The 136,673-nt window shown below is 48.8% G+C and overlaps 27 protein-coding genes across 27 annotated transcripts; 15 read left to right on the top strand and 12 right to left on the bottom strand.

Annotated features, from left to right (window-relative positions):
- Positions 1-9,381: 9,381 nt before the first annotated feature.
- EI90DRAFT_3132673 (uncharacterized protein) lies at positions 9,382-10,368 on the top strand (the record flags this gene model as incomplete). Its single annotated transcript, XM_039064495.1, has 3 exons — positions 9,382-9,597; positions 9,829-9,906; positions 9,958-10,368. 3 exons carry the CDS (start codon positions 9,382-9,384, stop codon positions 10,366-10,368), a joined length of 705 nt encoding a protein of 234 aa, XP_038910016.1.
- A 44,962-nt stretch (positions 10,369-55,330) lies between these two features.
- Positions 55,331-55,774, top strand: EI90DRAFT_3132665 (uncharacterized protein; the record flags this gene model as incomplete). Its single annotated transcript, XM_039064494.1, has 1 exon — positions 55,331-55,774. The coding sequence occupies one exon, from the start codon at positions 55,331-55,333 to the stop codon at positions 55,772-55,774; it is 444 nt and encodes a 147-aa protein (XP_038910015.1).
- Positions 55,775-59,195: 3,421 nt separating this feature from the next.
- Positions 59,196-59,782, top strand: EI90DRAFT_3020816 (uncharacterized protein; the record flags this gene model as incomplete). The annotated part of the gene is made up of 2 exons (XM_039057550.1): positions 59,196-59,531; positions 59,594-59,782. The coding sequence occupies 2 exons, from the start codon at positions 59,196-59,198 to the stop codon at positions 59,780-59,782; spliced, it is 525 nt and encodes a 174-aa protein (XP_038910014.1).
- Positions 59,783-61,061: 1,279 nt separating this feature from the next.
- On the top strand, positions 61,062-61,424 carry EI90DRAFT_2838038 (uncharacterized protein; the record flags this gene model as incomplete). The annotated part of the gene is made up of 1 exon (XM_039053672.1): positions 61,062-61,424. A coding segment is annotated over one exon (363 nt), but the record flags the coding sequence as incomplete, so codon positions are not given.
- Positions 61,425-63,408: 1,984 nt separating this feature from the next.
- Positions 63,409-64,875, top strand: EI90DRAFT_3132662 (uncharacterized protein; the record flags this gene model as incomplete). The annotated part of the gene is made up of 1 exon (XM_039064493.1): positions 63,409-64,875. The coding sequence occupies one exon, from the start codon at positions 63,409-63,411 to the stop codon at positions 64,873-64,875; it is 1,467 nt and encodes a 488-aa protein (XP_038910012.1).
- Positions 64,876-68,384: 3,509 nt separating this feature from the next.
- Positions 68,385-69,073, top strand: EI90DRAFT_3082362 (uncharacterized protein). The gene is made up of 3 exons (XM_039062002.1): positions 68,385-68,463; positions 68,527-68,868; positions 68,925-69,073. Exons 2-3 carry the CDS (start codon positions 68,634-68,636, stop codon positions 68,993-68,995), a joined length of 306 nt encoding a protein of 101 aa, XP_038910011.1. The 5' UTR covers positions 68,385-68,463; positions 68,527-68,633; the 3' UTR covers positions 68,996-69,073.
- On the top strand, positions 69,004-69,481 carry EI90DRAFT_3082360 (uncharacterized protein). Its single transcript, XM_039062001.1, has one exon. It carries the CDS (start codon positions 69,186-69,188, stop codon positions 69,468-69,470), a length of 285 nt encoding a protein of 94 aa, XP_038910010.1. The 5' UTR covers positions 69,004-69,185; the 3' UTR covers positions 69,471-69,481.
- A 1,951-nt stretch (positions 69,482-71,432) lies between these two features.
- On the top strand, positions 71,433-72,957 carry EI90DRAFT_2682952 (uncharacterized protein). The gene is made up of 5 exons (XM_039053459.1): positions 71,433-71,525; positions 71,585-72,387; positions 72,450-72,589; positions 72,639-72,888; positions 72,940-72,957. Exons 2-4 carry the CDS (start codon positions 71,683-71,685, stop codon positions 72,808-72,810), a joined length of 1,017 nt encoding a protein of 338 aa, XP_038910009.1. The 5' UTR covers positions 71,433-71,525; positions 71,585-71,682; the 3' UTR covers positions 72,811-72,888; positions 72,940-72,957.
- Positions 72,930-73,433, top strand: EI90DRAFT_2940780 (uncharacterized protein; the record flags this gene model as incomplete). Its single annotated transcript, XM_039055256.1, has 1 exon — positions 72,930-73,433. A coding segment is annotated over one exon (504 nt), but the record flags the coding sequence as incomplete, so codon positions are not given.
- A 6,113-nt stretch (positions 73,434-79,546) lies between these two features.
- EI90DRAFT_2940707 (kinase-like domain-containing protein) lies at positions 79,547-80,177 on the bottom strand (the record flags this gene model as incomplete). Its single annotated transcript, XM_039055255.1, has 3 exons — positions 79,547-79,822; positions 79,872-79,946; positions 80,001-80,177. Coding segments are annotated over 3 exons (528 nt in total), but the record flags the coding sequence as incomplete, so codon positions are not given.
- Positions 80,178-82,595: 2,418 nt separating this feature from the next.
- EI90DRAFT_3132659 (uncharacterized protein) lies at positions 82,596-85,834 on the top strand (the record flags this gene model as incomplete). Its single annotated transcript, XM_039064492.1, has 8 exons — positions 82,596-82,704; positions 82,763-83,092; positions 83,160-83,549; positions 83,609-83,693; positions 83,747-83,866; positions 83,925-84,532; positions 84,994-85,435; positions 85,495-85,834. The coding sequence occupies 8 exons, from the start codon at positions 82,596-82,598 to the stop codon at positions 85,832-85,834; spliced, it is 2,424 nt and encodes an 807-aa protein (XP_038910006.1).
- Positions 85,835-87,430: 1,596 nt separating this feature from the next.
- EI90DRAFT_3082333 (uncharacterized protein) lies at positions 87,431-87,691 on the bottom strand (the record flags this gene model as incomplete). The annotated part of the gene is made up of 1 exon (XM_039062000.1): positions 87,431-87,691. A coding segment is annotated over one exon (261 nt), but the record flags the coding sequence as incomplete, so codon positions are not given.
- An 869-nt stretch (positions 87,692-88,560) lies between these two features.
- Positions 88,561-90,504, top strand: EI90DRAFT_3082327 (uncharacterized protein). Its single transcript, XM_039061999.1, has 7 exons — positions 88,561-88,620; positions 88,656-88,674; positions 88,743-89,036; positions 89,097-89,614; positions 89,670-89,872; positions 89,930-90,005; positions 90,067-90,504. Exons 1-7 carry the CDS (start codon positions 88,593-88,595, stop codon positions 90,492-90,494), a joined length of 1,566 nt encoding a protein of 521 aa, XP_038910004.1. The 5' UTR covers positions 88,561-88,592; the 3' UTR covers positions 90,495-90,504.
- A 1,440-nt stretch (positions 90,505-91,944) lies between these two features.
- On the top strand, positions 91,945-97,039 carry EI90DRAFT_3082319 (uncharacterized protein). The gene is made up of 12 exons (XM_039061998.1): positions 91,945-93,007; positions 93,031-93,248; positions 93,304-93,473; positions 93,494-93,548; positions 93,602-93,730; positions 93,786-93,878; positions 93,939-94,177; positions 94,228-94,360; positions 94,415-94,624; positions 94,679-94,833; positions 94,885-95,418; positions 95,475-97,039. Exons 1-12 carry the CDS (start codon positions 92,235-92,237, stop codon positions 96,822-96,824), a joined length of 4,059 nt encoding a protein of 1,352 aa, XP_038910003.1. The 5' UTR covers positions 91,945-92,234; the 3' UTR covers positions 96,825-97,039.
- A 501-nt stretch (positions 97,040-97,540) lies between these two features.
- Positions 97,541-98,766, bottom strand: EI90DRAFT_2682371 (ribosomal protein L2). The gene is made up of 4 exons (XM_039053458.1): positions 98,497-98,766; positions 97,895-98,433; positions 97,688-97,829; positions 97,541-97,629 (listed from the first exon to the last, which is right to left on the bottom strand). Exons 1-4 carry the CDS (start codon positions 98,536-98,538, stop codon positions 97,588-97,590), a joined length of 765 nt encoding a protein of 254 aa, XP_038910002.1. The 5' UTR covers positions 98,539-98,766; the 3' UTR covers positions 97,541-97,587.
- A 373-nt stretch (positions 98,767-99,139) lies between these two features.
- EI90DRAFT_3132656 (Pentulose kinase) lies at positions 99,140-101,697 on the bottom strand (the record flags this gene model as incomplete). Its single annotated transcript, XM_039064491.1, has 12 exons — positions 99,140-99,289; positions 99,350-99,573; positions 99,637-99,715; positions 99,772-99,878; positions 99,939-100,161; positions 100,229-100,285; positions 100,349-100,393; positions 100,448-100,589; positions 100,654-100,942; positions 100,997-101,090; positions 101,158-101,557; positions 101,630-101,697. The coding sequence occupies 12 exons, from the start codon at positions 101,695-101,697 to the stop codon at positions 99,140-99,142; spliced, it is 1,878 nt and encodes a 625-aa protein (XP_038910001.1).
- Positions 101,698-102,339: 642 nt separating this feature from the next.
- EI90DRAFT_2682182 (uncharacterized protein) lies at positions 102,340-103,258 on the bottom strand. Its single transcript, XM_039053457.1, has one exon. It carries the CDS (start codon positions 102,895-102,897, stop codon positions 102,406-102,408), a length of 492 nt encoding a protein of 163 aa, XP_038910000.1. The 5' UTR covers positions 102,898-103,258; the 3' UTR covers positions 102,340-102,405.
- Positions 103,259-103,345: 87 nt separating this feature from the next.
- EI90DRAFT_3158359 (uncharacterized protein) lies at positions 103,346-112,579 on the bottom strand. Its single transcript, XM_039066171.1, has 17 exons — positions 112,439-112,579; positions 112,300-112,380; positions 112,030-112,244; positions 111,550-111,943; positions 111,141-111,498; positions 110,899-111,074; positions 110,755-110,843; positions 110,518-110,701; positions 110,127-110,446; positions 109,757-110,067; positions 109,374-109,696; positions 107,388-109,317; positions 104,232-107,329; positions 104,024-104,174; positions 103,834-103,958; positions 103,719-103,771; positions 103,346-103,668 (listed from the first exon to the last, which is right to left on the bottom strand). Exons 1-17 carry the CDS (start codon positions 112,508-112,510, stop codon positions 103,620-103,622), a joined length of 7,929 nt encoding a protein of 2,642 aa, XP_038909999.1. The 5' UTR covers positions 112,511-112,579; the 3' UTR covers positions 103,346-103,619.
- A 189-nt stretch (positions 112,580-112,768) lies between these two features.
- Positions 112,769-113,842, top strand: EI90DRAFT_2940862 (uncharacterized protein; the record flags this gene model as incomplete). The annotated part of the gene is made up of 3 exons (XM_039055260.1): positions 112,769-112,861; positions 112,925-113,029; positions 113,084-113,842. Coding segments are annotated over 3 exons (957 nt in total), but the record flags the coding sequence as incomplete, so codon positions are not given.
- Positions 113,824-115,603, bottom strand: EI90DRAFT_3082297 (uncharacterized protein). The gene is made up of 6 exons (XM_039061997.1): positions 115,419-115,603; positions 115,210-115,327; positions 115,117-115,152; positions 114,960-115,055; positions 114,686-114,827; positions 113,824-114,626 (listed from the first exon to the last, which is right to left on the bottom strand). The coding sequence occupies exons 1-6, from the start codon at positions 115,527-115,529 to the stop codon at positions 114,083-114,085; spliced, it is 1,047 nt and encodes a 348-aa protein (XP_038909997.1). The 5' UTR covers positions 115,530-115,603; the 3' UTR covers positions 113,824-114,082.
- Positions 115,604-116,072: 469 nt separating this feature from the next.
- Positions 116,073-117,170, top strand: EI90DRAFT_2940803 (uncharacterized protein; the record flags this gene model as incomplete). Its single annotated transcript, XM_039055257.1, has 4 exons — positions 116,073-116,372; positions 116,531-116,621; positions 116,723-116,795; positions 117,050-117,170. 4 exons carry the CDS (start codon positions 116,073-116,075, stop codon positions 117,168-117,170), a joined length of 585 nt encoding a protein of 194 aa, XP_038909996.1.
- A 151-nt stretch (positions 117,171-117,321) lies between these two features.
- EI90DRAFT_3082293 (uncharacterized protein) lies at positions 117,322-117,827 on the top strand. The gene has a single exon (XM_039061996.1). It carries the CDS (start codon positions 117,390-117,392, stop codon positions 117,630-117,632), a length of 243 nt encoding a protein of 80 aa, XP_038909995.1. The 5' UTR covers positions 117,322-117,389; the 3' UTR covers positions 117,633-117,827.
- Positions 117,828-118,066: 239 nt separating this feature from the next.
- EI90DRAFT_2682160 (uncharacterized protein) lies at positions 118,067-119,955 on the bottom strand. The gene is made up of 3 exons (XM_039053456.1): positions 119,936-119,955; positions 119,589-119,885; positions 118,067-119,523 (listed from the first exon to the last, which is right to left on the bottom strand). Coding segments are annotated over exons 2-3 (1,338 nt in total). The 5' UTR covers positions 119,591-119,885; positions 119,936-119,955; the 3' UTR covers positions 118,067-118,187.
- Positions 119,956-123,164: 3,209 nt separating this feature from the next.
- Positions 123,165-123,665, bottom strand: EI90DRAFT_3132651 (uncharacterized protein; the record flags this gene model as incomplete). The annotated part of the gene is made up of 2 exons (XM_039064490.1): positions 123,165-123,521; positions 123,567-123,665. 2 exons carry the CDS (start codon positions 123,663-123,665, stop codon positions 123,165-123,167), a joined length of 456 nt encoding a protein of 151 aa, XP_038909993.1.
- Positions 123,666-127,310: 3,645 nt separating this feature from the next.
- Positions 127,311-128,948, bottom strand: EI90DRAFT_2681747 (uncharacterized protein). The gene is made up of 3 exons (XM_039053455.1): positions 128,404-128,948; positions 127,672-128,340; positions 127,311-127,619 (listed from the first exon to the last, which is right to left on the bottom strand). Exons 1-3 carry the CDS (start codon positions 128,653-128,655, stop codon positions 127,608-127,610), a joined length of 933 nt encoding a protein of 310 aa, XP_038909992.1. The 5' UTR covers positions 128,656-128,948; the 3' UTR covers positions 127,311-127,607.
- Positions 128,949-129,342: 394 nt separating this feature from the next.
- On the bottom strand, positions 129,343-131,006 carry EI90DRAFT_3132649 (uncharacterized protein; the record flags this gene model as incomplete). Its single annotated transcript, XM_039064489.1, has 2 exons — positions 129,343-130,737; positions 130,800-131,006. The coding sequence occupies 2 exons, from the start codon at positions 131,004-131,006 to the stop codon at positions 129,343-129,345; spliced, it is 1,602 nt and encodes a 533-aa protein (XP_038909991.1).
- Positions 131,007-133,296: 2,290 nt separating this feature from the next.
- EI90DRAFT_3132648 (uncharacterized protein) lies at positions 133,297-134,927 on the bottom strand (the record flags this gene model as incomplete). Its single annotated transcript, XM_039064488.1, has 2 exons — positions 133,297-134,676; positions 134,739-134,927. 2 exons carry the CDS (start codon positions 134,925-134,927, stop codon positions 133,297-133,299), a joined length of 1,569 nt encoding a protein of 522 aa, XP_038909990.1.
- Between the last annotated feature and the right edge of the window lie 1,746 nt (positions 134,928-136,673).

Below are 136,673 nucleotides of genomic sequence, written 5' to 3'. Positions count from 1 at the left end.
GGTCCTGGAACATGGCATCAAGTTCTGTGTTGAATTCATCCATGGTGAGCGTGGGGGAGCCAGCTGTCAACAGGGTGATTGTCATATCCATCCCTGGCCATCGACCTCCACTCCCTCCGATCCCTCCGGTCTACCTCCACTCCTTCTTCACTAACCTCGGAGCTCCCGTATTCCACAATCACCTCAGTACCTCTTGATGGTCACCACCCCCTCTTTTCAATTTATTACCTACGCCTCCCTAAGTACAGAGCCCCAAAGGCTTCCAGACAGCCCCAACGCCCGCTAGCGCACTCCCGCCTCTGCTGGGCAATACACTCGCTTGCCCTGCAAGCCCACCTTTGGGCCTATCCCTCCTTTCCGTTTCTGGGTTATTGCCTACCATTCCGTTAACCCCATAACCTGACTCGTTGGTAATATTCAATCGGCTAATGTCTAACCCTGTTAGCTCCGCTCCACTCGGCTCCGCCATTTGCGGGCCTGCTCTCGTTGTAACTATATATATACTCAACTTGTACATAGGTTACACCTCAGTAATAAAATCGACTAGAGTTTACCCCCTTCAGTTCTGGTTGCCAGTTTAGTAAGTTAGGGCACAGACGTGTTACTTGGCACAGCGCTCCTGGCATAAGTCGCTGAGGCTGAAGCCCTCCGCCATGGAGACACTCCTTCGTCTCAACCTGATCTCTGACAGTGATTGTCCGTTGTGTTGCCCATGCCCCTGCAGGTCCTCCCTTCATGTAGGAGAGCACAAAGAGGATCTGGGATAGTGCGGTAGGGAACTCAGCTGCACAGATGTGGAAGTAGATCCTGCACTTGGCCTTAGAACAATCGAGGTCCTTGCTGGCTCCTGAGAAGGGAGTGGGGGGAGTGACCTTCGGTGGTTTGGGTCTGGGTGCAAGTGTGGGTGCAGGCATGGGCATGGGCACAGGTGCTGGTGCAGGTGCAGGTGGGGGGTGGTTGTGGGCTTGGCTCTCCACAATGGCTTGGAGCTCTTGGAAGCGGGCCAGCAGATCGTCATACTGCTCTTCTGACACCATGGCTGGGGAGGTAGGGGGGGCAGGGGAGGCAGGGGAGATGAGGTTGAAACCTTCTTCTGCTGCCAGGGACACGACTGGGGTTGAGGGGGCCTGGATGTAATGCCCGGCACTAAGGCCTTCGCTGGGTGTGGAGCAGGCATGCATACTGATGGGCCTGGTGCGGGACAATGGTCCCTGGCCACTTAGACTGAAGTGGGAATAGTGAGAAGAAGGTTACTTCTTTGGTTCCCACCCCAGGTATGTTTATATACATGCAGCTTGGGTCACATGAGGTCTGCCATGTCACCCCACATACAGCCACAGTCACCTGGGTGTCCATGCAGGGGATCCCAAGGGTGTGTGCTGCATGCACACGTGCTGGGTTGCACCATGAAGCCATCCAGGTTGTCTGGGGCTAGGTGTGTCATACACACATCATGGGTGGGTCAATAGTACATAGGTGTAGAGAAAGGTCGTCTGGGTAAATAGAAATACAGTCATTTGCTTCCGAAATGCACACACCTCTAAGATGCACACGGTGATTTTGTTCATAAATGACTTAACTAATGCATTAAATATGTATCCAATAAAACGAATATATCTCCCCTCTGATGGCATGCCAAATATGAGCTCAAATGCTTCAAAATTCATCCTAAAAAAAGCAAAATTCCCTGGATTTTCTTGATTTTTGCATCAACTGAATTCACATTTTGTTCCGTAGTGCTGTGAATTGTCAATAAAACTGCTCAGTTTGATTTGTCAGTGACAGTGATAGGTAGAGCACGTAATGGGAACATGTTTTTGACACCTCCACTTGCGTACTTGCCACTACAAAAGCGGAGCAAGTGCTGAATTCTCGGAGTGGCAGTGATATTATCACGTGACCAAATCACCTCCGATCGCGCTGATCAACCTTTGATCTCTCCCTCTCTGCACACTTCAGTGATGGTTGGAAGGCCACAATCTAAGGCAAGAGCTCACCACACGCTCTTGAGAGACTTGGAAGCAACACAGAAGGCAGCTGTGGCAGCTTACATGGCTGAACAAGAGAATGCTAGGTTGGAAGGCCGGAAGCCTGCTGGCCTCCGAGTTATTGCCGATCAGTTTGGAATAGGCTACAGTCATTCACGTGCCAATGGTTCACACCCCTCAATGGTTCATTTGCATGTAACATCCTTATTTCACCCCGGGATTTTTTATTTTTTTGCACACTTGTATGCTATAACTATGGCTATTACTACGCAAAAATTTGACCAAATCAGACATAAAATGAAGGAGTAATAGCAGTTGTTCAACGAGTTAATGGTCCACACAAAAGTTATGCATCTTGCACTCTCCAGAAACATGGCTATGACATCACAGTGTGTCCTACAGCTTGGTGTGTTACCAAGGAACAGAAGGCCACTGGCGCATGTGCCCATGTTTGTTTGTTGTGGTGAATGAGCACTTGTCAGACTTGGGTATACTTACATCCGGGTTTCCCAATTCAGCACCTCAAATTTATTCCTTTCTGTGCCTGCTGCTTTCACCAGTATCAGTAATGGCTCCCTTAGAATGCACAAGCAAAAAGCAGCTCAAGCAGTAGAGCAAATATTCTGCAAACCCTTGCTTCATGCCATATTACTGAATTATCGGTTCGGCATGTGAACTAATTGTCACACCACGTCACACTGAACCATTGAGCCGGGAAAGCACCATTTCCTTGTCTGCTTTTATTCTCGTTCATTTTTCATCCATTTCTTTATATCTCTCGGTAATATGTACATACCCAGCCTGGCTACTATCCATCGTAAAAATTTTGTATTTGGTTTTGATCCAATGTCATAGTCTCAAAATTACAAAATGTGAACCATTGGCCCGTGAATGACTGTATAGGGCACTGGGATACCATGTCAAAGGTGGAAAAACCAAATCTGAATGGGCTGAGAAGAACTCGCATCTCAGTCATGCAGAGGCTATGACTCTCATTGACTTTGCAATTGGAATGGCTGATCGGGGCTTCCCCCTCACTCACGAAGTCCTTACTCGTTATGCCCTTGAGGTAAAAAAAGCCAGTAATCCTGAAGTGCAGAGATTTGGACCAAGTTGGGCCCAGAAGTTTCTCACCAAGTATGGGGACCATCTCTCAGCAAAATGGAGCACCTCCCTTGATACAGTCCGTGCCTCGGCTGTCAACCCAACCAATGTCAAGAAGTGGTTTGAAATGGTCAAAGGGGTCCGAGATAGATACCAGTTCCGTCCATGCAATATCTATAATTTCGATGAGTCCGGTTTTCCAGTTGGGAAAGGGTCAAAGCAGCGTGTTCTCACCTGCCCTGGGACAAAATCACAACATGCTGTTGAAGATGGGAACCGTGAGAATGTCACAGTCATGTGTACCATCTGTGCCGATGGCACTGCTCTTTCACCTGTCGTGATCTTCAAGGGTCAATACTTGCTTGAGAAGTGGGGTCGAAATAATCCTATTGGTGCAGCGTACGTAAATAATTAACCTTGAGTTATCATGCAACTTACAGTGTCAGAACAGCATTACAGTATCAGCAAAAGGCTGGACTAATGGTGAAATCAGTGTTGATTGGATTCAACTTTTTGATCAACAAACATGCAACAAGCTTGCTCACGAAAATGAGTACAGGCTACTCATTCTTGATGGGCATAACTCTCACTGCACCATGGGTTTCCTTGACTATGCTGCTGCACACAACATTGTGATCATTTGTTTCCCCGCTCACACCACCCATGTGCTCCAAGGTCTCAATGTCGTTGTCTTCTCTGTACTCAAGCGTGCATGGTCAAAGCAGCTACAGCAATGGAGGGATACACACGTTGGACGTATTGCAAAAGAAAACTTCCTTGAAGTTTATGGTGCTGCACATATAGAGGCCTTCACTCATGAGAACATCACTGCCTCCTTTGCTGCTACTGGTATTTAGCCATTCAATCCCAGTGTCATCTCCACACATCAGATGAAACCTAGCATGGAGTTTTCGAACCAAGGGGCACTCCCAATGACACTTCCAACCCCTGTGAAACGTGTAGCTGCAATTATGCGGGATGTGGTTCTGGGCGAAACAAGCACACAGGATGGATCAGTCCAATCTCCTCTAGACACACCCAGCACCCCAGCCCTTCACAGAACCCATCACCACCATGACCTGGTCAGCACTTCTCATCATCCCGAGATTCATCCAAACTTTGAAGATCAAATCCGTACAAGCCTGGAAACATCCTCAGCAAGGTTCCTTGTTGGCAAGACACCAATTAAATCCTCCCAAGGCCCTATACCCATTGTATATCAGCCTCTGGGGCCACATGGGAATTTGCGCTGGACGGGACATGCAACCCCACAAGCATGCCGCAAGCTTGATCCTCATGCCCTTCTTGAAGAGGTCCGATCACTTCAGCACGAGCTATATGAGTCTCGTGAAAGAAATGCGGAGCTTGCTGAACGCCTCATTGTTGCCTACACACAGCTTGTTCTGGGATCTCAGTACAATCACCAACTACGACGCCAGTTAGCCAACAAGGAGAACAAGAAGAAAACAACCAGCCACAAGCTCCTAGGTGAAGGGTTGCCACGAATACTCACTGATCCAGAGTTCCGGGCCCTTGTTGAAGAGAATGAGGCAAACCGAAAGATGGCTCAGCAGGAAAAGCAAAATCGAGAACGTGCTCATCAGTTAGCTGAAGCACGCAAGGAAATTGAGAAGAATGCATGGGAGAGGGCCAAGAAGATCCATGAGGATGCAGTCCAGGCTTGGGAAGAGGAGACATCAGAACTCAAGGTTGCCAAAGTCCCAAAGAAAAATTGGCCTAATAAGCCACCACGCCCACGGAAAGCTGCAGTGCTTGCTGCAATTAACATGAGTGAGACACTCGAAAGCCCTGGGAATGATGGGGAAGAAGAGGGAGAAGTGTTTGATATAGGTTCTAATGAGGAGGAAAGCGAAGAGGAGGCTGAGGTTGACTAGAGCGGGATATATGTCTATTTTCCCACGGCTGTGCACATCGGCGGACCCCCCGAAAAACAAGCCCCCTCAGAAAAAATCATTTTTCAAGCTCATTTCTTCATATTTCAACTTCAAATTTTATACAGTAGTAGGCCAGAAGCTACTTTACAAGATCATGTCTTTTGTTTGGAGTTCTACAATTTCAACATGCGTGTATGGACAAAATATGAATACTGTGCATTTCGGAAGCAAATGACTGTAGAAAGACAGAATAAAAGGAAGGAAGAACAAGAACTAAAGAACAGTGGTAAAGGATGAGAAATAAAGATAAGCAGGATACCAGGTGAGGGTGGGTGGAGCCGGGTTAGGTGGGTGTGCCCTGACAAGATTGGAGCGGATGGGGATAGGGTAGGACTCTGGAGGAGGTGGGATGGGGATCCAGAAGTCGAATCAGGATTGGGTATGTATGGATATAACATGCAGGAGGAACGAGCTGCTCATAGATGTTACATGTTATTGAAGTGTCTGTGCTCTTCTTGGTTGATGAGAAGGGTGGAGCATTCAGTCTGCCCATATTTCATCAAGTGAAGCAAGGTCAAATCGTTCTGGCTAGCAAGGAGGGTGGAGCACTCAACCTCAATGCATCCCCATTTCCAAGCACAAGAAGAGTGTGTTCCCTGGATTTCTGATTAAGACCCATCGTATAGACGATACCTCTTAACATACACCAACCAAAATGCCAAGTGTGGTACCTCAATTGATTATGTTTTCCACAGAATCCTTTAATTATGAGCTCCGACAGTTCCCCAAAATGACCAACCCAAGTACCCATGCTTCACAAATGAAGCAGCCATACTCGGACCATCCCTGATTATCGGGCCTTCAGTGGTTCTGCACTGAAGAAGAGTAACCCCACTCACTCCTGAGTCGTCTCCGACTCCAGAACCACCCCAGTAGAAGCGAGGACAGTTCCAGGTCCTTCCACAAATATTGCCCCAGTAACTCCCCCTGTGATCTTTGCAAATATATCTTGACTTTGTGATGCAGCAAAACAACTTCCATCCTCCACCCCTGGAGTCCAGGTTCAGTTTTTGGACAATACAGCATCACATTGATTGTGCACACCTTATTATATGCAATGCCTTCAGATGCATGGGAGGGGGAAATTAACCCATGGCTTGACCAGCACTTTGGAGTTTGGGCTATGGGATGGCTGGGGGCTATTCAGAAGTTGGTGAATCAGATTTCAGTTGGTCCTCATGGCCTTGATGGCTTTATAGAAATTCTCCAGTGGCTAGTAGGCAACAGCTACACCGTGGATGCCATGCTTGGGGGGAAGGTGGATAACATAATTTGTGCCATTGACTTTGTGTATGTATTCCAATTCTTCTAAGAGAGGTGTCATTAGAACTGGGCGAGAGTGGATGATTCCGGAGTGGAACTGGAGACTTAGCAAGGAGGGACCTTGGCCTCAGCGACTCAAGGGGAGCACTGTGCCATTGCTGTTTGTCCATTTGGTCCTTAATTTCAGAAGTGGCGAGCAGGAAGTCTCTAGGGGGCATTTCTGGTCGATTTTAGACTGAGGGTCCAAAATGAGTATGTACAAGTGATATAATGGGGAGGCGAAAGCACAAGGAAGTCAAAGGGGGTCCAAATCGGAACAAAGGCATCCAAACAGAGACAAAGGGGATTACAGAAGTGGAGCGGTACCGAAGGTCATGGGTTAGACTCTATGGTACATCCAAAAGGAGGTAGGGAGGGCGAAGCCCAGAGGGGCAGGAGAATGAGGTGAAGTGGGGTTGATGACTTACTGGCTGAAATGGAAGGAAGCAGTAGTCCAAATAGGGATGAGGGGAAAGTGTGAAAGATACAGTACAAGCGGTGAAAGTGCCAAGAACGGTCTGTGGAGCTCGGAGGTAGCAGAGCTTACAGAGGTTGTGGAGGTTGCAGAGGCAGAGTCAGAAGTCCAAGGAATATTGGCAATGGTGTTTCCATAGAATGAGGTCACCAATGCAATGGACTTAAGCCAAGGTGGAGTCAAAGTCTGAGGTCAGGACCATGACAGAATCTCGGAGCAAAGGTATGGGCAGTGTCCGAGTATGCAGTATGGGACGGTGGCAGGAGGTCATAACTTGGTGGAGGTTGGTGGAAGAGGGATGGAAGGAGAGGAGTAAGAGGAGGAACGAGGAGAGGAGTGACAAGTGACGAGAGGAAGGATGGGAGGAGTGAAGAGAGGAGATGACAAGAGGAGTGATGAGAGGAGGGAGGAGAGGAGAGAAGTGATGTGAGGAGTGAGGGGAGGAGTGATGAGGGGAGTGATGTCCAGTCCGAAGGTGGATATTGGAGTGGACAGGAATAGGGTAGGACTCCAGAGGTGGTGGAGCAGAGGGTCCGGAGGTCGGATAGGGATCGGGTATGTACAGATATGACAGGTGCGAAGCCTAGAGTCAATGTGGCAAAACAGCATGTCGATATCATGGCACTGTCACAAAATCCCAATGCCAGCCTTCCAGCATCTGCCCCCACAGACATCCTATTTCATGACCTCTCTCCACACTCCAGGCCCACTAGCCAGTCAAGCCACATGGCACCTACCAGTTCAACTGCTCCAAAAAGGGGCATCTCGCCTGAATGGGACAGTCACATGTTGGTTAAGGAACTGGCTAAGAAGAAGCACAGAGGTGGCAAGTTGAGTTGGCATTGAAGAAGAAAGAGTTCCTACAGTATTTGGAGGAAAAGGGCAATGAATGGGGGGTTTCTTCTGTGTTTCTGCTGGACAGCATGAATCTCAGCGATCTCATATCCATGCATACCCAATCCTGATTTGACTTCTGGAACCTCCTCTTCACTACCTCTGGAGTCCTACCCTATCCACATCTGCTCTGATCCCCACCTTCAGACCTGACATCTCCTTCCTCTCCTTCCAACTCTCTTCCACCAACCTCTGCCAAGTTACAACCTTCTGCTGCCCTCCTGTACCCCATACTCAGACATTACTCGTACCTCTGCTCTGAGCTCCCATCATGGTCCTGACCTCAGACTTTGACTCCACCTTGGCTTAAGTCCATTGCATTGGTTACCTCATTTCATGTAAACACCATTGCCAATATCCCTCAGACTTCCAACCCTGCCTCCACAAGCTCTGTAAGCTCTGCTACCCCCAAGCTTCATGGACCGTTCTTGGCACCTTTGCTGCTTGTAGTATACATTTTGCACTTCTCCCTCATCCCTATTTGGACTACTGCTTCCTTACATTTAGCCAGTTGGCCATCAACCCCACTCCACCTCATCCTCCTGCCCCTCTGGGCTTCGCCCCCCTTACCTCCTTTTGGATGTGCCATAGAGTCTAACCCTTGATTGTCATATCCATACAATCCTGACCTCCACTCTGGGCTCCTGGAACTCTGAAACTGACTCTGGAGCCCCACTTCCCTTCCTTTACCTTCTCCTTGCCAACTCCCAAGGGGTTATCCTGCCTCCAGCTCCAACACCACGTTTGGTCCGACTCCAGACCATTCCAGGTCTGACCTCAACCTCAACACCTCCCAGATGAGCATGCAACATCTATGTTCCCAACTCTGGACCTCTGCTCCAGAATCCCATTCATGTCTCCATCTCCAGAACCTCCAGTCTTAGCTCCAACCTCGGACTTTGACCCCACCTCTGCTTATACCCATTGTATTGGTCAGCCGATTCCATTTATTTACCTTTGCCAATATTCCGGAGTTTGACTTCCAAGTTTGGACTTTCCGGACTTACTTCAGACCTTGCAACTATTGCATTGTCCCATTCAATTTCGCTATTCTCCCTCATTCCTATTTGGGCTGTAACCTCAGTCTGAAATTGACTTGATTCCCCCCCAAGAGACTTCCCCTTTGCTAGATCCAAAATTAGGGACCCCCAGGACAACCAGCAATGGCACAGCACTCCACCTGAGTTGCTGAGGCCAAGGTCCTTCCATGCTAAGTCTCTGATTCCATTCTGGAATCGTCCAAATCTGCCATATCTAACATTGACCTTCGGTACTGCTCCACTTCCGTAACTCCCTTTGTCTCCATTCAGACACCTTTGTTTTCCTGGGCATTCGTCCCTCTATTATATACAGACACTTGTACATACTCGATTGACCCTCAGTCTAAAATCAACTAGAATGCCCCCTAGAGACTTCCTCCTCGCTATGTCTGAAATTAAGGACCAAACAGACAAACAGCAATGGCACAGCACTCCCCTTGAGTCGCTGAGGCCAAGGTCCCTCCTTGCTAAGTCTCCAGTTCCACTCTGGAATCATCCACACTCGCCTCATTCTAACAAGTGAGAGTCTTCGAACTTTGAACACCACCATTGCTTGGAATAAGTTCCAGCATGACTTCACCCAGGACTGTGAGGGGGATTATTCTGCCATGAAGGTGTCAGCCATGTTCAACAAACTTTGTGATGAGCATGGCGGTGAAGGCTTGGAGGACTGGAAGGATCACTGCAAGAAGATGGCAGCACAGTTCAACATGGAGAAGCAAGAGGCAATCAAAGACATGGCTCTTGTTGATAACAATCAAGCAGTTGCCATGAAACGGCTTGAGGGAGAACTCAGGGGCACCATTGACCTCACTCGACATGCAGACATTTTGTGTTTTGTGGGTATGGTGTCTGGAGAACCATCATGCATGGAAAGAATATCATCCTTTCAATGACTTCATCATGCAAAACTTCCTTCATGACCATTGCAAGCTGAAGCAGCTGGAAAGTGATTTCTATTTGTATGTTCTCACCCATCAGGGTCAAGGAGACGCAGTCATGAGAGAGAAGCAAGAAAGCAGAAAGTGGAGACTTCAACTTGCAACTGTGCTCACCAAGCATTTGGTCAGATGTTCAAGGGGTGCTTTTCTCCACCACTTGACTTGATTCCTTGGAAGACCCTCCCACTTATGCTCATCAAGCAGAAGGTGGCTATCCATAACTGTCCCCCGAATATCTTCCTTGATCTCATTTGAAAGGGTGGTGACTATGCGAAAGTCAAGCAGTGGTGCATCCTCTATGATGCTGTCGGTGGAGAAGCTCCAGCTGAAAGGTATGCAGAGTATGGGAAGAATCATTCCCTGAAGCTGGTGGATGTCATTCCTTGGAGTGCTGAGGATGGAGCTCGCATTCCAAACAGTAAGGACTACAAGGACATTGTCTTGCTTCAAGACAATCAAGGGGCTGGGGGTCATCAGGGTCATGTGTTGTTGACCATACGTGATGTCTCTGGTCTTCTTTCAACAAATGAAGCACCTGGTTTGGCTGATATTCAGCTGACTACATCCACTATGGCTGTTCAAAGTCCATGCTCCCTGCTGGCAACACTAAGTGTGTCTCTGTTAGATCGGGCAGATTTGGACGACTCCAGAATGGAATCAGAGACTTAGCATGGAAGGACCTTGGCCTCAGCAACTCAGGTGGAGTGCTGTGCCATTGCTGGTTGTCCTGGGGGTCCCTAATTTCGGATCTAGCAGAGGGGAAGTCTCTTAGAGGGGAATCAAGTCGATTTCAGACTGAGGTTACAAGTTACTAAGTACATTGTATATGTATAAAGGAGGGGTCTGGAATCAAAAGGAGCAAGGGTAGGATGAAAGGAGACAAAGGGAGCTGGAAGGAGGAACAACACCAAGGGTCAAGGGTTTGACTCAATGGTGTTTCCCAAAGGAGGAGTGAAGGGCCCCAAGGCCCGAGGAAGGAAGGAGGTTGGGAGTCAGGAATGGCTAGCTGACTGAATAGAAAGGAAGCAGCAGCCCAAATAGGAATGAGGGAGAATAGCAGAATTGAAATGGGACAATGCAATAGTTGCAAGGTCCAAAGTCCGGAAAGTCCGAACTTGGAAGTAAAACTCCGGAATATTGGCAAAGGTAAATAAATGGAATCGGCTAACCAATACAATGGGTATAAGCAGAGGTGGGGTCAAAGTCCAAGGTTGGAGCTAAGACTGGAGGTTCTGGAGACGGACCAAAGGTGGTGTCAGAGCCGGAGGTGGGATAACCTCTTGGGAGTTGGCAAGAAGAAGGTGATGGAAGGGAAGTGAGGCTCCAGAGTCGGCTTCAGAGTTCTGGGAGCCCGGAGTGGAGGTTGGGATTGTATGGATATGACAGTCTCCCTCTCACTTTCTGCCTTCGACTGTGACAGGATCAATGTCTGGGACTCTGGACCCAATGGCCAATGTACCACCTTTCATGCTGCCAGTGGAGCTGCTGCTGCTATCTCACTCTTCATCCAGCATGTTTGACTTGCCGCTTTTAAATATGCTGACCTTCAGGACTGGTATTCCAACCTTGACTCACCACCAAACTACAGACATAAGTTTTGATGGTCCAGGGGACTTCACTTGGTCTTAGGGCATAGAGATGTCCCTTTGCCTCCTCATTTGTTCTGTTGTTTGGCTGCTCATATCTTCACTTGCCCTATTCTTTCATTTTCTACTCACTTTTTACATTACCTGATTAATCTGTTCACTGTCATATCCCATAATCCTGACCCCACACTCTCCCACCCCACTACACCTTCCTAACAACCTCATCATCCCCTACACCATACCTGCCTACCTCCCAATGTCACCCTCCATTCCATACTGTCTCAGCTCTGGCCTGGACTTCGGCACATTCACCCTTAGCCACCCCCATCCCGGAAGCTTGGTCCTGAGTCGAAACATTTGGAACCTCCAGACTTGCTCCGACCTCCCAACGGACCTCCGACATCTTGTCATATACTTCTAAACCATTCCTCTTTCCATTTCATTTAGTGGAGTCACCCAACATTCTTCAGATATGTAACTCCAGCTTCGGAGCTACCCATATCCTCTGGTGACCCCGCTCTCATCATCTTAAATTAGTCACCTTCCATTTATAGTATGACTGTTGTCTTCTTTCCATTCAGTCGGCTAACTTCCCCTTACCCATTTCTCATTCCCATTTATCCTCCGGCCTTCTACTCTGCCCTCCTCAACCCAACACCTCAGTTCCCTGGTAAAGATATCATTCAGAACCTTTGGTACTTCTTGGTATCACTCAGACTTTGACTAAAGTCCTTCCCCTCCTCCCTCTATATATACCTGTAGATTAGAACTCATTGTACCTCAGTTCTAATCTCGACTAAAACTCACCCCAAGTCCCCCCATGAGTGATTCATGACCCCTCCTACAAGATACCTCAGACATCTGAAATTAAGGACTAACTGAGACATAACGGAGGCACAGCCCTCCCTCCAAGTCGCTGTGGCTGCATCCCTCTTAGAGCTTCTTGTAACACCCAGCAGACTGGAGAAGCTCCAGTCCACTACCGGAGCTCTCAGAAACCCCTCTAGTTGAGCCCCATCTGCACTCAGATTGTCTCGTGGTTTTGACATTCACTCTGCCCAACTCCTTTCATTCTTTGATTACATTTATGCTACTTATTTACATGTTAATTGATTCACTGTCTTTTCAGGGCACCTATTTTGCATTGCTAAGCCTGCCCAAGAGGTGGTTTTTACCTTGGGGCCCCCACATTGATCTTGGGGCCCACTGCCCTATGTGGTGTTTCATGGGGCCCCTTGGTAAAAACCACCTCTTAGGTAGGCTTAGCAATGCAAAATTAGTACCCTATAGGGCCTCACCCCTGGCTGAGCAAGGTGACAGGACCTACATCTCCCCACCCCTGCAGCACAGAGAGAGGCAGGACCTGGCAACTACACATGAAGACAAACTCTATGGGAAAACTTCTTCCCACCCCCACCCCACCTTACTAACCAACCACCCATCTCCCTAGACCCAAGAAACAATGACATTGAGTATGTCAGTGTCACAAGGAGAGAGATCCGTGACATGATATTCACTGCAGCCCAGCTAAGTGCTCCAGGCATCTCAGGCCTCACAGGCCAGGCCTGGAGATGAGCATGGAAGACACTAGGAGATGAGATCTTCCATCTCCTGAGACTATGTGCAGATTCAGGATACCACCCAAAACTATGGCACATGGCAATAGCAGTAGCCTTGCAGAAACTGAACAGAGATTACTCCTTACTGAGATCCTACAGACTGATCCAACTGCTCAAAGTATCAGGAAAAGCCCTAGAAAGAGTGCAAGCCGGCAGATTAGCATACCTAGCTGCCAAACAACCCTATTCCCCACCACCCAATATGGTGGCATTCCAGGCAGATCAACACAGGATGCCCTACTCACTATAGTCCACAATATCAAGGCAACATGGAATCATAAAAAAGTGGTGTCCACACTCACCTTTGACATCACAGGCTTCTTCAACCATATTCCACACTCCCACCTTATCAACACCCTCAGATCCTACCACATCCCACTGCCCATAGTAAAATGGGTACTCAGCTTCCTCCAAGACAGACAGGCTGTCATATCCATCCATGGCCATCACCCTCCACTACCTCCAGCCCTTCCGGATTGCCTCCACTCCTTCGTCACTAACCTCAGAGCCTCTGGATTCTGCAATCACCTCCGACTCCCCGATGGTCACCACCCCCTCAATTCAATATATTACCTATGCCTCCCTAATGTCATATCCATCCCCAGCCATCGACTTCCGGTTCCTCTGACCCCTCCGGTCTAACTCCGCTCCTCCCTCACTAACCTTGGAGCTCCCGTATTCCGCAATCCTCTCGGTACCCCTCGATGGTCACCACCCCCTCATTTCAATTTATTACCTATGCCTCCCTAAGTACGGAGCCCCGAAGACTTCCAGACAGCTCCGACGTCCGCTAGCGCACTCCCGCCTCCGCTGGGCAATACACTCGCCTGCCCTGCAGAGCCCACCTTCGGGCCTATCCCTCCTTTCCGTTTCTGGGTTATCGCCTGCCTTTCCACTAACCCCACGACCCGACTTGTCGGTAATATTCAGTTGGCTAATGTTTAAACCCCGTTAGCTCCGCTCCGTTTGGCTCTGCCAATTGCGGACCCATCTTCGCTGTAACCATATATATATCCCACTTGTACATAGGTTACACCCCAGTAATAAAATCAACTAGAGTTACCCCCCCCCTTCGGTTCTGATTGCCAGTCAGTAAGTTAGGGCACGGACATGTCACTAGGCACAGCGCTCTTGGAAGAAGTCGCTGAGGCCAAAGCCCTCCGTCATGGAGACTCTCCCTCGTCTCGAATCTGGTCTCTGACACCTAAGTACAGAGCCCCAAAGGCCTCTGGACAGCTCCGACATCCACTAACGCACCCCTGCCTCCACTGGGCAATTTAGTTGCTTGCCCTGCAAGCCTACCTTCAGGCCGATCCCTCCTTTCCGCTTCTGGGTTATAGCCCGTTACTCTGCTAAACCCGTAACCTGAGTTGTCAGTAATATTCAGTCAGCTAACATGTAACTCCGTTAGCTCCGCTCCGCTCGGCCCCGTCATTCATGGGCCCACCCCCTATGTACATAACTTGTAGATAGGTTACACCCTAGTGATAAAATCGACTAGAGTTTCCCTCTTCTAGTTCTCATTGCCAGTTAGTAAATTAGGGCACGGATGTGTAACTAGGCACAGCACTCTTGGTCTAAGTCACTGAGGCCAAAGCCCTCTGACACAGGCAGCCATTTGCCTGGATGGTAAACAGGACCAGCTTAGACCCATTTCCATCAGTGTACCCCAAGGCTCATGCATATCCCCCATTCTAGCCGCTTTCTTCACCTCACTGATGTGCAAAGCCATCACTGAAGGAACACAAGCCAGAATCATGAGGGACACAGAGCTAAGCACTGAGTTCAAAAAAGGCCAAATCACTATCTTACCCCCCACCCTATATGTAGATGACAGCTCACTCTCAGTAGCAGCACTGTGAGGCCCCAGCCCATGTCTATATTCCGCCCACAACATCAATTGATGTTGTGTTGTCTGATATCTATGTCGTGATACTAATTTAGCGTCGCGGAAGCTTCTTTATTTATTTGTGCCGAGAATGCATTCAAACCCTCGGGGTAGCTGTAAAAGGTGGATCAGCCTTTACTTCTACCCCGTTAATATACAGCAACTAAAAGCGTATATCTTGACGGACTAACTGAGGCCTGAGGCGAATGGGGGAATGGAACGTACCGTCCCCAAAACAAGTAAGAAACCCTTCACTTTTTTATGCTCTATTCTCCTTTCCATTCTTGGCACTGCATTACCGGTGCTGAAACTCCATTTGGCAACATGTGCATCATCGGCCCCTGACAACACGCGACTTCGATCAAGTTCTCACATGAACTTGTTGAACGACTTGACACATCCTCTTGATGTTGTTGAGATACAACAGCAGGAGCACGTCTAACGCTCCTGCCAACACGGCCGGCCCCTCCACTGGCCATAGGGCAGAAGATGACACCACCTCAAGTGATGGTGGTGACCTGGGCCTGCAAGGGCCCAGTGACACATCGAATCTATCTGAGGGACGTTGACCAAGTCACAACGTCTGAAGCCCTCGAAGCTGAGACTCTCACAGCATATGTCCCAAGGTGCACGTCACATCCTCCATCCCTGTCATATCCGTGCATACCTGACCCCGACCCGACTTCCGGACCTCCACCCTCTTCACCTCCGGAGTCATAACCTACCGCTGCCGTTCCGATACTCACCTTCGGTCCTGGCTACACACCTCCCCCTTACCTCTCCGACCCTATCTCCGTCCGCTCCGATACTCATCTCGGACCGAACATCGCCCCACTCGCCACCCTTCCTACTACTCCGCTCCCCCTTCACAACACCTCCACCCTCCCGTTATCCTCCTACGCTTCCCCCGTCCGCTCCAATACTCACCTTCGGACCTGACTACTCTCCTTTCCGCCACTCCCTCTTCCTTACCTTTCCCCTCTCTTCTCCCTCTGTTACTCCTCCGCCACCCTTCCGCCAAGTTACAACCTTCCACCGCTGTTCCGTACTTCGCACTCGGACACCGCTCGTACCTTACTCCGAGCCTCCGTCATAGTCCCTACCTCGGACTTTGACTCCACCTCGGCCTTAGTCCATTGCATTGGTGACCTCATACTACGTAAACACCATTGCCAATATTCCTCGGACTTCCAACCCCGCCTCCGTAACCTCCGTAAGCTCCGCAACCCCCGAGCTTCGCGGACCGCCTTCGGCACTCTCGCCGCCTGTAATGTATTTCTCGCGTTTTCCCTTCATCCCTATTTGGACTACTGCTTCTTTCTATTCTAGCCAGTTAGTCATCATCCCCACTTCCCCTCATCCTCCTGCCCCTCTGGGCCTCGCCCTCCCTACCTCCTTTCGGACATATCACAGGTCTTGCCCTATGACCTTCGGTACCGCTCCGCTCCCTCTACCCTTTGTTCCCGTTCGGACGTCTTCGTTCCGATTCGGTCACCCTTTGTTCTCTTTGTGCTTTTGCCCCTTCCATTATATATATCGGCGCTTGTACATACTCGTCTTGGTTTCAGTCCGAAATCGACCTGAAATGCCCCCTAGAGACTTCCTGCTCACCTACTGTGAAATTAAGGACCAAATGGACAAACAGCAATGGCACAGCGCTCCGCTTGAGTCGCTGAGGCCAAGGTCCCTCCACGCTAAGTCTCCGATTCCACTCCAGAGTCGTCCGTTTCCGCCCCCTTCTAACAATCCCCAACCCACTCCCTCGCATCTGAAATGGTGCGAGTATTAAGAAATCGCGTTGACCAAGTTGACGAAGACATCACTGACTTGAGGGGCGATGTCCGTAACATGAATACCCAGATCTCTGGGAATAGCGATAACATTGCTTGTTTAGATTGCAACATCATTAAGGTGGAAGGAAGACTAAACGAGACTAAACGAAATTCTCCTCACACTCTCTTGACACAACAAGCCAAAGTGTCAGGGCACACCTGCCTGACCCCGCACCGCACCCCGCACCATACTGCACTACTCCGCTTCCCCCGCTATCACTCCCCGTCTCTCCTTTCCCATTTTCCCCCTTTCTCTCTATTTCTATTCTACGGTCGATTTCCCTTTCTCCATGTACCACTACATACCTAACCCCACCCCCCCCTGATCGCCGCACGTGCCGCACACACTCCCACCTACTGAGTGGCCACCTCCAGGATCTCCTGTGGAGACACCCAGGGAGGTGCGGCTGTAAGCAGAGATGATGTGGCTTCCTCCATGTGACCCTAGCTGCATGTATATATAGCGCCTGGGGTGGGAACAGAAGAAGCAGCCTTCTTCTCAACTTCCCACTTCAGACTAAGTGGTCAGGGACGCTCACCCTGCGACAGGATCGCTGCTACGCATAGCCGGCATTTGTCCCACCGAGTCCCACATGCCAGGACCTCGCCACTTTCGGAGCTGTCCCTGACAGCAGAAGAAGGCTTTAACCTCATTCCCCCCACCTCCCCTATCTCTCCCACTATGGTGACCGAAGAGCAGTATGACGAGCTGCTGTCCCGATTTCAGGAGCTTCAGGCCATCGTGGAGAGCCAAGCCCAGAACCAACCCCCAGCTGCGCTAGCACCGGCACCAGCACCAGCACCCCCCCCCCAGACCCAAACCGCCTAAAGTTGCCCCCCCCACCCCCTTCTCTGGAGCAACCAAAGACCTGGACCGCTTCAAGGAATGCGGCATATACTTCCATGTTCGAGCGGCGGAGTTCCCTGACGCCCTCTCCCAAATCCTCTTCGTCCTGTCTTACATGAAGGGAGGAACTGCTGGGCGTGGGCGACACAGCGCACCATCACGCTACTAACAACGGGTTTCCCCAGTCTCACCATGGACGAGTTCAACACAGAACTTGACGCCATGTTCCAAGACCCGAACCGCAAAGCCACAGCCAGGCAGAAGCTAGCCACCCTGCAGCAAGGCACCGACTCTGTGGACAAAGTCATCCAAGAGTTCGAGATCCTCGGCCCCGCCTTGCAGCTAGGAGACATAGGACTAGTAGACTGCTTCGAACAAGCGATCGACTCCCGGCTCCGAGAAAGCATCACCTCCGCCCCATGCTGATGACCTGGGCCAAGTGGAAGTGTGAGGCCACCCTCCTGGACAACCAGTGGTGACGCTTCCAGATGATGCAGCCCTGCTTGCCCCCAGCCAGGCCCCAACCCCCACCTGCAAGATCCCTACCCCCTACCACCTTCCCGCAAGCTCGCCCAGCCCCCACGCCACTGCGCCCCCCACCCACCACTGCACCGCCGCCTCCTGCAGCCTGCCCTGCGGTGGGGGGAGGGCCGCAACCCATGGACCTCGATCACTTGAGGACTGACCAAAGATGAAACGGGCTTTGCTACAATTGCAATGCACTGGGGCACATCGCGTGAGACTGCCTGCAACCGAAAATCCGCCAAGCCAGATGGATGCACCCGGAGGACCTCAGGGCACTCATGGAAGGGCTGAGAAGGCAGCTAGTGGATGAGCCGGAGACAGATAGAGGGGAAGGGCAGGAGGTAGAAGCCCAAGAGGATTTTCAGGAAGGCGACCAGTGGGGGATGCGTCCTGGCCGCCTGCAGGCGATAGTACCAACTTGTGTAGATACCGTGAGGCACCTAAGTCGGCGCTGACATCTAAATTCCACCAAGTCATCACCAAGAAAAAGAGGAAAACCGCATCCTTGAACAGAGAGATACCAAGTGCGGCGCCGGAGGTAGCGGTCCTGCCACCTGCCATCTACGTGCTGTCGAAGCAACCCCCCAGATCCCTCAACCTAGCCATAAAGCTAACCCCCTCAATGCGCTGACTCGCAAAACCAAGGCATGGGCCTGGGGACCAGATGAGGACCGTGCTTTCCACGCACTTAAAGATGCTGTCGCCTCCGCCCCGGTCCTTGCCTTCCCTGCTGATACAGGTCGCTTCAAACTCGAGTGCGATGCCTCTAACTTCACGACTGGGGCAGTACTATCCCAGCTCCAGACGGACGGAGAGTTCCACCCCGTAGCCTTCATGTCCAAAGGTTTCACGGATGTAGAGCATAACTATGAGGTGTATGATAAGGAGATGCTTGCAATAGTGTGCGCCCTCAAGGAGTGGCGGCATTTCCTACAAGGAGCAGAGGAGAAAGTCGAGGTCTACACTGACCACCGCAACTTAGGATATTTCTGCACCACGCAACGGCTGAACCGGCACCAAGCGTGGTGATCCCTCTTCCTCCCCCAATTCCACTTCACCCTCATCCACCACCCTGGGAAACTCATGGGAAAGCCGGACACACTCTCACACTGCGCGGACCACCCGAAAGGCAAGGATGACAATGATGGGCTAACCCTCCTCCAACCTGCTTGGTTTGAGGCCCGTGCAGCGGAGGCGGTCTTGGTGGAAGGTGAGGAGATGACTATCCTCGAGAGGATCAGCAGGGCAAAAGACCTGGATGAAAAGGTGGTGAAGGCGATGCAGGAACTGGGGGAGGGCACGCTGAGGTCGGACGAGTGGGAGAAACAAGGAGAGCTGGTTCTGTACAGAGGGAAGGTATATGTCCCGAAAGACCCACAGCTCCACCATGACCTGGTGCGGCTACACCATGACACGCAGGTGACGGGGCACCCAGGACAGTGGAAAACCCTGGAACTCGTCTCCCACAACTACTGGTGGCCATGGATGGCGGAGTATGTTGGGCGGTACGTCCACGGATGCGACACCTGCAACCGTTGAAGGAGAGAATGAAGGAAAGTCAGTTGGGAGGTTCAAACGAGACCACCACCAAGCTGTTCCCTGGTTCTTTAGTTAGGATGGGGAAGTGTACTAGTAATATTTGTTGTAATTATAGTACCAATCCGAGTGTTTTGGCTAATTCTATTTTTTATGGGTTAGTCTAAAGTTTCTGTGAATTGACTTACAGATAAACCGAGCCCTGCGAAGCTGTTCCTCTATTGTAATTTCTTAATTTGTCTGGGTGTAATTTGGTGTAGAGTTGTTTAATTTGGAGTTTAACTTGAATTAAATCTTCTACTTGGTGAAGTTTCAAAGATTCTACTCAGTTAATGGATTTAGATTGTGTCTGGAGTGTCCCTTGAGTTTGTTTTATTTTTGTCTTATTTTATTGCTTGTTTTAACAGTAGCAAAATAACTGTTTTGTGTTTACACTTTGAAATCTGGAGTGTTAACCAGCTCTCCTGTTGAAATATCTACTTAATATTTCCCTCCTTAATTGCTGCCTTTTACTACAGTGGCAATCTTAACTGTATATCACTTTTTCACGCTGGAGTGACAACCAGAAATGCTTGAGAAAAATAATACTCTATTTTCTTACTTCTCTGAGGGGGGCGAAAGGTCGCAGAAAGGGTCTCCCTTTTATACTCCTTGGGTCGCCTTCCTTTTTCACGCTCTACCTCGTATTTACAGGATTTATTTACAGTGTATTTTCCTCAAACTGAATAAAAAGTGAAATTTTCACGCTATAGTTCTACTGCGCTCTGCTGCACTGAACTGCGGCTCTACTGCGGTCAGACTGTGCCTAGAATCCTTATTGTCCTTCCTCGCCTAAGCTATTTTAATGGTTCAATTAGAACTTGACTGCTGTCAGAGTTGGGGAATATTGTCAGAGACTGGAATATTGTCGGAGTCGGACAGGCCTTCAGAGATGGAGAAGTTTCTGTCTGAGTCAGGGTCGGAGGTGATGCAGAGGTCTGTTGGAGCACGCGCACACGGATGTGCAGGCGGAAATATGCGGCACGTCCGGAAGTGCTGTTCAAGGTTAGCAGAGTGGGATTGCAGCCTCAGCGACTCAGGTGGAGCACTGTGCCCTGAGCTTGACGTTTGGGGGAGATCCCATATTTATGGATTGACACTCACAGCGGACTTCAAACAAAACTTGCAGGCAGAGCGGACCTGTAGGAGGAACGCAGGCTCTGCGAGCACGGACTCAGAGGGGGGGGAAGCCCCCTTTGCAGAAGGAGAGACTCAGACCAGACAGGGGGGGTACTCTAGTTGATTTCAGACTGAGGTCCCCGAAAGTATTTACAAGAGGGAACCACTACCTTCCTAAATAGGAAGACAGTCGGCATCGTCAACGACGGCCGCAAACCCCACAGCTACGACAGGGGAGCCTCCCAAGGCCCCTGCGAAGCCCCCGGCAGAGATCCGGTGGGGATTAGGAGTCGGGTACGTCTGGATGGACATCCCAAAAAACGGATGTAAACCACGGTACCCCGGGTAACTCCGAAGGAGTTAAGCCGCCAGAGCTACGACGTACCATAACACAGTACTGTTCGTCCTGCAAGGCTGAATAGCCGAGGAAGCACCCCGTTAACGGTGTGTAACCCCTACCAGACTCCCATTAGACAATACCAAACATTATACTACCTCACTGTAGTGGTTCCCCCATACACCGCCGCGACATATGCAATCCAACATAATCGGCAGACCAACGACCCCGGTCAACTCCGTCCTTAGAGACGAAGACACAACGATGGTTGAGAGCTCCCCAGCCGAAGGAACCCCATCCAGAAACACCCACAAAAAAGGCGGTAACAACGCCCCAAACACTCCCACCAGACCCCATAAGAACGCGCTAAACACCACCACCACACCCGGGCTGGAAGCCCCCAAACGCGTCAGGTCCCCGGACTCCGCCAACATCCAAGGGCCGTCCCTGGCTCCCCCGCCTCCGCCTATCCTGAGCCAACCACCACGGACCCCTAACGACGACCCCCTCCCAACAAGCTCCTCCCCAAGGGAAAACAGCCTCCACCAAGCCCAGCAGGCGAACCCACTGGAGAGAGGCCCAGACAACACCCCAACAAACTCCCGCACCACTCGCCCCCCAGCCATAGCGGATGCAGGCCCGCTGATCACTATTGCAGCCCAACGCCCCCCCGATGGCAACGACTCATATGACTACATCGACCTCACCCAAGAGCTGGCCAACTTCCGAGCTCACGGAGTCCATCCTGCCCATATCCTAGCCAACCTACACGAAGACCGCCTCCATGACTGGCAATCCACAGCCAGCGCGATACTAGTCTACCCGCTTGACGCCAAACACGGCTCAGTAAATGACCGAGAATTCAGAACCAAGCTCTCTACCTTCCTTAAAAGAGCTTTCCCCCAGTCAGCCCCGAACATAGAAGTATGCCCTCCCATTGCGCAAACATTCAACGGTGCCGGCTCTCCCTGGGGCTTCATGGTTGAAGGCCTTCACCCATTGCACTCCCACAACCTCACCTCCAACCACTTGTGGCTAAGCCGCGCAGTCTGCTTTATCGCCATCGACCTCCTCTCATATCGCCCAACCAGTTATGTTGCAACTCTCCGCGGCTTTGGGGTCGGTCTCAACAAGACCAACGTAATAAAAAATGCAATTTCCCGGAAAATTTCGGAAGATAGGTCTCCAATCAGAGTCTTCCTCGAGGAGGCAAACATACACGAGGATGACATACACAGGATCGCAAACAATTGTGAGGTGTACCCAAGAGGATATGGCCCCCTGACCCATAGCAGAGACCCTGGCCCAAGGGAGCGCCGAAACCCGACCCACGACTCCGACATCACTATGTGGGAAATACATGTCCCCCCCCCTTCTTCTCCATCCCCGACCCTGGCACAGGTCTGTCCAACAACATCCATGACCAATGGGTCCATCTCTTTAAAACCACCACATTTGCGGGCAGAACCACCGGGAGCGGCAAAGCCGTCAAGGGCAATGTCTGCTGCCATACATGTAAAGGGATCGACCATACATTCTCAATGTGCCCAATCCATGACCACTATGCCTGGCGTGAACTTAACCCACATGCTGAGTCCGCAAAAGAAGATGCAAGAGCCGGGACACCCCACCCACCCCCGACCAAAAGAGGCCGCAATACCCCATACAAGCGCGGACGGGGCCATGGCGGCCGTGCCTAACATAACCCGAATGTGCAGAACCTAAAAAGTAGCTACCACCCCTATCCCGCTGTACATACATCTGGTAGTCGCATTATAACCCAATCCTCTAACCCGTTAACCCCACTAGCACACCCAAATCTACTGGACCAAAAGGTGACAGGAAAGCGTGCTAGCCTCCCCCCCCAAAAAACTGATCCCCGATTGGTCAGCAACCAAAGGGGATGACATGAAACCTGCCAGTGAACAACTGAAACACATAAGAAAGAAAAATGCAAAGGATACCCAACGTCCTGGTCTCTGCTCAACCGGTAAACGACCTCTGCCCCCTGAGGATGAACAGCTTATACCGTTTTATGGACACCCTATGATGGGGACAGTTGACTGGAAAACGGACCCGCGCCACAAACCACTTTGACTGAGAGGTGGTAACGGACCTCCACCAAACACATCCAACCTAAAAATCGCGGCCCTCAACATAAAAGGGGCAAATAGCCCATCAACAAAACACAAATGGTCAGCCATCCTACGGAAAATGAAACAAGAGAAATATGGCATCTTATGCCTCTCCGAAACCCACACTGACCAGCCACAACAGGCCTACCTGGACAGCACTTTCAGTGCCGAATGGCACATCTCACACTCCTACAACCCAGACCACACCCGCTCAGGTGGAGTAGCCATAATAATAAATAAAAACATAATTAAGAATGTCCCATCCATATCGAGAAGCATAATCCCCGGCCGTGCTCTCCTCACCGAAATTGAATGGCAAACCAACAATACTATGAAAATCCTAACTATATATGCCCCAAACATAAACTCGAGCAACAACAATGCCCAATTCTGGGTTGACCTAAACCAAAAACTAGACGACACCCCAATTGACATAATGCTCGGTGACTTCAATATAGTAGAAGAGGCCTCCGACAGACTCCCCCCCCACCCAGACCCTGTAGCAGCCGTAACTGCCCTCCAAAACTTCACCACTCTGAAAGCCCTCTCAGATGGATGGAGAGTGACACACCCGGCACCGGAAAAGAACTTCACCTATGGCCACACAACCGGAACATCCTTATCGCGAATAGACAGAATATACACCTCCAACGCGATAAGAAACCAAGCTCTCACTTGGGAAATCCTAAACCCCGGTCTCGCAACAGCTGACCACCAGCTGGTCTCAGTCGAGCTACATGACAACCAAGCCCCAAAAATCGGCAGAGGTTGATGGGCCATCCCCCTATACCTTACAAATGACACAAACTTCCTACAAGAGGTCGAAACAATCGGCAACGAAGCCCTCAATGAGATAGCAAGGCATAATGATGCCCAAAGCACCTTCCAGGATTTCATAACAGCGGTGAGACTCCTTGCCAAAAAAATGACTAACATAAAAGCCGGGAAACTCAACTCAGAAATAAGACGCCTCACACAGAGACGCGACAAAGCAGTGAAGAGACTAAACTCTGCAGACATAACCCTTGCCGAGATTACACAGATCCAAATACAAAACCTAACTAAAAGGATAAATGAGATTGAGAGAACTAAACAAGCGAAATCAAAAGGCCGCTCGGGAGCCAACAAAAAACTACTAAGTGAAACCACCAACAAATACTGGTGCAGTTGGGGAAAAGAAAACAAACCCTGCGACACCATACCTGAACTAAGAGTACCTGGATCTAATCCCCCATCCTACACCTCCACAACTGAAGAAATGTCCGCGATTGCAGCCAAACACTATAACGCCGTCCAGTACAGAGACCTTACATCCTCCCCAGACGAGCGGGACGCACACCTAACAATCTCACTTAACAAGATTCATAACCGAGTCCCACCTGAAACCTCCGAAAAACTAGCCTCCCCCTGAGCCAGGATGACATTGCCAAAGCCCTCTCCCAATCACCCAATGGGAAGGCCTGTCAGAACCGTGCGAAGGTTCGCTGAGGGTAGCCGTAGGCGACCGAGCGTTGCCCGCTAGTGATAAAGGCATCCTACACCCGACCGAGCTTTAGCGAGGGATAAACCCCACCGATCTCGAGGCCGAGGCTACTTAGGCGAGTGAGCCGGGATTTCGGCTTCAACGACTCTAGGAGGAGCGTTGCGCCTCGTTCTCGACGCGGTCCCGATACTTAGAAGATCAGAGGTCTCGCGGGGACAGAGGTAAGCTCTAGGGGGTAATTCTAGTTGATTTCGAACTACAGTACAGGCATTAGTTACAAGCCATATATAAGCACTAGGGAACTGAATAAGGAATAAGTCGCCAGATCTCGCGGAGATTGCGGGCGGAGAAAAGAAACAGGAAAACAAACAAAGAGCACGTGCTCAAGACAGCGAAGGTCAAGCGTGACCTTCGCTGCAAGATAACAAGGTGCGGCGAAACATGGAACAACGGGTCGCAGCGCTCTGCGCCGCTAGGTCGTTCAACGACAAGGAGGAAAGGTGTTGTGGAGAGGTGGCGGGAAGTGGTTAGACGGCGACGGGCGGCGAGCGGAGTGTGCGGGGAGTGTTCAGGCGTGGGAGAAGGTCAGGGAGGAGGTCGTCTGGCCCCGGGGAACGCCGGGTCGTGACAAGGCCCCGGGCCTCAACGGCATCCCAACAGAACTATATAAAACTCTAGATATAAGATGGAGAAAAAGACCAGAGGATGGCAAGGGCCTACACATCGTGAGCCTTCTAACTCTCCTGGCAAACGACATAGAAAAAAGAGGCACCACCTATGCCCAAATATCCGAAGGCTGGCTCTGCCCCCTGTACAAAAAAAAGGACAAAAGGGAAATTGAAAATTACAGACCGGTGACCGTACTCAACGCGGAATACAAGATCATAACTACAGCCTTAATGAATAAACTCTCTCCCATAGCCCCCCACTTAGTCCACAAATGCCAAGCGGCCTTTATCAAAGGCCGAAGCATCTTCGACCAAATCGACCTTGTAAACCGCATGACTGACCTATGCGAACTCATAGGACAGGATGGCGCAATCATCGCTCTTGACCAGGAAAAAGCGTATGACCGCATCCGACATGACTACCTCTGGAAAGTCATGGAGAAAATGGGCATACCCCACTCCTACACATCCACCGTAAAAAGCCTGTATGCCACCGCTAAAACCAGAGTTATCCTAAATGGTGTAATAAGCGACGACTTCACAATATTCAGAGGAGTCCGCCAAGGCGACCCCCTATCATGCCTACTGTTCAACATAGCCATAGAACCCCTTTCCATCGCCCTAAGAGACTCACCTGCCCTCCATGGCCTTGAAATCAAAACCCCTTCCCTCTCCCAGAGAACAATCCTATCCCTATTCGCCGACGATGCAGCTGTTTTTTTATCCAAAGACGACGACATAACTGATTTATTCTCAATCCTGGACAGCTGGTGTACGGCATCTGGAGCAAAATTCAACCGGGAAAAAACAGTCGTCCTCCCGGTAGGAACACCGGAACACAGAGAAAGAACTTACAATGAGAGATGTATAAACCCCTGCCCCAACAATAAACTTGAAGACTCAATCACAATTCTAAAGGACGGGCAAACTATGAGATACCTGGGGGCCCAATGTGGCAACAAACCAAACCACAAGGACCCCTGGCCCACCATCACGAATAACATAGAAAAATCCCTCACCCAATGGAATAAGTCCTATCCGTCCATTGAAGGCCGCCGATTGATTGCCCAGATGACTATTGGTGGAATGACGCAATTCCACACCCGCGCCCAGGGAATGCCCAAAGAATACGAGAAACGACTTGATAGAAGAATCCGTGAGTTCATATGGAATTCCGACAGCCCCCCCCCAATCAGCATGAACCAACTCAACCGCCCAAGGGACCAAGGTGGCAAGAATGTGCTAAACATTCAAGATAGAAACGAGGCAATCCACCTCACCAAACTCCAGCGGATCCTCGACAGATCCCCAAACAGACCCCCGGCCTCCGATGCTGCCGAAGCCATACTAATGGCCACCCTCCCCAAGAAACTACACCCTAGTGACCCCGACCGCCCCTACATCCTTGACGTGTTCACACAAAAGCCTTTCCTCAAAGCACACTTTCACCATAGAAAAATCCCGTCCGAACTACGTAACACCCTGAACACGGGCGCTAAATACAACCTGAGACTCGCCCACCCCACTATCGACCTGGAAACTAAACTCAACTGCCCAGCCTGGGCCCACCCTGGCTTGGAAGAGGACATATCCATCAGTGACCGCTCAACAACGGCATCCTGTCTAAGAAAAACTCACAACTGCTTCATGGTCGGAGACCTCCTAATCCAAACAGACGCCCAAGAAGACCCAACCCACAGCCCCACAAAGAACCGATGCCAATGTCGACCCTGCACAACCTACAGACAAAACGGCTGCAAAAACCCGGAAACTTGTTACCAAACCGCGACAAAGATAATCACAAACCTCACACCCTGTCACGACCCGGCGTTCCCCGGGGCCAGACGACCTCCTCCCTGACCTTCTCCCACGCCCGAACACTCCCCGCACACTCCGCTCGCCGCCCGTCGCCGTCTAACCACTTCCCGCCACCTCTCCACAACACCTTTCCTCCTTGTCGTTGAACGACCTAGCGGCGCAGAGCGCCGCGACCCGTTGTTCCATGTTTCGCCGCACCTTGTTATCTTGCGGCGAAGGTCACGCTTGACCTTCGCTGTCTTGAGCACGTGCTCTTTGTTTGTTTTCCTGTTTCTTTTCTCCGCCCGCAATCTCCGCGAGATCTGGCGACTTATTCCTTATTCAGTTCCCTAGCGCTTATATACGGCTTGTAACTAATGCCTGTACTGTAGTTCGAAATCAACTAGAATTACCCCCTAGAGCTTACCTCTGTCCCCGCGAGACCTCTGACCTTCTAAGTATCAGGACCGCGTCGAGAACGAGGCGCAACGCTCCTCCTAGAGTCGTTGAAGCCGAAATCCCGGCTCACTCGCCTAAGTAGCCTCGGCCTCGAGATCGGTGGGGTTTATCCCTCGCTAAAGCTCGGTCGGGTGTAGGACGCCTTTATCACTAGCGGGCAACGCTCGGTCGCCTACGGCTACCCTCGGCGAACCTTCGCACGGTTCTGACACACCCCATTACAACCCACACAGCGACACACACATCACCCCTCTGCCAACCAACACCTCCCTAGAATCCGCAAGACTACATGCCATCAGCGACCCAAAAGACATCAAGTCCTTTGACCCGACTCCACACCGTTGCCGTCCACTCCACCACCACTTCAGGATCTTTGGGAAAAGCGCCCCAAACTCCCCAGAACCCCCGCCCCCCCTCAACCAAACGTCCCAAGACATCGTCGCCTACACGGATGGATCGTGTGCGCAAAATGGCAACATCAACGCAAAGGCAGGATATGGCATCTGGTATGGCCCCGAAAACCTGCTAAACACCAGCAAAAGAGTCCACCCCCTCCTCCCACAAACAAATAATGCCGCAGAAATGCTAGCAATCCACCATGCCGCCACACACACTGCAATCCACTCTTACCTCCACATTAAGACTGACTCAAAATGGTGCATCAATACACTCTGCCAGAACCTGAGCACTCTCGAAGACCTAGACTACATACTCGCCAAACACCAATATGTCACTAAACTGACGGTAAGCGCCCTGAGAAGCAGAACTCACCCAACCTCCTTCGAATGGCTCAAAGGCCACGCGGGCATCCAAGGCAACGAAGAAGCAGACTCCCTGGCCGCACAAGGCGCCCAAGAAGCCCCGGACCCAGGCCCACCCGTGAACCCCCCCCCTCCCCACATACCCAGTGGCGCCCGCCTATCCTCCCTGACACAATCTACAGCAACGAAACTAATCTGCAGAGCGAGATTAGCAAAAAACGCCGAACACAGAGACAGAGCAGCCGGAAACATTACCCTCATACAATCAGCCCTCGAGAGCATAGGGAACAGTATCCCAACGCAAGATAGAATCTGGAAAATTCTGAACAGTAACCGAAGGGACACATCCCCCGAAATTAGAAACTTCATATGGAAACTCACCCACAAGTGCCTCAAGATAGGCGACTACTGGAAGAGAATCCCTAAATACGAATACCGTGGCGTATGCGAACCCTGCCAACAAACGGAATCAATAGACCACATTCTTTTCGATTGCCCACTGAACCACAGCAAAAGACTATGGGCTATCACCAAAGTGACATGCGACCGCAGGAAAATCGCTTGGCCAACCAACCTTGATGTCTCACATGTGATGGCAGCCCCGATCGCCAGAATAAACACCATGACCGGACGATCAAAGAAAGGCGAGACCAGGCTATTCAGAATTGTAGTTCTTGAGTGTGCATGGCAAGTCTGGAAAGCCAGATGCTGTAGAGTAATGAACCCCAATCAATCACCCACCACACTAAATGAAGTAACCAACGCTTTCAAAGCCGGCCTCAACGAAAAGCTCCAGCAAGATATTGCTTCGACGTGCCATAAGAGATTCGGCCACAAGGCGCTACCAGCGAAACTCGTGTTACACACTTGGAGCAGCAACTTACAAGAAGAAGAAAGGTATCCGGACAACTGGCTATACAGCAGTGGGGTTTTAGTGGGTATACCGGACCCCCCATGATGGGGCCGGGAGTCCCACACACATGCGTAACGCATTTCCTCACAAGTGGCAGACCAGACCAAACCGATCCTCAGCCTAACGGGATTATCCATTTCCCAATACAAGCCCCAAATACAGTAATGTATCGCGAAAGCTACTGGGGCTCCACTAAAAAAAAAAAAAAAAAAAAAAAAAGAAAGTATTTACAAGGTATAAGTAGGTAAGAGAAATCAAAAGAGGGACCAGTTGGTCCGGTGCGGAAATAAGCGGAAATGAGCGGGGACTTGTGAAACTAAACCAAGGACAAGAACCTGGGAAATGGGAGGCAAGGAATGAATAAAGTCAAAGCAGATCAAGTACCAATATTGACAGATTAAATGAATGAATAGGAAAGTGCAATAGCACACGGATCAAATGCTAATATTGGGGTGAACATAATAGGCACTCGGCAAGGAATGAATGGTATGTTGCCAAGTGACAAAAATGGCCAGAGGACAAAAGTGGAGGTCAGCGTGCAGCGCCAATACAAGTCCGCGAACAGAGGTTGATCTGTCAGCACTGTCACACAAGGACAGCATTGAAGGCCAACAGAGGTACAGAGGGGAGTGGGGGTGTTGACCCGACCAGAGGTGTCAAGGGCAACCAGAAGTGGCCAGAGGGTGCAGAGATGGGCAGAGGGCGTGGAGTGGGCAGAGGGTGCTGTCAGAGTCCGCGCGTCAGTTCGCACGTAAGAATCTCCCCAGGAAACTAGTTGTTGTAAAAGCTGGGGAGCCAACCCAGCTGGCGATAAGGCCTTATATACATGAGTTCCGCAACTCATAAGAGCGTGGCTACATTGGGAATACATGGTAGCCGATAGAGAAGCGACATGAGATAGGAGAATAGATCATGCGGATAAGGGGGCGATAACGGGTAAGGGATGATGTGATAGCGGAAATAGCACATTGAATACAGCCTGCATTCTAACTACAGCAAATCACATGCAGATATTGACTTACGGGTACTCAACCTATCTGGATAGGGGTCCGGGCCGGCCAGATAACCGTCTGTGCCCTGACAGGTGCGGAATGCACGGAAGCGGGGCATGGCTGTGACCACATAGCAGGAAGCAATGAGTGTGGTTCAGATGGAGACAAGGCAGGCATAGGAACTGGAGGGACTGAATGCCAGGAGTGCCAAGGGCTCGGGAACCGGAGGTAAGGTCAGAATGCCGGCAGGGTCTAGGTTCTGATTATTGGCCAAGTCTCACGCAATAAGGCAGGGGGCCAGACATGGGGTTGGGGGCTGGTTAGGATGGGTTTCAGGTCGGCGGATTCGCCTATCGGCATTGGTTCGCTGCTGATGGAGCCCCGGGATTTGTCAGTCATGACAACTGCGCTGCATTTGCCGCAGTTTCCTATTTCAAATTCCGATTAAGTTCACTATGACTCAGTCATACTGAATCAAACCTCGCATTACTATGCGCACAGCTGCACTGAGACCTTCAGCTGATTTATTCCATTTTTATCCAGCAACATTTAGTTAAAATGAGACTTGAAATGGTAAATGAGTGAATTATTCAGGTTTAGAACTGAAAGAAAAAGTTGCTAGTGGTCAAGAATTACTCAAACAAATGTATTATAGCTCTCCACTTCATTAGAATATCGTTCCCTAAAATTCCTGCCATGGTCCATTGTAGATTAGTGGATTTCGTGGATTTCGTCCATCTCCCCTGATTCCTCTTTGTATTATTGCATCCTAGTCCTTCATATGTATTGTTCGTTGTTATAGTAGGTCGTCCTCGAAGATATCATATTTCTATGTATTTTATTTGGGGCTCTGGACCTCTAGAAGCTGTCTTCCTGTGCATATTCAGGTTTCTAACTTCATGTCCTTGTATCTCATTCATTTCTGGATGGTTTTTCACGTTCTTTGTATCATAAATTTTTATTTATTCCCACCTTTCCAATGGTACTAACGTTGTGTTCTATTTCCTGGTATTCGTCGAGTTAGCAAAAGTTTGCGTGCACATTTGGTAATCACATGCATCGTTCCCGTAGTTGTTCGTATGTGGGCACCGTTTCTGTTTAATTGTTCAGGATTTATGGTATGCGCGGGTGTTTGTATCCTTCATATGGGCTTCCGTGATTTATTTCAGATTTTTCCCTCATGATCTAAGGTTGTTTTGTACTTTCCGTGCTTTGTTTTGACCGGGGTCTTCCTTATTTGGATGGAAATTGGTCTTTGTGATCTGCCGAAGTGCGGATCTCGGTTCCGACAGCCGGTTCCCTTCGCATTGCCACCCTCACGTGTCATTAAAGATGATGTGGATTTCTATATTCCTGTCATTGGTATAACTTCACAACGGCTGGACCGTCTGGGCTGAAAATTTGCATAACTATAGTTCCCTATTTTTCATAATTTCCGTGCAAATTTCGTTGTATGTTTTAATTATGGATCCTACATAAACATCATCTTTTCCCTGAGCCCGGACTTTTGATGTCGCTATTCCCATTATTGGATATCTCATTAATGCATGATCCTTTTATTATGAAACTTTGGGTGGATTAAGATTAGATCCCTTCCTTTCTAATGGGTTATCAAGCTCGTCTCGGTCGTTACTGCTTGTTCTTCGCGCTTGCCTTTTAAATGTTGTCCTTGTTTTCCGGGAGTTTTAGTCATATCTCCGTCATTTATGGGTAGTTTTCCCTGTAATTACTTTCATTGGGTCCTTTTGGGGGACATCTACATTTCCTATTATAAACACAACTTTGAATTTGCATTAGTTCCTAAGGAATCCTTGTTCTGTGGTACTTCCATCCTCAGCTACATGTGCGGACGTGGGAAAGTAGTTTCTGTGGAGGTTCTCTGGTTGTTTTTATAGTCAAATTTAGGTCGATTGTCCTAATTCTTGGTTTAATATTTGCTATAAATTCCCCCGAGAATTCTGTCTTGTTGATGCTAAGCTTGAAGTATTTTTGCTAATTTTCTTTCTTCCATTTTATTGTATGTAGTCGTAATAATTCGTAAAAATTCGTAAAAATTCAGGTTCTTCTATTTTTTCATATCTACTTGTCATATGGGGTTTTGTGATTTATCTGGAATATTTCCATAATGGGTTTCCATAGTGTGACCGTTATTTCTCCTACACCGTGTCAAATCCTTCCCCTCCCGCAAAGTGGGGAAGCTCATTCCGAACAAGATCCCTGCCCACCGCTGGCAGGTGATTTCAGTGGACATGATCGGAGAGCTCCCCAAGTTGAAGGGCTACAATGCCGTCCTGGTCATAGTGGATCGCATATCCAAATGCATCCATGCAATCCCAACAGTGACAACGGTGGACTCAGCGGGGATCGCACGGCTTTTCCTTGAACATGTCTGGAAGCACCAGTCTCCCTGAGGAAATCCTCAGTGACAGAGGGAGCACCTTCATCTCACGATTCTCGAAGGAACTCGCAGACCTCCTCAGCGTCAAGCTCACCCCCTCGATGCCCTACCACCCCCAGACAGATGGGCAGATGGAGAGAGTAAACCAAGAGCTAGAAGCCTACCTCCGGGTATTTGTCAACCACCGCCAAGATGATTGGGCGGACTGGCTCCCGCTAGTGGAGTTCGCCTATAACAACCATGTCCACTCCTCCACTCGCTGCACCCCTTTTGAGCTCGACACTGGCCAACACCCCAGGATGGGGACAGAGCCCACATGCACATCCGAGGTAGAAGCCGCTGACACCTTCTCATCGAGGATGATGAAGATGCAAGAAGAGGTGAAAGCGGTGCTAGAGCACGTGGCGGACAAGATGGCCCACTACTATGATCGGAACCATGAGGCGGCCCCTACATACCAAGAAGGTGACCGGGTCTGGCTCAGCACCCAGAATTACACAACTGACCGCCCAACCAAGAAGCTAGACCATAAATGGACTGGCCCCTTCACGATCATTAAAGTCATCTCCTGCGCCACCATCAAACTCCGGCTCACCACCCAACAAAGAGGGATCCACCCAGTCGTATCCGTGACGAACATCAGACTGCACTGCCCTGATGAAATCGCGGAACGCCCCGCTGACCCCCACCCAGGCCCAGACCTTGTAGATGGAGAAGAGGAGTATGAGGTCGAGAAAATCCTGGACTCTAAGTGGCTACACCAAAAACTCCGGTACCTGGTAAAGTATACAGGCTGGCCACACTCGGAAAACCAATGGCTCACGCGCGACCACCTGACCCATGCCTCCAACCTAGTTGAGGAGTTCCATCGAATGCACCCCCACGCCCCAAGGAGAGAGAAGGAGAACTGCCCAGCCACTTCAGGTGAAGCGGCTTAAGGGGGGGGTGATGTCAGGGCACACCCGCCTGACCCTGTGCCGCACCCCACGCCATACTGCACTACTCCGCTTCCCCCGCTATCACTCCCCATCTCTCCTTTCCCATTTTCCCCCTGTCTCTCTATTTCTATTCTACGGTCGATTTCCCTTTCTCCATGTACCACTACATACCTAACCCCACCCCCCTGATCGCCGCACGCTGTAGGAGAAATAACGGTCACACTATGGAAACCCATTATGGAAATATGCCAGATAAATCACAAAACCCCATATGACAAGTAGATACATCAACCGATGGGGATCCCATCGTTGTCTCTGAGCAGACGAAGAAACCCACCATTGAGGCGCAAGCACCCCAAGAGGTCCCTGTAGTCCCTGTCAATCAGATGGGTCAACTGTCAGGGGATGACTCCTGGGTCCCCATGACTCTCCCCTATGGCCCACAGCCTCAAGTCTAGCCAGCCCTATCCAGGGCAGAATCCTACTGTGGGTCAGGTAACCCCACCCCTTAATTCCTGTCTTCATTCTATATGTGTCTCATAATAAACATGTATAAATAATGTATATACAATAACGTGGGAATCTGGGAAAAGGAACAGAACTCCTTTTCCTCCCCATCGTTGATAATTAAAGCTCCATACAGCTCAACTTTATTGACAACCTGAGGATTGAGGAGAACTGGGGTTGGAACCTACACCAACCCCTTACAGTCAGAGATGAGAAGGAAGTTAACTTCTCATCTTCCCACAGTGACCACAATAGATCGAAAACTTCTGGAGATATCCAGAAGTCACATGAGACCCAAGACCCGAGGTCCGGGCCATCCAGCCACACTGAGCGTCCGGCACAGGGTGCATGTGGGAAGTGCAACAGCCGGGTGCGGGTGCGAGTGCGGGTGTGGATGCGGGTATGGGCTAGGTCAGGGTGTATGCCCTGACATCAACCAATCATTGGGATCCCAGTACCTGAAGGGATCCCCACTGCCACTGCCATCATCACAGAGGCGGCAAATTCACACCTGTCCATCAAGATACAAGAACCAGACGGACGATTTGTTCCCATCTTTAGTGGAACTAAACCACCTATCCTGTTGACAGCACCAGTAACCACTGACGCCAAGGGGAAAGGTAGGGAGATCGACCCAGGACAACTGTCACGACCATGCATTCCTGTGGTTACGAAGCTGGCAGTGGGTGGGTGACCCCGTGTCCAGAGTGCTTTTTGGCTGGTACATCGGCAGCAGTCAGGCAGCTATGTCTCCTTAGCACGTTCAGCGAGGTGTCCGGGTAGCGGTGGGATGACCCTCAACTCAACCTCACAGATTGGAACACAATCTGTGGGACAGTGTTGCAAGGGCCCGGGAATGGGAGTGTGGGTGTGGTTGTGTTGCAGGTAATGAATGTGTAATGGTCCGGGGGAAGTGATGACATGGCATGGCTGCCACTCGAAAATCGCGGACTTGGCCTGTGCCCAGCTCCGACTCAGTCCAGGCTCTCGCGGCCCATGCGGGACATCCTAGGTGGGCAGGGGCGAAGGTTGAAACCTTCTTCTGCTGTCAGGGGACGGACCCTGGGTCCCCATGACCCCTCTCTATGGCCCACAGTCTAACCTGTGAACAGCCCTGTCCAGGGCACAACTCTACTGTGGGTAAGAAAGTGTATAAGGTAAAGAAGCAGTGTAGAATACACTTGCCTACTGTGGGTAAGAAAGTGAGAAGAAGGTTAAGTGGCCCAATATGGCGAAAACTTCCGGGGATACCCGGAAGTCACATGAAGAGTGGGAACCGGGCCCGGAGCATGCGGCACTGTTGTGGGGACAACTCCGTGTACCGCAAAAAGTCGGATTCTGCGGAATTTGGTCACTAACACGCAGTACATATCCGCTGACGCTCCCGATACTCATTCTATCACTATCCAACACTCCATACACTCATTCCATATTTTTCCTTATTTTCCCCATCATTCCCGACAGCCCCAAGCCAAATTCCCACACCCAACCACGCCGCCAATTTCACCCCCTCTCCACATCTCAAGAACCACTGCACCAATTGGGACGAATAAGGGCTCATTGGAAAGCTGGAGACGAGGAGGTTGCTGACGGGAGGATAGGCGGGTGCTGTGGCGAACTGTTGCGGAGTTAATCTTCACAATTCCCATTTCGGACCCGTTGTCACATTTTCCCCATTCATTCATTTTTCTTTTATTGTTTCTTTGTTCCCAATTGGATATTCATCATTTACGGTTGCCTAACGGCCCGTTTACATTCCCCCAGTCCATTCATTCCATTTCCAACATATATAAACTAGATAACAGCTTGTACATAACAAGTTAGTATTGAATAGACCCGTGAAGGGACAAGCAGAAGTTGCATCCAAGTGGCAAAGACGCCATCCACGACCCTAACGCCCCCTCTGAGCTAGTTGCTCACGTCTAAGACCCCTCACATCATAATACTCAGCCTTGACGTCCAAGAGAGACGTAGGTGAGTGTTTGTTTGAGGTTTTTGCAGACTCAGTAGCACCCACGGATCAAAACCCGGCCCAACGAACCACACCCACACACACTACCACCCTCCCCCTTCTCTCTGTCTCGAGTCTAGGCGATAGACCTGTTACAGTGCATGGAGCATGTGGGGCAGAGCGCACATGCAGGTGCAGGTGCAGGTCTGGATGCGGGTCCGGGTCCGGGCTAGTCAGGGTGTGTGCCCCGACAGGCATGGGAAAACGTTACCATGACTCGCCATTGGTGACCGTTAAGGTCCACTGCTTCGGCATAATAGCCCATCAAAGCGGAGGTGGGAGAAGGTGTGGGGAGTGGTCACCTGACCATGGGAATTGCCGGGTCGTGACAATGACAATCATGTAGATGACCTTGGTGGATGGCCAGCCAAGGTCAGACCAATCTTCGCTGAGCATAGTCTCAGTGAATCCACTTTCGACTTTAACACCCATCTGGGTACAGATGCGGCATTCATGTACAATGTGGGTTGTGGGGCAAATGGTGAAAACCCTGAAAGACTGTCCCATGGCACAGCACTTAGATGGGTGCTGGACAACTACCACTGTTTCTCACAACCGCCTGTGGCTCCAGAAAGGAGCAAGAGGCATGTAGACCAAGTTAGGTCTAACTCAGGAAGAAGGCCCCACCATCTGCATGGGGATGGTGATGACGAGGATGGTGGCGAGGGTGGCTCATCCTGGCCCAACCCACCATTCCCTGACCCATTTGGCACCGAGATAAAATGGGAGCCTTCATCTAATTTCCCAAACCGCTCATCTGTATGATCTGGTTTGTTTGATTCAACCATGCATTCATACGCAGCTCCTGCAGCACGAGTAGTGCCTGATCCGTCTGAGTTCATGGCTTGGCTTCTTGAGTCTGCACGCTGAAGTGTAGAAGTTCGAATCCTGCAGCCACTGCCTGCAGATGTCCGTCCAGAACTGCTCAAAAAGATGCAGGGACTAACTCCGACCATTAAATGGTCTGGAGAAAATAACTCAAAGTTATTTCACAACTGGCTGCACTCCTGGCTAGCTTATATGTCATCGTGTGGGTGGAAGGGTGAAGCTTACAATGAGTTTCACGTCCACACTTTGACAACTGCTGTCGAGGGCGAGGCGCAAGACCTCCTGATGCACTATATACGCATTGGAGTGCAGAACAGGGAAACTCCCCCATTCTGGGATCTGCTAGAGATCCTTATCTGCACCTTCATCAAGAAGTCTGCAGCGGTAGTGTCCATGAAAGCGTTCAAAACGCTTTCATACAATTCCACAAAGGGAATCAAACACTTCTATAATCAGCTGTATCCTGCAGCTGAGGAGATGATCACGCCTCCCAACCAGGCAACATTCAATGAACGTTTCCCGAATGCCATCCCGGGTGAAATGCGTCAGGAGATGGTTATGTGCCACAAAATTTTCGTGGATTACACAACGAAAGATGAGTTGTGGACCGCTGTAGGAGTGCATAATGGGTGTGCTCAAATTCATGGAACCTTACACAGCAAATATGTCAAAATTGGGCTCCCACCCTTGTACATTATTAGGAAGAAAGAATGATAGAGGGGAGTAATAGGAAAGAAGAAAGAGGGTTTTCGTACGAACCGAATGAGCCTTTCCGCGAAGGAATTGGTTGAGATTTGGTGGTGAAATTCAACCTGAGATGTCCTCATGAGCAAAGTCCATGCACTTGACTGCGACCATGAGAACAAATTCAAAAGCTGACGGAAGAGGACGATCTTGGGGTCATTGAATCAAGAAGAAATGCCCAAATACTCAGTGTTGAATTTCACCCTAATCGGTTGGTGGTTGTGGAGATATTCTGATTATCAGGCATGACAGGAGTCACAGGACAATATGAACTATGTGGAAGCTCATGTGCGAGCTAGTCTCAGTGAAAATCCAGGAGAATATGGGCTAATTGAATGATACAAAAGAAGACATTGGAGGAGTCTTGGAATTATGGCATATTATTTGGCCCAAGTTTCCCTGTGCACAGATAATCAAGATATATATTCCATTTCTGAGAATTCCCGTTCTCAGTCAAATCTCCACCAGATTTCACAAAATCGGTATCGATAGAAAGCTATGGATGAGGAGAGTCGAATGGGATAAAGGGACGGAGGTTTGACGCAGTGTTTGGAGTGGTATGAGGAAGTTTGTGTTTTTCTTTTCAATTTCCTTTGTTGTTTGGAATTTTATTCTAAGCCAATGGCAGCCGAACCTTACCGCCGTTGTTGGTGGAGGCTTAGCTCAGCCAAACCCATATATTTCGGACTCTTTTCACAGATTGTATGTTTGCTGTATGGGTATATTGTCAGGGACGGCTTGAGGAAGGTAGAGGTAGCGGTGTAGCGCTCGGCGCTAGCGGCCCGGATGGTGGCGGGGCAGTGAGACTGTATAGTGGGCAGCCCTCGCTCAGGCTTATGTCCCTGTGTGGCTTCTTAGGCTGAAGCAGGAAATGTATTGTTATTAGAGTGGGAAGCTAGACTAAACTAGGGTACTTGCCTGAAGCAGGAAATGAGAAGAAGGTTACTTCTTCAGTCCTGCTTTGGCTTAGTTTATATACATGTGTGAATGGGTCATGTGGAGGTGCCACGTCACCCCCGGATGAAGCCGGGTTACCGTGGGTAGCTCTGCGGTCGATCCCAAGTGTTAGAGGGGAAATACAAGTAGGAGTGCACGGTGCATCCGGCATCGCAGTGCCCCTACAGGGTGCTCAGCGTCGGATGCGTCCATGCTACAAGTGTAGGAAAGAAAGAGAGGTCGTCTGTATAAAGAAGGAAAGAGGAGAGAATGAGATGATGAGACAAAAAGGAGAAGGAGGTGGCGGTGTGTGAGGTCTTGGGGGTTGCTCAGCACACAAAGCCGTAAGTGATACAAGATGATGTATTTTACGGTGGTGTGTAAGCGGTTACCCGGAGGTTCCCGCTTGTCCACGTGACTATATCTATCTAGTTTACATGTGACTCGGGGTTCGGGGCTATTGCCCTGACATTCTCCCCCCTTGCGTTGCATATGCGACGCATACAAAGTTGATAGTGAATAAAAACAGAATTTTAATGGTTGGTTTACATTGAGTTTGGAATTATCAATGAGTGTTTCTGTTGTCGCCACTTTAAAGTGGGCGATTTTGTACATGTTGGTGAAAGGAAGAGAAGGGGTTTGAATGAGTGTGGGCCGTTACTTTGAAGTGAACGGCGATACATTGGTATCGCAGGGAGAGAAGAAAGAAGTGGTGGAGTTTGTCGAAAATGGATTTCGACCCAAAGGTTGTATTTCTTTGGTGTTCCTCACTTGTTCTGTGAGGGTTCGTGTGTAAGTGGTGTTTACACACGAGCGGTGATGGGTGTGGGTCTTTTGGCGGAGTGGAGATTTCCGCAATTGTTACTTGCGGTTCCTCGCATACAGTATTGTGTGCGGGGCCTCGAGTTGGGGGGGTGTTTTCACGGGCGCCTCGATGGCGTATTACCGTGTCACTCTCCCTTCTCTCAAGGGTGGATTCATTGCCCCGGAGGAGGGTTTTCCTCTGGGTTGTTCATCTGGACATCCGATTGCTGCGTCGGATGCGATGACGTAGCCTGGGCTACATTGTCGGGCTGTGGGCTCGACGAAGTGGGTGCTCCCTGGGTGGGAGCGGGTTGTTGTGTTCCTGAGCTGCTTGGCTCAGGTGTAGAGTACGGTAGGTTTACCGTTCTTCCCATGGGGAAGGATGGTCGTTGGGCTGGTTGTCCAGCTCGGAGACTTGCGTCTCTTTCCCGGTATTTGGAAGCTTTCGCTTCCCGCTCCGCTGTTCTTGCGGCACGTTCCTCAGGAGTCCTGAGTGGTTTGAACTGGGACTTTAAGTAGGCAGCTTTGCCTAGACTTTCCCAGGAGATTTTTCCCTTGTTCTCCAGGGAATTATATTCCTCCGCGAGTCTTGCGATGCTCGGGAGTCCCAAGAAGTATTTCTCGGTTTCCTTCGCTTTTTCGCGAAGGGTTCTGTGTACCTTGCCGCTTTTGAAGGCGGCTTCAGCCTGTTCGTACCAGTGTACAAATTCTTTCCCACTCACGCTTGTCCACCAAGCGTATGCGGCGTCATGCGCCGCTTCTGACCCCGCTATTCTCCTCATGGGGAAGTTGGGGTCGATTGTTATGTCGACTGGAGCTTCGACTTTGCCGAACTCGTTGAGTTCGGCGGTCTCGTATAGCATGTGGACACTTCCCTGCAGGGTGGCTTGCCCATAGGGTGCTGAGGTACTCAGTGGCCCGCCGCCTCTGGCAGTGGTCCCCGTTTTAGGGTCTGCCATCGGTTGCCTACCACTCTCCCTCTTCCCCTCGACATGGGTTTGCCCCTCTGAGGGCGGGCCTTTATGCAACCCGGACAGGGTCGCCTGCCCATGGGGTGGCGGGATAGTCGGTGCCCCACCCCTTGATGCGCTAGTCCCCATTTGGGGTCGCGCCTCATGAGGCCCGGAACCGTATCCCCTCCCCCTGACCTGGGAGGCCCCCGTCATGATGGGTTTGGCAGCGAGGTCTGCCAATGCGTGTGCCTCTCTGAGCTCGCGTTTCAGTAATTCGATCTCCCTTTTTTGGAGATCGACTTCTCTCTCTGCGTCTTTCAGAGAGTCAAAGATGCCCTCAGCATCTCTTCGTGCTCTATTGTATTCGCGCCTCCAGTGGGCGCAATGGTCGCAGGCGTCTTCTGATGCCCTCGAGTTATTAGACTGTGCCCGCTTGGACGGTCTGGACGAGGAGCCGCTGTCGCTCCCTCGTCTCCCTCCTACGAGGGACTTCGTTTCTTTCAGCTCCTCACGGAGTTGACCTGTCTGAGCAGCTACCGCTGACGCGATGGCTGATTCCCAGCCTGCATTTGGCTGGGGCGTTGTTGGACCTGGGCCGAATTGGCTAAACCAGGGGTTGATCTGGCCAGGGAAGTTCCCTGGGGAGTATGCCTGGGGCTGCAGCAGCAAATGCTGCCCCTGGAATGGCGCTTGTTGCGCCATCGGTGCAGTTTGCACCGCGTATGGTTGGAAGCCTCTTTGGGGAGGCTGGGGGTGTGCGATGCCTGTTGGCAACGCGGATGGTTGATGGTTCGCAGCACTCATTTGTGCTGCGTGCGTCGTGTAATCCATGGCGCTTATCTGCGCCTGGTGTTGTTGTTGTTCCGGGGGGCCTTGCTCCCCGGGTTGTCGTATTTCGATATCCGGCGGTTTGTTTGGATCGAACCGAGGGTTGCCTCCCCAGAGAACGACATCTCGTCGTTATGTTACTCGTGGTGGTGGGAGGGGTCTTTGTTCTTGTGTGCGTGGGATTCGCCACGGTTGTGTGTTCTTTTGCACGTGAGCCTGTGGTTCACGTGGTCTAGGCGAGTTGCTTGCCTAGCCCATGTGATTTCTTGTACATGGTGTGGCTGTCCGGGCGAGTTACTCGCCCAGAACTTTCCCACGCTCTTGGCTGTGGGCCATCGTCCCTCGGCTTTACTTCTTCCGCCTCCGTTTTTGGGGGCGTAATAATGCCGAGAGTTCCCTGTCTTCTTTGATAGGGAGTTTTTCTGGTTCCCTTACATTTTGTAAGGTGAGGTACTTGTCCAGGTGGACGAGGTCATCGCAATTTCCTAGGGGTTCCCATGTGGTGTCCCCTAGTTCCCATTTAACCTTAAACCAGAGTTCGTTGTGAACCCACACGTGGTTTAGGATTTCGCGAACTACTGCTTCGCGATCAGGGTCTTCCCCGAAATCGTAGAATATGTTTACTTCCCTATTTGGGAAGGTTTCCTGGTCATTCGGCTCGTGAGGTGCTAGCTGGGATACATGGAATCTTGGGTGGATTCCGTGTTGTTCAAGTTGTGGTGGCAACTTGAGGACGTAGTTGGACGTTTCTGGAAATGTTTCCAGGATTTCATAAGGCCCTATGTATAGGGGCTTTAGTTTCCCTGCCCTGCCTTTGGGTAGGTTCAGCTTATCTGTGGATAAGTATGCGAGCTCGCCTTTTTTCAAAGGCGGGTCCGGGCGTCTTTTCTTATTCGCCTGGATTGTTTGAGCAGCGCGATTATGTATTATCGCGTCGTGTGCTGCCATGAGGTTTTCCTTCGCTTTTTGAGCAAAGTCGTTTATTCCCGGGTAGTCCGAGAGTGGTGCTGTTAGGCACATTTTTGGCATATGGCCGTAGATTAATTCGAACGGGGCAAATCCTGTCGATGTGTTCGAGCTCGCATTGATCGCGAATTCCGCCATCGACAGTTTCGCTGCCCAGTCGCGTTGGTCTGGTCTAACCATCGCGCGTAGTATTTGTACTACTTTTTGTATCATTCTTTCCGCTTGGCCGTCGCCTTGCGGGTGGAATGCAGTTGTGAATTTCAACTGTACACCGAGTATTCGGTGTAGTTCGCGCCAAAATTTTGACGTGAATTTCGAGTCTCGATCTGATATGATCGAGTGTGGTAGACCGTGGAGTCTTACAACTTCACGAAGAAATACGAATGCTAGTTCTAGTGCGTTCGTTGTTGTTTTTATTGGAATTAGGTGGACGTTGGACGTCAACCTACAGATGATTACCCAGAGGTAATCATATCCCAGGCTTGTTGGGAATGGACCTGTGAAGTCCATGGCTATTGATGACCATGGTGCCTCGGGGGTCGGGAGTGGGTGAAGCATTCCGGGATTTCTCCTGGTGCTTTTCTTGGTTGTTTGGCAAGTTCCGCAAGACCTGCAGAACTTGTGGGTGTCTTTTCTCATCGACTTCCACCAGAAGTGTCGACGGAGGGTTTCCACTGTTTTCTTGGATCCTAGATGTCCAAGTGTTTCGTGGATGCTCTCGAGGATTATTCCCCGAATGGACTTCCTTTCGTAGTTTCCTTTCGGGACTACTATCTGGGTCGTTCCTCCTTCTCCAAGTCAGGTTATCAGTCCGTCTTTTACGGAGAAGTTTTTGAAATTCCCCGGGTTCTCTAGGATTTCCCGGTGGATCTGGCTTTTCAAGTATCCAGATTTTATTGCCTCAATGAGGTCTTTTTCTTCGAATTGTTTTCGAAGGTTCTTTTCTGGAGTTATGATTTCTTCCAGATTTTGGGCGCTCCCCCTAGAGTTTCCTCTAGGTTATCGCTCCCCCCTAGAGCTTCCTCTAGGGTGTTTTTCGCGCGTATCGCTGCGAGTCTCTTTTTCTCTGAGTTTTTACTCAGGGTACTGCTTAGTAGCAGTTCTTCGTATTCCTCGATTCTGTCGGGAATGATATCTTCTGCATTTTTGTCCAGGTGGATGTCCGCCGACACATAATCGTCGAAATGCAGATCCTCGTCCGTTGACGAGTCGTAGTATCTTGAGAGTGCATCTGCCACTTTGTTTTTGTGGCCTTCCACGTATTTTATTTCGCAATTGAAGCTTGCGAAAAAGGCTTGCCATCTCAGGTGTCTTCCTGAGTTGTGGTTTTTCGCTTTGAAATATTCCAAAGCTTTGTGGTCCGTGATTACTGTGAATTCACGGCCTCCCATGAGGTCGTCTTGCCATCTCATGAGCGCTTCGAGGACACCCAGTGCCTCGAGCTCGTAGGCGAAGTACCTACGTTGTGTGTTGGTGAACTTTTTGGACATGAATGCGGCCGGGCGGCAAGTCTGCCACCTTTCGCCTTGTCCAATTAATGCACCCATGCCCGCTGGGCATGCGTCTGTTATGACCCAGACGTGGAGTTTGGTCCTCTCTTCTTCTGAGAGGCTTTCCGGTGGGTTCCACTGGACGGGCTTCAGGATCGGAGCCCTACATGCTAGACGTTTGATTTCGTCGAAGCATTTCTGGTGGAGTGGTGTCCACCTGAATGTCTGCTTGTTTGAGCAGATTGTTTGCAGTGGTCCTGTGTAACCGCTGACGTTTGGCATGAATATCGATAGATATTCTACCATTCCCAGGAATCTTAGGACTCCTGTGTGGTCTGCTGGCTCTCGCCAGTTGCGGATTTTTTCCATTTTATCCGCTTGAGCGTGGATGCCCTGTTCGTCCACTCGGCTTCCTAGAACGTCTAGGATTGGGGCAAATGGCTGGAATTTTTTCCGGCTTATGTAGAATTTCGCCCCTTTTAGGCGAGTGAATAACCACAATAGTGCTTTATTGTGGTTTTCCACCGAGCTTGTGCTGGTGAATATATCGTCGAACCAGACGTGTAGGCGTCTGCCTACTTCTCCTCGTAGTTCCCAGGTCAGTGCGCGCTGGAAGGTGCAGGGAGCGTTGCAGTCTCCTTGCTGCATCGTGTTCGAGTTGTACGTCCCGTGGGGCGTGGAGAATGTCGTCCTATGGACGTCATCTGGATCCACGCGTATTTGTTCGTACGCGTCCGACATATCGATCTTTGATCGGTATGTTGCTCTGGCAACTGATTCCTGGATCAGTCGCATGTCTGGCATTGGTGTGACGTCGAGGATCGTGTTTGAGTTACGGTTCCTCGCGTCTATTACCGTGCGCAAAGATCCATCTGCTTTGCGGATGCACAGTAGCGGGCATGCTCGCTCGCTGTTCACGGGATACCACCATCCTGCTTTTACATAGCGATCTATTTTGGTCGCTAGTGCTTCCTGCAGTGCTGCGGGACATCTCGGGGTGTTTTCCCAAAATTTCTTGTTCGGATCCTTCAACGGGATTCGATGGTTCACTTCCCTCAGGGGAGGCATTTCTAATGGCGCTGGCGCCATTACGGTTTCAAATTTTTCTCTCCACCACTCCCTGAGTATTTCGAACTCGGGGTTGTTCATGGAGAGACCTTCCAGGTGTGGTACGTCTGGAAGTTCTAGTCCTTCCGGACTAGGATTGGGCCAACCTTCAGGGTATTTTCTTGTGATTACCCTGAGGTGTGTTTCAGTCCCGCCTCCCTGTCAGGGGGGCTTCTTTTTTGGTTGTTCTCGGGCTCTTGCTCGAGTTTTCCCTCCGTGTGATCTCGTCACACGGTCTTCGCTTATTCCAAGGGTGTCTATGTTGCCCTTGTTCGCCGTTCTCACTTTGTGGGACCGGAAGTCTAAGCTTACCTGGTTTTTGTTTAACCAGGGGGCGCCGAAGATGGTGTCGTACCTGTCGATGTTAATTACATCGAAGTAGTGTTTTTCTACGTGGCCGTTGATCTCAACGTCCACGTTAGTTCCGAACAGGATCTGTGATCTTGTTCCTTTCGTCCCCATTTGGAGGACGACTGGGTTCTCCAGTTGAAGGATTGGGATGTGGACCGCACGGACAAAGTCCGGCGATAAAGCGTCCATTTCGGCTCCACTATCGAATAGCGCATAGGCTTTTATGCCTGCTATTTTTATGTGAGCCGTTAACGTTCTCTTTGTTGAGAGCGGTCTGTTTACGGGGTATTTTCCCGCGTCTTTTGAGATGCGGAATTTCGCATCGAATAAAGGGGACTGGGTTTCGATGGACTTTTGGTCCTTCTTCCCTTTGTCCTTGTTTTCCTTGGGTACTTTGGTGTATTTCCCCAAGGCATCTTTTCTTGGTGCTTCCACCAAGGCTTCGGTGACTTTTTCGTCTGCCGTGTTTTCTAACTGGTGTGCTACAGCCAGTTTGATTTTATAATTTATGTCATCGTGGTCGACGACTGACATTGGGCCCATTCTTATGGTCCCAACGTTGACTTCCTCACCCTCTGAGTCAGGTGAGTATTGAGGTCCTTCGTATGGGTCCTCCACTTCGAAGCTTGATGCTTCGGAGTTACCAGAGTTGTTCTCTGGTTTCTCATCTGATGAGCTTTTTGACTCTTTATCTGTTGAGTTCGCGATTTCCATGGCAGCTATACGCCTTGGTTTTTCATCGCTCGTTATATTGTGTCTTGGGCAATCTTTCGTTTGCCCTATTTTGCCGCATTTGCCGCAAATTGGAACTGACTTTTGGTCAGTTTTCCTCGAGTTTTTCGAGGATGTATCCTCTTTCCATCTGGGTTTCAGCTCTTCCGCTTTCTTTCCTGACGGGAGGGCTTTGCTGCGGCTCGTTGTTGCCGTGGTGGTTGTTCGGGTATAGTACCCTGATTTGTAGGCTGAAGACATCTTCAGCCCGTCAATTATCTCGTCTACACGAGATATTGCTTTTAACATCTCCTCGTTTGAGGAGAAGTCTGCTCTGATTCTATCATGAGCAATCATTTCCCTCTTCCATTCGAGGGGAATGTAGTTTAAGAACCTGGCGTTAAAGGACGCCTGGTCTGGCGGCGTCACCATTTGGGACGCTGCTTTTGACAGTTCTAAGTAGAACTGTTTTAGGCCTTTTTCCGCTTCGTATTTGACGTTGCGGTATTTCTTTGTCGCGTTCAACGCGGCAGAGGCTTTGATGAAGGTTCTCATCAATATGTTGAGAACCTCGAGGAACATGCCCTCGTCTCCTCTGAGGAGAGTTTCGTCTCGGAGTCTAATTCCGAGGTCAAATGCGGGTCCCCCTAATCCACGAATCAAGCAGTCCAGGTGGACTTCGTCGAATTGGGGACCTTTGCATCCTCGCGAGGCGAGGAATCCCAGTAGTTCTGTGAACCACTGCCAGAACGATTCCATGTCGTTCTCCCCTGACCATTTCTTGTCAGGGAATGCCGGCCCATTCTTTAGGGCTTCTGGCTTCACTCCTTCTGGGTAGGGAGTGAGTATTCTCACTTCGGCCATTCTTATGGCCTTTTCGTACCATTTCTCCAGGTACTCTTCTTGCTCCCCTGCCTTCGCGGGGTCGCTGTCCAATGGAGATCTCTCCTTTGGGGGGGTTTTTGCTGGGGGGAATCTTTCTCGCAGCATTTCTTTGGTTTCAGGCGAATTCGCCTGAAGTTGTATTTGTATTCTCTCATTGTTTTGAGAGGGTATGAATGCGTTACCTCTCTGTTCGAGAGGTCCGTCATAATTGGATGTTTGGCCGAACCTTTGGTACGTGCCAATTCTCCTTCTGATCTCTGAACGATGTCTTCTCTCGGCATCGTCTTCTCCTATCCTTGGGAGAAGGATCTCCTTAGCGTCTCTGTCGAGTCGCTGGTGATATTCCAGTGTGCTTTCACTGGTGGTTCTTTTCGTGAATTTTTCACGAGTTCTATTTATGTCCTGGACCGTGGTCCAGGGGTGTTTATTTGTTTCCTCACTTTTTTGTGAGGAGTTTATTTCCTTCAGCAAATCTGTTTGTTCGCTGATTTTTTCTGTCAACGCGTCGATTGCGTTGGCCATTCTTTCTAGAGTTATCTCTAGACGAGCCGTGCTATTATGGTTCGTTTCCTCGATCTTTTTCTGGATCGAGTTTATTGCGTTTATTATGCGCGATTCCTGGTTTTCCAGGAGGAAGTTTGGTTGGGCGAGCAGTGACTCTCCCCAGTTGACATTTCCGCTTCTGAGAGTTCCAGAATGGGTTCTTGGAGTGAACACTCCACGCTCGCTTTGTTTTGGCGAGGCCGTTGCGGAGGGTGCTTCCCTTTCATAGAGGGGTCTGTTCGCTGGTTTCTCCTTATTTTTACGTAAGGCTTCCTCAGCGAACTCCCTCATTTCAGTTCGCCTCCTCCTCATTATCTCGGAGACCTCCTCCGAAGTTGGCGACCTTGCCTTGTCTGGCATGGTGCGTGGGGGTGTAAACAGCAGAGGCTCTTTTGGAGCTTCCGCGCTCTGAGAGATCCTGCTCTCAGGACGTATTTTCGCGCCTTCTCGGGCTTTCAGCCTGAGAAGAAGTTGATCTTCACTTTCCGTCCTCCATTCGGACGGAACCTGGAACAAGTCCAGTAGTTTTTCGGATAGCCGACGCGGGGTTTCTTCCCTTTGTTTCCCTTTGTCTGCCTTTAGGGCTTGACTTGGGGACGTGATTGGGAACTCTAGGGGATAGTGGGGCCCTGGGGTTTCCTGCGGCTCTATCCGATCAGCTTTTTGGGCTGATCGTTCGGCGCTTACGTGTTTTTCGCGCAAGTCGATTACCTCGTGAGGAGATAAGGGATCTTCCCCAGCTTGGGTTAGATCGGTTTGTTGTGGAGTTCTGGGGGTATTTTGCCCCGCACTTACTCCACGTAAGTTTCTAAAGTCTTCAGGGACCAGCCCTGAAGTGGTTGCTTTTCCCGGATCGCGTTGATCCTCGTCGTCATCTGACGACGGCTTTTGGTTTGAATCTCCCATGATGGGAGATTGCGGTTTCTTAATAAACCGCTCGCTTCTTTTTAACGTCGCTGCAGATGCGACCTTGCCCTTGCGGGCGTGTTTAGGCGCCATAAGCGCTTCCGAATCAGATGTTGAGATTTTGTAGTTGTGGGTTGTGTTGTAAAACACACCTCATGCACTTAAAAAAGTGTGAGGTCTTGGGGGTTGCTCAGCACACAAAGCCGTAAGTGATACAAGATGATGTATTTTACGGTGGTGTGTAAGCGGTTACCCGGAGGTTCCCGCTTGTCCACGTGACTATATCTATCTAGTTTACATGTGACTCGGGGTTCGGGGCTATTGCCCTGACACGGTGGTGGCGGCGGCAGCGTGCCCTGACATATATGTACATAGCAATTGAAATGGACCAGAGATTTTCCCCCTCCCGCTACTTTTGAAGTCCGTGTACTTGGGTGCTGTGAGTGGCCACACAATTGGTAAAGGGCTATCATGACCTTTAGGAAAATCCACCATGGAAAGAAGATAAGCAAGAGTTACCAGAGTTATATATATTTCCCCGAAATCCCCCCCCTCCTGTTGATTATACGGACCTGTTCTTACTGCAACACCCCTTTCAGCCCCCTTTCTCTTTCTTCCCTAGCTTTTGGGGAGTGAGTTGGAGTGCTACCTTCCGTTTTCTGGAGACTGTAGCAGATTCCTGCTTGCACCGCCATTGAAGGAGAGAACGAAGGAAGGTCAGTTGGGAGGTTCAAACGAGACCACCACCAAGCTGTTCCCTGGTTCTTTAGTTAGGATGGGGAAGTGTACTACTAGATTTTGTTGTAATTATACTACCAATCCGAGTGTTTTGGCTAATTCTATTGTATGGGTTAGTTTAAAAGTTTCTGAGAATTGACTTACAGATAAACAAAGCCCTGCGGAGCTGTTCCTCTATTGTAATTTCTCAGTTTGCCTGGGTGTAAATCTGTGTAGGATCATTTAATTTAGATTTTTAACTTAAATCAAATCTTCTACTTGGTGAATTTTCAAAGATTCTACTCAGTTAATGGGTTTAGATTGTGTCTGAAGTGTGCCTTGACCTTGTCTTATTTTTGTCTTATTTTTATTGCTTGTTTTAACAGTAGCAAATTAACTGTTTTGTGTTTACACTTTGAAATCTGGAGTGTTAACCAGCTCTCCTGTTGAAATATTTACTTAATATTTCTCTCCCTAATTGCTGCCTTTTACTACAGTGGCAATCTTAACTGTATATCACTTTTTTGCACTGGAGTGACAACCAGAAATGCTTGAGAAAAATAATACTCTATTTTCTTACTTCTCTGAGGGGGGGGGGGGGGAAAGTCACAGAAAGGGTCTCCCTTTTATACTCCTTGGGCTGCCTTCCTTTTTCACGCTCTACCTCATATTTACAGGATTTATTTACAGTGGATTTTCCTCAAACTGAATAAAAAATGAATTTTTCATGCTACAGCTCTACTGCACTCTGCTGTGCTGAACTGCGGCTCTACTGTGGTCAGACTGCGCCTAGAATCCTTATTGTCCTTCCTCACCTAAGCTATTTTAATGGTTCAATTAGAACTTGACTTTTCCGCAGTTTTCTATTTCAAATTCCTCATATTTACCATTAAGTTCACTATGACTCGGTCATAGTGAATTCAAACCTCGCATTACTATGCATATGGCTGCACTGAGACCTTCAGCTGATTTATTCTATTTTTATCCAGTAACATTTAGTTGAAATGAGACTTGAAATGATAAATGAGTGAATTATTCAGGTTTAGAACTGAAAGAAAAAGTTGCTAGTAGTAAAGAATTGTTCAAACGAATGTGTTATAACTCTCCGCTTTATTAGAATATCATTCCCTAAAATTCCCGCCATGGTCCGTCGTAGTTTAGTGGTTTTCATGGATTTCATCCTTCTCCCCTGATTCCTCTTTGTATTATTGCATCCTAGTCCTTTGTATGTATTGTTCGTTGTTATAATAGGTCGTCCTCGAAGATATCATATTTTTATGTATTTTATTTGGGGCTCTGGACCTCTAGAAGCTGTCTTCCCATGTGTTTTCAGGTTTCTAACTTCCGGTCCTTGTATCTCATTCATTTCTGAATGGTTTTTCACTTTCTCGGTATCATAAATTTTCATTTATTCCCACCTTTCCAATGGTACTAAAGTTGTATCCTATTTCTTGGTATTCGTCAAGTTAGCAAAAGTTTGCATGCGCATTCGGTAATCACGTGCATCGTTCCCATAGTTGTTCGTATGCAGGCACCGTTTCTGTTTAATTGTTTGGGATTTATGGTATGCGCAGGTGTTTGTATCCTTCATATGGGCTTCCGTGATTTATTTCAGATTTTTCCCTCATGATCTAAGGTTGTTTTGTACTTTCCGTGCTTTGTTTTGACTGGGGTCTTCCTTCTTTGGACAGAAATTGGTCTTTGCAATCTGCTGGAGTGCGGATCTCAGTTCCGATGGCCAGTTCCATTCGCATCGCCACCCTCATGTGTCTTTAAGCATGATGTGGATTCCTATATTCCCGTTGTTGGTGTAACTTCACAACGGCTGGACCGTTTGGGCTGAAACTTTGCATAACTATAGTTTCCTATTTTTCATAATTTCCATGTAAATTTCGTTGTGTGTTTTAAATATGGATCCTTTGTGAACGTCGTTTTTTTCCCTGAGCCATGACTTTGATGTCGCTCATCCCATTATTGAATATCTCATTGATGTGTGAACCTCTTATTATGAAAATTGGGGTGGATTAAGATTAGATCCCTTCCTTTCTAATGGGCTATCAAGCTCGTCTTGGTCGTTACTGCTTGTTCTTCATGCTTGCCTTTTAGACGTTGTCCTTGTCTCCGTTGTTTATGGGTAGTTTTCCCTGTGATTACTTTCATTGGGTTCGTTAGGGAGACATCTACATTTCCTATTATAAACACGACTTTGAATTTTGCATTGGTTCCTAAGGAATCCTTGTTCCATGGTACTTCCATCCTCAGCTACGTGTGCAGGTGTGGGAAAGTAGTTTCCGTGGAGGTTCTCTGGTTGTTTTTATAGTCAAATCTTGGTCGATTGTCATGATTCCTTGTTTAATATTTGCTATAAATTCAACCGAGAATTCCGTCTTGTTGATGCTAAGCTTGAAGTATTTTTAATAATTTTCTTTCTTCCAATTTATCGTATGTAGTCGTAATAATTCGTAAAAATTCATTAAAATTCAGGTTCTTCTATTTTCTCATATCTACTTGTCATATGGGGTTTTTGTGATTTATCTGGCATATTTCCATAATGAGTTTCCATAGGGTGACCGTTATTTCTCCTACACCATGCTCTGCCTGGACCATGCATACGATTCAATTAAGGTGATCTCTGCATCTGTTAGAACTTGCGGATTCAGACGACTCCGGAGCGGAATCGGAGACTTAGTGTGGAAGGACCTTGGCCTCAGCGACTCATGCGGAGTGCTGTGCCATTGCTGGTTGTCCTGGGGGTCCCTAATTTCGGATCTAGCAGAGGGAAAGTCTCTTGGGGGGAATTCAGGTCGATTTCGGACTGAGGTTACAAGTTACTAGGTACATTGTATATAAGGAGGGGTCCGGAATCAAAAGGAACAAGGGTAGGACAAAAGGAGACAAAGGGAGATGGAAAGAGGAACAACACCGAGGGTCAAGTGTTTGACTCAATGGTGTTTCCCAAAGGAGGAATGAAGGGCCAAGGCCCAAGGAGGATGGAAGGAGGATGGGAGTCGGGAATGGCTAGCTGACTGAATAGAAGGAAGCAGCAGCCCAAATAGGAATGAGGGAGAATAGCGGAATTTAAATGGACAATGCAATAGTTGCAAGGTCCGGAGTAAGTCCGGAAAGTCCGAACTCGGAAGTTAAACTCCGGAATATTGGCAAAGGCAATTAAATGGAATGAGCTAACCAATACAATGGGTATAAGCAGATGTTATGGAAATGGGAAATTCCCATTTCTAGCCTCTTATGGCCTCTGTACGTTATTGTAAACACCACTGTTACAGCATCTGTTACATTAATTGTAACATCTTCTCAATGTCACGGCCCCCTCCTGCACCCGGACGCTATAGAAATGGGCCAATTAGGCCCCATTTTTATAACAGCGGAGGCGGGGTCAAAGTCCGAGGTCGGAGCTGAGACCGGAGGTTCCGGAAACAGAGACACAAACGGGATTCCGGAGCAGAGGTCCGGAGTCGGGAGCATAGGTGTTGCATGCTCATCTGGAAGGTGTCGAGGTTGGGGTCGGACCCGGAATGTTCCGGAGTCGGACCGAAGGTGGTGTCGGAGCCGGAGGTGGGATAACCTCTTGGAAGTCGGCAAGGAGAAGGTGACAGAAGGGAAGTAGGGCTCCGGAGTCAGTTTCAGAGTTCCAGGAGCCCAGAGCAGAGGTCGGGATTGTATGGATATGACAGAACATGTCAACTCAGAAGAGGGGGCAACGCTCAACCTTCCATGCGAGCTATTCGCCGGCTCCAAAAACAGAAAGGTTGACATTGTCTACAGCGACGAAATCAACGCCATCCTTGGATAAGGATGGGAAACCATGTTGTTATAAATGTGGGAAAGTAAGGTATCAACGTGATTGCCTAAATCATGACAAGCCCAAACCGTGCATGTACAACATAGCCATCAAATCTGACAAGCGAGACCTACAGGACTCGGAGCCTGTAGAAGAACTGGAAGGTGTTGAAGATCCTGCAGAGGTGCAGGACTATACTTGCCCTGGGCTTCACAGGGAATGAGTTGGTGTGCATTAGGAAATAGGTAATTACACCTGCCTTCACAGGGAATGAGTTGAGAAGAAGGGTAACCTTCTCAACCCCCTGTGAGGCTGCTACAAAAGGAGCCTGGGAACTGTGCAGTTGTCGGGTCTTTCCCGAGTTTCCATATTAGGTACCATGGGAAGATTCTGGGCAAGCTGCTTGCCCAGAACGTTCCCACAGTTGTGGCTGTGCTGGTTTCTGGGCAAGTTGCTCACCCAGAACATTCCCACGGGTTCACCTACCTGTACCATTGCAGAACAGTGGGGGGGAAAAATGGGGGAAAATGGGGAAAGGGTGTCTGAGGGTGTGTGGGGTCGAGGGTTGTGCCCTGACACCAACTTATATTGGTCCTTACAAAATACTGGAGGTATTTGAGGACTCATCAAACTATGTCCTCAAGCTTCCCCCAGTGTTGATGCAAAGAAATATCTTTGCAAAGTTCCACATTTCATGGCTTGCACCTCATGAGCTGAATGACTCTGTGTTATTCCCTGGGCATGCCATAGAAGTATTTTACGATTTTGGCGACAACCCAGAATGGGAATACCAGGTTAAGGAAATTGTTGACCATCAGTGGGATGACAATAAGTCTTTATGGTTCCATGTCCGATGGGGACTTGGTGACCTTACTTGGGAACCCTTGGCCAATGCAAACGATCTAGTTGCATTGGATGACTACCTAATAGTACAAGGGGTAGAGAACATCGAGGAACTGAACCGTCAACAACGGGATCAGATGCCGGACAATAGATCTAGCAGGCCATCACAACTGCAGCGTGAATGTTGTAGGAGGGCACAGCAAGTACCACACAAACAAGGCCAGAACCACGTTTTTCGAGGCTCCAACGAGCACCCTCAAGCCTCCGACACATTCACAATGCCCACGGCACATTTCCCCATTTTTTCCAATTTTTTCCATGCTTTTTTTCTCAAGACTCATATTGCCACTTCCCCAAAATTCACGAATATCCACCATTTCCCCCATATCTCCACCAATTCTCCACCAATTCACACGATTTTGAGCTTGAAGGACAGCGACGGATCAGGAGAAGAGGATGGAAGGACGGGACGGGAGTTAGGATGACGGATATGCGGTGGAGAAGCGAGATTGATGGCTGATATTGACCTTATGGGCCTCAATTATTGATTTTATTGTTACCTTGTGGACATTTTTTTTGCCTTATTGTTTCTTAGCCGAGCTCTCAACATTCTTCCTGTTTCCATCGCCACCATCCATCGGCTATTTTACTTGTTTTTTTGTTCTGATTTCTCTTTTTTCTATATATACACCCAGTTTGCGTTGTACTTACAGTTGTTGGACCCCTCATCTGTGCTACAAAGACTGTGGTGTTGAGCGACCCTCCCATACGTTTAAAGAGCTTAGTCTGACTCCCTGACAACTGTCCAAGAAGGACCAGGGTGAGTTCTGAGTTTTAAAAGAATTTATTAGTATCGTGCACTTGCACCGGGACTGTGTGCGGCCATACCGGTAGTAAGATTTCCTTTGCCCCCTTTTTCTTTTCTTGTTTGCTGCTGGGTTACATCCCTAGCACGCTTACAACGTCGCCTACCGGTCCGATACCAATGGATATCAATGCCTTATCACAGCCAACTATGGCATTGAAGCCATGAGTTGCCTAAACCAGCAGGTCCGGAAAAATCCGATGAACATTGGATAAATGCGACAAAAGCGGGATCAAATGAACTCAACTGAATCCCCCCTCACCAATTCTTCCCTTGACCTTTCCCTCATCAAGGAAGCTGTAAGGAATGGATAGAGGATGGATGATGCGCACTTTGCACGCTTTCCTTTTATTCTTTATACTATAATAATCTTCGGACTAAACAATGTATAACAACTGTATATACATATATAGTGTCTGGGGTTGGGAAAAGGGGCTCAGCTCTTCTCCTCCCCCCCTGTTGAATACTAGCTCCATACAGTCTATGTTATCGACAGCCTGAGGATTGAGGAGTCACCAAGGCCAGCACCCCAACCAGCCTTACAGAAGCCCTTGTAGACTCCAGCCCAAATTCCTCATACGCCGTTGGGTATGTATATACTATTTCACACCGACTCCCATTTTTGGGTGGAAGCGCGCATTGAATTTGCATGGTCCAGGCTGAGGGCTCAGCGTTACATGCGTGCATGCATCACTACACAAGATGGCTTGTATTCGAGTGTGCAATGTTGCCTTTGGACTTGGTCCACTCCATCTCTACGGAGTAGCTTAAACGCTTACGCTGTTTATCAGGTCCAAGGAAGGTGCATGGTTATTTCCATGCTAGGGAGAGGTCCACGTTGTCTTACTAATACCTGTTACATCCACTAAGGCGAATCGACACATATATGATATGAGAGCAGCCAGGCGGCCTTCTCCCAAACTCCTTAAACGCACATTGTTCTGATCGCTAGCCACACTGACACCATGCCCAGTGATCCTAAATCTCATCACTTTCCCCCCTGGCTCAAGAAGACGCGGCACCCTTCTGAGCTTTCTGTCAATCGGTTGCAGGTCTCAACACCCCCTTCCTCCAACAACCAGATCATCGGGCCCACCACTGCATATGACAGAAGGAATGACAAAGACCAGGGAAGCCCCGCAGGACTGCATTCTGGCACCCTTACTGCTACAGCGCCTGCTCTTCTACTTCCTGGTGACTTACAGGATGATACCACAGAGCAACGGACATTGTCATATCCATACAATCCTGACCTCCGCTCCGGGCTCCCGGAACTCCGAACTCCGACTTCCGGAGTCCTACTTCCCTTCCGTTGTAGGAGAAATAACGGCCACACTATGGAAACCCATTATGGAAATATGCCAGATAAATCACAAAACCTCATACGACAAGTAGATATGAGAACATAGAAGGACCTGAATTTTAACGAATTTTACGAATTTTTACGAATTATTATGACTATACACGATAAATCAAAAGAAAGAAAAATAACAAAAATACTTCAAGCTTACCATCAACGAGACGGAATTCTCGGGGGAATTTATAGCAAATATTAAACCAAGAATTAGGACAATCGACCAAGATTTGACTATAAAAATAATCAGAGAACCTCCACGGAAACTACTTTCCCACGTCCGCACATGTAGCAAGGATGGAAGTACCACGGAACAAAGATTCCTCAGGAACTAATGCAAAAGTCAAAGTCGTGTTTATAATAGGAAATGTAGATGTCACCCAAACGGAACCAATGAGAGTAATTACAGGGGAAACTACCCATAAACGACGGAGATATGACTAAAACTCCTGCAAAACGAGGACAATGTCTAAAAAGCAAGCGCGAAGATTAACTAGTAACGACCGAGACAAGCTTGATAGCCCATTAGAAAGAAAAGGATCTACTCTTAATCCTCCCAAATTTTCATAATAAAAGGATCATGCGTTAATGAGAAATCCAATAACGGGAATAGCGACATCAAAAGTCCGAGCTCAGGGACAAGACGATGATTGCGTAGGATCCATAATTAAAACATACAACGAAATTTACACGGAAATTATGAAAAATAGGAAACTATAGTTATGCAAATTCTCAGCCCAAACGGTCCAGCCGTTGTGAAGTTATACCCATGACGGGAATATAGGAATCCGCATCATGTGTAATGACACGTGAGGGTGGCGATGCGCAGGGAACCGGCCGTCGGAACCGAGATCCGCACTTCGGCAGATCGCGAAGACCAATTTCCGTCCAAATAAGGAAGAGCCCGGTCAAAACAAAGCACGAAAAGTGCAAAACAACCTTAGATCATGAGGGAAAAATCTGAAATAAATCACAGAAGCCCATATGAAAGAAATAAACACCCGCGCATATCATAAATCCCGAACAACTAAACGAAAACGGCTCCCGCATACGAACAACTATGGGAACGACGCACGTGATTACCGAATGTGCGCGCGAAACTTTGCTAACTCAACGAATACAGGGAAATAGGACACAACCTTAGTACCATTGGAAAGGTGGGAATAAATGAAAATTTATGATACCAAGAACGTGAGAAAACATCCATAAATGAATGAGATACAAGGACATGAAGTTAGAAACCTGAAAACACACGGGAAGACAGCTTCAAGAGGTCTAGAGCCCTAAATAAAATACATAAAAATATGATATCTTCGAGGACGACCTACTATAACAACGAACAATACATATGGAGGATTAGGATGTGATAATACAAAGGGGAATCAGGGAATATGAACGAAATTCACGAAAACTACTAAACTAAGACGGACCATGGCGGGAATTTTAGGGAACGATGTTCTAATGAAGTAGAGAGCTATAACACATTCGTTTGAGTAATTCTTGATTACTAGCAACTTTTTCTTTCAGTTTCAAACCTGAATAATTCACTCATTTACCATTTCAGTCTCATTTTAACTAAATGTCACTAAATAAAAATGGAATAAATCAGCTGAAGGTCTCAGCACAGCCGTACGCATAGTAATGCGAAGTTTGAATTCAGAGTCATCGAGTCATAGCAAATTTAATGGTATATATGGGGAATTTGAAATAGGGAACTGCGGCAAATGCGGCGCAGACAAATTCCAATTAACCATTAAAATAGCTTAGGCGAGGAAGGACAATAAGGATTCCAGGCGCAGTCTGACCGCAGTAGAGCCGCAGTTCAGCGCAGCAAAGCGCAGTGGAACTATAGCGTGAAAATTTCACTTTTTATTCAGTTTGAGAAAAATACACTGTAAATAAATCCTGTAAATAGAAGGTAGAGCGTGAAAAAGGAAGGCGACCCAAGGAGTATAAAAGGGAGACCCTTTCTGCGACTTTTCGCCCCCCTCAGAGAAGTAAGAAAATAGAGTATTATTTTTCTCAAGCATTTCTGGTTGTCACTCCAGTGCGAAAAAGTGAACATTGCCACTGTAGTAAAAGGCAGCAATTAAGGAGAGAAATATTAAGTAGATATTTCAACAGGAGAGCTGGTTAACACTCCAGATTTCAAAGTGTAAACACAAAACAGTTATTTTGCTACTGTTAAAACAAGCGATAAAATAAAGACAAAAATAAAACGAACTCAAGGGACACTCCAGACACCATCCAAATTCATTAACTGAATAGAATCTTTGAAACTTCACCAAGTAGAAGATTAAATTCAAGTTTAAATCCAAATTAAACAACGCTACACAGAATTACACCTAGACAAATTAATAAATTTCAATAAAGAAACAGCTCTGCAGGGCTCGGTTTATCTGTAAGTCAATTCCCAGGAACTTTAAAACTAACCCATAAAAATAGAATTAGCCAAAACACTCGGATTGGTACTTTATTTACAATAAATAACACTAGTACACTTCCCCATCCTAACTAAAGAACCAGGGAACAGCTTGGTGGTGGTCTCGTTTGAACCTCCCAACTGACCTTCCTTCGTTCTCTCCTTCACCGTCACCTCCTCCTTGCCGACTCCCAAGAGGTTATCCCACCTCCGGCTCGGACACCACCTTCGGTCCGACTCCGGAACATTCCGGGTCCAACCCCAACCTCGACACCTTCCAGACGAGTATGCAAAACCTATGCTCCCGACTCCGGACCTCCGCTCCGGTATCCCATTCACGTCTCGTCTCCGGAACCTCCGGTCTTAGCTCCGACCTCGGACTTTGACTCCACCTCCGCTTATACCCATTGTATTGGTTAGCTCATTCCATTTAATTATGTTTGCCAATATTCCGGAGTTTAACCTCCGAGTTCGGACTTTCCGGACTTACTCCGGACCTTGCAACTATTGCATTGTCCATTTCAATTCCGCTATTCTCCCTCATTCCTATTTGGGCTGCTGCTTCCTTCTATTCAGTCAGCTAGCCATTCCCGACTCCCATCCTCCTTCCTTCCTTCTTGGGCCTTGGCCCTTCATTCCTCCTTTGGGAAACACCATTGAGTCAAACACTTGACCCTCGGTGTTGCTCCTCTTTCCATCTCCCTTTGTCTCCTTTTGTCCTACCCTTGTTCCTTTTGATTCCGGACCCCTCCTTATATACAATGTACCTAGTAACTTGTAACCTCAGTCCGAAATCGACTTGAATTCCTCCCAAGAGACTTTCCCTCTGCTAGATCCGAAATTAGGGACCCCCAGGACAACTAGCAATGGCACAGCGCTCCACCTGAGTCGCTGAGGCCGAGGTCCTTCCATGCTAAGTCTCCGATTCCATTCCGGAGTCGTCCGAATCTGCCCATTCTAACAGACATCTTCTCGAAACAAGCTACTTAGGCTATTCCGGAGGAGTCCCAGTCCCAACCCGGCTCCCAGTTGTCACAGCCAATCCAAATATTCTATGCCAACTGCTCCCATCCAGACATCCAGGTATGACTCACAGCCATCGCTGTCCCCTCCCACCGAAGTGAACCCACGAGTGATGGATAATGCAGTTGCCACTGGTAATGATGACCTGAGCGTCCACATGCAACAAGAACCTGGATCATCAGTCCCAGCTACTTCATCGGTGCCAGCAGAATCAGTACCTTGTAGGTCCGATGGCGATCTGAACAAAACGATAATTGGCACCACCAAACTACTTCTCAAGACTGTGGCTGCTGGTCTCAAGTTCGCTCCCATCGCTAATCTTGATCAGATCCCAAACACCCTTTTGAGATTTATTCAAACCTATGAGGTTTGTGAATTGCCTTGATGATCTTGATCTTGATCGCGTTCATACCTGATGCGTACATATAGAATGTCAGTGGCAACACTGAGGAACTCAACCAGTTATGCATCGTGATTCAGCAAGCACAAAAATCGGTGGTTGAGCCCCTCCAGAAATGGACTGGAGAAACTTCTCCTGAGCTAAAGACCCTAGTGCAGGAATTCTGCGCATACAGATCTCGTCCTCCTCTCATTCACATTCACTCATTCACTTCCTAGCGAGTTGCAAACACAAGTAGAGAACATTGAATTAGTCCAGAAAAAGCATGTTGTCAAGAGGACCATTCAAGTGTCTGATATAACACAGCAAATAACAAATATGAAGAGTTACCTAAACGATTCTATTCTTCAATCCCAGGTTTGCATGTTTGAAGATTGTTTGAATAATTGAATAATCATGTCCGCTGCAAGAGAGATAGCGGCTCTCAGCGCCAACCAAGCTCGTGGGGGAAACTCTCCACAAAAACCCTTTTTTTCCACTGGCCTCGATCCTAAAACTCCGGGAAATTCTCCGGAAATTCCGCAAGGTCCGGGCTCAGTGTCCACTACCCACTCTTTGTGGGCTAGACGACTGCCCTTACTCCTACTGTAGGAATTCCTAACACACTCACACTAACTCTGACACGTCCTAGCGCCTTAGAGAAATTAGGGGAGGGGAGAACTTAATTTTTCAATCCCGGTATGTACAGGATTATAAAGAATAAACATTTTTAGAAATGATTGATGGGAAATATTGGCGCCATATGGCTCCTGGACCCCATCGTAAGCGAAATATTTGAAAAGGGCATCAAAAGAATAAAAGAATATCATCCAATATATCAAAATGATGGTAAAAATGTGAAAATATGAGGAAAATCGGGAATTTATCAATGATTTCACAAAATTAGTACCCGAAACTGGAAATGTGGCTGGGAATAACCTTTACGCGGCTAAAGAACATTTTTCCCAATTTATTTGATGCCTTGGGAATGTGTGAAGCATGCTTTTCTGACTTCCCGCTTGCCTAAATTGAACTTCCCACGCCCGCACATGACCAGATCCCGTGACCCGCGCCGTGGCCAACCTCCCCAACACTTAACTCCACCAAATCTCCACCGATTGGGACGATCTTGACATCGACGGATTCGTAGGAATTAGGAGTATTTTTAGGTACCAAGTTTGTATCGATTTATGGAACGAATGAAGATGATTCTTGCATGGTGAAAATGGATATCCGAGCTGGGTCTGCGTGTGGGCGATTATCCCGCCTACACCGCCATAGCTAAGAATATCGACTTTAATTCTGCTTCGTGCTGAGCATGCATCGGTTCAATGTACGTGTCTGCATAGATACTTATGGATTTCCTAATCACTCATGTTCCCAGCCGAGATATCAAAACTCAAGCGAGCCCCAGCCAAGCACATTTATGTGAAAAGCAAATCAGAGTGCCTACCAGGTACATGGGATAAGATCCAAGAATCCCTACTCAAGCACCTGAAGGAAGCTGGGAATTGATTCGTTTGGCTACGGGGATCTCCTGGAACAGGGAAGACTGCGATATCTATGAGTGTTGCATCCACTCTGAAGGAGCAGGGTAGGCTGGCCACATCATTCTTTTGGGATAAGAACCAAGCAGGAACAGGCTTGGATTCTATCGAACTGTTCCCCTCTACCCTTGCTTGCCAACTTGCATCCTTCAATGAGGACTTCAAATTGTCGCTTGTCAGACGTCTTCGGCAACCTGATTTGGTCTTTGTTCAGGATCTTCCTCTGGACAAACAAATCAATACTCTGGTGATTGAGCCAATGCGTGACTTGAAGGATATGTGGTCTTCGGGAAATGATCACATCGTTATTGTCCTGGATGGCGTTGATGAGTGCGGGGATCAGGAGAGACTCGGGTCGCTGATGGAACTAGTGCTTGCCCTTCAGGAGCTGCCACCGGTATTTTCTGTGCTAGTCAGTTGTCGTCCTGAGCCAGAAGTCATTTCAGCTTGGGATGAAGCTTGGACCAAAGGTCATGTCATACTATGTGAAGATGTGGACAAGGTTGTATTGTGGGAAGGTTTCCAGACAGTCCACCATATGGTAGAAGAAGGCCTCCAGCACCTCTTTGCCAAATATTCATGGAAACCAGACAAGGAAGAACTTGATGCTTTCACTTGGGCTTGTCGTCGGTTGCCTAGTATAGCTTCTATCTGGGTTCGTGATGTCGGTGTGCAGACATGGCAGGGCCGCACCTTACAGTCAGTGTTCCAAAAGTTGCTAACCCTCACCAATGCACCTGCCAACCTCAACTGGGAGTACTTGCGAATTCTTCGACAAGCCTACATGGTGGATTCATCTGATATTCACCCAGATGTAGCCAAGAAGTATCGCTTAGCGGTTGGCACGATTATTGGGGCACATGAACCGATGACCATCTCTTTTATCTCACAGCTTTTCAAGATTGACAAAGATGAGATCCGTGTGACATTGGGACCAATCAGCTCCATCATCAAGCTTCCCTCAGAAAACGCAGTGAAAGTCACCTTGTATCACGCAACGGCAAAAGAATTCATCATGGGGGAACCAATTGGCGATGAGAAGGACAAAGTATTCTTCATTGATGATGCAAAAGGGTATTTCCTTGGATTGCCGCTCCTTCAACTCTTCAACAATTATTGTGAGCAGGATGCATTCAGAATACCTACCAAACCCCCTTTAGGAGACGAAGGAATATGGGACGAATTTATGATGAACCAGAAGGAATATTGGGGGCGCTACTCCTATGTTATTGATTACTTAACCCAGCACTTGGACCCTTTGCAACTTTTTTTGCAAGAGTCCAATGAATTGCAGAATGAGTTTAATTCCTTCATCACACAAAAACACATCTTGACTTTTATGCACTTGCAATATTCTGGAGGCACTTTATTTCCTGCTGAATTACTTCAATTCAATGTGAGTATAAACAATTCCTCAGGTACTTTTCTGATGTCATTTTTGATAGAATCACCATTCAAGTCACCTCCTGAGAGATTTACATGAGATATCCAAAACTGCTGCAGATACACCATGGAAACTCTATCGATCAGAGCTTCCTTTCGCCCCACCCTTGTCATCCCTTTACAAACAATATGGTTACCTTGCCGATCCTGTCCGGACCTTCTCTGCCTTCAGCAAGTTCTCTGGAGGCACCATTCCATTAAGCAAGGATCTGCTCATTGCCCAAGAAGTCATGCAGGCAAAGTTGAGTGAACTACCAGCAGCAACCAATAAATGGAAACATACCTATGAGGCTGAATTCCATGAACCTGATGTTCACAATGGTATCATGACATGTGCTGCACTCTCCCTTGATGGTTGCTATATTGCACTCGGATTTGGCAGTGGAATTATCGAAGTGGCTGATATTGACCACCAGTGCACAATCTGTTGATTGCAGCATGATCCAGCCAATCTCCCAGCCTGGATTGAATTTGTCCATGGCAGCCACTGGGTTGTCACTGAAGATAACAAAGGGAATGTAACAATCTTTGGTGATGGTATGGTCCCTCTGAACCTTGGCTGTTATGGATATAGACTAGAATCTTATGGTCCGTGGGTGGACCCAGGGCCTCCCCCCATTTTACTTCTCCATCAAACCCCATGCCAAGCTTTCCCACCGGGTTTTGGTGCTGGCTGGGGGATTTGTTGAGTTTCAAGGGACTTCCCTTGACCATTATAACTTTTATATTAGATAGTTAGAAGTCATATGATGTGTAAGGCAGATGCCGAAAATGTTTTCTGATTATCAAATACATAACCCACAAACCTTGTACCATGATTGTAACATCCTCACCATTGTGTCACCACTGTAAACTCAACCTGTAACCCTGGAACCATGTCCACCTCCCTATTCCTCCTCTCCATGACAAAACCGCAACGAGGAGGGCATTCCCATGCCCAACCTCCTGCTGCCCGCTCCCACCAGTCCACCGGGTGGTTGAGTGGTTACTCCCATCCAACCAGAAGTTCCCTATCAGGAACTGTAGCCTATCCCACCTCCTCAGGAGAAGGATACGGTCCAGGCAGCTCCAGGATGCCTGGCCACGCACCCGTGGGTCCCACTTCCCACGGTCACCCACTACCGTGCACTGGTCCACCAGCCCACTTTCCCCAACAACTCCCGCTACCGGTACGCTCCCATGAGCGCCAAGTCACCGATAGCCACCAACTGGGTGACTCCCTTTGGGAGTCCCAGTATCCCTCACTACCGGTACGCTCCATTGAGCGCCAAGTCACTGTTAGCCAAACACTCCCAGCACACCCGCTACCGGCACGCTCCCAGGAGCGCCAAGTCCCCGTTAGCAGACAGCCAGGTGGCTCCCTCAAGGAGCCCACATCATACTCGCTACCGGTATGCTCCCAGGAGCGCCAAGTTACCGTTGGCCGACACACAGGTTGTACTTCCGTACACTCATCCTATTCCGCTCTCCCTCCGATGGCTACGCAGCCACCTCCATTAGTGAGCCGAACGGCTCAGGTTGGGTTCCCCGGAACCCATTCCTGTAACATTGGCACTCTTCCCACTGGTCCCAATTCAGCTGGAACCATAGCCTCAGATAACAGATTGTTTGTTGTGCAAGTCCCACGAAATCCCAACAGCCCTTGGTACAACAACATGATGCTCATATCTGTTTCAGAGGTTCCATCCATTCAGCCTCTTTCCTCTCCTCCTTTCTCTCCTCCTCCCCAATCCAAAAATAACAAAAATATGGGTTTGACTGTTCCACACCGTCGGATGCTTGGTTTCTCTCCAGGAGCACGTTATGTAGGTGCTTTTGATGGGACCCAGGCCATTACTTGGTCAATGGAATCGTGCCAGTGCACTGCGGGTTATCAGGTGACAAACTTCGAACATTGGATGATTAATCCTAATGTCCCTCCGATACACCCATATCTCATCCCTGAACCTATATTCACTCGAGCCACTCTTCTGGCAGAAGGCAACACAGCTTGTGTGCATCATTCCAACGCAAATGTGGGGCATGACTCTGATGAGTCTTGGATCAAGCACCCATTTTACGACCTCTCCCTCTTGCCGAACTTCTCAATGCCTTTCAATTTGCGTGCTGCAACGAGAACCCCACAAATCCATTTTGGATCTTTGTGGTTCAATGGCAGAGATGAACTCATGCTCCCATCGGAATATAAACTGATCCATTCCCAGCAAGCCTGGTATGGTCATCGAGTGCCATATGATCCTCTGAGCCTTTACCACCCTCAGTCCAGCAGGGATGGAACTTGGTTTCTGGTCCAGGGAGAGTTACAGGCCCCAATTGTCATGGACATTAGCCAAGTTGTTTAGCATCTACGAGCGTGCTCTTTATTGCTTACTCGTCACTCTCTTGGCTATAAGCTTGATGACTTGTGTGCTGCAACGCTGTTTAGAATTGTGGAGAGTCCCCGAAGTGTATATTCTGTAATGTTAAGTTTGGTAATGTATACAATATTGTTGGTGGGGATGGGTCTCTGGTATCATGTGGAGTACAGGAAGACATAGTGCCCAAACTGCAGGTGAGGGGAAAATAAGTAGGACCGTACAGCTTCTTGAATAAAGATTATTGCGGGCTTGTGCTCAGCTTATGGGATGCACACACATCCGAGCCACTGAAAGAAACAACAGTGATTCATGGATTTGTATCATGCATCCTTATCTCTTCCTCTCAAATTTGCTTCTTGATATGACCCCATCACAATATAGGTATGTGTGATCATAAGATGTAGGGGGACAACATAGTACAACTACCTAAGGGACACAAGACGGAGGCGGGATGAAGGATGGGAACATGAGGAAAGATCCTTTGTACGATACGAATGACTAGCCAACTTGATGGGGAGGTGATGTGCATCGAGAGGATGCCACTAGAATCGCATCTGGGAAACGCCATCGAATGGGGGATCCTGGTGCCAGTTGTCAGGCCGTATAGGTATGTGGTGAGTGATCCATCGCAAATGGGAACACATTTCAACCATACTTCTATCTGCACATCAGTGATATTTCCCCCAAATGACAAGCCAAGGACACGGTGAGAGCCAACTCACCAAATTGGATATGTTGGATACATGTGCAACCCACCAATCAGTTCCGATAAACGTTATACCCCAGTATATCCCTTCATAGCCAGCGTCCCGAGAGCTAGAAGCTCATCCTGAAGGATCACTCATTCCAAGTGGAAGACATGGGGAGGCAGTGCCACTGCCCATGGCGAAAACAGGTGCAACTGGATTTTCAGATGCATTGCATGTGAGAATGGTTCTTCAAACAGTTGCGGACATCATTTAGATTGATGCTCAGATCAATAGCGAATGATAGGTTCATACTCAGCTCAAATGAAGATGGAGAACTTACCACATGCTGACGACTTGCTGCCCAGTGCACAACTTCAGTACAATGAGCAATTCAAAGGACCATAAGTCCCAGAATCTCCAGTGACGGTGCGTGGCGAACAATTTGGCACCAAGACCTTTCACTAGATATTGTCTGTTGAGTATTTACTGAATGTCCTGAGCATACCTGCACATGGATTCCTGGACCCGACAGGCTGAAAGGCTGAGGCATGTTACTGGCCACCGGAATGGAAAGGGGGATGTGATATCGATGGTAACGTGCTGGTTAGAGCAGCGGTGAAGGAACAAAAGCTGGAGCCATCGAGAAACTCCTGCCATCTTGAATTTTGGTCTGTTCAAGAGTGCACAGTGCAATTCCCATGTCCATCCCACCCTATTGATCAAGGTCAATCCAGGGTGATATAGGAGAACAGCCATCCTCATGCTATCAGTGCTCAATCATGCATGCTTTGAGAGAGAAGAGTTGCCGGTAGGATGCAACCACTCTTGAAAATATGGAGCATTTGAAATTCAAGCTGAAAAGAACGCGAGATGATTTAGTCGATCCAACATGCCAGTGTGTAGGTGGAGTGAAATCATAAATGGTCCAAGACCACAGCTTGGAGAAGAGCTTATATAATCAATTGGTAATTGCATTTACGCCACCGACTAAACAAAGTCTTCCAACTCCACCGATTATCTAAAGTACCTTGAGCATATCAATTCCAACCTCCTGTTTCTCTTCTTGTTCACACTGGAGTGCTTGGATCTTGTGATCCCCCAACATTCTGTTGGAAGTCAAGCTCAAATCGTGTATTTACGGTTATTTACATCAGGTTAATAAACTTAGCGGTCTACTTCCATCACCTACCCTCGCTGGCGTAACCTTGTTTTTCAACACATTCCATCTTCATTGCCCAACCCAGCCTGTCGCAGTTCGAAGCAGACAATTCTGAATCCGTCGCTCGGACAAGCTGACTCCGAGAGCCGAGGACACGCACAGACTCCCTGCCATTCCCGCCAACTAATCCCGGCAGCTAACGTCATCTTTTAATTTGCTTCTGATACCCACAACATCTCGCTCACACCTTCCCTCTGTTTTCTGGCCAGGTTGCAACTGCCTGAAGCTTTACAGTGTGCGCAACTATTCTTTATTCGCTCCTCACTCATGGATCGACTTCGCAATCAAACCCATCCATAGAGCGACCGTTGCCACACGTCCGATTCTATATGTCGCTGCCGATTCTATCATCCATCGTCTTGCCTGGGGGATTTAGTTTATACTATTCTCTGGCCATAATGTTTTCCTATTCTTAGGGTATCTGCATGCGTCGTTGGTGAAGTGAATCTATGACCCAAAGCAGACGACGGACTTATGGGTTTCCTCCCTGGCTCGACTTGGACCCAAGGAATGTCGGTTGAAGGAATTTGCACGCATGGCGATGGGAAAGGGCGCCAGTTGGGGCACAAACAACCCTTCCCACTATCATCACGCTGTGCCCTACTTGTCCTTGGTTCCAGGTGCGCTCTACGGTAACCCGCACTGTATGATCGCGTATTGTGACCCAGAACCTGCGCCGGGCAGCGCTTCCACTAGTCACCGCCTCGGCCAGTATATGGCCCTACATCTGGACATTACTATTTACTGATCGGCTTTCTTTCACTCTACATAAGGAGAAATAGTAATCAACTCTGGAATGGACTCGCTTCGCGACCGTGGTTCTCGGCTGAAACAATTCAGTTTTGTCGATTTTCCTGAATCGAATGAAGTAGCGCGCTAATCGGTAGAGCGTGATAAATGAACACCATAAAAAGGGGACGTCGGAATACAGTAGTGGAGCTATATATTGTCCATGTGGCGCAAGTGTATGTAACCCCCGCTGTTGCTCAATTTGAACCCGTTATTGATGAGAGCTTTCCGGCACTAGATGAGCTGTCCTGAAGCAGATTCAAGGCATCTCCATCGTCGGGTTTAGATGCTGCACTGTCCCCCAATCTCCGGGTTTCGTTCGTTCACAGTTTCAAAATGTCTAGACACTAAAAAGCCTGCTTGCTCATCGGATCTGGCTACTTCTGAGGGCCCAGACGCTGATGAGGGGGGGGATGACGTCTTGAGGCCACTTATTACTAAGCCGCATCGAGACTCTCCAGTCTGTCGTACAGGCGGGCTCAAAGGATTCTCTACAGACGCCGTCTCTTCGCTCCTTGGATCGCCCTGTTCCTGAAGCTATAAGTTCCGCTATTAATACGCCTCCACGCCTCCTCGAGGGTTGCCCCAACCGCCGGTGCTGTAGTGCCCAAGTCGTACGGCAACACAAATGGCCTAAACCTGCGCATGCACCAGCTTGCCCAGTGATTTGACGGCTGGGACTATTTCACAAGCCTTTGGTACCCTCCTACCTATCACTATGCGCGCGACACTCGTGAGAGAAGGCCTTGGAAATGGTAGAGTATTCAACAACACTGTTGCTGAACCTGGAGGGTTACCTCCTATGGAAGGCGACCTTAGTGTATCCGCTGATGATCCGTATTGGTCTCCTGAGACGCGTAGAAGGATGCGCCATTGGTGAGTAAGTATCCTGTCATTGCCACTGTAACCTATGCATTAAATCGGCTACATTCTTGCCAGACGGGACAAGCGGGCATCGTTCCTGAGCTCCGAATTGTGATAACCACCCAGCGGATCAATGGATGATGGCATGATCAGTAATAGTCTTCCTGTTAGGAGGGTACTCCATGCGGAACCTCATTGTCTCAACGTCATTTCAATTTGCTGAGTTCCTTCTCACATTCCTCCACGCCGCACCTGCAGCTTTTGGCACCCCAGCCGGTCTCGGTATTACCTCTATTCAGCGCGGTTTCTATATCAGGAGTTCAAACGCTGTTGTTCCCGTGGCTGGCGATGGCACAACCACTCCATTCTTGGGGTTGATGATCGGGCAACTTGTTTCAACGCTTTTCACCCATACCGGTATTTGCTTGCTCTTCGTTACTGTACAATATGGTTTACCGCTTGGAGATTCATAGACACACTCGACTCTTCAAGGTTTCCGAGTTTGTATATGTATTATTGGAGAAAATTTATCTTAACATTTTGACTGCGCCAGCCGGATGGGCATCTATATTGTTACTTATCGTGCGCAGAGGACCGCTTTTTCGCCCAACGATGACTCTGTTTAGATTCCATCCTTAGAGGGTGCCAGAGCAGCGTGATAACCTGGTGCGTCTGACACAGCCACCGCATTTGCGGTAGTATTGCAAGTTCTAGAAAGCACAATCGCGGAGCGCATGGCAATTAGTGCACAGGTGTTGTTTTGTTTACACGCACTGCGCCCAACGGCAACATGCCCTCAGCGGTTCTACCACCGACCTGTTATTTACCCATTATATCCCTTATTCAAGCGCAAGTCAGCCAAGAGGATGGAGTTGATGAATTACAATGGATGGCTACTTTTTCTTCCTCACCTTCTGGGCCCTCCATTTGGAGTACACCCGACTACGGGCTTGTCCAGGGATGAGGCGCCATCGATGACTTCCACAGCGCAGCGTCCCCTGAGAAGAGATCTCAGGTGATGTTGACCTCGGTTGGCCGGTGGGTTGGTCGCATAGGAGGTTTCGAGTTATGGTTTGGAGATGAGCGCGCACCTAGTGTTCCTTGATCACTGTCGCATTAAATAAGGCAAAGGCTAAATTGAGAGATAATTCTCAAATGTACGCTAGCTATGGCGAAACATCTCTTGAGATGGCAATCAAAACGGGGGAGACGCCATGGATGGTTCAAACTGAACGTTCATACCACTGAAGAACAGTAGGAACCGGAGAAGCAATGCGGGAATCCAGAGCCCCATACATGCCAACCGCCTGCATGATGACGTACAGACAAGACCTATCTCCAAAACTTTCTAACCTGACTAGCAGTGAACCCGGGTACCCCTAGCGCGCCTCTTACTGGGCCCGATGTGAGATCGCTCATGGGGACAACAGCGATGCATTAATCATCCTGGGGTAAGTTGATGATGTATGCAATCTCAGTGAGTGACTGGACCACAGTTCCAGACCAGAGACTAATAACAACGGACAGCTATAGAGACGACGAAGTGGCGACGTGAGAGGGGTGCGACACCTATGGGGAGGGATTTGATCAAGAAAGAAGAGAGCTTCTAGACGGTGTGGGCGTCCCTAAAGCCCACATTCATCCAATGTGGCAATGAATCTTGCTTTGTCATCTGGCCGATATGTAAAGGCTTGGATGAGGTACCGCCTTACACAGAAGAGGACGGATGTGGACCATCGAGCAAGGGTTTGAGGGTCAAAGCACCTGCATGCCAGTGAGACTGTTCAAGAGGTCGGAGTGTTGAGAGAATAATATGTGGCGGGAGTACTTCAGGATTAGGAGAAGCATGAAGGAAAGTGATGCGTGGCTTGGTAATCGCTTTACCTGAACCGCCTCCGCGGAAAGAGGTGAAGCAGCTGGAAGACCAGCATCAGAGATCTATGTAGCCTGAGATTCACAGCATGACCCAGCCTCAGACATCCACTGTCTGCGAGAAAAGGTACTTAACTACCTACCGTGACAATTTCATCCCAATTCCTTTGCCAAACTCAAGGTGGGAACTGGACCGCGAATTTCGACAGTGTCACCAACTCTTCTGAAATGTACCGCTTAATCCAGAAAAACATTTTACCATTCTTTTGTTTACCCCAAACAATGGGGTGTACGGACGTTCTAGGGCCGCTCTCCTCAGACTTAATTATGGCCACAAGGATAAAATGTTGGGATGAAAGTGGCTGGTCAGCCGGAATGATCGCATGACTCTAGGCAGTGGGGCCAGTGTTGGTGAACAAAAAAACCACTCTTGTAGATTGGAGACGCGCCGAACTGCACCTGTGAGGTGTCCCTCGCGGGAGTTGGAGACTGCATGGCGAGCAGCATCATGCATATGGGAAGTTCCGCAACGTCGGGATCATGTGAATGTCAAAAAAAAAAACCAACGACTTGCCGTTTCAACCCAAAACCGCTTAAATTTGTCTTGCTCATTATTGTCTGAGACTGATTTCCCCTCTACACATATACCGTTACATACTCTGCTCCGCGGAAATAGAAGCGCACGTTTCATGACCCAGGCTGGTTGAGGGCTCGACGTTATGCGTGTGCATTACTATGCAGTCGGCAAGGAAAATGATTAGGTCCTGTACGCGACTTCGCAATGCCGTCTTGCTCTATTCCATCCTACTTGTGACTGGCTTAGACCTCCACGCCCACCGGGACGATTTCTCCATTTCACGTCAAGCGGGCACGCATTTGCATGTTGAATGTCCTTTGTTTGCAAGCAAGGAGGCCTGAGCCATGGATTTATTTATCGCTTTCGATTGAGAAGCCAATTCAATGAATACTCGGCTTCCCGAATGGTCACCGTTTGTCTCACGCCGTTGGGTATGTATATGCTATTTCACACCGACTCCCATTCTTGGGTGGAAGCACGCGTTGAATGGTCCAGGCTGAGGGCTCAGTGTTACATGCGTGCATCCCTACACTGTATTCGAGTGCGCAATGCTGCCTTTGGACTTGGTTCACTCCATCTCTATGGAGTAGCTTAAACACTTCCGCTGTGTATCAGGTCCAGGCAGGTGCGTGGTTATTTCCCTGTTAGGGAGGGGTCCACGTTGCCTCACTAATACCTATTAAGGCGAGTCGACGCATATATGATACAAGAGTAACTGGGCAACCTTCTCCCAAACTCCTTCTTGAACGCACACCGTTCTGATCGCTAGCCACACCGACACCATGCCCACTGATCCTAAATCTCATCGCTTTCCCTCCTGGTTCAAGAAGACGCGGCACCCTTCTGAGTCTTCTGACGATCGGTCACAGGTCTCAACCCCCCCTCCCTCCAACAACCAGATCATCGGGCCTGCCGCCGCATATGACAGAAGGAACGACAAACACCACCGCAGCCCCGCAGGACTGCATTCTGGCACCCTTAATACTACAGCGCCCACTCTTTTACTTCCTGGTGGCACCTTGCAGGATCATACCATGCAGCAACGGACATCGTCTCGAGACAGACTACTTGGGCTATTCCGGAGGAGTCCCAGTCCTAACCCCGCTTCCAGTCGTCGCAACCAATCAAGCGTATCCCAACCCAAACATTCTATGCCGACTGCTCCCATCCAGACATTCACGGACGACTCACGGCCATCGCTGTCCCCTCCTGCCGAAGTGAACCCACGAGTGATGGACAACGCAATTGCCACTGGTAACGATGACCCGAGCATCCACATGCAGCAAGAACCTGGATCGTCAGTCCCAGCTACTTCATCGGTGCCAGCGGAATCAGTACCTCGTAGATCCGATGGCGATCTGAAGCAAACGATCATCGGCACCACCAAACTACTTCTCGAAACTGCGGCCGCCGGCCTCAAGTTCGCTCCCATTGCTAATCTTGATCAGATCCCAAACACGCTTTTGAGATTTATTCAAATCTATGAGGTTTGTGAATCGTCTCGATGATCTTGATCTTGATCGCCTTCATACCTGATGCATACATATAGAATGTCAGTGGCAACACCGAGGAACTCAACCAGTTATGCATCGTGATTCAGCAAGCACAAAAATCGGTGGTTGAGCCCCTCCAGAAATGGACTGGAGAAACTCCTCCTGAGCTAAAGACCCTAGTGCAGGAATTCCGCGCGTACGGATCTCGTCCTCCTCTCATTTACATTCACTCATTCTCTTCCTAGCGAGTTGCAAACACAAGTAGAGAACATTGAATTAGTCCAGAAAAAGCATGTTGTCAAGAGGACCATTCAAGCGCCTGATATAACACAGCAAATAACGAATATGAAGAGTTACCTAAACGATTCTATTCTTCGATTCCAGGTTTGCATGCTTGAGGATTGTTTGAACGATTAAATCCTTAATAATCATGTCCGCCATAGCTAAGAATATCGACTTTAATTCTGCTTCGTGCCGAGCACGCATCAGTCCAATGTACGTGTCTGCATAGATACTGATGAATTTTCTAATCACTCATGTTCCCAGCCGAAATATCGAAACTCAAGCGAGCCCCGGCCGAGCACATTTATGTGAAAAGCAAATCAAAGTGCCTACCAGGCACGCGGGATAAGATTCAAGAATCCCTACTCAAGCACCTGATGGGAGCTGGGGATCGATTCGTTTGGCTACGGGGATCTCCTGGAACGGGCAAGACTGCGATATCTATGAGTGTTGCATCCACTCTTAAGGAGCAGGGTATGCTGGCTGCGTCATTCTTTTGGGATAAGAACCAAGCAGGAACGGGCTTGGATTCTATCGGACTGTTCCCCTCTACCCTTGCTTGCCAACTTGCATCCTTCAATGAGGACTTCAAATTGTCGCTTGTCAGACGCCTTCGGCAATCAGATTTGGTCTTTGTTCAGGATCTCCCCCTGGACAAACAAATCAATACTCTGATGATTGAGCCGATGCGTGACTTGAAGAATATGTGGTCTTCGGGAAAGGACCGCATCGTTATCGTCCTGGATGGCGTTGATGAGTGCGGGGATCAGGAGAGACTTGGGTCCCTGATGGAACTAGTGCTTGCCTTTCAGGAGCTGCCACCGATATTTTCTGTGCTAGTTAGTTCTCGTCCTGAGCCAGAAGTCATTTCAGCTTGGGATGAAGCTCGGGCCAAGGGTCATGTCGTACTATGTGAAGATGTGGACAAGGTCGCAGAGGAAGAAGCTTTCCAGATGGTCCGCCGTATGGTGGAAAAAGGCCTTCAGCACCTCTTTGACAAATATTCATGGAAACCAAATAAAGAGGAGCTCGATGCTTTCGCTCGGGCTTGTCGTGGGTTGCCCATTATAGCGTCTATCCGGGTTCGTGATGTCAGTGTGCAGACACGGCGGGGCCGCACCTTTCGGTTGGTGTTCCGGGAGTTGCTAAACCTCCCCAATGCACCTGCCAACCTCAACTGGGAGTACTTACGAATTCTTCGACAAGCCTACATGATGGATTCATCCGGTATTCACCCAGATGTAGCCAAGAAGTATCGCTTAGTGGTTGGTGCGATTGTTGTGGCACGCAGGCCGATGAACGTCTCTTTTATGTCACAGCTTTTCAAGATTGGGGAAGACGAGATTCGCGCGACATTGGAACCAATCAGCTCCATCGTCAATCTTCCCTTAGGGGATGTAGAGGATGTCGCCTTATATCATGCAACAGTAAAAGAATTCATCACAGGGGAACCAATTGGCGATGAGAAGGACAAAGTATTCTTTATCGATGATGTGAAAGGGTATTTCATTGGATTGCCGCTCCTTCGACTCTTCAACAATTATTGTGAGCAGGATGCATTCGGAATCCCTATGAATCCGCCTTTAGGAGATGAAAGAATTTGGAAGGAATTTATGGTGAAAAAGATCCATGACTATGAGCGCTTCTCCTATGTTATTGGATACTTAACCTGGCACTGGGACCCTTTGCAACTTTTCGCACAAGAGCCCAATGAATTGCAGAACGAGTTTAATTCCTTCATCGCGCAAAAATACATCTTGACTTTCATGCACTTGCAATGGTCTGGAGGTGCTTTATTTCCCAAAGAATTACTTCAATTCAATGTAAGTCTAAACTATTCATCCGGTACTTTTCTGATGTCATTTTTGATAGAATCACCATTTCATCCAACTCCTGAGAGGTTTAGAGGAGGTAGCTTACACTGCCGCACACGAACCATGGCATCTCTATCGATCGAAACTACCTTTCACCCCACCGCCATCGTCCCTTTACAAACAATATGGCCATCTCGCTGACCCTGTTCGGATCTTCTCCGCTTTCGGCGAGTTCCCTGGTGGCACCATTCCATTAAGCGAGGATTTGCTCAGCGCCCAAGAGGTTATGCAGGCAAAGTTGAGTGAACTACCAGAGGTGTTCAATGAACGGGGAGGTGAGGTAATCAATTATGAAGATGAACTCCATGAACCCGATGTTCGCAATGGCATCGTGACATGTGCTGCACTCTCCCTCGATGGTTGCTATGTTGCTCTTGGATTTGGCAGCGGAATTATCGAAGTGACCGATATCAACCACCAGCGCACAATCTGCCGATTGCAGCGCAGTCCAGCCAATCTCCCGGTCTGGATCGAATTTGTTCACGGCAGCCACCGACTCGCCACTGAGGATAAGGATGGGAATGTAACAATCCTTAGCGATGGTGTGCCCCCTGTGAATCTTGGCACTCTTCTCACCGGTTCCTATCCAGCTGGAACCACAGTCTCAGATAACGGATTATTTGTCGTGCGAGTCCCACGGAATCTCGACAACCCTTGGTACGACAACATGACGCTCATATCTGTTTCGGAGGTCCCATCCATTCAACCTCTGGCCTCTCCTTTCTCCTTCCTTTCTCGATTCGATATTATGATTCCTCACCGTCGGACGCTTGGTTTCTCTCCAGGAGCACGTTATGTTGGTGCTTTTGATGGGACCCACGCTGCTACCTGGTCAACGGAATCATGCCAGTGCATTGCGGGTTATCGGGTGACAAACCTCGAATATTGGATTATTAATCCTCCCGATCCTACACCCACCCGAGCCACCCTCCCCCTGGCAGAAGGCGACACAGCTCGTGCACACCATTCCGACACGGATGCGGGGCATGACTCTGATGAGTCCTGGATTAAGCGCCCATTTTACGACCTCTCGCCAAGTGACTCGGAAAAAAGGGTTCAGCTTTACCGTTTTCCAGCCGCAACGAGAACCCCACTGATCAGTGTATCATTCCCCCATTTGTCTTTGTGGCTTAATGGCAGAGTTGAACTTGTGCTCCCAACGGAATATCAACCGACTGATTTGCAGGAAGCCTGGTACGGTCACCGAGTGCCACATGACCCCCTGGCACTTGTCCGCCCTCAATCAAGCAGGGATGGGACTCGATTTCTGGTCCAGGGAGATTTGCGGGCCCCAATTGTTGTGGACATTAGCCAAGTTGTTTAGCATTTACCAGCGCACTCTTTATTGCTTGTCACTCTCTCGGTTATGAGCTTGACGACTTTTGCGCTGCAACGCTTTTTAGAATTGTGGAGAGTCCCCGAAGCGTATATATGTAACATTAGTTTGCTAATCTTGTTGGTGGCGATGGGTCTCTGGTGTCGTGCGGCGTACAGGAAGATGTAGCGCCAACACTGCGGGTGAAGGGTGAGACCGTACAGCCCCTCGAATAAAGATTGAAGTGTTGTGGGGATTGTGCTCAGCTTATGGGATGCACATACATCCGAGTCACTGAAGGTGACAACAGTAATTCATGGATTTACATCGGTTTACTTGCGATTGCACATCTCTTCCTCCTTTCAAATTTGCTCCTTGATATGACTGATCCCTCGCAATGTGGGGACGTGTGACCATAAGATGTAGGTGGACAGCCTAAGAACGGAAGCGGGACGAAGGATGGGAGTATAGCGACGAAACCTGAATATGTATGCCTTTCGTCTTTGCAATTGTGTTGAGCTACGGTATGAATGGCTAGCCAACGTGATGGGTAGGTGATGTGCGTCGAGAGGATGCCACCAAAACCGCATCTGGGGAACGTCAAAAGGGGCATTTTTTGAGTGCTTCCGACCGAAGTTGAGCGCAATCGTTAGGCCGTATAGGTACGTGGTGAGTGGTGAATCGCAAATGGGAACGCATTTCAACCGTGATTCTATCTGTACATCGATGTTTTCCCCCAATTAAATGATAACGCGAGAGCCCGCTCATCATAATTGGATACGCTGGATATGTGTGCAATCTACGAATCAATTCCAATAAACATGCTGCCATGTTATACCCCAGTCATAACCCTTCATAGCTAGCGTCCTGAGAACTAGAAGCTTGTCCGGAAGGATTAGTCGCTCCGAGCCGAAGGTGGGTGCCACTGTCCATGGCGAAACTGGATTTTTAGATGCGTTGCATGCGAGAATGATTCTTCAAACAGTTTCGGACGCCATTCAGTCCGAATTTAGTTTGATGCTCGGATGAATAGTGAAGGGTGAAGGGAATTGAGAAGCGAACTAGAGCAGCGAAGGAATAGAAAAAGCTGGAGCCATCGAGGAATTCAAACTTGAATTTCGGCGAAATTACCATCCATAACGAGCACTTGAAATCCAAGCTGAAAAGAAACACTAAAGCGCGAGACAACGCTGATCCAACAGGGTGCCAGTAGTGGAGTGAAATAATGGTGGTATTCGCCGCTCTCAGTCAGTGAGCATGGGTTTGATTGGCGATTACGTAATCAGTTTCGCCACCAGACGTGGGTTGCCACCAGACTCGTACCCAGTCGGAGGAGCTCCGTGGACGCGCAAAATAATAGCTTTTTTACGCAATGTAAATAAATGTTCTCACACTAGACCTGCTTCCGATTAAAGTCACGTTCTGTACTCAATACAATAGATCACATGGTACGGAGTTAAACACATAGCCGATCACCTACTCCGAAACTTGCCCGCGACACTTCGCTCCTCCGACTGGGGCAAATTGTAGATGGCTGTGCTACGGCACTTTCCGGCCTCTGTCCTCCCACGGTAAACAATGCTCGCTTCAAGGCTCTAATCACCACACCCCTCCCCAACCTAACACAGAAAAAATCCGAAACAAATGTAGTAGTTAACCCCACCCAAAATTGACCCAGCCCAACCCAGCCCAACCCGATTCATGGGCTTTTTGTCCTTATGTGCTCAAATTATGTTGGAGTTTTGTATCGCGCGCTCAAAATAATATTCTTTTTCACCTCATCGGCTAATTTCTTGGGTGGGGATACTGTAGTGATCAACACATGACCATATTTATTATCTTCTATATATCTTTTGGAATGGACCTCACGAAAATCATTGTGTATTGTTTGGGATTTGTGTACCACTTCGAGTCAATTTTGCAAAACAGGGTTGGGCTATGATTAGGTAGGTCTACCATGTATTTCCCTTGACTGGGCTCAACAAAGTGCTGAGCGCGCGATACAAAACTCCAACATAATTTGAGCACATAAGGACAAAAAGCCCATGAATCGGGTTGGGCTGGGTTGGGCTGGGTCAATTTTGGGTGGGGTTAACTACTACATTTGTTTCGGATTTTTTCTGTGTTAGGTTGGGGAGGGGTGTGGTGATTAGAGCCTTGAAGCGAGCATTGTTTACCGTGGGAGGACAGAGGCCGGAAAGTGCCGTAGCACAGCCATCTACAATTTGCCCCAGTCGGAGGAGCGAAGTGTCGCGGGCAAGTTTCGGAGTAGGTGATCGGCTATGTGTTTAACTCCGTACCATGTGATCTATTGTATTGAGTACAGAACGTGACTTTAATCGGAAGCAGGTCTAGTGTGAGAACATTTATTTACATTGCGTAAAAAAGCTATTATTTTGCGCGTCCACGGAGCTCCTCCGACTGGGTACGAGTCTGGGTTGCCACCAACTCTGACAATAACTGTGTGACGCACAACTACATACCCGCCTCCTACCACCGTGTGTCCATTTTGAGATGGACCTGCTCCACGACCGCTTTCCCTGTTTTCGGCTGAAACAATGTCGATTTTCCTTACTTAATTGTTTAACACTCTGATCAAGCTTGCGCGGTTCTAGTATACAACGATCATAAATCAAATGAAGCGGTGTGCTAATGCAATTATTCGTGTAGCGTGCGGCTTGCCTAGTGACCTCGATTGGTCAACGTTGTGATTGTCACTCGGTGAAGAACACAGTGCTTCTACCATGGTGGGGGGAGCTCAAACACTCCGGATATCAATACACGACTTCCCACAAACCAATTTTCGGAATGGTCATGTTTGTTCAGATGATAAATCTTGATTCTCCCCCTGAGTAAACTTAGGTGACGAACGGGGCTGCTCCAACATGTAATGGAAAATGACGACATTGCTGTCTCGTCCATTCGTTGTTAATTGTGGGCACAACAAGTAGGAGAAAACAACATTGCGCTATTCCACACAAATAGGGCCCGTTTACAAACAATGGTCAGGCTGGTGGCGTCACGCAAGTTGTGCGTCGTAGACCATGACAATCTCATTTGATGATCCTGTCTTTGACAGATTTGAAGAACCCAGATATTTTGGATGTGTTAAAGGGACGCTGCATGAGACACCGTCAATAATTGCTGGGGATTGTGTTATCTCCGGGGACATACATGGGCGGCAGAACCATCCAGGTACACGGGTCCTGGGTTTGAAGGACCTGGTGCTGGCGACTCATTTGTCCTGGTTATGGGCTTGCTTATTCTTTCAGGCTCATTCAATTCCAACAGAAGCGTTCGCCCATGCTCTCGGGGTGTCGCCTCCAAACTAGGCCAATCTGAGACGGATGCGTCACCTGTGATTGGAGTTGTGGCCCGGGCGAGGGCATGCTCAAAGTCGCTCCCGTCAGCGTCGAGACCTCCATGAGTCCGTTCCGCATCGTCTGCTTTGGCTGCAACAGGGGGTAGATGATTGATCGCATATTCGATACCCGGACGGTCATAAGGATCCCTTTCCCAGCAGGCGTGAAAAAGCTCGATCAGGCTGGCTGGGAGTGGTGATTTTGGCTCTCGATACGATGGCATGTTTGAGTCAGGATTGGCGGAATACACAAGCGGGAGTAAATCATAGGGGAGAGTGCCTTCGTCGATCGCCCTGTTCACTGGAGTGTCGTACTTGATGTCATTGTATGGTATCTCTTCGTGCAAAATCTGAGCGGCGAATTAGTAGTAGAAATCGAGCAGTGATATTATAACGAACCTCCATGCAAACACAGGCAAATGAGTACATATCACTTGCAGCGGTCCGAGCCTCGCCATGTGTGAGTTCTGGCGCAAGATACCTCGTTGTTCCTCCGAGTACAGACGACGTGAAGCCGCTGGCAGAGTTGTCGAGCATCTGTGACAAGCCAAAGTCGCAAATAATGGCATGTCCATTATCATCCACCAGAATGTTATACTGAAGATTGAATCAGCAAAAGCAACTTGTGGCATAAGCGGTAATTTACAGCTTTGAGGTCCCCATGCACTACCGGATGAGGTCGAGAATGTAGGTATGCGATACCGTTGGCGACACCATGACACTGTGATCACACGAAATAAGTATTGAGCTCCGACATTTTCCTCGAAGTGCTCACCAGTAGCATACGATCCGCATGGCGTTGGTTCCTGAGGTAGTTGTACACGTGCCCATTTTTGTAGTACAGGGTGACAATGCTGGCAGTGAAGGTGCCAACTATTATCTCTTCCCACATATAACCATAAAATGGAGCCACATTGGGATGCTCAAGGAACCTCCAAACCTTCATTTCGCGGAGCAAATGCTACCAAACCGAGACGTAAATAAGTGCAACGCAAGCGACTGAACGAAACACTTGCCTTTAATGCTTTCCTCTGCTGCTCTTCGGGTGTCCAGGTGGCATCCATTGCATGCAAACGTTTAATGGCCACGTCGACCAGTTCGCCCTCGGATTTTCTCCACAAACCCCTCCACACATGGGAGTAACCACCCAGAGCAATGGCTTGGCGTGGTTGGATTCTCTCGGTGAGGTCCTCTGCTGTAGTATGGAACTTGGGTAAGTTCGGAGGCACCATATCAAGGACCATTCCTGAAGATAGGCTGGCCGTAGAAGGAGTGGTGGGGGATGAATGTAATCTCCCGGCTGCATGACCATAATACACTTTACTGGAAGAGGTTGATTTCCCAGAGGGTGACGATTTGGTAGCCTGAAGGAACTTGTGCAACCCTGATGGTTCGATGTTACTCGGAGGGAAAGTGAGATACCATGACACATCGACGTACCCCCATTACATGAGTCATACCAAGACGGATGCGCAGAGGACGGTAATGAGGTGGAAAGCAGTGCTTCATCATCTTCGTGGAAAACCGCTCCGGAAGAATCGATGCGCGGCGACGCAGGTTGTGTCCTCACGATGGGCACTGGATCAGCTTGTGTCTCACCGCAGGGAGAAGTGGGACGTTCCAGAGTGGATATTATTAGACCAGACCCATGAACAGGGAAGCGAGTCGCGTCGACGCCTAATTCGGTTGGTTCTCCGTGCACAATGGAGGTCATGAGCTCAAGACACAAACCTGATGAGGCTCTGAAAAATGGAATGCCCTTGATGTTTGAAAGGGCTAAGCGCCCAGCGACAGAAGGGGTGGAGACATGTGTCCCCAACTCAGGAACTTATTCAAATGATTTGAAAATTCCAAATGAATACTTCCGACGGACAGGGTCCTTTATCCCTTTATCCGCTTTCGGCTGTAACATACATAAACGTGCCTTGAGCATTGATATTGTCCCTTCCCTTCCCCGCTTACGCCTCTGCGTCACTAACCCGATGTCAACAAGCATGTCTCCCATCAGTTGGCCCCAACCGCTTCTTCCCAGCGCATCAACCTTTCTCTTTTTTGACGCCCACCCGCAGCGTCAAATCCCACATCTGACCCTTCTCTATGGCCGGTGTTCCTGTCTAAACTTTAACGATCAACAATACACGACTATGTCTGGTGCGTCGTGTTGTGGGTGCAGACTGTCGGAGTACTACGTGCAGAGCTGATATGTTCTCTCTGTTTTTCTCTTCTTTGCTCCCTCATACTCGTCTGCAGACAAGAAATCAACCAGCACCTCTCTTTCTCAGACGAATGCTCATGCTTAACAGATGATGCACTCGTGGACATTCTATGGCACTTTGTACAACTTCAGTCTCAACACCCTTGCTGTGCTACGTGGTCTCGACAAATTGTGTAAATTCGATTGCTCTTTGTCGTTTTCACCACCTACTTACTCATGCGATGCTTAATCGATCCCAACCACGTCATAACCTCTTCGCCCATTATCGCCGTTGATGGCCCCTGTGATTTAGTTAACACTGACCACTCGAAGCGCCACTGCAGCGCTTTCCCGCTGTATTACCTCTACCGCTCCCACTGCGCAACAACCTCCCAATCGAGCATATTTCATTCGTTCCGTTATGCGCATTTTCGAGAACGGATTTTACGTCAGTTTTTGTCTCTGTACAACCTCACTGATCATTCACGTTTGCAACCTGCTACAATACACTCCGTATTACCTCTCCGCGCCACGGAATGTGAACGTTCTAATACTGGCAATGCAGGTAATGATTATTACTTGAAAAAGAGCTGTGCTTCTCGTTGACCAGAGCAGTTGTCGTTCAAATCTGAAGAATTACTATTTGCTGCTGTCATCAAATCGTTTGATCTCCTTCGTTTGTGTCATTTGCGGTGAAGCTCGCCGTTCGTCCGCCGTGTCCCCACAACCCGCCTCTCAATACAGATGACACTGCAATGTTGCATGGTGATTATCATTCCGCAGCTCCCCATCCATTTCCACCTCTGCCCTTCCTTCATATTTGTTGCCAAATGTGGGCAGAGTAGCGGGCACTTGCCGCGACAGGCGGCGTCAACCAGTTATACGATAATTAAATTCGGACATTGGAGACCGATTCTGAAATCTCCATTTGTGTTCTTCGCCGTAGTTTGCTTCAACGTGAGATACTTGCCGCGATAGGCAAAATTTAGACTTCCTCTATTGTTGTATGTTTGCATCGAGCCCTCGACATCCCAAATTTATATTGACAATATCTGGTTCCGCCAAGGAGGTTGGGCTCTGGTGTCCCACTGCTCCGGAGCATTAGGGGTTGCCCCTTTGGCCCCTGCGCGTTTGGGAGACTATTTAACGTCAGCGGTCAAATCTTGTACCATTGCTATGTCATCCCCTCAGCGTTCTCCCAAGCATGGCGCCCCTAGACTGCCTCGGCGTGTAGCTAGCTTCCCTACCATTTCTGAGGATTCTGCGGAGAATCAGCCAGACACAGGTTCAATATCATTTTAGTGGTTTTGCATTTCGTGTATGGTTGCGCTCATAATTTCTAGACAGCTCACACACGCTTCGCACTCGCGAACGACTCACATCAATTGCGCGTATTCTCCTCTCGGGAACAGACGGCTCAGGGTCACTAGCAGACAACGAAAACAATCTCACTGCTGGGCCCACTAACGTATACGACAAATCACCCCCTCATTCACCGATCCAACGACCAAACGCGCTTGGACTCCTAACTGCTGGAAGTGGTCCCACACATAAAAGGGTCCAGTCAGCGATGTCAGAAACTCCAATGCAGAAAACTTCTTCCCCAACAAACACTCCTAAGCGAGTTTCTTTCGAGTCAACTCGCCCCGCGGAAGTTGCGCAGACAACTACAAGTGCGTTATGGATTCTAAGCCCTCGAACGCGCTCGACGCTCACACTCACCTCGCCCCCTCTTTATAGCTCCCGCGTCAAGCATCCCAGCGAACACGCAAAGGCAGAATCAAGAACGTTCTCCTACCCGCAGCGTATCTCCCCGTCGCTTCTGGCCTATCTCCCGTTCCCACTCCCATGATGATGCGTTCGTACCTGTAGACCCCTATCAGTTCGACCGTGATTGCGAGCACCATGGTTTGACAAAAAGAATCACCTTCTATATTGATCGTTTTTTCCGCCAACTCTATCTGCTGCTGCTGTTCCGTCTACCATCCGTTTACTTTGGAAGAGTTCGCCGAGTATTTGAATACGCTGAGATAAGCAAGCCAGAGCTAAAGAGGATGGTTGAGTTGGGGGGGTCTTCGTTCCTTAAAGAAAGAAATTGGCATCCCAACAACGTTCCACCAGCCTTGATTCGTGAGTGATCAGTTATCCTTCTGTTTGCATTCCCTAACATTTGAGACTCTGGATACTAGGCTTTAAAGAAGCTTGGGAAGACTTTGTAGATTCTATATTGAAAGAGGATAAAACTTTGAACGTAGTTTCAGCTCTTCTGCTTTCGTAAGTCTTTACCCCAGTCCTCCGGATACGCCTCATTCGATGACATGGGATAGAGCAATTTTGACAATATTTCAGACTGATGCGTCAGATGAACCAATCACACGAACGGCTGCACTTGTTTCCTTGATCAGCGCTATGTGGAGCCTGATGTTGGGATGTATATTCATTCTTCGGTGCGCTGCTCGTCTTCGAGAAATCATGCAACTGTCTCAAAACCCCCTCGACTCTTAGTTTTCAGACGATGCGTTCTATGAGGAACGCTAGCCAATGGGCGGAAGCAGCTGAAGGAACAACAGCTTCCATCATTTGGAACGTCTGGGTCTTTCTCTCCATGCCAGCGGTGTTTCTTTGCTGGTCTCTCGTTAGCTTCATTATCTCTATTCTCGCATTTGTGTGGACCTCAGGCACTGTCAACCCTCCATCGTCCATATCATCCACTGCTGCGATCGGTCCTCGCATCTTTGTCACTTTCACATTCGTCCTCGGTTTAGTCTACTTCGCGACGGCCATTCGGACGTTCAAAAGCTACACTGACTCAACAGAAGCAAGCGAAGCTTCCCGAGCAGTGATCGAAGGGAGGGATCGAAGAGCATGGAGCCCCAGGATTAGGGTCCTAAGGAATAGACCAGAAGATGACTTGGAGAAAGGATTGGGATCGTTGGAGGTCGGGCAAGCAAAAAAGAACATTCATGGTGCGAATGGAGTGAATGCCGGTACACATGAGTCTGGAACTGGCTGGGATGAGATTCTATCTCCAACGGGGACGATGAACGCGAGAGGCAGAGCGCCGAGAGATGTGGTGTCTCCAAAGATGTTTCTTGCTGGTCCCTTTCCGCGTGGTACATCGGTGTAATAATTACAACGAAGAATGTGGGCAGGGTTAATAAAGTAATTCTCGACCAAATTATGGCCCGTTGGTGCATTCCCGCTCAAGCTAACATCCATGGTGACTGAGCGAGGACGCCTGTGCTGTGGTGCCTAGGTGGCACGGACAAGGATATTACAGATGAGCTTGGAAAGGCAAATGTGATTTGTTCTCATTGCAAATGAGAAAGACTCAAATCTAACCAAAAATCTTTCTTCAGTCACATGGGGCTTTAAGGCTTCGAACGTGCAGGTCTCATATTACATAAGTCAATGTTTAGAGTTTCGGAGCTTCGTGGTTCTTGTAAATCAGCCTCATAAGGGACTGGTATCCGGAATGTATGTGGAGGATTTTACCAAGTGCACAGGAGTTGCCTAGTTTTTCGTCTCGACCCAAAACATTAGTTGTATTTCTCTCTTAACCGGATTACTATAGCGGAGATTGCCGAGGACAAGATTCCGAATAAGGGCCTGAACGTTCCCCTTACCGAACACTTTTCAGTCGATTACGATGCAGACCTTCTCCCAACCGTTTTTCAACTTTTGGGTGGCCCCGATACAAAACCCATGGAGATCATGAAAGTGCTCGATCTCGCCCAAGCCGTGATTGAACACTTGGTCAACAATCTTCGTTTTGCTGCAGTTTCAAATGTGACCTACCTGATGGAACGGCTCACATACTTGGCCGCGCATCGCACGAGCAGTTCTTCTACTGTGGGGCGTCAGTATCTTATCCCCATTCATCCAGGACCCAAGTCAGGCGGAATGTCTCTTTTTTTCAATGCTCTGGGAATCGCTTCCAAAAACATGCCAGCTCAGCCTGATTCAGATTATGGAAACGCTGGTTTGGTTTATTCCAGATTGTCAAAATATGAGTAGTCGGTTTGGGAATGATGCATTTCAATGCATATCGAGGTTGTTTCAATCTCCGTGCAAGCGTACCACACGAGACGCACTGGGGGAAGAGTTTCGACAATTATGTGGCGGGGGATTGGTCATTGGAGACTACTGCAAAACTGGTCGATGCGCTCAATTCGTATCTGAGCACAAAGAATATCCCGGACTTTGGACGAAGACCCGATGCATTAATGAGGATGCGTATAACCGTTCTTTGTTGCATACAGCGTGGCTTCCAATACATGCTCTTCTTCGTTGAGGATAGACACGAATCTTCCATTCGTATCAATGTCGATCTTGGGCTACGCCGCTTTATTGATTTGCTGAGCACATGGCCACCTGCCAGTCCCAGCAGTCCAGGAGCATTTGACGAAAATTGACCTTGCAGTTCGTGCTAGATTATCCCCATGGCACAAACAGGCTCAAGAACACTATGACATCGCCAGCCAAGGGTTGGTTTTACACGTTCGAGAGTGACCGAATTTCTACCTTGGAGCTCCTCTCCCTATTCTCCGTGGTTCAAATATCTTTGCTATGTGAATATGTGGAAGTTTTCTTCCTCACCCTCATCATGAGCGCTGTTCGCCAATGATGACTCATGGAAAAGGGTGCTATGGTGATGAAAGTTCTGGACACGGCGTTTATGAAGTCCGTGGTGGTTCATTTCCAGAAGACCGCACAACCTTCCCTCGTACGAACGGCCGCGCAGATCTACGGTAACCCGGAGAGCCAACAGAGGATGTACGTGAATCCGCTGCTGTGGATTTCCTCTAAGCTGTCGTACTAGGCCGGGCGTCGGACCGGAAACGGAGTGGGAAGGTTAATGTCTATTCCTATGACGTACCAGTGCATCTCAGCTAATGTAGGGCTCCACAGGATCTATCGGCCCATCATATGTCCTCTATCTTTAAGTGATTCGTGGCCATGGCAGACTTTGTGTCCCGAAAAATATATATCTCAATGATATCCTGAGTCCGATCTGCCTTGTGATGAGGACTGAGGCACGGAACAAGAGTGCCGTTGTTTATATTGGTCCGGAGGAGTTCTTCTCATCCCTGTCCAAACAGTCACTTCAAGCAACAGTTGGAACAACCAACTTTACTAGAATCTGCAACAGCGTCCGCCAAGTTCGGCACAGGACGGAAGGCGACAGTGGTTTGTATCATCCACTTTGGTTGAGGATGCACCATTCTCACCCTGGTTGATTCGACACATAAGGTGGTTGTTCCCAAAAAGAAGTATTTGAAGAGAAAACATGACAACGAAACGTAGGCGGAGCCTTTCAATCAATAGCATCCCTCACACACCGCACCACTTAATACATTCTACTACTTACTCTGTAGCACCCTGATTGAATGCGTTTGATGACAAGGTCCTCTATTATTGCCAATTCTACATAACCCAGGGTCCTCCCAACTCACTAACCAATTCCCGCTACTCCGTAGCGGGTCCTACGTTTTTTTCTCCCAAACTCAATTGTCCTATGCACAGGGTCCTGTATGACCCCCAACCCCAAGGGCCATTCTCTGCCCCATACAGTTCTATTCCGCTTGCTGCATAGCTGCAGTGTAAATTACGTAGTCCTGAACTTATCAGAGTATGCGGTGGGTTTACAGAGCGAGAGTGAATCTCGGGCTTCATCTCGGCCAATAGTAACGTTGAGAGTGAACATGCATGCGAGGTAAAAGTAGCGAGATCTGCCGCTTCAGGTGGCGTTCCCCAGTTATCTATTTTAGCTAGGGGGTCCGGTCTACTTTAGTAGAGGCTGGGATCCTGCCTAGGGCCCCGGTTCGGTTCGGTTCTGGGACTATTTTTTGAGAACCAGAAAACCGCATTTCGGTTCCGTCCCAATCGAGTGATGTAATTTTTGGTTCGTATGGAACCCGCTTTCAGGTCCCCATTGGTAGGCTTTGCTGCCAGGATTACCCTGATCCCTGAAGCCGCGAACAAAACACTTTATGAATGTGTACGCAATATCATGGTGCAATTAATCCTTCGATGGTTCTGCGGTTCGGTTCGGTTCGAACCCGTTTGCAATAACCCCAACTTAGAGGACCAGTTCCGAACCGTGGTTCGGTGGTTCGGTTCGAACCCGTTCGCAATACCCAACTGAGAGAACCAAGTTCCGAACTCTGGTTCACGGTTCGGTTGAACCGCGGCACCCTAATTTTAGCCTCCATCGGGAATCTGTTGGTAAGAACGAAGACACACAGTAGGGCTAAGATCGTGAAGTACACTTGAAATTGTGCCAGCGCGAACTCGTCAATGGGAGTAAATGTCCGTGCGAAGTGCAATACCCATTCTTTAAATCGAACCATGGCACACGTACAAAAGAAGAGATGATCGACGATTTGCCGGAAAGTTCCGCCGCGACGGATTTCCGCGCTCAGTCTCCTGCTCAGTTAGGCCCTCTGACAAGTCGATAAAGAAGACTGATTCGGTTTTTTTTTTTTCGCTCCAGTTGAAAGGCCCGTCGAATATGGGAATGAGTGATGCTGTAATGTTCATGCGGTCAAACTCTAAAACGAACCTTTTCACTGCTTTGCTCACCTTCATCCTGAAGTCACTTCCCCCGATGGACTAACCCATTAGACGGTATCGTGTCGCCTTGCCATCAACTGGTCCTTGGTATGCCATGCCGTGCCCTTCCATTAATTTTTCACGGGAGAAATGGTAGTTCCTACATCCAACTGCCCGTCTCTCATAATCAACTCTGATATCATGATCTCATAAACACTCGTCTCCACGTGCTTCTTTCACTGATGCAGAAGCAAATGATATGTGTTCCTATCATGCTGAATGGAATGGGTTGTCTAAAGTAGGAAACCAAGGAAACGCATAGCACGATACCCTGGATATAAAACGTGGGTCATCGGGTACTCGAGTATCCCCTCATTACCTGGGGAACATATAGCGCAACGCCTGGAACATCTTTGGTACGGTCTCCTGGGGATAACCATAAACAGACCGCCTCCGGCGAACCCCTAGTTCACTAGAAGAAATTCGAGTTTGATCCATCTTCTCATGAGCCGGACACACATCATGCGTGGAACAGGCATGTTATTATTTGCTTTTTCTCTCTGTATCGTATCCGTGCTTGTATGGACGGCGCTTCGTAATTACATCATCAACACGACGATGGTTATCCCTCAGCTCAGGCTTCTCCGTCCCAAACGCGATGGGAAAAGCTTCAGGGAACAGCAGTGGTGGCTGGAGGAAGGTAAGTCCCACTTTGAGAGAAGTTCCTACCTCGCTACAGTCCCTTGTCGTGTCTTTATCATTCCCCAGCATTGCAGGATATGCAACTGCTCGTGTTCTGTCCGATTACTTTGCACGCATTGTTATCATTGAGCCGGATTACCGAATCGAGAGAACCGCAACGCGTGTTGCTCAGCGTGGTCACTGCCATGTCGTGTTGCCACTGATGATTATCATCTGTCGAGCACTCTATTCAAATTTTGATGAGGTGGCCGCAAAGATGGGCTGTAAGGTTCACCCTTTCTTCCGAAGGGGGATATTGGGTACGTCCTGGAACCGCAGGCCCACGGCAGCACTCCCTGGGTTTGAGTATCAGAGGGTCATGTGAGTGATCAAGTTGATTATCTTGGGTCTCCCGAAGTTAATAATCTTCGTCCATGTTAGACTGGAAAGGGTCCTGCGCGAACTTGCTGCCTCTTACGCAGGGGATTCTTTGGAGGCTATACAAGGAACCGTTACCAGTTTGCATGCTTCCACGCCATCTTCGGCTGCTATCTCTGCCGTGTCCTACAGGCCTTCGATGGGATCAGCTGAAACTGTCACAATACCCTGCGTGTTTTTTGCGGATTGCAGTGGAGGAAGTGCAATAGCATTCAAATTGCTTCCCCGGGCGAATAGCAATCGCTTAGAGGCTGGTTCCACAGAGGCTGCAGTGGCGCAACGCTGGGGCCCATATACTCGCCGTTCCTATGCTCCGGACGCCATGTACAGGTGCTTTTATGTTCCCGTGAAGGACGAGAAGTTGAAGCACCGAATTGCTGGCCTAGTACCGCGGAATGACCCCAACTGTGGAAATTGGGCCGGACTGAGAACGTTATACGCCCAAGCCCCTCGTATTGATAAAGCCGGCAGCGGAGGTCCAAAGGAAGGGATCTTCATCCAGAAGGTTCTGGATAATGAATGTGTGTCTGTATTTCTATATTCGTACTTGACATAAACATACTTTCCTATTTTTAGTGCTTATCAGTTACGTCGCTTTAGGCGACGTGAAGCCACCCAGCAATCTTGCTCAGCTCGACCTAGCTGTTCGTGACACGCATGAGAAATTATTCAAGCTCAATCCGTCGCTGAAGGAGATTTCTCTTTGGGTTTATGCCCTATTTGACCTTCTCCGAGAAAGTCAAGTGGATGACAAGATTCAAATCCTTTCTTCTAAAATGGTGTGTATTCGGGTGGTCCAATGTTTTGGCAATATCCTTAGTTTCTTTTTTTTAAAGCGTCCCTCGTATTACCTTGACTATTTATCGGCACCTACCCCCAACAATTTCGTAGCCATCGGAGATTCCGCCATGTGTACGATACCCACTTCCATAATGGCCACATAACTGTGTATTGACGGTGAGCTTTCCCTTAGGCACGAATCCTTTTTTCGCTCAAGGGATGCCGAACGTGTTTAAGAGCGTCGTTGTGCTAAATACGACCCTACATAAGCACATCACTGGTTCCGCCAACAATACCAACATCTCCTCACTACCGATTTCGCGTTCCTATTTTGCGCTAGCCAATCGAATATGCGGGTCCACCTACGATGTCACTCGTTCATTTGACTATGGCCACCCAGCCACGAAACCTCAAGAAGGAGAAACTTTGGAATACGGTGCCAGATTTAGGAAATGCTTGAATTATCTAGATAGGGCTAGTCAGTGGAGTACAGCGGTGGCAAACGCCGCTGATGAGGTGGGTATAGGAATCAGCCCATATGTGGATTTGTTTAGCCCGCTAGTGATGGGGATGGTCTTGTGGGAACGACTCCGAGGTCGAAACGAAGCGGGGACATGTTGAACTATTCGCCGGGTATTCTGGCCATTCAGTTACCCCTACCTGAGACGAACCCCAGCTGAAGTAGACCGCGAAGCCCCTATGTGTATCCAATCGCATTATCATGACATAAACACTAGTATGTATGTGTCTTTGGTTACACTCGTCCTATCAGACTCAATTGGCTGCCGGGGTCACATTAAATTGATCACCCGTTCTCCACAGCACCTGAAAGTGTTGTCCTTGTCGTCTTCATGATGCATTAGTTTCTCATGTCCTGCAACAGCTGGCTCTAGAAGTGACATGTTTGGGGTTTGCATTGTATACAGTTGGATATCACTTGCGTACAGCACTAAGGATCCCATTTCGTATTCAGTTTCCCTATGGGCAAGGTTCATCTTCGCAGATTAACCTGATAATGGCGTAAAGGGCGACTGTAATCGAATATGCAAGGAATGATATATCTTGGATGATCAGGGGGCAAAAACTGCTAGACAAATGCTTCCAAAACACACATGTAGACCACATATAACCCTGGCCCCGGGAGTTGACGCCGTGGACATCCTCTCAAGTTCGAATGAGTGGGCCACTCGTATCGACCTCTGGTCAAGTCCAAAGTTTTTTTTTTGCTTTGAACTGCTCCGTAGGCAATCAGCTTCCATAGGGAGTTGTGTCGCTTCGTTGGGTTGCTGGGTGCGAGTTAGACTTGATCGTGAATATAGAAGCCTGATAATCAACGTCCTCGAGGAGCCTCATTACAGCATTCGGGCATGCGTTGCGTGCATCTGGGAAGGTCCCAAATAGCCCATGATGTGTTCACAGTCGGATTCTGTACCTGAGCGTCAGCATGGAGAAGCATCCGAGCCAAAGGGATGTGCGTTGAGGGTGGGACCAAGCAATAGATACAGCGTAATCCGTGTTTTAGGGGAAAGAAATGAGGGCACAATAAAAACAGTCGGACATTTGGGAAAACCGATGTAGAACCGCTTTCCTGGATGGGATGCGCAGTATGAATCTCCTTTTTGCCTTCCAAGGTCTAACACACTTGGCCGCCTTGCGCCCTTAGACAGAGATGCGGAACTAAATCTACGCACCAGAAAAGAATTGTGCCGCAGAACAACCTCAGGCATGCCCATGGGCTATAGAGGGTTGCGTAAGGACAAGCAGAAATCGGGCGCTGGGCGTTTGGGGCATCATCAGGTGATCATGGCCGGCTATTGCCACCGTAGCTGGGTCTGACATTCCGAGGACCGATTCTATTGGGTTCATCCGTAACGTGTCGTCGTGACCGGAGCAGGTTCTTTTGACTATACCTAGCCCGTCGAGGCATATGAATGGGACATTGCCAAGGCTTATCTACATCCCGCACTATTGATTACAACGCGTAACCCAAACAAAGGGCGGGAACTCGTCGGTAGGCCAGGATGACTTCATGTGTCTCATCAGACTGCATTAACGAACAGGGTCCAAGTTAGCTCTCCACCATCTCTTATGGACGGAAGTTATCCAGCAGACGCGGAAATTCCAGAGGATCACTTATACTACCAAATTCAGCATCAACAAACAAGAGGCATAGGTTTTTTTGTGAAGTCTGGCTCTGAGTACGCCGACGAGGACGGCGACGGCGAGGACGAATATAATTCCGAGCACTCCTCTAAAGACAGGAAGCCTTCTGGGATCAAGATTAAAATAGTCAAACCTCACCAATCCCCCGAACACGGACGGCATCAACTTCAACCTGCCGACTTTGACCTATTCTCTGAGATGTCGGAACCCGCTACCCGAAGAACTCGTTCGGCGACGTCAGCTCTTAAACCAAATGACCCATACAGTCAGCGTCCTGTACGGGAGCTTCGCAGTCGGAATAGGAACCGCGTCCCGGCAAGCGACGAGGATTCTCAATCTCAGCCAACCATCGAGCCACGCTATTCTCGCTCTGGGAGACCGATTATAGCAAAGTATCAAGATCTTAGTGATGATGAGGACGAGGATGATCTTTCCCGGAAGTCACTAGCACGATCACAGACGCGAACTCGCCGGTCGCAGAGATACGCGTCAAGGGGGGACGACTTCATTGAGAGGGATGAGGATGATGATGGGGATGTGCTGTCCGATGCAGAATATGGTGTTCGTCGGTCTTCGCGAAGAGTCCAATCTGCGGCTCCGTCTCGTACTGCAGCCCCTCAGCCCAAACGACCTTCCCGGGGAGCCCGTAATCGAGGAAAGTCCATCAAGAATGACGATGGCGAAGCAGAATTCCAGTTGAGCCCAAAGGGTGAAGCTTCCGATTCCGATTTCGACCTGAGTCATGTAGATGATGCACCAATCACCTCGCTTTCACCCACACCACCTCCTCAGCAGACCACTCGATCACGAAGAATCTCCATTCTAAGCTCCCCCCGTGGATATACCCTCCGACCACAAAGAAAAACCGTTAACTATCAGATCCCACCCCTCCTGGACAATGACCAGCTTGCGAGCCTCCAGGCCGAAGTTAAGAATGTCCGCAGCAACGTCAAGAGCAAGTCTCGCGTTGGGTTTACTAGGACAGGCAGCCAAGGAATACTTGGGACACCCTCAACCTTGCCGGCCCCCCGCCACTCGTGGATGATTCCGATTCTGATGATCCTAATGCGCAAGCGATGAAAGCTAACCTTGCGGGAGGTGCAGGTAGTAGTGCAGGAGGGCTGATAGGTACGGGGAGTTTCAAAAGCGGGACCGACATAGCAGCTGCGGCGGGTGGCCCCGCAAACTTTGGAAAGATTAGTAAAGACAGTGGTACGTTATCGCTCGTTGTTCGCTGAGGCTCTTTTGAATGTTTGGGACCTGGCAGCGCTCGCCGACACGGATCCACTAGGGCCGAACGTTAATGTCACATTTGACCAGGTCGGCGGCCTCGATGACCACATAGCCTCACTCAAAGAAATGGTTTCTCTTCCCCTACTCTACCCCGAGATTTTTCAACAGTTCAAAATTACCCCCCGCGAGGCGTCTTATTTCATGGTCCACCGGGTACGGGAAAGACGCTTCTGGCCAGGGCGCTGGCAGCTAGTTCGAGAAGTGGAGGTAGAAATATAGGTTGGTCAGCTCTTCACCGCATACGAATAGCCTCATACTCATCCCCAATCGAGCTTTCTTTATGAGAAAGGGCGCCGATATTTTGTCAAAATGGGTCGGAGAGGCTGAGCGGCAACTAAGGCTGCTTTTTGATGAAGCAAGAAATTGTCAGCCAAGCATAATCTTCTTTGACGAGATCGATGGTAAGAATCATCGGCAGGAGAGCCTCACTAGCGCCTGTTGACCCTCTTATTGAAGGTCTAGCACCCGTTCGGAGCAGTAAGCAAGACCAAATTCATGCTAGTATCGTTTCGACACTCCTGGCTCTCATGGATGGTATGGACGGACGAGGTGATATTGCTTTACAATGCAACACCTAGTGCCCTGAATTCTCATCTTTATTGCAACCAGGTCAAGTTATTGTTATAGGGGCCACCAACCGACCGGACGCTGTAGATCCTGCTCTACGAAGACCGGGTCGTTTTGACCGTGAATTCTATTTCCCCTTGCCAGACCTTCGGGCGCGGAAGCAGATTCTTCGAATTCTCACTTCGGGATGGAAAGGGTGGGAAAGGGACAGCGTGGAAGGGGAGAGAATGCTTCAAGTAATGGCTGAGGCAACGAAAGGTTATGGTGGTGCTGATCTTCGAGTGTGTGCTTTTCGAGTTCATTTATGACCAGCCTGACTCCCATTTGGCAGGCTTTGGCGACAGAAGCGACCTTGAATGCTGTGCAACGAACTTACCCGCAGATATACAAATCCAGAGATCGTCTGCTGGTAAACCCAGACAATATTCGTGTGCTCCCAAAGGACTTTATGATGTCTGTGAAAAGTAAGACTCACTTGGTGGAAACCTGGATTGGTGCTCAATTCCTGTATTTTCCAGAGCTCATACCCTCGTCTAAAAGGTCCACGGCGTCTGCAGCAGCACCCCTCCCGAAACAGCTTATTGCTCTTCTAGATGGAACCCTTTCTCGTATAAAAGAATTTCTCTCACGAACGATGCCATCCATCAAGGCTCGCAATGCGTTGGAAGAGGCTGAATGGGAAGATGATGACGATGATGGTGGGTTGACACGCGAGCTTCGACTTCAAGGTGGGTTTAACGAAGTGGAGTTATATCGTATGAGCTAACCGCGATGGCGACCAGCTATGGAGAGTCTTAGGGTGTATAGACCACGTCTTCTGGTCCATGGAGCACCTGGCATGGGCCAGTCTTATCTTGGACCAGCTGCGCTGCACCATCTGGAAGGTTTTCATGTGCAGAGCTTAGACCTGGGTTCGTTACTAAGCGATTCTACGCGTGTAAGTGCCTTGTCACTGATATCATCGTTCTTGTGCTTAATTGATATCAAGTCTGTGGAAGCTGCGATTGTTCAGCTTCTCGTGGAGGCAAAGAGGAACAAGCCTTCAATAATCTTCATCCCTTCTCTTGCCGGTTGGGCTGTTTCTATATCCGACGTGGCCCGGACGACCATGCGAGAAATGCTCGACTCCCTTTCCCCAACTGATCCCATCCTCTTGTTTGGCGTCATGAACGGTGACTTCCATCATTTGCCACGAGACATTCGAGAATGGTTTGGCTACTCGCTAGATGGGCGGATAGCCTTAACTAAACCAACCGAGTCCCAGCGATCAGAGTTCTTCAGTGATGTTCTCAGTGAGGTGTCGAGACCGCCGAACGAGTTCCCAGATGCTGTGAAACGGAGAAGAAGAATTCTCGAGCACCTTCCTCCGGCACCTCCTCTACCACCCAGACAGCCATCTGCCGCAGAGGTTGCGGCTCAGGCAGAGAAAGATCGTCAGACTCTGGTCACATTAACCGTTCGGTTAGGGCCTATACTCTCTGATCTGAAGAAGCGTTATCGGCGTTTCGTTAGAACAGTTGAGGTCCGTTATATTTCTGCTTCCGGATTTTTTCCCATAACTTTTTCTTGCATTTTCAGGAAACTCATGAGGCAGTGGCAACAGAGAGTGAGAGGCTCGCTCAAGGTGCATCAGCCAATCTTCCCTCTGTGAACCAAGAATCACTGCAACCTATCGACGTGGAAATGTTGAACGGCCCGACACAAATAGATTCGACAAATGAAAAGCAGCCCAACCCGACTGTTCCTCATGTCAATGGCATCGTCAATGGAGATGCAAAATCTTCAGATGAACAACCACCTATTTCCACTTCAGGGCCCGCCACCGACGTACCAGCCACCTCTTCCCCCCCGCAACCCTTGCCCAAGGTTTATGACGTCGATTTCGACAAAATGCATCAAAAGTTGTATGACAAGGCATACCTTACACCGGATGAATTCCTGCAAGATTTAAGTCGCATGGTGCACAACACCCGGATACCACCATGCAACCTCGAGCATGCATTCAAAGCACATCAGATGTACTCGGAAGCTGAAGCTGTCATTTGGGATGCCCAGTTTAAGCTCGAATGTGAGCGAATGGCGGCTAGGGACAAGGCTAGGCGGACAGCTACAAAAGCCCAAACCGTCAAGGATACTCCACCTAAACCAACCCAAGAGGGCCAAAACGCAACTGGTGAATCATCGCTACCAGCTGCACAGGGCACTGGCGCTGCAGAATTGCCCGCGACTGAGTCGAATGAAGATCCGATGCGATTGGAGCGAACGCTTAAACGTCCGCGCGTGGACAGTGAAATTCTACAAGACGTGAGGGAAACTGCATTTGAGGAGACCGGAAATCGCTCGCCCGCCAAACGCGCTAAGCTATCTTTAGAAGACCAGGATGAGACGACAACCGTAGTGGACCTAGACACTGCCCGGTGCCCAATCCCCACCGAGTCCGCGCCTACACGGCTGTCAGTCCAGTTCCTCGTAGATTCTCAACCTTCCAATAGTATGCTCGTCGATGCAACCAGTCTGGCGCAAAGACCAAGTCTACCTGCAACGAATCTTCCAATTGAATCAGGTGCCCCCCCTACAACCTTCAACCCACCCCAGCCGTCCGACTTTCTTCATCCTCCAACCCAACCCTTCGAGTCCATCCCTATTTCACTTACAGTCTCCCCTACTCCCGCTCGGACTCCTACGCCAACCCCGCAGTACCCTCCACTCGAAGTCAGTGATACTGGTCTTCGGCAACTCCGTTTAGCTCTTACAGGTGAAACCTCGGACTTGACCATCGAACAATTGGAACATTTACGAGCTATGTGCTTGGACTGCGTCTGGCAGAGGCGAGGGGACTGGAATCGAGATGAAATGATCCGAGAAATGCTGAACATTATTCGTAATCTTGTCCGTGAAGTAACAATCGACGATCCTGGTTCACCATAAAAGACTGTAATAGCTCATGATCCCTACAATATTTCATGCTTTCGAGTCCGCTGCATTCCATCTGCTGATCACTGTTCACCACAGTTGAATATGGAAATGCGCACAAAGGTCCTTATATCTCTTTCAATTTCCGGTAGCATGTATCAGCTGTGCACTTCTATATACGATTATTTTGACTCAACAGGTGCAGTCAGTTGGGGCTGCAACTCTACAAAGAGACTTACCGTTGATTACGCGCGTGCAACATGCTCAATTTACACGATTTAGTAGCTCAACCGTTCCCACAGGTCAGATCATGGGTTGTATACTGTCGAGCTATGAAATGTGATCAGCGAACTGCTGCAAGAACCATTTCCTGCGGCAGCGAACCGTCCATTTTGTGTTGCTGGTGAGAACGCCTATCGATTTATCCATGATAACTCAAAGCATGTATGAAAGATAGTGCAGATTGAAAAATGATCAAGAGATAAGGATTGGGGCGAGAACCTTGGTTCAATTCGACGCCATGAACATTCAGAACAAAAGCCCCTTGATCGAGAGCAGCAGCAAGACTCAATGGCAGCATTCAGCTAAGGGGCCCAATACAGAGTATAATAAGCTGCAGCGATTTCGCCATCACCAGGCTGAATCAAAGTATCGAGACACTAATAGTATTTTGCGGAGCTTCTGAAGATTGCATAGTATGAAAGATCATGTAGGGGGCATGCAAAACTACGATACACCAATGTGGGCCATAGGAAAAATAACGCGGAATACGATAAGCTCAGTGATCCTTCTTCTTGCTCGTACCACGAAGCAGACCAGTCTTTGGAGAAACAGATCAACGTGAGTGATAAGCAATGAGGGGCATGGAGCAAACGTACCCTGCGAGCGGCAATGAGACCGACTTTCTGACCAGGAACTGCGCTTCTTGGTACTGTCGAGGCTTTTCCAATGTGCTGGTGGTTACCACCACCATGAGGGTGATCAACCGGGTTCATGGCAACACCACGAGTGCGAGGCCAACTGGAAGGAATTTGTACGTCAGAAACAACGTTGCATTTAAGAAAATGAAAATCGGGGGAGCGTACGTGTAGCGTTTAGCTTTATATTTGTAGTAGGCCCGCCCTGCTTTCAATAATGGCTTGTCGATACGTCCGCCACCTGCAACAATGCCAATAGTTGCACGAGCCCGGCTGGAAATAGTTTTCTTGGCACCACTCGGCAAGCGAATACGGGTCTTTTGATCATCAACGTTGTGACCAATGACTGTAGCATAGTTGCCCGATGTTCTGGCGAGCGTACCGCGATCACCTGGCCTGGCCTCTACGTTGCAAATAACGATACCCTCGGGCAGGTTGCCCACAGGAAGGATATTCCCTACGGAGAGAGTCGCCTTCTTTCCGCAGTAAACGTAAGCGCCGGTGTGGATACCCTCGGTGGCAATGAATGTTTCAGTTCGGAGTTTGTATCGGTAAGGATCGCGGAAAACGACACGGGCAAGAGGAGCTCCCCGACCAGGATCATGAATGATTTCCTTTACAAGTCCACGAATGTACCCATTACGCTCAGCATAATCAAGGGTGCGTATACGTGCGGGTGCTTTGTTGTGGTGGGTGTGGGCTTTGAACTATCAGGGTGCGAGTTAGGAATCAGGAATATTTCAGTCATCCTTGTAATGCTACAAACGTACGATGGCGTGAGATCGCCTCTGAGCACGAATGACGCGACCCATACTGGACAAAAACGTGTTCAGTCAGCGAACGAGGAAGATTCCAAATCAAAAGTGCATCCAGATCAAAATTAGTGCATCCATGTCAATCCGTCCATCCAGTACGACAAGTGAGGTATCCATGGACAGCGGTGAGGCTACATACACGAGAACTGATGCAGATATGCGCCAAAAGTCGATACTCACGTTCAAACGTTGCTGGCGAAGGTTGGGGGGGTCAGAGTCGCGATCACGTGAAGTTGCGACCGTGAGAATCCCCGAAAATCTAACAAGGACCCGTGCAGCGTTCTCAACAACATTAATGACACACCGAGGCCCTTGCAAAAGAAAGCAATCCGAAAGGCCACCTACCATTCATGGTTATTTTCAACCATTGTTCCTCATTTAGGTGGCTTACGATGCCCAGTGGCTGTGCATGACCGAGGTTGAGCTTGTCGACTTCAAGGTTTGCAAATCCACCAATCAGAAAATACAGTCATCTTTGAAAAATTGTGGCTATTGGTTCGATGCTGTCTATATGCTATCTAACAGACCCACCTATTGCAGAGGCCAGAGTCCATGTTTTTGACTATGAAACCCGGCTGTCGGAGCAGTCATCCCTCCCTTAGTCACTAGATGCCTCAGCCATCTCCATTCGCCACCTCCTCTGAATCACTATGGCTTCCCGAAAGATCTTGTATTTTGCTTCCAGCAACCTCTTCTCCCGGTCAGTACCCCCAGGGACGATCTGAATTCCAGGTTGAGTCATCTCAACCTGCGACAGTCCCCAAGATTTAATTTAATTTTTTTTTACTCATCGAAAGTCCGCACTCACCATGATATCCCAAAGTCGTTCCTTGTTCTCTTCGCTTACTCTCTCGATTTCCTCCTGGATGAAAAAGACCTTCCCTCCTATCTGCTCGTGGACTTCGGCAGCATAACGCCCCAGCATTGCGGAGCCAATTACAACAGCTGCGCTGTAGGAGTGAGGTAGAATAACGGGGATCTTACAGACATTCGCAAATAGATTCATGAGAGCGAGATTTGCTGCTTGTCCACCTGAAATCGTTGATGATGAGAAAAGGGGTGGAACCCCCGAAGCATAACTTCCACTTTACTTACCGCTCATAAATATACCCTTAATGTCGTAACCCCTTGCATTCATCTCGTCGACGATGTGACGCGTCTGCAAGGCAATCGCCTGGGTGAATCATGTTTTCAGCTCAAAATACCCTTCGGACTGTGAACTACTCCTACCTCGAGTGCGACGTTGAACTTCAACGCGAGGTCATTTAGCGAATTGTCAAGGGTCAAGCCAACGATGGATCCTCGCATCTCGGGGTCAGCCAGTGGAGAACGGTTTCCTATTCCGGATAATCTATCAGCAAGGAGTGATCCGTACACAATCTGACTGACCCCCTAACCGTGCAAATCCGGGTAGAAGTGTAGGTCTTTCGTTAGTTCCGTCAACCCGAAATCGATCTCTTCCACTTTTTTCCCAAGTCTGGCGGCCTTCTTCTCGGCAGCTTCCCTTTGCAGTTCCACGAGCTTTTCTTCCAGTATGACATGAATATTTTTCCCGGTTTTCCTTGAGATTTCAACGAGTTCGGGGTAAGCTGGATGATTCGTGATCACGAAATCGATAAGCTGAAACAACAAGTATTATCTTCAATAGGAACCATTGCATATATCCCCAGTTGAATTTTTTTTTTACTTGACCGGTTGAACTCTGTCCACCCTCATTCATCCACCAGCCAGGAAAGACGGCGTTCTGTCCGCGCAATATTCTAGTATCCCAAGATGACCAAAAAAAATCGGGATTGATCCTGCGAACCTTGTACGGGCCCCACACTCCAGGAACGAAGATTCCATCCGGGTTCTGACAAAATTTGCTTTGGTATCATCCATGCAAGGACGTGTAATGTCGGCTCACATGAATAACATGGCATGTACTTGTTCCCGCCACTGCAGCCAATCGATGACGAGAATCTGACAGCGAAACCGGTGCACTGAGTTCCTTCGCGTCTTTACGAGTTGTGTACCGCGCCGCAACTGTACCGATCCACCCTGCGTACCTAGGGTGTATTCCAGGTGCTTCAGGGTCCCACTGACTGGACGAAGATATGAAGATGCACTCACGCGTCAATGACAGCACTCCCGACAGGGGTACCCTCAAGTAGTCCGAGTTCATCAGCAGCTTTTTTGGTCAAACCTTTCGCAACAGGGAGGCCAGCAGTCATAATTGCACTTCCGTCCTTCCCAGGAAAGCCTCCCAGTCTCAAGAATCCCTCATCAACAAGTTCCTTGAGGCCAATTTTAGTGAGGAATTCGTCATCCCAGCCTTTCCCTGCTGGCGGTGGGACGTAGGAGCATTTGCAGACCAAGGAGCAGGATGACCTGCTGTGGTTAGATGTGGCCTTGTATGTTACTGGGTGCATGACTTAATTCATTGAGCTCGTGAATCAACAGGAAGGGCACGTACGAAAATCGGGAAGATCAAAAAATTGACATTGGGAGAACCGTTCGGGTGGCATGTTATTTTTTAACCAAAGCGTCTTTGGGATCTCCATTTCGAGCTTAAAAAAAAATAAAAGTCAGGTCAGGCTTGGAATCATGAGATGGACGTCAATCAATGAGTCTTACGCTCATGGTGCCGCCCACATACTTGAGTACGTCCGATCCTGAGGAGTTGATGAGCTGAGCTTCTGCATGAGCACGATGATCGGCCCATAGGATCACATTCCTGTCACCGGGTTTCCCGAGCTCGTTTCCGACAGTGACAGTGATGGGCTCCCCCTGCAGGTCTGAAACAGCCAATGAACAAGTAGCGTCAAATCCTAATCCCTTGACCTGGTTTGGTTTGATGCCCGATTGCTTTAGAACGTCTTGTGTGCAGATAGAGATCGCCCGCCAAATGTCGGGAGTCGATTGCTCAAAGATATTAGAGTCGGTTGCGGAGCGGAACGTTTTCGTTGGTTCTGATCTAGTGGCGACGATTTTTCCAGTGTGGTTCACGAGGGCAGCCCTGGCAGAGCCAGTGCCCCTGATCGAAAGGAACAAACAGTGTCGGTTGATCTACCGGTGTTGCGCCTTCGAGGAAAGTGAGATAGCTTACACATCGATGCCTATGTAGTATTTCTCATGAAGATGGCTGTCCGGGCTCTCGTTGGACACACTCTGCATAATGTGGAACTCTAATGAATGAACTCGTTGTATATCCAACGCGGCGGAAGGATTCAGTGGCGCACACGGACATCTCCGAACCCAAAGTACGACCCGACTTGGGTATAAGGTGCCAGGTGCATCCGCACACATGTAGTGAATTCGAAACAATCGCCCCCGAACGATTAACGTTTCGAACCCACATAGGAAGGTTTGGTTTATTACGGTTGATATGCTGAAAGGACAAGTCGTAGACTCGTACTAACAAAATAACGAAGGCCTATAATGATCGTGATGAGAGGCCTGGTCGTTGTCACGGTGAAACAAATCAGCTGCCGTCTTTTCCAAGTGCCCAAAGGTAGGAACATAAAAGGTGGGTCAATCGATCAACGATTGATTCCACCCCAATCCAACGCACTATCACAAAAAACGTCGGTCTGCAGTTATCACCGCACCACACATGTACATTTATCCGATCGAGCTTCCTCCCCAGCACAGCCAGATTCTGTCATACCACTCAAAGTTCCGAACAAGCACGACGACTTGATCAGTTATTGCACATGGCGACAACCCCGCGGAATAGGTCGTCGTCGATAGTTTCGCTTTTGCTCCTCCTATTTCCTACCAGTCTCGGTCTGTTCGGGCTGTACGTTTACTGATGACTAGACATAAGCGGTGCATGGACTATCATACATGCAAACATGTATACCGCATCCTGCACCGATGTTCTTATGGGTTCCTGACTACCCAATACTTTTTCGAATACCCTACTCCACAGTGCTCGGCCTCTCTGCGAACGTGTACCCAGCATGCACGCATCGATATACTTACAAATTTACAATACGGCTCGATGGTTTGGAATACAATCCTAACTGATGCTACGCACCGGATGCTCCGTGAAGTCCCTTCCATTGGAACCAGGCGCATTTCCCCAAGGTTACTCGTCCGTGCAAAGGTCTTGAGATGATTCTTTTCGTTTGGCTCGTTTCCATCTCGAGGAGCAATTTGCCTCTGTTTACTTAATCTCGCAGCGAGCCGTCCTTCCTCGCGGACAATAACCGGCCAAAGTCTTACCTGTTCGATCCTTGTTTGTTCACCAACTATCATAACCTCTGCCTTAAAGCTAGAGATGCCAGTCCTCGTCACGAGTCGGTCATAGCTCAGCGGGGATGCTATGTAATTGTAACGACAACTGTTATAAAAGTCACAGATGTTAGACATTAGGAGAAATGTCGGACAAGTGATAGATACTAAATAAAGAAAACTAGCCAACGATGAGTGGTTGTGGAGCGGCGGGGTATCATAAATACTTGGGCGACCTTACAACAATATGTAAGCGGCGCGCCCGATTGAATGACGGGCCGCATAGTCCAATGATCATCCACTAACTAGTCAACCTCATCCAAATCGCTGTAATTACAGCCGATGAATGGCTCGGAACCTTGTGATGATTCAAATTCAGGTCAATTTCAAACTGGTGGACGCCGCCTGACGCGATAACCAACTCAATTGCTGTGCGCCACTTGCTTGCTAATCCGCCTCACTAAGTTGGAACTACGTAGCATGTCTTCAAAGTTGTCGACACAAACACTGCCCTCCGACTCGCGACGGGCCCTCCATCGAGAGGCATTCAGTTCATGCCCAAAGGATTTCAATATTCGATTACAGTCGCCCTTTACGACATTTGGGACATAGGGAAGAGGTTAATTTGGACAACCCAGCTGCGAAGACGTAACTTCATCCATGGGAAAACTAAACGCGGAATGGGATCCTTAATGCTTAATTGTACGTCCCCAAGGGTGGATAACAAGAATAACACACTTCCAAGGTGTTGAAGAACGGATGGTTTGATGTGATAGTCGATGTAATTAAAACAAAAAGATATAGTATATCTAGTAGTATGTGAGGAATGCTATTTGATTGATATGGAGCGCAGCAATTCCTCAACCGAATCGGGCTCTTTTCGACGGGTGACGCGTTATCTTTGTGTAACTGAACAACAATCAGCAAGTACTACAAATAGAACAAAAATCTCAGCTTACGTTTCACTATCACGTTTTCTCTTCAAAAACTTCTTTTTGGGAACGACCAATTTCTGTATCAAGGGGTGAGAATTGGTGCAACCTCAACTTATATAGGTGTGGGAATGACACAAACCACTGTCGCCTTCCGTCCTGCACCAAACTTGGGGAGTCCTTGACGGACGCTGTTGCGGATTCTGGTAAACTTGGTTGTCCCAACTTTTGCTTGAAGCATATCCTGCAGCTCTTCACTGAGCTCGACTGTTTGGAACAAAGAATGAGAATCGCATCCTTTCTCGGACCAATAACGAACGACGACAACTCACCCATCCTCTCGTTCCGTGCTCCAGTCCTCATCACGAGGTAGAGCGGACTCAGGATATCGTTGAGATATTTCTCGACATCATCCGGGGACATAAAGTCTACCATGGCCGCGAACCACTTGAGGATAGAGGACATATGATGCTCCGATGGGTCCTGTTGACATTTTAGCAAAGATTGCACTGGTACGTCATATAGGAATAGACAACTGACCTTCCCACTCCGTTTCCGGTCCAACGCTCTACGAGCCTGGAACGACAGCTTAGAGAAAAGCCACGGCAACGGATACACCACGCGTTTCGAATCATCCTCCTTTGTCAATTCCCCGGGTACTTGCGAGTCTTGGGTATCCGTGGCAGAGTCCTGACGCTGTTCTTGTGGCCAATGTGTAAAGCAACGCCCCAAGTAGAATAGATTCTTAACAATCTGAAGACCAAGCTTGTCATCAAGGTGATGGCTTCTCAGTTGAAGGCATAATTTCTTTGCGATATCGACTGATCCTTCACGGGACAATGGGTGAGAAGACGGAAGAGAGGGATCTGGAAAGCCAATAGGCGACACGCTGAAGAGCGACCCAAGAAGCCGTGCGGAAGCCAGGCGTACCCAGGCATGAGGGAAAAGAAGATGGTCTGTAACCTTATTCCAACGAATATCGTCGATGTGCGGAGGAACACTCTGGGGCTCGTTGGGAGTTCGCTTAGGCTGAACAAGATTGTTGAGCGACGTCAAGGCTTGGTATGGCACTTGCCACTCTAAGCCTGATACGTCCATCTCAGAAACGTCGAGCCTCTCAGCCCATCTAGACTCGAAGGTACCTAAGGTTGATGCACTTGCCACTAGCAATCCGTTCAGGTCGTCAACGATGAAATCAGCGCCACCGATCGTTCTGATAACTCGAGGAGCACCAGCAATGATACCGTAGATCTGCGCGGCCGTTCGTACGAGAGAAGGTTGTGCGGTCTTCTGGACCCACTTCTGGAGATGAACCGCCACGGACTTCAGAATCGTCTCGTCCAACCGCTGGAGGAGGACCTTCATCACCATGGCACCCTTTTCCCGACATTTCGAGGAGTCATCGTTGGCGAGCAGCATAACGAGGGCGAGGAAGAAAAGTTCCGCATATTCACATAGCAAAGATAGTTGAATCACGGAGAATAGGGAGAGGAGGAGCTCCAATGTAGAAATCCGGCCACTCTCGAACGTGTAAGACAAATTCTTGGCTAGCGACGTCATGGTATTCTTGAGTCTGTTTGTACCATGGGGATAATCGAGCACGAACTGCAAGGTCAATTTTCGGCAAATGCTCCTGGAATGCTGGGACTGGCTGGTGACCATGCGCTCAGCAATTTTGTCCATGATGTCATAAATCTCGTGCGCCACGAATTTACGTGACACAATAGCTCGCAAGATGGTAAAGATAGCGTCTTCCCTATCAAGCTCCTCAAGATCGGGGGCGATAAGTTCCAGTATGAAGGAAATATCCGCTTCTTCGAATACGGACTCGGGGCAGTCCCGCATCACGGAAGCGATCGTTCGCAGAGCCATCTGGACAACTTCGGACTCCGTCGAACCGTCTTTTCTGCAAATAAGGAGAATTTGTTGTACGTAGGCCTGCAGGTGGTCGGAGACACTTGGAAGAGGGAAGCGTAAGATGGTGGCTGATGCCCGCAAAGAAGGAAGTAAGACGACATTGTGAGGCGAATGAAGCGTTGGGCTGATCGCTACTACCAGGGGATCTAAACGAGAACAGATGTCTAGATCCTTGATATCAAATCTATTGGTAGCCGCATTGAACAGATTCAAGCCGAGGGCGACAAACTTGTGCGAGTTGATCGAGTAGAGATCTTTGACTACTGCAACGTGTCGTGTGAGTTGAACATCGACATCGCTCTTCTTTTTTTCGCTTGGAGGATTTACCACGTTCCCTCGCAGGAACTGAGCGTTCTGGGTAAGTAGGGTATGACACAAAGACAAAATGTCGGTGGGAGTGAGGTATTTATTTGCATTTAGCCCGCTTGCAATGCGTCCTAAAATTTCGTCAATTTTCTGGAGTATTTTCCCGGATTCCGTTTCATGAAGTAAGGCTCGAATAGGCTCCAGAAGGGGGCGGATCTTTGATGATGATATTTGCTGGGCCATGATACCAAACAACTGCACGCCCATGGGCACAGCACCGAGAACTTCTCGATAGGCTGCCCTGAGGCCTTCGGACTCCGACCTTTCGGCGGACTGGCCAAAAACTACCTCAAAAGCGATGTGGGCAACTGCCTCCGTGGCGGCATCTAGACTCCCAAATGACTGTGCATGTTCTCGGGACGTAACGTGGAAAAGAAGCGTATGGGTGACATGCGCAAGGACATGAAGATGGGAGCCCCGCACTAGAGCATGTCGCAGTTCGCGGAAAAGGACGGGCAGCATACTGTTTCCCAGCATTGTGGAAATGCGGCAGAGAGTCGCCCTGACGAACACCCTTATCGGCTCAATTTTGGTCCTCAGGGCTTGGCTCAAGATCGTGATGAGCCGTGCAGCATGTGTTTGCCGCGTGGTCTCTGGAAGCTTATTGCACATGCGCACAATGCTCGTGGCAACGAAGAACGGTGTCTTGTCCTTCGGATCCCGTTTGTCCATAAAACGAAAAAGAGCGGGCAGCAAACGTCCCGTAATCGCATCCGCAATTCGAAGGTCAGGCTGGGACTTTCGAGTATGGTCCTCGTCTTTCTCTGCATCCCCCTCTTCCGCATTTCCCTCCCCGTCTGCATCCTCATCTTCCCCTTCGTCCGTCACCCCGTCCAAGGTAAACGGGAAATTGTCTATTACGGCATTTACAGTGCGCAAATGAATTTTCGCTGCGCCACGTTTTCTAGCGTTACACAGCCTCGCATCCTTCAAGCGAGTCTCAATCAGCCCAAGGTACGGATCCCAGGCTAAATTGCGAGATAGGCTACCGAAAGCGACAACTGACATGTCTTGAACATCGCGATCCGCGTTCACATCGAGGAAGTGTGATAATAATGGTAAGAGGAGAGCGGAGATAGTGGTAGCACGGATGTTACCACTTTGAGTGATTAATTTCCGAATCGCACGGATCCTTGGTTGCTTTTGGGAATGATACAGATTGTGAAAGAAGCTGTCTCTACCGGTGTCACCAATGAGTGGTTGAAGTTCTTTAAGGAACGGGATCCCTGACAGTTTTTCAACTGCATGCCCAATGACTTTCAGGGCTTCCATCCTGGCATTCTCAGTCTTGCAGCGGATAGTTCGACACAAAGAGGGATAGATGATGGATCTAAACGTGGGGGTGAATGGATTATCTATTTTATAAGGGTCAGAAGAGATGATCGAGGGGCAGGGCCAGGTGCAGAATCTTACCGCGATGCTGGTCACTTTCAGCTGAGGTCCGATCGATAAAGCGGCGTAGTGTAAGACCGGCATTGATACGAATAGAAAATTCGTGTCTATCCTCGACGAAGAAGAGCATGTTGTACAAAATTGGAAGCCACGCTGTATGCGATAAAGAACGATATGCATCCTCATTTATGGTAGAAAATGCATTGAGTCTTCGTTCGAAGTCCGGGATATCCTTTGTGTTCAGGTATGAATTGAGTGCATCGACCAGTTTTGCAGTAGTCTCTAATGACGAATCCCCGCCACATAATTGTCGAAACACTGCCACCAATGCGTCTCGTGTGGTACGCTCGCACGAAGATTGAAACAACCTCGATATGCATTGAAATGCATCATTCCCAAGCCGACTACTCATATTTTGACAATCTGGAACAAACTGTACCAGTGTTTCCATAATCTGAATTAGGCTGAGCTGGCGTGTTTCTGGAAGCGATTTCCAGAGCATTGAAAGAATAAGACGAAAGAGACGTTCCGCCTGACTTGGGTCCTGGATGAACGGGGACAACGACGATAAGATACCAAACTGACGCTCCACAATAGAAGAACTGCTTGAGCGGCGCGCGGCCAAGTGCGTAAGCCGTTCCATTAGGTAGGTCACATTTGGAAGCAAAGCATCTTCAGCAAAACGAGGATTGCTGACCGCGTGTTCAACCACGGCTTGGGCGAGATCAAGTACTTTCATGATCTCCATGGGTTTCGTGTCGGGGCGATCCAAAGATTGAAAAACTGTAGGGAGAAGGTCTGCATCGTAATCAACTAAGAAGCGTGAAGTAAGGGGAGATTTTGAGAACGTCAAGAGCACATCTATCAACAGGATAGGTACCCGAGAGTTCTCGCCAATCGCGCGAATGCGAGGAATGATAAAGGACTGGAATGCTGAACCCATATATGGTAGGAAATCAAATTGGCCGTTGGTCAATACGAAAAAGCTGTTGAAACACCTCAATCCTTTCTGGCGTACGGACCGCAGAAGTCCGCTGGATCCTTGGGCTGGCAAGTCTTGTATGGATAGACCACCTTGAGTTTCCGTCTCGATGAGTTGGTCATCATCGAGGGCGGCCTCCGGCTCTTCTTCCTCTTCCTCCTCCGCAACATCAGCTGCAGATGTCCCCACTGACAAAAGGCGCTCAGCGTTGTTTATTATTTCCAGGGTCGTTCCAAGCAAGACCGGCCAGTGATCGGTCATATGAGCACCCAAATACTTGTGTACATCGCTGAGGAGATCAAGAAATGCCGATTGTTTGTGAAGATTGGCATCTCCCAGACCCTGAAATTCAAATGCGTCAATGAAGGATGAGTCCATCCTCATGGGAAAAGGTCGCAGCATAAGGTTGACTAGTGTACGAAGTTCAGCACTGGTGCAGGTATTCAGCATCCCATATGCAGCGACAGGCCTCTTCCCCTTCGAGTGCCGAGCTCTTTTCTCCACCAACCGACGGTAAAGGAGGCAAATAAGCAGGTGCACAAACTCAGCACGATGTTCAGGCTCAATATGCCTGTCAAGTTTGAAAGACAATAGCTCATCCCGCCACTTGGTTTCGTCGATGACATTGCGCAATCGTTCTCCATACGGCGAGATAGCTGGCGGCCGATGGGCCAGAATGCAATCCAGTGCAACACTCTGTAGGTAATGATTCGGAGCTGCGACGGTAGAGAAATAGAAGGAGTACAGCTCGGATGAGGAGTGGAGAGTCCTTGGATTAGGTAGCTTGGCTATCATTGAGAGGTATGCCTTCAACCTCCGGTGTGAAGTCGTTCCCGACCGCATTACTGAAAGAGAATACGGAGAGAGTTCGTAGCTATACTTTTTGGCGATAGTGGAGGCTTGTGCGAAAATGGCAAGAATCTGAGTTTCGAAATTTTCCAGGTCGAGACGGTCGTATTCCCCATAACCCTTACTCACCGAGGTTAGCGACATACGGCTAGGCAAACGACCCTAGCAATACTCACGAGTGGTAGTTTCATCGTCACTACTTGGGATAGTTGTTGACGCCATCGACGTCCAACACCAACCAAGCGGTGCGCACTTGAATCCGTCCATGTATTTTGATCATCACGGAAAATTGACTCTCGGATGATACCCTGGTCCTTAAAGTATTCGGACCACACTGGAACTGGATCCAGGGAAGGATCCTGCCCCTCCACCGATTCTCCGACAAGTTTCAACACGCTGAAACTGAGTTGCCATAGAGTCTCTGGAAACCTTTCCATCAGAGACGCAAAACTCTCCACCGTCGGCTTCCATAGCGGCTGCAGGTTAACCTTCAGCTGAGCTGCGGCGAGGGGCATCTTGATTAAACGTAAGATCTAAGTAGTCGAGATTACGGACTCACCAAGAAGCCACATGCCAGCGAGCTGTACGTCCGAAACCTCAGCGTCATCACGAATTGTGGCGCCGACATTCGTTGTTCGAAAGATCCTTTCTCGAACCGCCGACACCTCCAGAACGGAATCATCGGCGGCAATCATCGATTGGAGTAAAAGGGAGCTTGGCGAGACAGAATTTGACGTGGAATCATTTTTCAAGTTAGCGTTGTAGAAGAGAAGGTGCAGGGCTCTAATTCTTCGGAAAGCATGATGTGACATGATGCAGGGGCGAAGTCGAGAAAATAAGACGTCTTGCTGGATGGTTGATTTATGATTACTAAAATGCAGAATTAGCATAAAGTAAAGGTATAGCAAGGAATTTTGGGCGAGACATACACATCCTTGCAAAGGATATGGATAGAGTTCAGCACATCCGGACTCCATGTCCATGAAGACGTGATGATCTCTAACCAACGATCCAACTTTGGGAGGATCGATGATCGCACTGCATCGCTATCCATGCCAGCTAAAGTAGCAAAAGATACTGAGACCACAAGGGCCTCATTGAACGGAGATTCCAAGAACCTCGCATGGTAATCGACTTCTGACAGCGAAAGAATGGAATCGATGATATCGACGAACAGCGTTGCCACAGCATCACGATCGGATGCCGGGAGTGCCTTCACACAAATGGCTATTGCAATGAGTCGTGTCGTCTGCAATTATCATCATGAGTCAACACCAAGTCAGAGAAGAGACATCGCTACGCCCAGCCAAGCGAACTCACATTCTCTACATTGTGGGTCCAACTCTTTAATCTTTCTTTGAAATAATCCGTTATGCTTCCCCACCATTGAGAGCCATTGGGAAGGCAATTAGTGTCGAGACGGTTGTTCTCAACAAGATATATGAGCGTTCTTAATGCGACATCCGAAGATATTCCACCCGAAGAGAGTGCTACCGGTAGGTGCCTACAGTGATGGGGGTAAGTACCATCAGCATATCGCTTCAAGAAGCGGCATACTTGGCTAGTTCTGGCAGTACAATGGCTTTCCAGCCATCCCATCCCGCTTCGGCTAGAGCCCCAGAAAATTGGAGACCAGAAACAGGATCCTGTGTATGAAATTAAGCACAAATTCTGGTCTGCCAAACACAACAAAAGGCGCACTTCCCAAACTTTCTCCATTGCGCGCTTCCCCAGATTCTTTGGCAGCCATACCGCCACCTCGCTAGAGGAAGACGACAAGACTGCAATTATGAGGTTCCCATAATCCTCCTTGTGGGCAGAAACAACTTGTTGCGGAACTTGACAAAGTGCTTCCAAAATTTTTCGTAATTGGGATGCTAGAGGAAAGTAAGAGGCCCGGGGTCATTTATTCCGCTCTGCTATAAACGTCACACGATACACACCTTGCATCCTGGCTCCCTGCAATACCATAACCGGGATGGTTGTTATTCGCAACATCGCAACGAGTCGTGAGGCATCAGCATCCGACTCTGTAGCACCTTCCACCTCCTTAACGAATGCGTCAAGGACAGAAACAGATGCCGACTCGTAGGCAGCAGCGTCCTTGACATGGTGGGCAAGCGACGAAAGGAGGCGGCGAAGGAGTGTGCCAGTTGCATTCTCGGTTGTGAATGGGGAGTATCCCTCCTCAGCGGTGTCACCCAAGATAGACGTCTGCGATGACAATGACAATGATAAATGAACGTCGAGTAAATCCGAGACGATTTGGCTCGAGGATGTGTGCAGTGAATGTTGCGGACCCTGCTGTCTGAGTTACACATGTCTCAATAATCTCGTAAAAATTCAACTTACCTGGCACGCATAGATAAATGGCCAAGCAAGAGCGTCCCGCAATCGAGGTGTGTCATCCTTTTGCAAAGAGTTAAACATTAACGTGTTGAGTTTCTTCCTATCGATGCTCTTCATTCTCCTTAAGATAGCACCCAATACTTCCCCGAGCATCCTAGAATGATCGACTCTTATCCTCTGAAAAGCCCCAACGAACTCCCCCCAAGTTTCATCCAGCAATTCAGGTGTAAGGTTAGGGACGAGAACGAATTTGAGAAGAGAAAGCAATGAAGCCATCAGCTCAGCCAGAACTTTAATATCTAGCCTCAGCGAAATCAGTGATAGAAGTGTCTTGAGAAAAGGATTGTAAAGAGGCTGAATGATCGAACGGAGGTCGTAAATATAAGCCTGAAGCAGCCTAAAGGCACAGGTGGAGGAAACATTACGATGTCGAGCCATATAGATCAACGCTCATACGCCACACATAAGATGTCACCAACATACCGGAATAACGGCTTGTAACTTTCGCCTTGCTCCTTTGACTCTTCTGTACCCTTAATTGCTTCAATCCAAGCTTCGCCTACAGCCTTCCAATTCAACACAAGTAAAGGCATAGACCTGGAGAGAGGATAAACAATCCTCGAATATTCTGTGAACATGGACCCCAAGCTGAGTTGTCGAAGATGTGCAAGGTGGTATTGGAAATGGGAGGACCCTTCCTGCATACGAGGAAAGTATTCAGATTCGATCGGCAAGTGGCCATAAAAAACTCACTGGTAGGTCCTCATCTAGCAGGGTATCAAGCATCGTAGACGGAAGGTGAACATCTTGCAAACGTTTCTCATAGGATTTGCCCTGATGATTAGACTCATCTCAATGGCCTACCCCAGATTTGTCCAGAAAACCTACTTACTCGAATCCTCGGCTTCCTGGGCTGCATCACTGGCTCCATAGAGTCCAAATCCATGGAGTCGTTGTCCGACATGGTGGGCAACAAAGTTAGCGTTGAAGAACGCTCGAAAAAATCGGGTTTCTCAATTCAATTGAAAAAGAGCCTGGGCACTGCCACTCACCAAACTCGATCATCTGACCTTTCATCCCTCCTGTCTTCGCGTTCTAGTTCGGTTCATCCAAAAACCATCAATGTCTGGTACGAGATTCGCGCGTTATATGCATATTATGACCCCCTCCGTCCCCCAAAAAATTTTAACTTTCTTGTTGGCGCGTGCTTTCACTAGATTTCGGCAACACCGGACCTTATTACAATGGTGGAGGCAGTGGAGGCGGAGGCGGATATTTACCCAGCGGGAGTCAAGACAGTGGAGGGGAGGGTAAGGTTGGTTTGTTTCAAAGGACACATGCCCAATTTCTCTTAATTCAAGAGATTCAAATGATGCAGAAACACGGCTATTCGTTGCGACCTGTAACGATCATGCAAATCCATGATGCTGTCCAATCCCACGCGGACGCTGAGTTTTCTTTCGAAGGAGTTGAACCAACACAAGTTTCGTACACTTAGTTCTATACCCTTCATTGCGTATTCATATTTTCATCTCAGATCGTCATTGTGGCAATGGTCCTCTCCTCGATCATCCAAACCACCCACCATGTCTACACAGTCTACGACGGTACAGGCCGCATCGAAGCCCGCAGATGGATCGAGTCAAACGAGGACCGAGACCCGCTCAATCCAAGCATCGAGGACAACTCCTGGGTCCGTATCATCGGACACGTAAAATCTTTCAACAACAAAAGAACCATAAACGCGCTCGTCGTTATTCCCATAGCGAAAGACATCCATGATCCAAGTAAAGACATGAATGAAGTTTATTATCACCACATCGATGCGCTTTACACTCACTTGTACTCGAAATATGGACCTTCCCCTTCAATGTTAGGTCCCGGGGCGTCAGCAGCAGCAGGCGATAAAACCAGCACAGCTAGGGGCGTTCCATCTCAATATTCAGCCGCAGCGAACCCCTCGTCCTCGCTGAGCGGAGACTTCTATAAAGACTTCAGCGATGCCGGTAGACTCGTTCACTTATGGATGAAAGCCAATGCCGCGAATGCCTCCGAGGATGGGATTAGCTTCCTGGATATCGCCAAGGGTATCAGGGGTCAACTGCCAACACAAGGTAGTACTGATGTGGCACAACAAATTAGCGAGGCGATCGATTGGTTGACGGAGAATGGTCACATCTATGCAACCACAGACGAGGTCTGCTATATTTCCCAAGACTTGGGGTCGGTTGGACTAACAACTTCCACTACAGAACCATTATGCGCTTGCTTGAAACTTTTGCATCGTTTTCCCTAGTTCCCATACGTGTTCCTTCGGCTCAATTATCCTTGTCCTCAATGCGCACTGTATCATAATGCGATACACAGATCTCGCCACGATAGTAAAATCCAAAGAATTCCAGAAGGACAAAGCCAGCAGTATGCGGAAAGAGAATATCCCATGCTACGCCATGCCACAAGAAATGTCATGAAGAAACTCGACGCAAAATGCTAAAAGGGGAGCAATATGCACGAACCAGGCATCAACTACGTCACTTCAACTCCCTTCCCCACCCGACTTCTCCTTCTCTACCAACCCCCTCCTATCCCACCACTCTTGCTCCTTCTTCAATCCCCACCTCACAATCCCCCAACACCCTAATCCAACCGCCCCTACCCACAAAAACACCTGCCCGAGCACCCACCCGAACCTAAAATTCAAATCCTCCTCCTGAGATCCACTTCCTCCGAACCTTGGTTTATCGTCTCCGCCCTTGGCGCCCCATACGACAGCAGCTGTTATTCCCATGAACAGTAGACATGCTATACCGAAGTACCATGTAAGGATGTACATTAATCGACGGAAAGGTGGACTTGAGGCATAGCGAGCGTGAATTTGGGTACGGTAAGTTCTACCCAGGGTGAAGTCTACTGCCCCTATGTCTTCTGTGACGTAAAGGATTCCTGGTTTAATGGGCGTCGTGTAGGGTGGGTCAGAGGATAGCCAGAAGGGGACACCAGAACGGAATGGGATGAGGGTGGCGAGGAGGAGCACACCGAAAGGAGTTATGAGGAGTGTTGTGGACATGAGGAAGAAATCTCTATGAATTAAGATCAGGCTATTTGTCAGGGTGCTCCACGAACGAGAAAGGGGACGCACAGAGCGATTGGATTGAGGGCCGGGGCGATAGCCAGCGGGAAAGCAAAAGTGAACAGGCAGATTGTGTATGCCCACATGAAAAAATCTGCGTGCCAAAACACATCGTCGTTTAACGGTCCATAGCGCTGTCTAAACCGGACGACTGTCATGGACAACGAGAACAGCCACCGCCCGAATTAAGACCCGGAAACGCCGAGGGGAACCCACGCCACCAACACGTGAAAGTGCCGAGACTAAGTGTTCCGGAAATACATTTCGTATGGGGGACACTCACGTTTGTACAGACGGAAAGGAGCATCAAAGCATGAGGAGAGGCCCAACGAGGCTGAAGAGATGCCAATGTTTGTCCGCAAGGTAATCTTCTTTCCATCTAGAAAATTTGACGGTGGTCAGGAGGCGCGAGCTGATAAATGGAACAAAGGACTGCGCACATATTCGAATGAGATAGAAAACCAGGCAAGGGAACACTTCAGGAAGGGACATCAATAGGTCGTCCTAGACACAAATGGATAGGTCGCCCTTACATAGATTACAAAACATGAGGAAGATGATGTAGAGCGCTACCGCCCACCATCTGTATTCGAATTGTAGCCGAGGCAGGTCTTCAGAAGGTGTTGGCCGGGAGCCAGTAGGCTCCGCCTGCTGGTAAACGTGCAGTTAGGGGGGGAAACGGGTGCTCAGCTTGAGGTTTCGGGTGCCAGTGGGCTGCACGCAAGGAAATAAGAAGTCTCACATGTGAAGTGCTGACAGCCGAAACAGTGGATCGTGTCTCTAAAACCGTGGTTGAGGGCATCTGGTCGATGGTAGACCGATTCGATGCGTTGTTAGGCACCCCTTTGCCCATGTCACTGCCGCGGGAGAGTTATCTAACCTAGAAAAAAGCATGATCACCGCAACGGAATTGGGCCTGAAGCAATCACATGATCGTGGGTGAGCGGTGTTCCACCGTGTATTTAAGCATGTCCACGCTTCATTGGGTAATTTGCATTTGATAATTCGCCGGCCTTGGCTCGTCTTCCCACCGCACACCAGCGGGATTCGCTTCCCCTTCAAACCTTCCCTAACTACTGCTCAACTTCTGTTCTAAGACTCTCCCCAACAGCAGACAGGACTCGCTCGGCACACATTACTTCAATATGGCACCTGTCATCTGGGGTTTCGATCTAGGCGAGATGTCTTGGGGCGCGTTCAGCACGCGAAGCATGATGAGTGGCAGGTGGCATCTCCGAAGGGAGCGATTTAGTGCGTGGATACTTTCTCCTTTCTTATCGACCGTCAGCCCGCGAGTTGTTCTAACCATTTCTGCTCATTGGGCACATGTTCAAATGGCGCACGTCCATCGTTGCACGACATCACTCGAACACGATCAGTCATCTACCAACTTGCTATGCTTACCTGTCTCGCAGCTGAATGCACAGCTACCTATTCCCTCGCCAAATATACTGCTCTCCAAGAGCACATTGAAAAGTACACCCACGGTCGCTCAAGCCTCCACCAGCATGACATATTAGTTGCCGAAGCTATGACCATCTGTTTTTGCGTCTTCGTCGCAACACTGTTCGGAGCGGACTTCTTCTTCCTACTCTTTTGGCCACGGAGGTTGTATCCAATGTGGTACAACTTTACGAAGAAGGCATTGGCGGTGGCAATCACAGCGGGTGTCTTTGCGTCCGCAGTGCTTTCCAACGTACGTTACAGCGTCATTCACGAAGCGAGCTGCGTGACCGAGCATCGGAAGACAATGGGACTCCGATGTGACGGATTCGCATGTGCTTCGGTTGCGCTCTTTGTTCCCGAATCATGTGCAATTGAACAAAACCCACTGAGTTGGATTTCATTTCCTAGGTCGTAGTTGCAAGGCATACAGCCTTCGTCGTGCGCGCCACTCCCGAAGAGGCCAAGGCACTCACCGATATTTTTTTCAGGCCTCCACTCAGTTGAGTGTCCGGATGTCACATATCACTGCTACCATAAAAATATAGACTAACCATTTCCTTTTTAACTTTTCATCCCACCCGCATCACCTTTGTTTCGTAGAATACTACAAGTGGCCGACGAATATCGCGTATGTTGTACAGCTTTGGGTCGGTTTCATCTTCACGGCAGCAAGGTCAGTCCGTTCATTCACAACTCCGAACTTCATTCTTACCGTGTGAAACGTTCGTTTCATCTCTAAATTCATATCGCATCTTGGTCTGGTCGTACCACTCCCACAAACTAAATATCGACTCACACGTTGGATTGACACTTGGTTCAAACGACAACGCCTTTGAACCACGTTGCACATGGTCACCTTACGGCGCTCTCACGCTAAAATTGGATTTGCGTTTGTTCCCAACGTGGGACTGGTTTGACATGTTGCAGCACCGTCCTGCTTTTTGTGGCCGCCGACCACGATGAGACGTATGGTATTGAGCCCAAGCCTGCGACGATGATAGCGGTCGAGAATCCAAGTCCGGAGTCAAGATCACGGTTGAGGGCTTGATTTGATCGGGCGAAGTCGTATGTTGGGCAGCGGTAGATGGGGAGACACACTAAGTGTGGCATGGAGTGTGGCGTCGTTTCTTTTTGGGTCAATGCCTCTAGGTTGTTCCGGCTGATTGAACCCACCTGCGATGCCTGCCACCAGCCTCAAATCCACCATCATGCCTCATCCTCTCATCTTCCCCCACTGTCACATCTCACTTCAGAAGACAGCACGATAATGAACGAACTTACATGCGCAACCACAAACTTGATTCCCTTCATCTCTCCATTGTCAATTGTCATGATTTGTACCACCTTTAAGCTGAAGAGTCATCATCTCTCACCCAATCAACGAATGTCGATACGCCTTTTACCCTCCACCTCGTCCTTCCACTTCTTGTTGACCCTTTTCCTTGCACCCACCATCCATATCCCCACCTTTTTTTCATGTTTTGTGGCCAATGTCTCTTCTGGTTTATAGTAGTAATGTTGTGAACTGACTGTGGATTTGTTTACGCAAACGCATCATTTTCCCCGATACGTGCATCGATAAGCACGTATAGGCTCTGGTATCGTGGGATTTGTAGCGCAAAATAGACAGGGAACGCCAAGAGATAGAAGTTTGGGGTAGCAAAGTGGGGCAATTGCAATGATACTAGAGTATTTTAAGCAAGTAGAAAGCGAAGGCGTATGATTAAGGTTTGAACGTCGTAGAACGATGGTGCAAATAAGAATAATTGTACAGTAAGGAAAAGAACGGGCATGATACGTGCTTGAACACTCCCGGCCAGGCATCGCTTGTTGTGATAAATCCAATAAATCCGAGGGGACATCTTGGAAACTTTATGTTTTTTTTTTCTCCCCCATCCCCCAGGCGCCTGCGACAGTTCCGTTACTCCCCAAACTCCTCAAAGCCACCCATAAAGAACTCAAACGCTAGGGACTTATCTCATTATACCCTCTCCCGCGGTGAAGATCGGAGTTTCTTCCGTAACGCCTCCAATTCTGCATCCTTCTGTACCAATCAACTCTGAGACTAAGAGATGACCCGCCTCCTCAGCGTGCGCATAAACTCCGCAACGTTTCCCCATTCCTCCTCAGAATCCTCAAAACCATCGCAGAAATATCGCCCTTCCCAATTGAAATATTCATCGAAATGAATTGCCCGTGTCACGATCGTCGGTGCACGTCGAGCGTCCTGGAACAAAGCGCACAGATACGTTGCTACTGCGGGGCAATCCCGGACCCGAGACGGCAAGAAACCTAGTACAGAAAGTGGATGATTCGAAGGAAGGGGAGGGTCATCGAAGGAGAATTGAATATCCAAGATGTCCGTATTGATGTACAACGAAGCACGCCCAAGACGAGGGCATACGTTCGCGATTGACCGTATGACTTCCAGCGTTAGACTTGGAGGATCATCATTTATCGGGGGAGATACCGGGATTAAACCCAAATCTTCAAGGTTAGGCATCTTAGAACATAGATCCACCAAATCAGCATTATTAATGCTCTCAACGCCATCAGTATAGATCAGCAGTTGAGTAAGATCAGGTGGTAGAGGCAGTTTCAGTACAGGGAGGTCAAAACAAGGGGTCAGGATGGCCAATCCACGTAAGTCTTTACAAATTGTGACTATCTGGATTAATGACTGCTCTGTTGGCGAATGGTCCTCGGCGTCTGTCAGTAGCAGTCTGAGAAAACGCACCCCACTCAAAGGATAACACCCCAGAACCATCACTGCTAGCTGTGACGGGATACCCATCTCAATAGTGTGAAGAGAGGGAAATGGAGCATCTAACGTGGGGGGGCAGAAACCGTGCCAGGCCGAATCGAGGTCGAATCCCTCGGAGTAGGGTGAGCGGACCTCCTTTACGTTGGGGAGTTGGGCAATGCAAGTCCATACAGCTGGGGTCAAAAGGATTTTCCCGTGTGCAGTCAAGCAAACAATGTTAACCAGCGGCTTCAATGCGTTTACAAAGCACTCGTTGAGGGCTTCACTAAATCCTGAAGTTTCGCCGATGTGCAGACTGAGGGATGACAAGGAGGCACTGTGGTGACAAAGCGATCGAATGACTGGGAGACAGGTTGCATCCGTAGGGCCAAGGAAGGATAATGAGATCTTGGGAGGGCGCGCAGCAAGCCAAATCCCAGCGCTTCTGATCGCCCGTGATCCATAGAGATGGCAATCCAACGAAATGAGACGCGAGAAAAGAGGTGGATGCAAAAACTGCACTGCCAGGGTAAACTCGTCCATCAGCTCGGGATGGATGTAATGGTACACGTCCCCGATATTGACAATAATGGATTGAACACATTTTGCATAAAATTGGATTCTTGGTAGTGCCTCAAGATCCATTACCATAGGCAACCTCTACACATCAACGTAGATACTATTAATACTCACTCATACAAAAGATCACCACGAGACACTCACATGAAAAATGGTGTGAGGCTTGTCGACCCTCCCTAGCAGCCGAAGGAGAGGCAGTGGAGTGTCAAGTACTCGCCACAAGCATCGCAGAGCCGGGATCATCCACAATTTGCAAGTTCGTGCCGCTGACGCCAGAGTTGCGTTAGAGCAGCAGTCGAACAAAACCGTCAAGATATCCAAGAGCTGCAATGGTCGAGGTGTCACACCCACTTCAATGGTGCGTCTCATAGGCGGCATTCGTAAACAGGATTTAGTGATTTGGATTCAAGGTAGATCCTAAAAGGGGTGGTGGGTTGCTCACTGGACCGTAGCCTCAAGAGAGGTGTTACCTTGCTTGCAAGGTCACTTACCAACCCGGAATTCCTTAGCGTTTTTCCCACCTTGTTTATATTGTTTCCCTTTTTTCCCACCCTTCGCCCTTGCACGTGTGCTTTTCCACCATGTCACGTTGCTCCTTTTGTGACCAGCCAATACATCGATCCTCAACATTCCTTTTAGCGTGTCTATCCTCTTCTACATCTACGCGCCAATTCTACCATGTCCCGCCTTCTGTTACAAATTTCTCCCACTTGCCCCTAGTCTCCTTGTCCAACCGCTTATCTCCGCAGCGAGTACGTCACATGCAGGTTGTCAGAATAATTTCTCCTCAAAGTCTCGCAGAAGCCATATCGTATCCCTTCCTGAGCTTCGCGATAGCGCCATATATGCATTGAATAGTGTTAGCGCTCCCATTGGCAGTGGTGCTAGATCGATCATCACATGCTTATCCGTTTGTCCTTGAGCCCTGTAATCCGTGAACGCATAAGCTCCTGTCATTGGCAACTGTCGATGCTTCACCGTCCTTATTGCTCCGTCTTTTAGTGTGATACAGTAAATGCACTCCTCTGCAAATATCGCAACAACTCCCTTTTCCAGGTCCCGCCATGGTCGAGCTTGACAAGAATACATACTGGGAGGCGCCTCAACCTCGCTCTTGCTATACCCTGTGGGATCTCTGGCTCGCTTGGATGTAACAAGATCTCCATGATTGTACCACGCGCCCCATTTGCGATGTTTCGGTCTGTGTCCACATTTGTCGTCACCATCACCTTTCCTCCGAGTGCAACTTCGATCGTGTCCGGTAGTTTACTCCCATAATCACCCTTCTCTCCTCTGCGTGCTGGCTGAAGAGCACACGCCCACTTCTCCAAAAGACACAGCGGTCTGTTCTTGATAGTATCCTCCGCGGCGCAGATCAATAAAGTCTGCTTTGAATGGTGACAGTGTTCTGCTTATTCCACTCCGCCTGCACTCCCTGACGAGGCGCAGCTAAGCTGGCGCTATTCCAAGGTGATTTTGAAGAGTCCGTGGGCGGACATGGCTTCGAGGATAAAACTAATCTCTTTAACAGCTTTATATCGTCATCGCTCTTGCCATGCCTTGAATGCCGGAGAAGGTCTGCCCATGCAGGGTCCGTCACCCGCATTTGCTCCTTTAGAACGATTATTGCTTTATATAGCGCCGATCCTAAAGCGTCTTCCGCGCTGTCCCCTGCAACTGATGGCCAGCATAGCGGGGCTTTCTTTCCCCCTCTTACTGGAGGAAACCTCCACATAGGATCACATTTGAACCGCCGAACACTTCCTCCCTCCACGTGCCCCCCACCTCCCCCATTATTAGAACCAGAATTGTGGACAACTTCGCAAGAATCGTTCGAGAGATCATCAAACACTCATCAATGATTAGATATCGGCATGTTTTCCACCAATTAGCTTGCAACAATCGGGTACGATTCCAATGTACTATGTCCAGGTAATGGATTCTTGGGAGCGGAGTTTGGACTCGAAGGAAGCGTACAAGTAATCCCCCCATCCGAATATGAGAGCGCACTCCGAGCCACAGTACAAATGTCATTCACATGATCATGCCACCTAATTGGAGGACGCGAAAGACAATGCGCAACCTTCACTGCAAAGATAGGTGAAATTATCGTACTGAAAGAACCCGAGGCGTTCCCAAGTGGCCGTGCAGAGAACGACTCTCCAGCCAAACGTGCCTCAGGTCCTTCTTTCTCACCATCAATGGCGTAAATAGAATACGGTTGCACTGCCGTACCCCTTTTGATGTTGAGCACGCGCCTCTTGTTACTCTTGTTCTGTTGTATTTATGTATCACCACCACGCTCCTCTTTTCTTTTTTGATTTACAGCCGATTCCAAAAAAATCGGCCGTTTTGATTTCATCGAAAGAGATCTAGGGGCACTCATTCTCTGCCAGAAACGGCAACTTTTGAGCGCAAGGCAGCAAACCCAATGGTACCGTGGAATCCCCTCTAAAAAACATTGTGTTTGCGTACATGCCCTCAAAAACAAGTCCGAATTTTGTGTATCAACGTCACCAGACTTTTTGTTCATTGCACATGAGGGCTAAGCTATGCTCAGAGCATGGAAGGACTTGTATATACATGTGAGAAGTCCTCAAAACAAGTCCCAATCAAGCTCATCATCAGGCTTTTCTTCCTGACTGACTTCGCGCAATCCTTCATCAAACCCTTCATCTGAGTCTGAATCGATATGCATCACTGGAAGATGCGGCGCGCGCGTGTGTGTGGAGGGCTTGAATTTGAGGATAACGTGAGCGAGTCCGGAAACCCGAGCTTGCCATAGTGTCGCGCACGAGAGTGGGGATGCAGTGAGACCCCGGCGCTAAGCGGATCCATCCAAGTAAGGAAACCCCTTTCGTGGGGCGTGATCTGGCCAACTTTTTTAGGAAGGAAGAACCCTCCTAGATCTCTTTTGATGAAATCAAAATGGCCGATTTTTGGAATCGGCTGTAATATATTTAAAACCACGGTATGCATTCCTTGACCAAATGGTTAAAGCACCCAAATAAGATAGCAATTTTGGTATTTATACACAGATGGCTGCAGTAACATTAGGAAGCAAAATGTTGTCACAAGCAAGGTCATGGTGGCGAAGCAGCCATTTCCAGTGGTTTGATAACGTGACACAATTGCTTTTTTTTTGATCTCATTCTTTTTGGTAGAAAGTGTTGACATTCTGACATGCGCAAGCTCATTTGAAGGGAATACATCCACTAGAGCTTGCTTTGCTTGTTGGACTCTGCACCGTGTCACATGTGGTCAAATTGCAACAATACAGTGGACAAGAAAGGGTACAAGAAAATGAAGGGGCAGAGTCAAGCCCCAGGCAAACGAGAAAGGAGACACAACAAAAGGTGGAAGACAAGACAAAGGTTCTGTAAACAGCGAGATAATCTTTTAGTGAAGATCCATAGAGGTGACATAGGTACTTACAGAGTTTTTAACGGAATAACCGCTTGCTCTAGTAGTAAAGCTCAGTCTCACTATATGTGCGAGAACTATTATATTACCTAGTAGTAAAGCTATAAGGTAATATACAATGAGTTATAAGATATAAGAAAGAAAGAAAGATAACTAACCTCAGTCTCACTATATGCGCGAGAACTGAGGAAAAGGGAAACTAATTCAAAAGATTGAATATAGTTTGTGGACTTCGTGGATAAGTCCGAAATAACCAAAATAAGTAAGAAGAAAAGGTGTTGTGACCAAGTAGTCACGCTACCGCGGGAATGTGGCTGTCCGGGCGAGTTCCTCGCTCGGATGTAGGAATGTGGCTGTACGGAAACTCGTCCGGCCTCCCATAGCACACGGTTCCTCCAACAGTTTTTTCTTCGAAGGGGAGGAACCCAACAAAGAGACACCTGTAACTGGAGGATCTCCCTCACAAATGAAACTAATTCCGACGAGTTTGAAACCTGATTTGTCTAAGCCTGAACTTTTTTCCAAAAATAGTTCAAGGCTGCAGTCAGCAGCAACGACATCGCCCGGTTTCAGAGGTTCATCATACAAACTCATTTCTTTGTGATTGATGGAATATTCGTCAGAAGCGTCATGAATCCCTTTGAATGGGCCAGTCTTCAACAGCGTTAGTAAAGGTCAAAGTAGCCTTTGGCAACATACAGTAAGTGTCCAAACTGTGAGAGGCACGTAGTGATCTTCGATGGCCAGAGCATCATCAGCAAATGGTCCACATTCAGTTTGGCCACTTCTGGTGGACATATCCACCAGAAGTGGCCAAACTGCCCAAAGTGAAATAAACCAGGTCCCTCCAATTCAATTTCAGGACCAAACTTAATTGTTTTGAGCCATACAACTGTGGGAATTGTGCTTGGAGCCATTGAGTTTAGCCCTGAAATTGAATTGGAGGGACCTGGTTTATTTTGCTTTGGGCACTTTGGGCACTTTGGCCACTTCTGGTGGACATATCCAACAGAAGTGGCCAAACTGAACGTGGACCATTTGCTGAGTGATGCACCTTCTCCGTTGAAGCAGTTAGAAATGGCGCAGTCAAACTGGAATAGCCACCAGTCTGATCGGCAGGAAGACATTACATGTTCTTTTCTGTCAGGGATCGGCCCCTGACCCCGCTGTCAGGGCACCCAACCACACCCCAGAACCACCTTCCCAGACCTCCCCATTCCTACATACCTCTCACAACTTCAGCCCGCATGTGAGCCCGCGGGAAAAATCACGTGGGTTAAGGCGAGCAACTCGCCTTAACCCATGTGACACCTTTTCCGAGTTGCGGGAACATGCTCGGCTTCTACCCGGAGTCATGTTATGAACTGTACAGTACACTTCCTTTTTATAGTAGCCAAGCGGGGAATAGGGAAACTTACCCTTCTTCTCAACTCAATCCCCGCTTAGGCAAGTTGTAGTTACCCTCTGTAATACATGACAACTCAATCCCCGCTTAGTCCCTTCAGTGAGTTTGAGGAGCTAAGGACCGGGTCTAGCGCCCAACCACCTGGAACACCACACACACCTAGGCCTGAGGTCGGGCTGTCCCTGATCGAGGACCGAGCCCTGACATTTTCAGATTGAGTGTGCATGGTGCAAGAAAGCCAAAATCGAAGAGCTGGCATGAACCTGGTGCATGAAAGAGTACTTGATCATTGGCGAGTTTTTGATGGTCTCACGAATGCCATTTGCGCCAATATCAACAATTCTAGGTCTCATTCACCAGCATAATCATCCAGAGGAGACTTCAATGAAACCCTGGGAGGGAGTTAATGAAAAGAAGAAAGTGCAATGTCGCCAGATCACAATCGATTTGGCATATGCATTCACAGACTATTGGGCACAAAGACAGATGATTGAGTATTTGTGGGCAGACATTGGCACACCTAGGGGAGCATTGACACCATTCAATGTGTATGTGACACTATCACATGCAAGAGGGCGAGCGAACATCTGCTTGATATGTGACTTTAAAGATTCGTTGTTTACAACAACACCATGTGAAGTGCTAGAGGAGGAAGATAAGCAGTTAGAATGGCTTAACAGGAAAACCAAAGTCGAGTGGGAGCGGAAAAGGAGTGGGGAGTAATGGACAGTGTTGCACAAGACCGAGTCAAAGTCATGGGGGTCTGGGGTCTGAGCCAACGGAGTTAAAATGGACTAACGGATTTAACTACATGCGTTCTCGCCAATACTCCATCCTAGCTCCATCACTAGAAAGGTTGCTTTGCAACCATGACCTTGCTTCATGTGAAAATTTTTTGATCATAGTCACGAGTAGTGCTTGCTGGTATATTAATATTTGCATTCTTGTTGCACGATCTCTGTCAGTTCACAACGCTTAGTAGTGAATGATGGAACTGAGTTAACTCAGAGTAGTTAACAGACACAAAAAAAAGAACAGAATGTTGAGTTGAATCACAAAAAGGACATCGGAAAACAATGAGATGTCTGGTCTAAGATTTAGTGGTGAAGGTGGTTGGGACAAGTGATACATACCTTCTCACATTATTTCTGCCTTTTGGCATTTAATGGGAGAGAAAGATGGTCCAGAGAATTGCCGCTTGGAGGGAGAGCCACTCTCTGCATGGTCGCTGACAAGGGGGGTCCCTCAGAACAATTATCTCCACACAAAAGTCGCTTTCTTCCCGGCATTACTTCCTATCAAATGACATGCCAGCATGAAAGAAACTTGGACAGTTGCTCTGGGAAGAGCAGTCGCATACTCCGTAGGGGGAATGACACCTTGGATCCCCTCGTGGTATGCATGTAATGGATTCGTTCACCACCTTCACTCCTTGAACATGTTATCTCAGATGTGGATATTATCAGCTCACACACCAAGCAGATTAACGGAGCAAACCTGATTCGTTGTCGCTACCATCATCGCATCCATTCAGATTGGGTAGTCCAATTTTTACTTCGCAAGTCAATGTATGGTGTGCTGGGCTCCATTGGAGGCATGGTTCGAGATTTTAGGAGTCAGAAGGTCCCACAGATCGCGAGGAAACCTGACTATGGGTAAGCAATGCCTGATTCTCGTTGGTCACAACCGAGTGAGGATGGAACGGAGGTCAAATGTCAAAACATGTGATGTGTTCATAGGAATTTGCAATAGTTACATATTTCCCATGGCAATTATGACCTGGCAATGACCTTGCAAGCAAGGTAAATACAGATTGTAGTCTAGCGTGAGAACATTTATTTACATTGCATAAGGCTTTGAATATCGGGATTTCCCATCGAAAAGTCTGACTTGCATGGACCATGAGAGAGACTTGAGACCATTAAGTCAGACTCACGGACTTTGGTCTTTGGGACCATTTGGGACCAGGTCCATACAACACTGGTAATGGAAGGGAATTGTTATGTAGTGAAGATCAAAGAAAAAAGAAAGAGACCACATGGTAAAGAATGTAAAAGTAAAGCAAGGGGGACAAATAGACAAATATGTATAGTCGGCCAACACCGCAAAGCAGAAAGAAGAAAGAAAGGAAACGTGATGTGAGACACAAAAGAGGAAAGCGAATGACGTACAAAGCGTTACACAGAATGACCAAAAAGGAAATAACATCACGTAATTTCAGCGGTTTCAGTGTCAGAAATTTACTAATATCGGTACGTTGAGTGACTCTGGTGCAGAGTAACTGGTTGAGGAGCAATGCCCATGGGAAGCAGCATGAGAAATTTGAGTGGGTGTTTACTATAAATAAGGTCAAGGTATTTTGGCAAGTCCTGCGGGTGTGATCGATGGCAATGTTCAGCAAAGGGGGAGTCAAAAGCAGGTGTAATGGTGTGCGAAGGAAGGAGGTTTCGGATGTCGCAGCAGACGATACCGACAAAAATAATCAGGAAGAAAATGGGTACAATGTGTACTTCAACATTCCGGGCTGCGGCTTGGCACAAGGGAGAAACCTAAACTTCATGGTGTTCACCCCACATCTCCAGAGTACGTACAACAGTCCTGTTAATTACCAAACTCTTTATAACCTCCAAAAGAGAAAACTCGGACGCCAGGAACCCTCGGCGGCTAAGATCAGGATTTCTTCCGTAACGCTTCCAGTTCTGCATCCTTCTGTGCCAATCGACTTTGAAACGAAGGGATGACCCGCCTCCTCAGCGTGTCCATAAACCCCACAACGTCTCCCCATTCCACCTCAGAATCCTTGGAATCCCTGTAATATTGCCCTTCCCATTCGAAATGTTCATCGAAAGTAATTGCCTGTGTCGTGATCGTCGGTGCACGTCGAGCATCCCGGAACAAAGCACACAGATACGTTGCTACCTCGGAGCGATCCCGGACCCGAGATGGCGAGAAACCTAGTACAGAAAGTGGATGATTCGAAGGAAGGGGAGGGTCGTCGAAGGGGAATTGAACACCCGAGACGTCTGTATTGATGTACAGCGAAGCACGCCTAAGATGAGGGCATTCGTTCGCGATTGGCCGTATGGCTTCCAGTGTTAGACTTGGAAGGTCATGATTTCTATGGACATGTACCGGGAATAAACCCAATTCTTCAAGGTTGGGCATCTTTGAGCATAGATCCACCAAATCAGCATTGTTAATCCTCTCAATGCCTCCAGTGCAGACCAGCAGTTGGGTAAGATCAGGTGATAGAGGCAGTTTCAGTACAGGGAGATTGAAATAAGGGGTCAGGATGACCAATCCATGTAAGTCTTTACAAATTGTGACTATCTGGATTAACGACTGCTCTGTTGACGAATCAACCTCGGGGTCTGTCAGTAGCAGTCTGAGAAAACGCACGCCACTCAGAGGATAATACCCCAGAACGATTACTGCTAGCTGTGACGGGATAGCCATCTCGATAGTGTGAAGAGAGGGAAATGGAGTATCTAACGCGGGGGGGCCGAAATCATGCCAGGCCGAGTAGCGGAAGTCGAATCCCCGAGGGGAGGGTGAGCGGACCTCCTTTACGTTGGGGAGTTGGGCAATGCAAGTCCATACGGTCGGGGTTAAAAGGATTCCCCCGGTTGCAGTCAAGGAAACAATGTTAACCAGCGGCTTCAATGCGTTCACAAAGCACTCGTTGAGGGCTTCACGAAATCCTGAAGTTTCGCCGATGTACAGACTGAGGGATGTCAAGGAGGCACTGTGGTGACAAAGCGATCGAATGAGTGGGAGACAGGTTGCATCCGGAGGGCCACGGAAGGATAATGAGATCTTTGGAGAGCGCACAGCAAGCCAAATCCCAGCGCTTCTGATCGCCCGTGATCCATAGAGATAGCAATCCAAAGAAATGAGATGCGAGAAAAGATGTGGATGCAAAAACTGCACTGCCAGGGTAAACTCGTCCATCAGTTCGGGATGGATGTGATTGGACCAGTCCCCGATAACGACAGTAATGGATTGAACAAATTTTGCATAAAATTGGATTCTTGGTAGTGCCTCAAGATCCATTACCGTAGACAGCCTCTACACATCAACGTAGATACTATTCATACTCACCCATAGAAAATATCATCACGAGACACTCACATAAAAAAGGGAGTCAGCGTTGTCGACGCTCCCTAGTAGCCGAAGGAGAGGCACTGGAGTGTCAAGTACTCGCCACAAGCGTCGCAGAGCCGGGATCATCCATAATTTGCAAGTTCGTGCTGCTGACGCCAGAGTTGCGTTAGAGCAGCAGTCGAACAAAACCGTCAAGATGTCCAAGATCTGCAATGGTCGAGGCATCACACCCGTTTGGCCTTTCGCGAATGTGGTGTTGGTGCGTCTCATATGCGGCATTCTTTAGTGATTTGGATCCAAGGTTCACCCTAAAGGGGTGCTGGGGTTGTGTTCACTGGACCGTAGCCTCAAGGCTCATCCTTTGGGGACGAGAGGGCTCCACCACCCGGAAGCTTAGGCAGGTTATAACCCCGACGACAACACACCCGTATCCTCATGTACCCACTAGGCACCCGGATGGGATAGCCGCACTGCCACGTGATAACGAGGCCGTGGGGATTCTCCTCCTTAGGCAGGTTACCAGGTATGCGAAGCTCCACTTCTTTGATCTCATTCATTTTGTTAGGAGTGTTGACATTATAGGTATTCACATGCGCACTGGTATGCCCGTGGGAAGCAGCACGAGAAGTTTGTGTGTTTACTGTAAATGGGACTGAGGCGATGTTAGGCAAAGGGGGAACCAAAAGCAGGTGTAATGGTGTGTGAAGGAGGGGTGTTTCGGATGTCCGATACCAACAAAAAAATCGCACAGTGGGGAGAAAATGGGTACAACGTGTACTTGAACATTCCAGGCTCCGGCTTGGCGAAATAAATCCGAAGGAGAAACCTAAAAACTTCATGGTGTTCACCCCGCATCTCCAGAGTACGTGCAACAGTCCTGTTAATCACCAAACTCTTTATAGCCTCCAAAAGAAAGAACTCGGACGCCAGAAACCCACTTCATTATCCCTCCCCGGGCGGCTAAGATCAGGATTTCTTCCGTAACGCCTCCAATTCTGCACCCATCTGTTCCAATCGACTCCGGAAACAAGGGATGACTCGCCTCCTGAGCTTATCCATAAACTCCGAAACGCACTTCCATTCCTCCTCAGGATCGTGATGATGCGGCCCTCCCCAACTGAAATGTTGTTGGAAACTAACTCTTGGTGCCATGATCGTCGGTGCACGTCGAGCGTCCGGGAACACAGTACACAGATACGCTGCCACCTCGGAGCGATTCCGGACTGGGGAGGGCGCGAAGCATAGCGTAGAAAGTGGATGATTCGAAGGAAAAGGAGGATCGTCGAAGGAGAACTGAATACCCGAGACGTCCGTATTAATATACAACGAAGCGCGCTCGAGACGAGGGCATACGCCCGCAATTGACCGTATGACTTCCAGCGTCAGACCCGGAGGATCATCATTTCTGTCGACCTCTACCGGGATTAAACCCAATTCTTCAAGGTTGGGCATCTTAGAGCATAGATCTACCAAATCAGCATTGGTAATCGTCTCAACGTCATTGGTGCAGACCACCAAATAAGTGAGATTAGGCGATAGAGGCAGTTTCAGCACAGGGAGGCTGAAATCAGGGGCTACGAGGAGCAATCCATGTAAGCCTTTACATATTGTGACTATTTGGATTAGCGACTGCTCTGTTGGTGGATCGATCTCGTCGTCCGTCAGTAGCAGTCTGAGAAAACGTACGCCATCTAAGGGATAATACCCTAGAACGATTACCGCTAACTGAGACGGGACGGCCATCTCGATAGTGTGAAGAGATGGGAATGGAGTATCGAATGTGGAGGGTTCGAGACTATGCCAGGTCGAGGGATCGGGTGCGTCGGCGCCGGATTCCTCCTCGACGAACTTTGGTGAGTGGACTTCCTTTAAGTTGGGGAGTTGGGCAATGCAAGTCCATACGGTTGAGGTAAAAAGAATGCACTGGTCTGCAGTCAAGCAAGCGAGGTTGACCAGCGGCTTCAATGAGCTCACAAAGCATTCTTCGACGGCACCATTAGCTCGTGAGATCATGTCGATGTGCAGACTGAGGGATGTCAAGGAGGCGCCGTGATGGATGAGCGACCGAATGACTGAAGGACATTGAGAGTCAAGGAAAGAGAGTGAGATCTTGGGAGGGCATGTGACAAGCCAAGCGCAAGCAATCTGGATTGCCTGTGGCCCATTAGAGTAGCAATCCAAAGAGGTGAGATCCAAAGAGGTGAGATGCGGGAAAAGATGTGGATGCAAAAACTGCACCACCTGGGTAAACTCGCTCAGCAGCTTGAGATGAATGTCGCTACGGCGGCTAATACGAACGGAGATACACTGAACAAATTGTGCATAAAATTGGACTCTTGGTAGTGCGTCCAAATCCATACTCTACACATCAAAGTAGTTAGCGTTCATATTCACCCATGGCAATAGTACCACGAAACACTCACATTGGAAACATACCTACGGGTATCCCACCGATCAGTCTTCCCTAGCAGCAGAAGGAGAGGCAATGGAGTATCAAGCACTCGCCACAAGCGTTGCAGAGCCGGGATCCACCATAATTTACAAGTTTGCGCCGCTGACGCCAGAGTTGTATTAGGACAGCAATCAAACAGCACAGCCAAAATGTCCAAGAGCTGTAAGGCTCGGGGCATTGCGGGCGTTTGGCCCTCCAACGCAATGTTGTGGGGGTTGTCCATCCTGATGTAGTAGTTGGGGCATACACTCTATCTTGCGGGGGGCTCGACTCAAAACTTGATCAGAACTAGTACTTCAACCCTTCCGCCGCACATGGTAGCAAACTTGTAGGCAGGTTACCAGCCTCTATTGGAATAGAGCAAACTTGCCTAGGCGATCGCAATTCAGAAATGTGAACTCCACCTTCCTAATCCTGATTCTCGCTGACTCCGTAAGCGGGTCCCGTCAATCTTTGCGCCGTGCAAGAGGAGGCAAGTTCGGCTGAAAATAAGGATGGACCTGGTAACCTCCACTTTCGCGACCGCCCACGTGTGACGGTTCAGCCGTAACCGTTTGATCATGAACCAACCCCAACCCCAACCAACCAAACAAAACAACCAGAAACAACCCAACCCCCAACCAACGCTCCTGCACAATTTCTGTTCTCACTTCTGCCCATGTAGCTCTTGTTTTAGTCCTCATCATATAAGACGATAACCGGCACCTGAAGACGGACTCTTCAGCTGGTCAACACAGGTCACCTGCTTATTCTCATTCCTTTCTCGACTTCTTCTTGCTCGAGTTCTTGTCCGCGTTGCGTCTTGCTCCGGTTCTCACACCTAAGCGCTGCACGCCCTTGACAGTTTGACCAGCTCACCAACAACAATCCTTCCGGAGACCAGTCTTCCTGTCTTTCATGGATCTCGCGCAACCTCCATTCGTTTCTGCACCTGATGTCCCTTGGCCTGACACCACTCCTAGCGCTTATCTGACTCTGCCCACTCCAGATCTTGCTGAATATGCCGCAACAGCAATGGTGCAATGCCAGGTCTTGATGGCCGCCTTTCAAACCCATCTTCAAGTCCCTCTGTTCCCGCTCTCGTCCCCGCTCTCGTCCCCTCTCCTGTTCTCAGTTCCCGCTCCAGTTTCCCGCTCCAGTTTCCCGCTCCATTTCCAGTTCTCGCAAGTTTTCCGGCCCACTTAGCACCGGTGGTTGAGACAATGGGATCGCTGCCAAGTGGGTTATTGGGGCGACTCATTCTGAACCCTCGCTGTTACAAATCTTAACGTCGTATTTGGAAAGCACCTTGGAGGTTTCGATTATGTTGAGTTAGCACATCGGAAACCTCGCGCTCTCAGGCACAGTTATCAGAGAGGCTGCCGACTATACTGCCAAGCTAGTTCGAACGCTGTCGAAGCTGATTGCCAGCACTATTTTAGATCAATTATGTTGACGGACTGCACAATACGATCTAGACTTATTTAATTATTAACGTACCCACTGGATCGGTTATAACTTTGCTAGCTCAGACTTGACACACCCTGTCGGCTCCCCGTGAGTACGAGTTTGACTAACACAGTTTGTGCATTCTCCTTATTCCAATCTCACGATTCTCACACTATGGCTTCCTTTCGATTCAACCTCCCAACCATGCAGGTTGGACCTTCATGTGTACCTTTATGGTTTATATTTTGCCTCGTTAACGAACGACGATGGCACGTTTACGTTTAATTCATCATATTCTGTATGCCCCCAGCTGCGTTCAAGAGTATAGTCACCAAAACATGATTTGTACCGCGCGGCCCTAGGTCTACAATATTCCAATTCTGCTATTTCAGCCCATTCCATTGACTGCATGCGCAAACACAAGCTCCCGGATTGATGAATATCTCCGATTCGTTTTTTGATTTCCACCTGATGGTTCAGATGCTTGTTTGTACCGCTAAGGCTTTAATAAAGACCGAAGGTGAGCGGGCTTCCACTAGTGATTTAGTGGTTTGGAACCAAGGCAGACCCGAAAGGGGTACTGGACACCGTGACACAATCTTCAAGAGGACCTTGTGTAGCGGAGTTAGGTGTACGTATTCACCTACCCATTTCTTCGCAGTCTTTTTGGTGGAAGTGTCAACAAAAATAATATTGTAGGTATTCACATACATCCACTGGTTGTGGGAGAATACTTTGGCAAGTTCTGCGCGCGGGTGTGATCGATGAGTTACCGAGCTCGCGAGGCAATGCTGGGAAAAGGGGGAACAAGAATGACACAGTGAGAAAGAAAATGGGCATGAGCATTTCGGGCTCCAGCTCAGCGAAATAAATAAGAAGGAGAAACTTAAAAGCTTCATGGTGTTTCACCCCGCACTCCAAGAGTACCTACCACCATCAACTCCTGTTAAAACTCTTTATGGCCACCAAAAAAAAAAAAAAGAAAAAGAACTCGGACATCAGGAACCGCGCTTCAATTACACCTTCCCCGGCGGTGGAGACTAGGGTTTCTTCCGTAACGCCTCCAATTCTGTATCCTTCTGTTCCAATCGACTCCGGAAAAAAGGGACGACTCGCCTCCTGAGCGTATCCATAAACTCCTTGACACACTCCCATTCCCATTCCTCCTCAGGATCCTCACGAGCATCATGATACGGCCCATCCCAATCGAAATACTGAACAAAACTGACTCTTGGTGCCATGATCATCGGTGCACGTCGAGCGTCCGGGAACACAGTGCACAGATACGTTGCCACCTCGGAGCGATTCCGGACTGAAGATGGCACGAAGGATAGCGTAGAAAGTGGATGATTCGAAGGAAAAGGAGGGTCGTCGAAGGAGAATTGAATACCCGAAACGTCCGTATTAATATACAACGAAGCGCGCTCGAGACGAGGGCATACGCCCGCAATTGACCGTATGACTTCCAGCGTTAGTCCCGGAGGATCATCATTTCTGTCGACCTCTACCGGGATTAAACCCAATTCTTCAAGGTTGGGCATCTTAGAGCATAGATATACCAAATCAGCATTGGTAATCGTCTCGACGTCATTGGTGCAGACCGTCAAATGAGTGAGATTAGGCGATAGAGGCAGTTTCAGCACAGGGAGGCTAAAATCAGGGGCTACGAGGAGCAATCCATGTAAGCCTTTACATATTGTGACTATTTGGATTAGCGACTGCTCTGTTGGCGGATCGTTCTCGTCGTCCGTCAGTAGCAGTCTGAGAAAACGTACGCCATCTAAGGGATAATACCCTAGAACGATTGCCGCTAACTGAGACGGGACGGCCATCTCGATAGTGCGAAGGGATGGGAATGGAGTATCTAATGTGGAGGGTTCGAGACTATGCCAGGCTGAGGGATCGGGTGCGTCGGCGCCGGATTCCTCCTCGACGGATGGTGAGTGGACTTGCTCTAAGTTGGGGAGTTGGGCAATGCAAGTCCATACGGTTGGGGTAAAAAGAATTTGCCAGTTTGCAGTCAAGGATACAAGGTTAACCAGCAGCTTCAATACGTCCAATAAACAGTCTTTGACGGCACCATGAGATCGTGAGATTTCGTCGATGTGCAGACTGAGGGACGTCAAGGAGGCGCCGCGATGATGGAGGAATTGAATGACTGGAAGACAGGTGGCTCCCGGACAATTAAGGATAGAGAGTGAGATCTTGGGAGAGCATATCTCAAGCCAAGCGCAGGCACTCCGAGTTTCCTTTGGTCCATCGAGGAGGCAATTCAAAGAAATGAGATGCGGGAGAAGACGTGGATACAAAATCCGGGTAAACTCGTTGATCATGGCACCATGGTATTTAAGATGAATGGTGAGAGACTGAACGAATTGTGCATAAAATTGGACCCTTAACAGTTGCTGTAAATACGTGCTCTACACATCAAAGTAAATAGCGTTCATCTTCACCCATGGCAATAGTACCACGAAACACTCACAATGGAACACCTATCGACCTCCGGTAGCAGCTGAAGGAGAGGCGAAGGAGTATCAAGCACTCGCCACAAGCGTCGTAGAGCCGGGATCCACCACAATTTGCAAGTTTGTGCCGCTGAGGCCAGAGTTGTGTTAGGACAGCCATCAAACAGAACAGTCAAGATGTCCGAGTGCTGTAATGCTGGAGGCATTGCGGCCGTTTGGCTAGCGTGGTGCGTCTCATCGATGGGGTTGTCCATCCTGATTGTAGTAGTGTGGATCTGGGGCATACACTCTAGCTATAGAGGTTGGTAGGCATGGAGAGCTCCTCAAAACTTGCAACTTGCCCTCTTCCGCCGAAAACCGTGCACATGGCAGCAAACCTCGATGATATCAATTCAGAAATTTGAATTACTCACTCCTTGGTTGGATAGAGGTTTGCTGATTTGGTGTAGAATATAACTGGTGGACGCCGCCTAAGGGCACGCCACTCTCCTCACAACTGCCTTTCGACGTTTGGTTTTGGATTTATGGATATGTCTTCGTTCTTTGCGTTATCACTATTTCAGAACACTTTTCTCCTTCTGTCTTCAGTACATTCTTCACAACTGTGTTTCCCACGCAGAAGTCGTACGGAGACGACTGGGAGTTAGCTAACGGAGTTATAAGGGAGTGAATTATATTGTCATTGTCATAATGGGAAAAGAGGACCCTGTGCACCGCGTGGGGCCTAAATTTACAGGACCCGCTACGGAGTAGCGGGAATACCCATAATCATCGTTGCACATTTATGTAGTTGGGGCGCGCGGACACGATCTTACTGGCAGCGATTCTGGACTTGGAAGATCAGGAGGATCATCAAGGGAAAAACCAAATTAAAAACATGAAATAGCCATCAACATAAGTATCGCGAGACACCCGTTCACAACTGACCGTGTAACTCCTGCAGTCAATTCCACGGGGTTGCCGTGTTCAGTCCAATGGCGGGCGCGCTGGGGGAGACTGACCAAACAGCGACACTCGTGCATGTTGCCAAGGCATATATGCATGAGGGAGTGGTCCAAAGAAAGAGGCGGACGAAAGAAACTGCACTTCCCGCGCGTTTCGAATGGCAACATGAACGTTTTGGTTTTACTCAATTTCCGCAAATTCAGAATCTCCGCCTTTGTTCCTCTTCCTTTTTTTATTCTACTCAGCCGGCAACCCGCCTGATTGGCGCGACCTTCAGCGGGACCGCGAGCCCATCAGAGAATAAGGTTTTAGCTAGTAAATGATCCGCGCTTACATGCCTACAGTAATAAGTATGTAATTACATAGATCACCGCAATCATGAATGAGATTTCGTGAACTGTGTTGCACTCCAGGTCTTACTTAGCAGTGTGATAGCAGAGTGGGCCGAATTCATTGTTGCCCTGTGTACCTGAGAGGAAAATGAGTACGAAAACGTCGCATTGCCTGTACATAAATTAGGTGATCGAGACCCATCTTGGCAACTTACCAAGCTCATGTTTCTCATCAAAAAGTTGGCCGTTCCGATTCTAGCAAAAGAAATCCAAATGGAAGTCCCTGTGCATCAAAATCGCGCACATTTTGACGGCGAACCTCATTGTACCTTGAAACCCAGCGCAATATCAGTGCCCCATCGCACCCGCAAGCGGCAATCCATTTGCCTCAGCACGGGGTGTTAGAACGGACTCGTAACCCAGATGTAAGCTTGAAGCAGTACTTATGCATGGCGCTGGCCTCAAAAACGTGGACACAAGTATCCAGAAAAATAGGAAGTTGCCCAGGTGGTCCCACTGGAAAGAAGGATTATCATCCCCTCCCCACTTCTGGAGGCTGCCTCAGTCATCTCTCAAAAATTTCCGAAGTTAATCCGTAACTTTGCTTGCGCTTCGGTTTTACAGAGTTTGCTCATTTCCCAGCTCTAGGCCAGCAGTTGAGCACGACGATCAACT

The sequence above is a fragment of the Cantharellus anzutake genome (genome assembly GCF_015039405.1).
Source record: "Cantharellus anzutake strain C23 chromosome Unknown EI90scaffold_91, whole genome shotgun sequence".
Classification (NCBI taxonomy): Eukaryota; Fungi; Basidiomycota; class Agaricomycetes; order Cantharellales; family Hydnaceae; genus Cantharellus; species Cantharellus anzutake.
This window is presented reverse-complemented; position numbering and strand designations above follow the sequence as displayed.

What these genes read in the sequence shown, in the direction of transcription:
- EI90DRAFT_3082362 (XM_039062002.1), top strand. Translation starts at nt 68,634, where the DNA reads ATGCGGAACCTCATTGTCTCAACGTCATTTCAATTTGCTGAGTTCCTT. An exon ending in AACGCTTTTCACCCATACCG is followed by an intron (nt 68,869 to 68,924) that starts GTATTTGCTTGC and finishes GGAGATTCATAG; the next exon opens with ACACACTCGACTCTTCAAGG.
- EI90DRAFT_3082360 (XM_039062001.1), top strand. Translation starts at nt 69,186, where the DNA reads ATGGCAATTAGTGCACAGGTGTTGTTTTGTTTACACGCACTGCGCCCA.
- EI90DRAFT_3082327 (XM_039061999.1), top strand. Translation starts at nt 88,593, where the DNA reads ATGGTTATCCCTCAGCTCAGGCTTCTCC. An exon ending in TTTGAGTATCAGAGGGTCAT is followed by an intron (nt 89,037 to 89,096) that starts GTGAGTGATCAA and finishes CGTCCATGTTAG; the next exon opens with ACTGGAAAGGGTCCTGCGCG. An exon ending in GAAGGTTCTGGATAATGAAT is followed by an intron (nt 89,615 to 89,669) that starts GTGTGTCTGTAT and finishes TCCTATTTTTAG; the next exon opens with TGCTTATCAGTTACGTCGCT.
- EI90DRAFT_3082297 (XM_039061997.1), bottom strand. Translation starts at nt 115,529, where the DNA reads ATGGGCAAAGGGGTGCCTAACAACGCATCGAATCGGTCTACCATCGAC. An exon ending in CCTCATGTTTTGTAATCTAT is followed by an intron (nt 115,153 to 115,209) that starts GTAAGGGCGACC and finishes CCCTTCCTGAAG; the next exon opens with TGTTCCCTTGCCTGGTTTTC. An exon ending in TTTCTATCTCATTCGAATAT is followed by an intron (nt 115,056 to 115,116) that starts GTGCGCAGTCCT and finishes CAAATTTTCTAG; the next exon opens with ATGGAAAGAAGATTACCTTG.
- EI90DRAFT_3158359 (XM_039066171.1), bottom strand. Translation starts at nt 112,510, where the DNA reads ATGTCGGACAACGACTCCATGGATTTGGACTCTATGGAGCCAGTGATG. An exon ending in TGACGATGAAACTACCACTC is followed by an intron (nt 109,318 to 109,373) that starts GTGAGTATTGCT and finishes TCGGTGAGTAAG; the next exon opens with GGTTATGGGGAATACGACCG. An exon ending in ACCGGAAACGGAGTGGGAAG is followed by an intron (nt 104,175 to 104,231) that starts GTCAGTTGTCTA and finishes AAATGTCAACAG; the next exon opens with GACCCATCGGAGCATCATAT.
- EI90DRAFT_2682952 (XM_039053459.1), top strand. Translation starts at nt 71,683, where the DNA reads ATGCCCACTGATCCTAAATCTCATCGCTTTCCCTCCTGGTTCAAGAAG. An exon ending in GATTTATTCAAATCTATGAG is followed by an intron (nt 72,388 to 72,449) that starts GTTTGTGAATCG and finishes GCATACATATAG; the next exon opens with AATGTCAGTGGCAACACCGA. An exon ending in CTAGTGCAGGAATTCCGCGC is followed by an intron (nt 72,590 to 72,638) that starts GTACGGATCTCG and finishes TTCTCTTCCTAG; the next exon opens with CGAGTTGCAAACACAAGTAG.
- EI90DRAFT_2681747 (XM_039053455.1), bottom strand. Translation starts at nt 128,655, where the DNA reads ATGCCGCATATGAGACGCACCAACACCACATTCGCGAAAGGCCAAACG. An exon ending in ACGCTGACTCCCTTTTTTAT is followed by an intron (nt 128,341 to 128,403) that starts GTGAGTGTCTCG and finishes GTTGATGTGTAG; the next exon opens with AGGCTGTCTACGGTAATGGA.
- EI90DRAFT_2682182 (XM_039053457.1), bottom strand. Translation starts at nt 102,897, where the DNA reads ATGTCTAACATCTGTGACTTTTATAACAGTTGTCGTTACAATTACATA.
- EI90DRAFT_2682371 (XM_039053458.1), bottom strand. Translation starts at nt 98,538, where the DNA reads ATGGGTCGCGTCATTCGTGCTCAGAGGCGATCTCACGCCATC. An exon ending in AGAGGCGATCTCACGCCATC is followed by an intron (nt 98,434 to 98,496) that starts GTACGTTTGTAG and finishes GCACCCTGATAG; the next exon opens with TTCAAAGCCCACACCCACCA. An exon ending in GTCTCATTGCCGCTCGCAGG is followed by an intron (nt 97,630 to 97,687) that starts GTACGTTTGCTC and finishes GTTTCTCCAAAG; the next exon opens with ACTGGTCTGCTTCGTGGTAC.
- EI90DRAFT_3082319 (XM_039061998.1), top strand. Translation starts at nt 92,235, where the DNA reads ATGTCGGAACCCGCTACCCGAAGAACTCGTTCGGCGACGTCAGCTCTT. An exon ending in AAAGATTAGTAAAGACAGTG is followed by an intron (nt 93,249 to 93,303) that starts GTACGTTATCGC and finishes GGGACCTGGCAG; the next exon opens with CGCTCGCCGACACGGATCCA. An exon ending in ACGCGAGCTTCGACTTCAAG is followed by an intron (nt 94,625 to 94,678) that starts GTGGGTTTAACG and finishes GATGGCGACCAG; the next exon opens with CTATGGAGAGTCTTAGGGTG.
- EI90DRAFT_3082293 (XM_039061996.1), top strand. Translation starts at nt 117,390, where the DNA reads ATGAACGAACTTACATGCGCAACCACAAACTTGATTCCCTTCATCTCT.